Source organism: Notolepis coatsorum, assembly GCF_963971535.1.
Source record: "Notolepis coatsorum genome assembly, chromosome: 12".
NCBI lineage: Eukaryota > Metazoa > Chordata > Actinopteri > Aulopiformes > Paralepididae > Notolepis > Notolepis coatsorum.
This window is the reverse complement of record NC_140176.1, coordinates 9,110,640-9,226,383: the sequence shown is the minus strand read 5'-3', so window position 1 is coordinate 9,226,383 and position 115,744 is coordinate 9,110,640. Positions and strand designations below refer to the sequence as shown.

Here is a 115,744-nt window from a genome sequence, read left to right as displayed (position 1 = left end):
ATGGTCTTGTCAATATTCCAATGTACAGTGTTGCTTGTACAGTTGTACAGTGTCCCCCACCCACGCTCCTACCCAACCTCCCCCCACTCCTACCCAACCTCCTCCAATGTACAGTACCCCCCCCCCCCCCCCACCTACCCAACCTCCTCCAATGTACAGTTTCTACGTCAAATGTATATACTTCTTTTCTGGACTCTTTTTGTATCACAAACAGTACTGTATTTGCAAATCTGGTATGTCATAAATGTATAGATGTAGCAGTACTGTCTATCTGTATGTCATATGTTACGATGAATTGAAAATGGGGGACCCTGATGTAAACAAGACAAAAGTCTTTCTCTGGTCTGCATTCCCTTAACAATTGTATGTTTTGAGCTGTACTGTACTGTACCCATTCTGCAATCGGTTAATAAAGTTTTCAATCAATTCAATCAATCAGATAAGTGCATGCAATAGCAACTGAACATATTGACAGATAAAAATAGAGCTGATGGCGGATCTCACCTCTGTGGCCATGAAATGTTTTGAGAGGCTGGTTAAGGATCACATTTGTGCCTCCCTCCCCAGTGATATGGACCCTATGCAATTTGCATACAGGCCAAACAGGTCCACTGATGATGCGGTCTCCCAAGTACTGCACAGCACCCTCTCTCACCTATAGACCGCTCTGAGCGCCTGGATACTGGACTTTCTGAGTGAAAGGCCCCAGGCGGTCAGGGTGGGGGGTCAGACCTCCAACACCATCACCCTGAGCATCGGGTCCCCCCAGGGCTGTGTTCTGAGCCCCCTGCTGTACTCACTATACACACACGACTGTGTGGCCAAGTTCAGCTCCAACTCCATAGTGAAGTTTGCGGACAACACAGTGGTGGTGGGGCTGATCTCGGACAACGACGAGAAGGCCTACCGGGAGGAGGTTGAGGTACTGGAACGCTGGTGCCAGGACAACAGCCTGCTCCTGAACATTGGTAAAACCAAGGAGCTGATCGTGGATTTTAGGAGAAGACAGCAGGGGACACACACACCACTGAGGATAAACAGGGCTACCGTGGACAGAGGAACAGCTTCAAGTACCTGGGGGTCCACATCTCAGAGGATCTGACATGGACAACACACATAGACTCAGTCGTAAAAAAGGCGAAGCAGCGCCTCTACCACCTGAGACAGTTAAGGAAGCTCAGAGTATCTGGGAAGATACTCCAGTCCTTCTACTCCGGAGCTGTAGAGAGCATCTTGACTGGAAACATCACTGCCTGGTATGGAAACAGCACGGCACAGGACAAGAAGGCCCTACAGAGAGTGGTACGCTCAGCCGAGCGTACCACGGGTATTGCACTACCACACCTGCAGGTCCTATATAACAAGTGCAAATCCAGAGCTTGCAGAATAATGAAAGACCCTCACCACCCCAACAACAGCCTGTTCAAGCTGCTGCGGTCAGGCAAACGCCTGCGAACACCAGCAACTAGGACAGAGAGACTTCGGCTCAGCTTCTTCCCCCAGGCCATCAGAGCCTTGAACACTGAACTCTCCACACACAAGCACACATGAGCACACACACAATACACGCTCACACACTAGCAGCCACTTTAACATGAGCACACACACACTCATGCTGCACACGCTCACACTTATGGACACTTTACAAAAGGAAAGGTCACTTTAAGAATAGTATAGTATAACTTGAGATTGTATAATATAGCATTGTATAGCAGTGTACATAAAGACCCAGTGCCTCATCCGTAGCTAACAGTGTATTGCACTATCACAGGACCTAGCATGTCCTACCATGCTCTGTAAAAACTCATGTACATATACCGATATGCCCTACTTTGATTACTTGTATTATTGCACAATGTCGTTTCTATTGGATTCTTATTATATTATTATTGTATTATGCACAATCGTTGCGGGCAAGACCCCCTGCATTTCATTGTATACTTGTATGCCGTGACAAATAAAACTCTTGACTTGACTTGATCTATTTGAGGCAAGGGAGTGGCGCAGAGAGGGTCGCATCATCCCGGTCATCATCACGGGACGTCCAACACTCCGGTCATCACTACGAGACAGCCAGGCGTTAGAGAGTTTGCGTGATTGTGATGGGCGGACATAGCAATAGATACATGTGGTAAGCATATATCTGAATAGAATAGATATATGTAGTAAGCATATTATGTGAATAGAATAGAAGTACTTAACCCAGCAATGAACTCTAAACCACGTTGACAGACCACGGTAAGAAGCTGATCCATGGCCTCTGTGTCTGTCTAAACATTTTGAGGTAAACGCTTCCTCCACCACTGTGCAGGAACAAGTCAGGGTTAGCAACTAGACTAGCAAGAGATGTCCAAATGTTTATAACATATGATCTCTAGAGCACCATTTGTTTATTTGGAACTAAAGCCCACATGGTAAATAATCTGCAGTTTGCAGATTAACTGATTTCCTTAAAATAATGATGATGCACTAGTTTCTTTCTTTCTTAAAGGGAACGTGATAGGTCCGATTTTAGACTTTACTGAATCCTGCCTTTACAATACACCCAGCAAATAGTTATATATAATATAAGTATAATATATCTATTGTATATAAGTATATCTATTGTACGAGTATATTATATTGTATACTAGTATATATCTATTGTATAAAAGTACATTATATATCTACTGTATATAAGTATATTATACTATCGTACCGGTATATATCTATTGTAGGTAAGGGTGTCAGTAAGTATGCTGATGTACAGACACCTCATTGGGGATGTAGTTTCTAGATCTAGTTCCTACATTTACATTTAGCTGACGCTTTTATCCAAAGGGACTTACAAGTTTTGTACGACAAGTCAGCAGGAAGGGTACAACTCTTTCAGCTGAGTAACAATGTTCATCAAAGTGTTGATTGCTACAGTGTAAGTTAGTATATTAGGACGAGTGCATGACAGTAAGAATGTAATTTTTATTGAATTTTTTTCATTTCAGATATTGATTGAAGAAGCGTCTTTAGTCGACGCGAAAGATTGGTTGGGTTTCGGCTGTCCTAACTGGTGGGAAGTTCGTTCCACCATTGTGGAGAGAGGACAGAGAATAGGCGAAATTCTCCAGGAAATGACCCTCCTGGAGCTCGGATAGGAGTAGGTCTGAGGCTGCCAGAGGATGCAGAGCATAGGGGTCTTGAGGGCATGTAGTTAGGGACCATTGACCGGAGCCGCTCCTTCGACCTGGCATATCGCGCGGCGGAGGGCCTTGAAGCGGATTCGTGCAGCGATGGGGAGCCAGTGCAGGTCCCTAAGAAGTGGGGTGACATGGGCTGACTTCGGTAGGTTTGAGATCAGGTGGGCCGCTGTGTTCGGCATGTAGTTGAGCTGGATGGCAGTGGTCGGCATGTAGTTCCTAGGTCTAGCTTCCACCAAAGGAGGAACACCATGAGGACACATTAATGAGGAGAATAGCATTAAACGCTCCTTTATATTGAGGTTTGATCCATTCCACCAGGAACTTGGAGATGCGTACTGTTACCACATGGCTCACTGTCTGTAAGAAATAAAGAAACAGCCTCGGAGCAAAAGTCCCCATAAAGATTAGAAAATGTTCAAAAGTTCAAGAAACACAGCTGTAGGGCGGCTAGGTGGTGCAGTGGGCAAGGCGCTCACCACCAATGCAGGAGACGCTGGGTTCGAGCCCAGCTCTCCGCATTGCTATCAGCTTGGCTGGTCGTTCATACTAATACAATTGGCAGTATTAGGGGGTGGGAAGCTGATGGGTGGGGATCGGACGTTGTGGACAGCGACTCCTACAGGTCGGTTGGTGCGCCTGCGCAGCAGAATCAGGAAGCGACGGGGGGCGGCGTGCCCTCCAAAACGCAGACCCCCGACGCTGAGAGATCGCGCTGTGCAGGTGAAAAAGATGCGACTGCTGCTTCCTCGAGTACCGGAGGGGACACGTGATCGTGATGTAAGGCTTAGTCCACATTGCAGCCGGCTTGTGGGAGGCATGGCCTAACAGCGTTCGAGACAGGGGAGGGTAGAATTGGACGATAGGAAATTGGGATGGGAGAAAAATAGAAAATGGGAGAAAAAGTAGATAAAAAAAGAAAGAAAAAAAAACACAGCTGTACATAAAAATACACGTTATATACATGTCATAATCCTCCGGGTGTTTTTGTGTTTCCACACAATCGCCCTGTAAACGTTGAAAATAAATCCCATTTGCATGAGCGCCGTGACCCCGGTAGGTCATCACAGAGGTGTCACCCATCAGCTTGTCTCCTCAGGGCTGGGAGATGTGGGACAAGATATACAGGTCAGTGAACAAGACGGGTGAGTAAACAAACAATACACACACAGCCATGACTTCATGCTATGTGGGCGCATTCCATAGACTTACATTCACTCAACTCATTAGCCTAACACATATATATGCCTAACCCTTAACCTAACCTTTACCCTAAAATAGCTCTTTTACCCTGTCGACGGATGAAACTAAATATTGTCTCGTCTTCATCACTTGCGGGGACATTCCTGTGCTGATGATGACGATGATGATGTCACAACAGCTACTGGCCGATGAAAGCGACAGCCTGGTAGAATTCTAAGATAGAGACTCTGAGAAAAAAGAAAAGGCTAAATGTATCTCTAACTTCCGTCCAGTCACCCCAAACTCATGGTCTAATAACACCTATACTAATAAGTAATAATAATAATAAACTTTATTTGTATAGCACCTCTCATACAAAAACTGCAGCTCAAAGTGCTTCACAACAGAAAGACAGGCATAAAATGAGCACATCAAGTGCAAACATATAAAATCAGTTTTTCACATTAGGATCTAACATCCCAACAGGCCACCTTGTTTACGGTTTGATTGTTTTAAAAAATAGACAATAATAAAAATAGTAAGCTAGAATAGACAGAGTAAAATAGTGCAAAGAAAAGTAGAAGTTATGGATAGGGTTGAAAAAGTGGTAAAGGTGGATTCTATCTATTTATTTATTCAACCATCCATCTGTGTTGCGTCCGATACGGCCAGATGTACATGTTTCTTCTCCGTTTCCCATCCTTCTCCTTCCCTGTCACCTCCCTCTTTCATCTCCCCTACGTGTTCCTCCTCTCTCCTCTTCGCTCTCTTCCTCTCTCACTCCCCTCCCCCTGCAAGGACCATACCTCTCTGCGGGACCTGTTGCCAGCGGTAGTCCCAGTTCTGCTGTGAAAAAAAAACACATCCCAATGCCGGATAAATCTATTTTCATTAAAGGAACACGCCAACATTTTGGTAAATTAGCTTACCGTCTTCTCCAGAGAGAGACAAGAAGATATATACCAGTTTCCTCTCTGTAGAAAGCTATCTGGCTGCATGTTAGCCTAGCTTAGCACAATGAATGGAAGCGGACAGTGCCGGTTCCATTCATTCAAGTCAAGTACATTTTATTTATATAGCACATTTCCAGGCAGCGGCAGCTGGCACCAAAGTGCTTCACAGGTTGATAAAAAAAACTAAATAATACGATGCAAGATATAAAATTAAAAACACAGTAAAACAATGAATGTAATAAAAACAGGTAGGACACAGTAAAGCAAAGAGGATAGGAGGGCCAGGGGTCATTGTGCTAAGCTAGGCTAACATGCAGCCAGATAATCTTCTTGTCTCTCTCTGGAGAAGACGTTAAGATCAGACGCACATAGCACACACATCCACTCACTTTTAACAAACACACTGTAGCACCCACTCCACACACTTTATAGCACACACTCACTTTAAACAAACACACTGTAGCACCCACTCCCCACACTTTATATTTATTGATGAAGGATTGCACTACAACTCGTACACCTTACTGTAAATTGTACCTCATCCCATTTCTGCTTTGCACTATATAGTATTGTACATTAGTACACTGCATAGTATTGTATATTATATGGTAACTCAGTTACGTCTATTCTGCATCGAACATTGTACATATGTCTATACTGAACACTGTGACCTCATTTTCTACTTCTAATTTACATGCTATACTATGTTATTTGATACTATCTTGTCTAGCACAGTCTCTGGAGCGTAACAGTAAGAAGCATTTTGTATGAAAGTATTCTGTACTTCTGTATGACAACTATTAAAGAAACTTGAAACTTGAAGCTAATGTCCCAAAATGTTGGCGTGTTCCTTTAACATAGTAGTACACTGTACCTATGTGGCAGACCTTTTAAAATGCACATTCAAAGTGTATTTGTGTCATAGATGTGAGCCACTAAGTGTGAGTGAGTAATGACGGAATGAGTGAGTGAGCCAGTGACATTGCAGCCACAGAGGTGCTTTGCATCTAAAAGGGTTGTGCTTGGAGCAAATAACTTTATCAACTCGTCAATCAAGTTTCAATAAACCTGTTGTTCAACCTCTGGTCTCTGTAACCTGTTAAAGCTCAACAAAAACCATCATGATTACATTCAAAGAAATGTTTTATTGTTATTGTAAAACAATGGTCTGAAAGTGAAATATTGACATTGATATAAACACAGTAAAATATCACACACACACACACACACACACACACAGACCAGTGTCTATGCATTCATCCATTCACATATTCCCAACCCGGTCACCTTGACCTCAACACAAACACAAAAATCTGTTTCACAAGAAATGTATTTTTTATTTTCTTCCTTATCATCCCAGTGCACGCACGTGTTCACAAAGTAGGAGTATTGATCCCCCGATCACAGACAAGTAGATCCCCCTTGGGCCATCTCACTCACGATAGCGGGGTCAAAGTTAGAATGGATTACCGTAATGTCTTTACTGGTATCAACTGATTTTCAGTTGAGTCGCACAACAAACGTAATTTATCACGCTGTACCCGAAGATCATTGGCTGTACGTGGCTTCACGGCCATAGCGTCAAATCAGTAGCTGTGTCAAGCTATCTTAATTAAGCTCAATTAAGGTGGAGAGGTTTTGCCTTCAAAATAAAAGCGCCAGCCACGCCTATTAATTTATCACGTTAGCACACTAGCCAACGTTAGCAAGCTAGCAGAAAAGCATTTAGGTGAGGCCATTGCCTCAAAATCTTTATTTGCGCAAACGGTGTTTACCTCTCATATAACGTTCATTTTTATAACGTTAAGATTTGACGCCATCGCCACGTACAGCCAATGATCTTCGTTACACAGCGTGATAAACGTTGGATGTTTTCTGTGCAACTCGACTGAAAAACTGACCCTGAACTGATCAACTGATCCCAAGGAATATCTTATCTCATCTCATCTTATCTGCGAGGCCGAACATATCCGGTACCTACACTGGTTGAGGCATAAATTCACTAGTTGATTATTCTACCAGCCAGACTGACTTATAGAATAGAGAAGAGTCGGGGCGGCTAGGTGGTGTAGTGGGCAAGGCGCTCGCCACCAATGCAGGAGCCGCTGGGTTCGAGCCCAGCTCTCCACATTGCTATCAGCTTGGCTGGTCGTTCATACTAACACAATTGGCAGTATTAGGGGTTGGAAAGCTGATGGGTGGGTCCTGGTCGTTGTAAACAGCGACTCCTACAGTTCGGTCGGGGCGCCTGCACAGCAAGGGAAGGATCTAAGGGGGGTAGTGTGATCCTTCCACACGTTACATCCTCTCAGTGAAAGTCCGCGCTGCCAGGTGAAAAGAAGCGGTTGATTGGCTACACGTGTGTCGGAGGAAGCACGTGATAGCCTCCACTCTCCCAGACCGACTGTGGGGGGTAAGTGCGCAGCGACCAGGAAGGGGATTGGGAATTGGCATAACGACTAACATTGGGATGGGAGAAAAAACAGAGGAAAAAGGAGGGGGAAAAAGATCAATAATAATAATAATAATAATAATAATAATAATAATAATAATAATAATAATAATAATAATAGAGAAGAGTCCGGTTGTTCACCTGCCAAGGTGTCGAGCGGAGTAGACTAGACTTTAGTCTACTTGTATAGACTTTAGTTAATACACCAACCACCCTGGTCACGGTGGTATTGCCTATTGGGTAGGTACGGTACCAGGCTACAATAAGGTATTGGTATCTGAGAGAATTTCAACACCAAAAGCCAAGTGTACCATATCAGAAACGAAAGTTTAATTACTTTATTCTCGGGGCGCCCGAGTGGCGCACCACGTTACTGCGCTGCAGACCTACGCGGTCGACCCGGGTTCGTCTCCCGATCCCGGACGTACATTTGCCGCATGTCCTTCCCCCATATCTTCTCCCGTCCTTCCTCTCCTCTGCTCTGTCGGTCATGTCTGACCAGAATAAATCTGTAAAAATGCTCAAATAAAATCTTACATTTTTTATTTTTTTTTTACTTTATTCTCTGCCTTTTTCTCACAAAGAGGGATGTTACGGTTAAGATTATATCTCAATCCTTATCGTTCGAGTCTCCTGAGTAATGGTCAGTGAAATTAATAGCTTGAATCAATATCTGGTATCGGTTGATACTTTGGTAAGAAACAATAAGAAATAAAAAGTGGCGTTGGGAGTTTCTCTGTATGAAAAGTAAAAAACTGATGTTGGATCAGAACTCCTACTCTGAAATATTATGTGAAAACGAGCCCCGGACATTTATACCATTAAAATATTATACATAATTTACACAGAATTATCCTCAAGAGATTCTCCTCCTCCCGTATATAAACAAAGACTTAAATTACATCTACCATTAAATCAGGTGAGATAGCTTGTTTCCCCCTCAAAGCACCATCATGTCGGTACATTCTGCTGTTTGAGGGCTGGCAGGGAGAAAAGCGTTTAGCGTTTCCGAGCTTCAATACGTTTCTGCATAAAAGGTTCCAGGCCGAATTCAACACTATTAGCCTACCCGTTTTATACTTAACGGCATACAAAATTATTATTATTATTATTATTATTATTATTATTATTATTATTATTATTATTATTATTATTATTATTATTATTATTATTATTATTATTATTATTATCATCATTAACATCATTATTTATTGTTAAAGGGATAGTCCACATTTTTAAGAAACCTGATTAGTCACAAAATGGAAGTCCAAAGTCTATCCAAAAAGCAATGGCACCGGGGTTTTAATTTAATTTTTAATTTTTTGATTTTATTTCTTTTTGGGCTTTTTGTATTTTTCACCCATCCCAATTTAGTCATTATGCCAATTCCCTTCCTGGGCGTTGCGTACATTGCCCCACTGTCGGCCTGGGGAGGGTGTAGAACTACCACATGCCTCCTCCGATACATGTGGAGTCGCCAGCCGCTTCTTTTCACTCACTGGGGGAACGTAACGCGTGCGGAGGTTCATGCTATTACCCCCAGACCCCCTCCCTGCTGAACAGGCACCCCGACCGACCAGTAGGAGTCGCAGTTTACAACGACCAGGACACCTACCCCACCGACCGGCTTCTCACCCGCTGACACTGCCAATTGTGTTAGTAGGGACGACCGACCAAGCCGGAGGTACCGCTGACAGCTGGATTCGATCCCAGAGTCTCTGCGGTGGTAGGCGAGTGCTTAGTCCACTGCGCTACCCAGCCGCGCCGGGGTTTTTGTTTTTGAGATACAGGAAGCAGATAATTTTAGCATTTGTTAACAATGCTAGTGTGAAGCTGAAATGATGATCGGTGCTGTGGGCCTGCAGAGCGAGTCTGGACAGGTAGGCTCCTTGGCCTACGCCGGGACCGCACACCACCTCCGCTTGGTCCTCCAGCGACAGTTTGACACAGAACCATCATTTCAGTCAACAGAGGAAAGCAGTGCATCTGAAACACGATGCATGCCCTTGTTGACCTCCAGTACCACTGCCAATAAACAGTTCCTCCTAGCGACCGAATCATTGGACTTTGAACCAGAATAAAGTCGTTTAATTAATAGCGTCTCGCTTATTCCCTCACGAACATTTTCTGATGCCAATAATAACGTCTCAAAAAAACGTTAAAAAAGCCCAGTACAAAACTACCGGCTTGTGTCCTAAGTAATAGGTTCCCCAAGCATGTGGACTAGCGCTTTAGAATAGGGCTTCGTCTCAGCCTCACAGACTCCACTGCCCTCTTGTTGACAATTATTACGCTTATAATGCCTTCTGAAAAGTCGGGACATTATCATTTCACAACCACACTATATTAATATGATTTATATCCAGCATTGAATAAAAAAAGAAAAAAAAGAAAAAAAAAGTCTCCCTCTGTTAGGGCCTGCCTCTTTCTGCTGTGGTGATGTCATTTCCTGTGACATCACTAACGTCACTCTTCTCTTCTTCTTAATAACTTTTGGTGTTGGTGTGGCAGCTCCCTCAGTCTCTCTCTCGGTCTCTCCCTCTCTCTTCATCCAGAGGATGGGTCTGTCTGTGCTCCCACATAGACACTGCTCCATCCCACTGTCGAGGAGAGAGAGAGACAGAGACAGAGAGAGACAGGGTGGGAGAGAAACCAGGGGAGGGAGAGAGAAGAGAAAGAGAAAGGGGGAGAGAGAAGAGGGTGAGAGAGAGAATAGGATGTGAGAGGGAGCGAGAGAGAGAGAGAGAGAGAGAGAGAGAGAAGGGGTTTGACTGAAACCATTTTTCAGTAGAATTGTGTTGCTAGTGTACTTTTATAGCATAGAGCTTATGGAGGTAGAGGGCCTGGCTAGCATAGAGCTTATGGAGGTAGAGGGCCTGGCTAGCATAGAGCTTATGGAGGTGGGGGGCCTGGCTAGCATAGAGCTTATGGAGGTAGAGGGCCTGGCTAGCATAGAGCTTATGGAGGTAGAGGGCCTGGCTAGCATAGAGCTTATGGAGGTAGAGGGCCTGGCTAGCATAGAGCTTATGGAGGTAGGGGGCCTGGCTAGCATAGAGCTTATGGAGGTAGGGGGCCTGGCTAGCATAGAGCTTATGGAGGTAGAGGGCCTGGCTAGCATAGAGCTTATGGAGGTAGAGGGCCTGGCTAGCATAGAGCTTATGGAGGTAGGGGGCCTGGCTAGCATAGAGCTTATGGAGGTGGGGGGCCTGGCTAGCATAGAGCTTATGGAGGTAGGGGGCCTGGCTAGCATAGAGCTTATGGAGGTAGGGGGCCTGGCTAGCATAGAGCTTATGGAGGTAGAGGGCCTGGCTAGCATAGAGCTTATGGAGGTAGGGGGCCTGGCTAGCATAGAGCTTATGGAGGTAGGGGGCCTGGCTAGCATAGAGCTTATGGAGGTAGGGGGCCTGGCTAGCATAGAGCTTATGGAGGTAGGGGGCCTGGCTAGCATAGAGCTTATGGAGGTAGAGGGCCTGGCTAGCATAGAGCTTATGGAGGTAGAGGGCCTGGCTAGCATAGAGCTTATGGAGGTAGGGGGCCTGGCTAGCATAGAGCTTATGGAGGTAGAGGGCCTGGCTAGCATAGAGCTTATGGAGGTAGGGGGCCTGGCTAGCATACTCACAGAGCTGCTGACCAGCGTGTCCTGGTAAGGATGCCAGCTGACATCTCTCACGCAGGCGTTATGGTCAGACAGTCTGGCCACCACACCGCCAGTCAGAACATCATAGACTGGATAGAGAGAAACACAGAGAGCAACCAGATAGACATGTTTAGTCTGGTCACACCGTCAGTCAGAAGAACCTCATAGAATTGACAGAGACAACACAGGAAATCAATAGATGTGTTCAGGTTCTCCATTATGTGTTCCAAATTCTGACTTATTTATTAATTAATTAATTTGGTCAATCTTAGTATAAAGTAACAAAAGGCAAAACATTGCATCTCCCAAACGGACACATTGGGGTTTTTTCGATTAGGCTTGCTCACAACAGAGAACCGTTTCAACTTTAAATTCAAGTAGAAACAGCAGACATTAGAGGTACGAGGTTTCTGTCAGAGTGAAGAGATACATTTCACACACTTGTCCTCCTTCTTTCCCTCCTGCCTTCACTCTGCCATGCTGTGTGTTCCTCACACACACACACACACACACACACACACACACACACACACACACACACACACACACACACACACACACCTTTTTCTCTGTCTGTCTTACACACACTCACACAGACACACTATCTCTCTCTTTCTTTCTCACACACACTCTCTCACACAGACACACACTCTCTCTCACACACACACTATCTCTCTTTCTTTCTCACACTCTCTCACACACACTCTCTCACAGACACACTCTCTCTCTCTCACAGACACACACTCTCTCACACACCATCTCTCTCTTTCTTTCTCACACAGACACTCTCTCTCTCTCTCTCTCTCAGACACACACACTCTCTCTCTCTCTCTCTCACAGACACACACTCTCTCACACACTATCTCTCTCTTTCTTTCTCACACAGACACTCTCTCTCTCAGACACACACACACTCTCTCACACAGACACTCTCTCTCTCGCTCTCAGACACACACACTCTCTCTCACACACACTCTCTCACACACACAGACTCTCTCTCTCTCTCTCTCAGACACACACACTCTCTCTCTCTCTCTCTCTCACACACACACACTCTCTCACACACACAGACTCTCTCTCTCTCACACACACACTCGCACACACACACTATCTCTCTTTCTTTCTCACACAGACACTCTCACACAGACTCACTCTCTCTCTCTCACACACACACACACACACTCTCTCTCTCTCACACTCTCTCTCTCTCTCTCTCTCTCTCGCTCTCTCACAGACACTCTCTCTCTCAGACACACACTCTCTCTCTCTCTCCCTCCCCTGGTTTCTCTCCCCCCCTCTCTCCCTTTCTCTTCTCCCTCCCTCCCAACCACTGGTTTCTCTCTCGCCCCCCCCTCTCTCACACACACAGAGAGACTCACTGATGACCCTGCCGGTGGAGCAGCCGGTGTAGATGAATCTCTGCCCGGTGCTGAACTCCGGCGAGAAGCGGCAGCGGATGAGCGTGTGCAGCACGCCGTGCCCCCGGTAGGTCATCACCGAGGTGTCGCCCGTCAGCTTGTGTCTCTTCAGGGCTGGGAGGGAGACGTGGGACCAGATACACAGGTCAGTGAACAACAAGTCAGCTTGTGTCTCTTCAGGGCTGGGAGGGAGACGTGGGACCAGACATACAGGTCAGTGAAGAACAAGACTTCATGCTGTGTGGGGGCGCATTCCATAGACTTACATTCACTCAACTCATTAGCCTAATGCATAGATACCGTATATGCCTAACCCTTAACCTAACCCTAAAATAGCTCTTTTACCCCGTCGACGGGGTGAAACTAAATATTGTCTCGTCTTCATCACTTGCGGGGACATTCCTGTGCTGATGATGATGATGATGATGATGTCACAACAGCTACTGGCCGATGAAAGCGACAGCCTGGTAGATTTCTAAGATAGAACTCTGACCAAAAAAAAAAGCTAAATGTATATCTCAATAACTTCCGTCCAGTCACTCCAAACTCATGGTCTAATAAACACCTATACTAATAAGTAATAATAATAAACTTTATTTGTATAGCACCTTTCATACAAAAACTGCAGCTCAAGGTGCTTGACAACAGAAAGACAGGCATAAAATGAGCAAACATCAAGTGCAAACATATAAAATCACAGTTTTTCACATTAGGATCTAACATCCCAACAGGCCACCTTGTTTTACGGTTTGATTCAGTTTAAAAAATAGACACTAATAAAAAAAGAGTACGATAGAATAGACAGAGTAAAATAGTGCAAAGAAAAGTAGAAGTTATGGATAGGGTTGAAAAAGTGGTAAAGGTGGATTCTATCTTTATTTATTCAACCATCCATCTGTGTTGCGTCCGATACGGCCAGATGTACATGTTTCTTCTCCGTTTCCCATCCTTCTTCTCCTTCCCTGTCACCTCCTCACACCTCCCTCTTTCATCTCCCCTACGTGTTCCTCCTCACTCCTCTTCCTCTCTCACTCCCCTCCCCCTGCGAGGACCATACCTCTCTGCGGGACCTGTTGCCAGCGGTAGTCCCAGTTCTGCTGTGTGACGGCCAGGCGCGAGGCGGCCAGCCCCTCCTTGGGAGAGAACTTCCTCACGTCCCACAGCTTGATGGACTGGTCCTTGGAGTTACTGATCAGGTAGCGCGCGTCACCCTGACAAAAATGGTAAATGGCTGCATTTATATATCTCTTTTATCCAAAGCGCTTTACAATTTGTTGCTCACATTTTACCTATTCACTCACACATTTACACACACCGACGGCGGAGGCGACCATGCAAGGTGCCAACCTGCTCATCGGGAGAAGTTAGGGGTTAAGTGTCTTGCTCAAGGACACTTCGACACGCTGCCCGGGAGGAGCGGGAATCGAACCGGGAACCATCGAATAACCAGACGACTGCTCTACCTCCCACGAGCCACTGTCGCCACCACATACAAGTCAGAAGACCATGGGACTGCCATTCTGTATAGACCTTTTCAAACTTGACAACTTTCTAAAAGAGCCCAAGTTATGGTGCATCAAATTGCAATGCAACATTTTAATCTCAACATATCAAACTGTCAGGGGGTTGCATTTTGTTTGGACGCGCATAAAAATGACTTTTTGCAAAGAGATTCAGAGGTGGAACACGGCATGTGAAAAATACGGAAATGGGCCTTTTTGGGTGTTTTCCTAGACTACATGTTTCTAAAAAATTGCAAGAAATAGCCAGTGTCTTTTTTCAATTGTTCCCAATGATGAGTGAGTCTGTGGCAGCACGAGGCCCCCTAGAGGAGAAGCGCTGCACCTGGCGTCCGTTTTCAGAACGCTTCTTCAGATGCCTGTTGCAGTGTTTGTTATTATACAACAACTGAGGGGAAATACAAGCTGTAACCCTAGCAACAGAATTCCACCGAAAAGGTCTCTACAACTACATTGACGACAAGAACCAAATGTAATCTGCAGAATCTGTTCTAGTTTTTTTTTAGTACAATTTTGTTGAAGATCAGTGAAGTTCTGAGCAGTACAGAGAGTGGACGTGTCATTGTTATCAAGTAACCACTTCTCATGACATTATGTTTCACTGAGTTAGAGCCATGATGCCACTATTCCACTCTACATTGACCCCTGACCTCACCTTGCTGTGGATGAAGGTGACCCCGTCTCTGTGTCCGGCCAGCTGTCCGACAGGCTGGGGTCTGTCCTCGCGGAGCGTCCGTCTGTCCCACACCTTGCACAGTGCGTCGTCGCTGCCCGAGAACAGCAGCTGGGAGGAGCTGTCGGCGAAAGACACCGCATTCACATCGTCCTCATGGGCATCAATCTGAGGACAGCAGAGAGAGGGTGTAAGTGTGTGTGTGTGTGTTAGGGCTGACCTTCGATTATTTTTTTGGAATTCGAAGCTTCGGGGCCAAGATTCGATTTTAATTCGAAGCTTCGAAAAAAACTTTTTTTAATTATTTTATTTATTTATTTTTATTTAAAAAAAAATATATATATATATGTTGTGGGACTTGTACAGCACTTTGTTCAACTTTGTCAGTGCTGTAAAGTTTAAACCTTTTTAAATCTTGACAAACGAAACACTTTGCTTTCATGAAATATTGTAAGCCGTCATTTGAGGCTTTATAAAAGCAGCACAATGAACACAAATCTGTCAGTGCCGAGTCCGACCTCATCTTAAATAACAAACAGCATTGCTTGTTGTAATTAACAAAGAGAGGCAGAGTTGATTTTGCAAACAAATTTAAAATAATTGTTTTATATATATATTATATATATATTTTTTCTTTAATAATCGAATTTTATTTTCATATTCGAATCCCCTGCCCATGGAACAACGCTTCGAAGCTTCGAAGTATTTAAGACAGCCCTAGTGTGTGTGTCTAGAGAAGGGGGAGTCCGATATAAATCAGATTGAGAGACAGATAAGATATACAGGGGGAGAATGAGAGAGATACAGAGAGAGTGAGAGACAAAAAAAGACAGATCGAGATAGAGGGTGAGAGAAAGAAAGAAAGAAAGTACTATCACAGCGTTTCTGGAGAGATGCAGTATTAGTACAGAACAGGGTGATTAGTAGATAGGAGGGTAGGACTGGGCCAGATGATATTTGGTTCTTCACACATAGAAATGACCTATTGGGTGCCATCGTGGCGCACCGCAAAGTGCCTCGCACACCTACGCGGCCATCCCGGGTTCGCCTCCCGCTCCCGGGGGATAATTTGTCGCATGTCTGAAAAAGCAATAAATGCAAAAAAAAAGAATCTTAAAAAAAAAAGAAGAAAAAATGACTGATGCAAGGTTGTTCTGTTGTCCTTCTTGGTTAGTGGAATTGTCATGGTGCCGCTTTTAATACGGTTGACAAACTGCAGGGATAATAATAGTTTTCTCTTATCTCTCTAGTCTAAATGGTCTATAGGCCGTTTCAACTTGACAACGAAAACAACAAACATTCTAGAATGGACTGCACTCCTGTATGCTAGCCATGTAAAATCATTCCATTATACTGTGTGTGTAATGTGTATATATATATATATGTATCTATAACTGTTGGATATATCTGCATATATCCCTGTTCACATACAGTACCTGAATATATTATATCTGTATATATCCCATACCTACTCTTAATAATTATACTACTGGCCAGAATGGCTTACTACCATAGTATATTTATAACTGTTTCACCTTTATACCTATTTATACCTGCATAGCATAATTATACTGTACATACAGTACATCAGTTTAGCATATCTCACCAGTAGCTTGATATATATATATATCACATTTAATCACTTGTACCTCGTTATTGCACTTTACGGTTGCATTTACATTCTGGTTAGATGCCAACTTATTTTCACTGTACTGTACTTGTGCTGTGCAATGACAATACATATTTTTTTATCTAATCCAATTTGATTTCATGTCTGTCGGCTATTTATATTATATTAGCAAACAGTCACTGCAACGGGAAATGTACTTTGGTCTAATGGGTCTAATCTTGGGGACAGATCTGTTGATGAAATTGTACGACTATCAATCAACTAAGTGTTTCTTTAGTCGAGAACAGCCCTGCTATTCTCCACATGAATGAAACACACACACAGAGGGGATGAGAGCAAGGGAAGGACAGAGAGAGAGAGAGAGAGAGAGAGCAGATGGTAGAGGTCAGGTAGTGACATCAGCACAGGGGGGGGTTCCGGGAGGAGAGAAGAGGTGGGGCGGATGCCCTGCGGAGCGGAGCTGGATTCTCTGCCACACGGCGTCCAGGTGGCAGCAGCGGCGTGTGGAGCTGCTTCCCGTGAGCTGACCTACATTAGAAACTCTTTGGAGTCGACACACATTCTGTCCACTGGCCTTCCTGCTAAACTGGCTTTTCTAGGGCTGACCCAAATGCTTCCGAGCTTCAAATCGCTGCAGTTGGTAAAATTAATAGACAAACAAAATCGATATTCAGAATGCTTCGAGGCCACCGCTCTGAGAAACAGCCTACGTGAGAGATCATTCAGCACAGGAGGAGTGTTGGTCAGCTGTGGACGTGACACATAAAAGGGTGATACAGACGGATGTGACTCATAAAAGGGTGATACAGACGGATGCGACTCATAAAAGGGTGATACAGACGGACGTGACTCATAAAGGGTGATACAGACGGATGTGACTCATAAAGGGTGATACAGACGGATGTGACTCATAAAGGGTGATACAGACGGATGTGACTCAAAGTAATTGTAATTCATTGTAATTATTAACTGTTATGATATTTGTGTCCTTTGTTAACTCGTCATCACTGTAAATGAGGGAAACCTCAGTGCTTTCACGAGTATAAATAAAGGTTTGAAATTAAATGAAAATAAAGGGTGATACAGACGGATGCGACTCATAAAGGGTGATACAGACGGATGTGACTCAAAGGGTGATACAGACGGATGTGACTCATAAAAGGGTGATACAGACGGATGCGACTCATAAAAGGGTGATACAGACGGATGTGACTCATAAAAGGGTGATACAGACGGATGCGACTCATAAAAGGGTGATACAGACGGATGCGACTCATAAAAGGGTGATACAGACGGATGTGACTCATAAAAGGGTGATACAGACGGATGTGACTCATAAAAGGGTGATACAGACGGATGTGACTCATAAAAGGGTGATACAGACGGATGCGACTCATAAAAGGGTGATACAGATGGATGTGACTCATAAAGGGTGATACAGACGGATGCGACTCATAAAAGGGTGATACAGACAGACGTGACTCATAAAGGGTGATACAGACGGATGCGACTCATAAAAGGGTGATACAGACGGATGCGACTCATAAAAGGGTGATACAGACGGATGTGACTCATAAAGGGTGATACAGACGGATGTGACTCATAAAGGGTGATACAGACGGACGTGACTCATAAATAAACGTACTCATTGTACGTTGTCCCTGAAATAAACCTATATTAACACCATCAGTGCCTACCTTGTTTACCTTTTTACCCCGTTGAATGCCATCATCCACTTCAATGTTAGCGTTAAAAACGCCTAATCTATGTTTTAAATTATGGCTATGTGTCTAATCTGCCCGTCGCTTATCAATGACTTGTTTGCAGTCAACATTGTCGAAACGGATTTTTTTTTTTATCGGTTAATTTTCGTTTTATAGCATTTTGAAAAGCCCTCGTTTTCAAGGACAATATAAAGATTCCGTGATAACACAAAAACGTTGAAATTTTTCGGCTTATTTATGAATAGTTTTCAAATAAACGCTAGATTATCGATAGTATATGTGTACTTATGCACGCTATAGACGCGGGCTGAAATATCGATTCTCTTATTTCCTCATCAGCGATCACAGCCACACACAGCATTAGACTAGGCAGAATTTCAGAAAAAGTGCTTGTATAAAGTGCTGAAGGCATTTCGTGTTTATTTTTGGTACACAACATTTCTAGGGGTATTAAGGGGTGCTGAATCCAAATCTGCTGTATACCAAGCTCAAAAATGTCAAATAAGGCCTCAAAATTGAGAAATCCAACATGGCCGCCAGCACCAGGCCCTCTCTCCACAAAAACAGGTGCTAAACCCACAGTTTTTATTCTACTGACATGAAACTTTGCACAGAACATCTGCACCTATGGAGGAAGAAAGTAGGAATATAGCTGGGGTGCAACCATGAGTAACAGGGTGTTTTTGACTGTCTAACTGTAATCTTTGTATAGGCGAGGATAAAATAAATGACATTTCTTCAGTGTTTGCAGGAATACTACAGCAATTTGGTAATAACTGTACAGTGTTGGACACGAACATTAGAATCCCCCAAGTCTTAGCTTTTTTCAGGTACCAAGTTTATGCAAGTAGCTCTTATAAATCTGGATATATAAGCCTTTTAATGTAAGCATGCTGTTTTAGGCGAATTTTCAAAAAATAAATGGTGGGGCTTAATGAGTTAAGTGTGACTACACAAGGTACAAACCTGAATTAAATGTGCTTTTGTAAGTTTTCTTACATACATCAACAAGGACGTAGTCACACCGGAGATTCAAGAATCCATACTTGGTGCAGAACACCTTGGACAGGCACAACTGAACATGTTTGTGGGCAAACGTTTGTGTGAACCTCCAGATAGTGACCAGCACCTGAACCTGAAATCACCCATTCGAATGAACAAAGCCAAGACATTTGCCTCTTTGTATGACGTTGTGCAACTTTCCAAGAACAAGCAAAACACCATCAAAGTGGACAGGCAGATTCTACAAAGGCTCATCATAGCTTACAGAGCAGGTCGTAAGGTAGACCTTGACACTATCCTCCAGCATGAGCTCATGCCCATCCCGCCATCTCTGGGCACAACTAACGGGAGTCTACATTCCACCAACAAGTCTGTGTTAGCAAATATACTGACGAAACAAGTTAAAACCCCTGCAGATCTTACCCTTCAGGGACCCAGCTGCCTGGTCATTGATGGCCAAGCTCTGGTAGTGGCACTCGGAAAGCCACCTGACACTACAACATTTGGTGACTATGCCAACAAGTTCACTGACACCGTGTTGAAGATGGGAGCAAAATACCAGAGGGTAGATGTAGTCTTTGACAGATATCATGACCAATCCATCAAAACAGGCACAATCTGAGAAAAGTGCTGCCAAACTTCTACCAGCATGTGACTTGTTCTACCAGAGGCGGGAATATTTTAGACCATTGCTACTCGCAATTTAAGAGCGGGTACAAATCACATGCTGCCAGTCCTTTCGGCAAGTCAGATCACAACGCCATCTTTCTTGTACCGCAGTATAAACAAAGTCTCAAGCGCATTCCTGTAGTATCGCGAGAGGTGAAGCGCTGGACGGTGCAGTCGGAGGAGACGCTCCAAGCTGCACTAGAATGTACAGACTGGGGGGTGTTCCGCGATAACACGGATAATATTAATGACTACACAGAAACAGTGCTGGACTTTGTTTGTACTTTGGTAGAAGAAACAATCCCCTCTACCACAATTAGAGTTTACCCAAACCAAAAGCCCTGGGTAGACAAATCCGTCCGCGAAGCTCTGAAGGCGCGCACCTCAGCATACAATGCCAGGCTTGTGACAGGCAACATGAATGACCACAAGGTGGTGAGATACAATGTTAGGAGGACAGTAATAGAAGCAAAAAGGCGCTACAGGGATACAATTGAACTTCAATATGAACAGGCTGACTCTAGAGCTATGTGGCAGGGCCTCAGAACGCCCGGCCGCGTCCTAAAAGTCTGTGCTGACCAACTGGCCCCGGTATTCACTGACCTATTTAACCTGTCCTTAGAACAGGCTGTCATCCCCACCTGTCTGAAGAAGTCCACCATTATCCCTGTACCCAAAAAATCCAAGCCTGCTTGCCTCAACGAATACCGCTCTGTAGCTCTCACCTCCATAGCCATGAAGTGCTTTGAGAAGCTAGTGAAGGGCTACATCTGTTCCTCCCTCCCCATCAACCTGGACCCCCTGCAATTTGCATACCGCCCCAACAGGTCCACGGAGGACGCCATAGCCCATGTGCTGCACACAGCAGCATCACACCTGGACAAGAGGCAGGGGAACTATGTGAGAATGCTATTCATCGACTACAGCTCAGCATTCAATACCATAGTCCCCTCCAAACTCATAGCCAAGCTCACGGACTTGGGCTTGAACTATGACCTCTGCCAGTGGGTCTTGGACTTCCTGACGGGCAGACCCCAGGTGGTGAGAGCAGGCAACTGCACCTCCTCATCCATCACTCTCAACATAGGGGCCCCCCAGGGCTGTGTCCTGAGTCCCCTCCTCCACTCCCAGTACACACATGACTGTGTGGCACAGCGGAACAACAACACAATCATCAAATTGGCTGACGACACAGTAGTGGTGGGCCTGATCTCTGCAAACGATGAGAGGGCCTACCTGGAAGAGGTTAAGGTTCTAGCGGGATGGTGTCAAGAGAACAGCCTCTCCCTGAACGTCAGCAAAACAAAGGAGATGATTGTGGACTTTAGGAGGTCGGGGTCAGGGACTACAGCCCCCTCAGCATCGACGGGGCACCGGTTGAGAGAGTGTTTTAAGTACCTCGGAGTCCACGTATCCGAGGACTTGACATGGACCACACACATTGACAGTGTTATCAAGAAGGCACGACAACGCCTCTACTTCCTTAGGCGCTTAAGGAAGTTCAACGTGAGTCAGAAGATCCTCAAGAACTTCTACTCATGCACAATAGAGAGCATCCTGACTGGCAATATCACCTCCTGGTTTGGGAATATCACTGCACAAGACCGCAGCAGACTACAGAGAGTGGCCCGTTCAGCCGAACGCACAATTGAAGGTGGGCTTCCCACTCTCCAAGACATTTACAACAAGCGGTGCATGGGCAAGGCTAAGAGAATAATCAAAGACTCCAGCCAATCAAACAACTGCCTCTTTAAACTGCTGCGGTCAGGCAAGCGATACCGGAGTCTCATGGCAAGCACAGAGAGACTCAGCTTCTATCCCCAGGCCATCAGGATGCTCAATGAATGAACAATAAGCAAACCATCAACACACCCACAGCGCACATACACTCACTTAAATAAACAACACACTGTAGCACCCACTTTACCACTTTAGACACACTTTATATTTATATTTATATTATTGGTAAGGAAATTGCACATCATTCTCATTCCACCTCACCACTACAAGGTGGCACCACAAGCTAAGCTATACCTCACCATTTTTGTACCAGCTGTACATACTGTATATATAGATACACTGAACAATTTTGTTGTTTACACTTGTTTACGTACTTGACTTCTTGACTTTCTATTTTATACTTATTATACTTATTTTATACTATCTTGTTATTATCTAGCACACTCTCAGGAGCAACACAGAAAGAAACATTTCATGCAAAGTATTCTGTATCCTGTATGACAACTAATAAAGAAACTTGAACATTCACTTATATTGATATGGTAAAATAATATTTTTATTTTATTATATTATAATCTATTCTATTCTATTCAGGAAAAGTGGCATTGGATGAATCATGCAACTGCAAGACACCTGCGACACCTGCCTGAATACGATTGATGACTGACAATAAATTACTGTACCTAAGCTACTGTACGCATATTAAGGGGTATCTAATTTGCATAAATGGCATGTTGATACAAAATTCAAGAGAAACAAGTTTGATGAATAAATCCATGACCTGGGATCATCCTGCTTTTCTTTCTTATTTGGTTGATGAGTTATGCATCAATAACGACCACAGTTTCTGCTATAAATATGAGTTTCAAGCAACATTTTCACAACTGATCTAAAATCAGGATATGATTTTAAATTCCTCATGTATGCAAACATATAAAAACACATTTCATTCATGTTTCTACCTTGTTTAGTCAAAAAGATATGCACTTAAATAGATTTCAGCCTGGCGCTGGCGGCCATGTTGGATTTCTCAATTGTGAGGCCTTATTTGACATTTCTGAGCTTGGTATACAGCAGATTTGGATTCAGCACCCCTTAATACCCCTAGAAATTTTGTGTACCAAAAATAAACACGAAATGCCTTCAGGGTTATGATTTTCTGAAAATTTACCCTGTCTACATAGGGCAAACGCTTATATCTCCGTGAAAACAGGTCTGATTATCCTAAGACTGGTCAAATAGATTCCTTACCTGAGATCAGATGTTATCCAAAAAGATTATTCCAATTCCTGATCGCCATTCCAAATATCGATCACGCTTATTGATTGATTATTGGCTGCTGTAAATATATATTCCACGTTGTTTTCCGTCTCGCGATCAGATCCCTCTTGATCAGACAGCTCGCCAGCACAATGGAGCCAGTTGGCTCCACCTCTACAGATCTACAGATCCCAGGTCAGTCTAATCGACTGACCTGCAGTTACACAGGGATAGACGATAGGGGGCGCTTTTTCCCCCATCTGAGCTCCTGGAGGGTCTGCTGTACCAACGGGAGACTCGGTTGATTAAATAATGAATTCAGATCGCTATTAAAAAATAAAAACGACAAATCGCGTCGTCGGCACTCAACGGGGGGCATGATAAGACGACAATACACGTCGCTGGCACTCAAAGTGTTAAAAAAACACACATACCGTATACAGGGAATCGGCACAGACTACAGTTTGATTTCCATCAACAAGGTCAAGATTTTATTAGTCATTGGTCTTGATGGCACTGTTTTTTCTTCCCCTGCCCTACAGTATATACACTCATTCATGGAACGTCGACATGCACATATTGTCGTGTGTCACACACACACAGGTGAATAAGCAACAGCAGTGAGTGCGACTCGTGAATAAATGAATACAGAGATGGGTCATCAAATGCACAGACGCACAAAGCACTGTATGTACATATACACACGCAACATAGGCACATGCACCAACACACGCACAGCGTATGTAGATTACATCAAACACACACACACACACACTGTGACCGAGTCATGAACAGCAGTGAGTGTAATTCATTCATTATTAATATGCCCCGTGTGACCTTCACACAACGTTGACAACGATACACTTGTCCCAGACGTTGCAGCGCTCTGATCTGATTAAGCCACGTTTGCTTTGCATAAGTGACGACGTCATTGTAGACAGTAGCTGGAACATCGGAGGACTTTGGCATTGGAGTGGGGGGTGCACCAGGGTTCGGCTCTTAGCCCACTGCTCTTCATTACTGTAATGGAGGAAGCGACAAGGGACTCACGAGGAGGAGAAGGACCGTGGGAGCCGCTTTATGCCGACGCTCTAGTGCCGACGGCAGGTTCGGAGGAGGAGGAAGTGAGGAGAATGTTTGTTGAGCGGAGGGAAGGAATGAAGAAGACGGGAATGAAGATATAAATATCGACAAGATGAAGGTGATGATAACGGGGAGTGAAGGAGAGAGGATTCAGTCAGGAAGATATCCATTCTCGAAGACACTCTGATGTCACGAGACCGCCGCCATCTTGGTATAGGGGGACCATACGGATTTCTACCATCAAATCCATGCATTGAGCTCCGTTTTTATTACACGTTTTATCACATTCTTGTTCATTTCATAACATTTTCATACGATTTGTTTTGAAAATATTGAGGCCAACATGGCATTTCACTATTTCGAAAGCCTTTCTGGTGATTCTAAGGCGAGATATGAGTCAAAGAAACTCCCCCTGATTACCACGACCACAACATCAGAGCGAGTTAGCCGAACGTTAGCCACCAGCCACTTTTTCCTCTGTGATGGTATAAAACTTTGGATTTCTGTTTTTGTCATTAGTATAACGCGTAACACAGCAGCTCTTTGGCATTGTGAAGGACTGAAGAAAAGTCTGCTTGATTGTCTTTAATTTGCCGCTTTAACTATCCGTTTCTCCACTAAATAGTGTACACAATGTACCAGGCGGGGCAGTTTCCCCCTACGCTGCAGTTGCGTAGCAATAACAGACAGGAAGTTGACTTCGAGAATGTGGAGTCTGTGGAAGAGGAGTGGGAGTAAACTCTGTGCCGTGTAGAGAATGTGACAAATGGTGTCACCAAAGATAATAATAATAATAATAATAATAATAATAATAATAATAATAATAATAATAATAATAATAATAATAATAATAATAATAAATGTATTTTATATAGCGCCTTACATAAAGTATCTCAAAGCCCATGTTCAGATGTTCACGTTTGGAAAATTTGAGGGGAGTGAGGGATTTCAGAGGCCTCACGTGTGAGAGGGAAGAGGAGGAGGAGGTGGCTGGAGATGGTGGTCTAGTGGCGGGAGGGGAGGTGCTGGAGGAGGTGAAGCAGTTTCACTATCTGGGAGATGTGATGGGGGCTGTGAGGCGGGAATCTACTGTTGAATCGAAACCTAGATCTAAAGATCAAAGGAGGGATATATGAAGCATGAGTGAGATCAGTTCTCCTGTATGGTTCAGAAACGTGGGCAATGACAAAAAGGGTGATGATGGTGGTGTTAAGAAGCTGTGATCGGAAGAGGTTGAGGCATGTGGCGGGAGTCAGATGGCAGGACGGGAGGACCAGTGCCGAGGTGGGTGAGATCTGTGGTGTCAGGGAAATTGATTTCAAGGTGAGATATGGACGTCTCGGGTGGTTTGGACATGTGAGAAGATCGGAGGAGGGGTGTTGAGAGGGGTGGTGGAGGAAATTATTGTGGATGGGCGGAGGCCGAGAGGGAGACCGAAGCAGACGTGGAGGGGATGTGTGGAGAACGATATGAGAGATCTGGAGATAAATGTAGACATGGCACAAAACCGTGCCCAGTGGCGTGGAGTCATCGCCCCGTCCAACCTCACTGAGGTGGGAAAATAGGGACATAAAACGAAGATGATGATGATGATGATGACTGTTTGGCTGCTGAAGTAGGTGTTGAAGGGTAAGTTGACGATGATGTCGTTGAAGAAGAGTCCCTTTCTCGGCACAAGCCATGCTATGCTTCCTATTGGACACCCAGCTCTTCCTCAGTTAGACACAAAAGGAGTGGAACGTTAACATGACTACTGTAAAAGCACTTAAAGGAACACGCCGACATTTTGGGAAATTAGCTTACCGTCTTCTCCAGAGAGAGAGACAAGAAGATAGATACCAGTTTCCTCTCTGTGCGTTCAGTAGAAAGCTATCTGGCTGCACGTTAGCCTAGCTTAGCACAATGAATGGAAGCGGACAGTGCCGGTTAGCCTATAGGCATTGTCCCAACCAACACCCCTCCCGAAGGCTTACCGGCACTGTCCGCTTCCATTCATTGTGCTAAGCTAGGCTAACGTGCAGCCAGATAGCTTTCTAGTAGTACCGGTAGTCTAATAGTTTTTTTTTTACATGCACATTTGTTTGCGTTTTTGGGGGAAACTGCATTGTTTTCGGGGGTTAAACATTTCACTATCTGCGAGTGCTCTCAACAAACTGTCCACTGGAGAAGTGGACCCAGCCTAACTCTTTACTGATCAGGGAGGAGAGAGAACAGACCTGGGCGTTGCTCCCTGCCCGCTGGCAGTAAATCAGCCGTGTGTGAGGTGGTGGTAACTTAGCTCCACGCTAACATCATGAACATGTGAATATCCAAATAGTGTGGCGGCACAAGTAGCTGCACCAGGAGGCCATGTGTCATCTACTTTAATAATTAACAGATAGACAGACTATAAAATGCATGCATACACACACACTTGCATGACCCCCCCCCCCCCCCCCCCCCCCCCCACTACACACACACTCATAAATGCGGGCATACACATAAACACACTAACCTTAAGCGTTCTTTTATTCTGCTCACGATCAAAGACATAGAGGCAGCCATCGTTCGCGCTGAGGGGAGAGATAGAGAGATTGAGAGAGAAACAGAGATAGAGAGACAGAGAGAGAGATTGAGAGAAACAGAGATAGAGAGACACAGAGAGAGAGAGACACAGAGAGAGAGAGACACAGATAGATACACAGAGAGATTGAGAGAAACAGAGATAGAGAAACACACAGAGAGAGAAACAGAGATTGGGAGAGATACAGAGAGAGAGAGAAACAGAGAGAAACAGAGATAGAGATTGAGAGAGAAACAGATAGAGAGAGACAGAGAGAGAAACAGGGATAGAGAGATTGTGAGAGAGACACACAGGGAGAGAGAGAGAGCGAGAGACAGAAAGCAGAGGTGACTTTGAGAACACTCTTATCCTTTTAATACGGTTCTGAATACAGAACCTCTTTGTCAATATGGTCTCAGGTGTCGAGGCACGTTGTGCAGAATAGAGGAAGAGGAAGATAAATATATCGCCTTCGGCAGGAAGATGAGTTGGAAAACCGGACATAAATAACCATGAATAACTGTGCTATAATAAGGACATTAGTGTCCATCACCTTATTCAACCCGTCCGCTTTCACCATCGTCTTTCCACTTCCAGTCGATCAACTTCACGACAAAGATACTTAGCGTAAAGACTTTTCCCAAACTGATAAATAATGCATCTATATTACACACAAAACTGCTTCGGTAGCTTATTATCCTCGCAGCGGAGATATTTGTAAAGGCAGATGAACAGGGCCACTGGGCGTTTATTTTTTTTTTCATAAAAAATTTGGCCGACCTTGCAGGCTAATATATCTCTTCTAGACACAGTGCCATGCGACGTAGACAAAAGTGGCAGCGAGCCGGCGGCCTCCTCGTCGTTGCGGAGAAACGGGCGGTGATGCACAGAGCAAGCGTCTCATTAATCATTAGGCACCGCTGCTGTCCAGCAGACCTGCCCCAAACAAGTAAAAAAGGTTGTCCCGTGTATCACTGCCCTCATAACGAAATACTGTCATAATTGCTGGTTGTAGATTGTCGATATAAATGGCCTCAAAATGTTGCGCATGCTTCCCGACCTTGCTAATGCGATGCTAATGAGGTATGCGGTGATAATAGTAATAACTAATAGTAGTAATACTAATAACAATAACTAGTTATAAGTAATACATAATAACTAGAAACTAATGAGTAATAATTGTGACGACCCTCCCCCACACTGTGTCCTTGTCTCACAGGATTGGTGGGTGGAGCTGGCAGAGCAGAGCTGGGGGCGTTATTTTTAAACCTAGCCGCATTTTTCGGAGACGCTCTCTGATTGGCCACTGACTTGACGCTCTCCGATTGGCCACCGACATGTTTGCCCAATCGCGTGACGAGCTGTGTCTTTGCCCATTTCCGCGTCGAACAGCCTGCAAACTACCTGGCGTTCTATCGCCATATGCTCTAAGACAAACTCTAACCTTAACCAACTTCGAAAGAGTGCCTAAGCTTAACCAGTGTAGAAACAGGCGTCGGCCAATCAGAGAGCGTCTCCGAAAAATGCGGCTAGGTTTAAAAATAACGCGAGCTGGGGGAGGGTCATCGGGCTAATTGGGGCACACCTGGGCCGGTGTGTCCCAGTCTGATATAGAGGGAGGCTTCCTGAGTCTCTCTCTCTCTCTCTCTCTCCACCCGTTTTGTTACTTTTGTTTGTTTAGACACCGGCTTTTGTTTTTACATTTACAACATTCATGCTGCACATACATTCTCCTCCACGCACTGCTTACACACTGATACTCATTCATATTGGCTGATATATATATAGTATATTTAAATAAATTATTTTTGTCATTTCTTAAAGGTGACATGTACTATAAATGTCATTTTTCAGTCTCTAGCATTGTATTATAATAATAGGAGTTCGTATCAATGTGTTTTAGTGTCTAAATACCATATTGGCGGATTGCTCTGATTCAGCTCAGCCCCTTTCCTCCTCCAGTAAATCAGGCCATTTTGATTTGAACGGCTGAGTCACGTCATTCGGACGCTGGGTAGCAGACAGTGATGTGATTGGCTCTGTGGTTGTAGCTAATGCCCGCCCACATTCTACCTAGACTGACTGTACACAGCGAGTGGAAACCACTTCCTCATACTCTGCATGGGGAGAGAGAGAGAGAGAGATAGAGAAGCCAGGCCATAATCTTGAGGCTGAAAAATTATGGTTTTGAGTACTTGATTAGAAATATAAAACAATGTATTTTTTTTGAAAAAAAACCTTACAAATGTCTTCAATAGACTAACAGGAATTGTGTAAAGTTGCCCAAATAGTGCTAGGAATAGCAGTACATAGCCCCTTTAAATCGTGCCCGTGTCTCCCTTTTCTTGTTGCGAGCTTGAGCCAGCTCGTAAAACACAACGGAGTGGACCTTCTCTCACCCTCCCAGGATCTCCGTGCCGTCTACGGACGCAGCCAGAGAGAAGACGCAGAACCTCCGCTCGTCTGGACTGGAGGAACAGAGCACAGACACAAGGTGGGCCACGTTACAAAACCACACTCTCCCCTACAGCGGAGGAAATTCACAGATCTTAAAAAAGGGATGCGGATATAATAAGGATTTTTTGTTTTGTCATAATGTGATATAGAACCATGTGTTGCACTTTAGTTAAAAGAAAACAAACCGCATGCTAGCATTCCTGAAAGCAATCTAGTCTGGATAGATAAGAGGGCTGTCCCCGACTAAGGATTTGGATGGTCGACTAGGATTGGCCAAAATTTGCCGTTAGTCGACTATTGGTCGACTTACAAAAAAAAAAAAAAAAAAATTTAATTTTTTTTTTTTTTTTATCATTCCATTTGGGCTGTGGGGGGTGCTTAATGTCTGAAGGAGTCGACTGAAGGCTTCTTGTCCTCTGCAAAAGCATACAATTGGTCCACTGATGGATACATCTTGATATTTGTCTAGTCTAGTGTGTTCAGTTAGCCTTCAGGCAGTTAACCTCTCTGGTATGCGCGCCATTAGCGTTAGCCACGCTTCTAGGCCTCTTTTCTTTTGGAAAGGATAAAAAAAAATATTAAATTTTTTTTATTTTTTTTATTATTATTATATTCGACTAAGAGGTTGGCCAGTCGACTACGGCTCCTTTCGACCAATTAGTTGACTAATCGATTAATAGGGGTCAGCCCTAGAGATAGATACTTTATTCATCCCCTAGGGTAAATGCAGGGTATCTCATAGCTCACAGTAGACAAGTACAGACAATATATAGACAAATATATATATATAGAAAAAAAAGACCGTTTCACCAACTATGTCCACATCATGAATTAAAAGTAAGCACATGATCAAATTAAAGTACATCAGATTTACCAATAATAATAATAATAAAAACGTGATAAATAAAACGGGTGTATAAGAACGTGATCAATAAAGCAGGTGTATAAAACAGGTGTGGGGAACAGGAGACAAACCACCAACAGCCACAGGTCAATGGTCAAGGTCCCCCGCACTAGACTGAGGCTACGTTTAGACGAGCGTTTTGTGAACAGAAACCGCAAAAGTCATCTTGCGGTTTCACTTTAAATTTTACGTTTAGACGAGCGTTTTGGGGTGGAATTCTCCGTGCAGACGACGCTGTAACGACGGAGCCCCGCTGTCACACGATTGGCGCATATGTCACATGACGTGCTGTGAAGACCCGCCCTACTCTGCCTCTGATTCGCAGACTGTGGATGGGGAATGTGATTGGACCAAAGCAGAGTCACTCGCAGACAGTGGGTCCACTCACGCCGCGGGACAGATTCTTGTGTATTAACCCTTTCACTGCCACACGACAGCCGGTTGTGTGATAGTAAAGGGTTAACCTTCTGTCGTGTGGCAGTGAAAGGGTTAAAAGTACTGCCAATGTAGCCTTCAGGTGATCTCCGTTGATAATAGTCAGACATACTTGCTTTGTTTACGTCTCGGCTACTGGCGCATACCTGCTACCTGTGACGTAAGCAGTACGCGCGACCAGAGCCGTGACAACCCTTTCGTCATCGTTTTAACAGATTTATACGGTTTTACAGTTTAGACGAGAGCGCAAAGCTTTTGCGTTTCTAGGAATTCCACCCTGGAAGGTAGTCTCACTTTTTTGCGGTTTCACCCCGTAAAAACGCAGTTTCCGTATAAACGAAAGGCACACCCGAAAAAATATTTTTGCGGATTCACCTGCTAGCGTTTCCGTCTAAACGGGGCCTGAGCTGTGGAACAGTCTGATGGCTGTGGGGACAAAGGACCGCCTGTGCCGCTCAGTCCACGAGCGCAGGGAGATGAGCCGTCCGCTGCGGCTGCTGCTCTGCCCCACCAGGGTGCGGTGGTGGAGAGGGTGGTGGTTGGCATTGTCCATGATGGCCAGCAGCTTGCTCTGCGTGCGACTCTCCACCACGGTCCCCAGTGGGTCCAGTCTCCTCCCCACCACCACCGAGCCAGCCTTCTGGACCAGCTTATCCAGCCGCCTGGCATCCCTGGCCGTGGTGTGGTCTATTAACTAGACTAGCAGTAGCACTAGCAGTCTAGCTGCTAGTCAGTCGGTTAACTTGAAGCTAGTGCCACCGCTTGGTTTCAATGCCGACAAGACATTTCTGGGGGGGGTAACTGAAGGACAAATGAAGACACTTGTACCAAGTGACTTTGTGGAGACAAAATAACTCTCATATCTATAATAATTATAAATATGAAAAGTATGCCTTTAATTCCCTCAGTAAGAGCTTCAACTGCTGCAGCCAGGGTTCATAGGACACATTTCCCAAATCAAATTCCATGTATTCCGTGATATATAGTACAACATTCCATTACCAAGACACGTCAGTGTTAATGTTCAAATGTGACATTTGACCCCGATGGAGGCTCCACTCAGCTGAAAGTACGTTTTTAAAGCTTCCCCCGTGAATAATTAACGTATATTTTATTTATGCAAGACAAGAGCACCTCAGGCTCCTTTTTGGAATCATTCACCATATGTAATGCTATGTTAAAGTATTTCCGACATTGTCTTTGTTATTCGATTATTTAGTTGGACAGCTTCTCTGCATATCACAGGTCTTGTTTTAGCAAGTGACCACTACGACTGTAGACTTGAGGAATCTAGAGTCATCAGTGTTACCTGGGTTGTTCTACTGCTACTAGATCTATGTGCAGTAAAGCCTGACATTACAGACTTTACTGGCTGGAAAGAAAACACAGTTTGAAACGCATCATTTCCTTGAAGCTTCTGAACCTTTTAGGACAATTTTCCAGGACTGGAAAACACCGTTTTCCATATTCCATTCCATATTTCAGGTTTTCCGAGGCCATTTGAACCCCGTGCAGACATTATGAAACGGAGCCAAATCAACATCGCTGTCGAAGGGCATCTTACGTCAACGAGCGTCCAAAGAGCATGAAAAGGACTCAAAAAACAGTGCTACCATTGTTATTATTGTTACACGGTTGAATGGAATAATTGATCTGAAATGAGCCATAATGATCCGTCCAATTACAGGTTTACGGACACAAAGTGAGTGGATGGATGGCTGCGGCGACTAGCGCAGACGACAACAACATCCTTCATCCAGCTGGGGGAGGAGGAGGAGGAGGGTATGGATGATAGATTACCTGCTCCCTAATGCTATAAGTTATGAGGGGAAACACTAACTTGAGGTCCAAGGCGGTGTGGGTCTCACTGTCTCCGTCGACGCTGCACACGTGAACTGTAGGGGGAGACAGAGAGACAGAATAATGGAGGAGTAGAAAACCCACATAAACAGCGTTTCCCATACGAAGATTCATTCGTGGTGGCACGGTAAGGGCCGGGCAATATATTCAGGAGGGATTTATCGACAATGATATTATTCAAATAAATTACATTTAAACCTTTATTTATTTATTCCCGAAAAGGACAATTGAGGTCACCCTCATTTCCAATGTCGTCGAGACTTTACATATTATTCGACCGGGTTAATAATAAACATTGATATATAATCCAAATAATCAGTTTACATGGTAAACACAAGACGTAATAAAAGATAAAGACATCAAGTGCAGAATAATGGGTATAAAATACTAAAACACAATTGCAAACTGTTGCAGGCAGATCAGCAATTACATTTCTACATCTCCCAGAGGACAGAGGTGCATTAATCATTCCTCGCAGCAGGGGCACTATCACGAAAGGCTGACTTTCCAAGTTCGGTCTGTATGCAAGGATATGTCACCATATCTACTTAACCCTTTCACTACCACACTACCACACTACAGAAGGTTAACCGTTCACTACCACACTACAGACGGTTAAGCGGTTGTGAAAGGGTTAACCTTCTGTAGTGTGGTTGTGAAAGGGTTAACCTTCTGTAGTGTGGTTGTGAAAGGGTTAACCATTTGGTCGTGTGGCAGTGAAAGGGTTAACCATTTGGTAGTGTGGTAGTGAAAGGGTTAAGCATGGAAAATCCCAGTTGATTTCATCCGGTCAGATTGCAGGGAAATGGGAAGTATGGTACAGTATCAAACTGAAACCAACTTTCAATCCACATACAGATTGTGTCTAACAATTCACAATATCGGAAAAAAATCCCACAATCAACAACACACAGACGACAGCTCACTGAAATGACAAAGACAGCAGTCCCTATAAGACGAGGTATTGCTATTCTTTCATCTACATCATGTCATGGTGCTGTAATTAACACACAAACACAAGGATCAAATGTCCCCGATGACATCACTGGTGGCCATATTCAAACTAATTTACTCTCAATAACTATCAAACTAAATGAACGTGTGCAAAACGGTTGAGTTTTTGGATGCGTGGCGAGATTATGTGCAAAATAAATCAGCGTTGTTTTTCGGTGAAGTGACCGTTTAAATACCGACAGCTTCTTGTACTACGCACAGTTTCTTTCCCATTGCTCTCAATCATGCTCATCTCATCCGCCCCGATCTGACAACACCGCAGACACACTGAGAACCTGAGGCAGATACATGGCAACGCTGTGAGTAACCGGAGGCAGCATCTAAAGAGGGAGTTAGGCAACAAGCCCCGAATAGATTAGCCTGGATCCAGCGCCCTCAATGGCCGTCAGACACGCCCACTTCTGCCCTTATTTACAATTAAATGACAGGAAATTGGAGAGAAATGGGGTGTGTCTGACAGTGATTAAGGAGGGGGGGGGGGGTCCAAGTTACTAATAGATCCCAATACTAAAACACAACTGAGTTTTAAGTATTGGCCAATAATAATAAATACAAAGCACATTATCTGATCCATAACTTTTACTGAACAGTAAAGACGGAACGTGTTTCATACTTATTGTGGCGTGTACGGTCTTCATGGTACACACGGTCTCTGTCGACATCAGGGCCCCGTTCCCCGTACCTGGCTAACTGAGTTAGCCGGATAATTTCCAGCATAGCTTGATTTAAGCCAGACCTTTCTGTTCCCCGAAGTCGGATTTTCTAAATCACCATGGTAACAGATCAGAAAGTTTGAACCTGGTCCGGAGCAGGGTTAAGTTCAGTTAGCTGGATAACCTGCATGGCCACGCCCTCGCAAAGAAATGCCAGCTCGCTTCCTGAAATATTTCTCACAGTCTAGATCCCATTATACCATTCTGAATTATGTTTTTGTGCTTCGTTTTCCTAGAGGGGGCTTTTGAAATGTATAATAATAGAACTAAATGCTGATAATAAATCATATTCAGCCTATAGATTTACTTTGTCCTAAATAAAATAATGCACGTCATATACGGCGCTCGGAGTCGCGATACACGCTGCATGTGGTTATTTTAATAACGGCACATTGCAAATGTGAATCCCGCGGGGATATTTTTAATAAATGAAACCAATCGGCCGTTTGGCTCTGATTAGTTTCATATATTCTCCGCTGTAGATTTGCTTAACGGAGCGCCCGGATTGTGTTTCATTCAAGCATAAAATTGAAGTGTCTATGCGTGGATTGTGGTCTTTGTGGATTATGAATTACGAGGAATCTGAGGATTGTTGAATTGTATCATCACTCACACGTTATTGTGATATTGTAACTGGGATTAAAATGTCTGATGAGAATGAGATGCGCTGTTTGACGGATTTGAGCAATTGAATGAGCCGTTGACGTCACATTAATGCATTTGAGAATAAAGAGATAAAACGTCATTCAAAAGAAAAATATTCGAAACACGGATCTCTTGTATTGATGGATACACAATGGATATATCCCGTCTGGCACAGTGGTGCAACGGCTAGTGCTCACTCCTGTCAAGCGGACGACCCTAGTTCGAAACCCCGCGTTTCCAATATAATTTTTTTGGAATATAATATTAAGACTATACGCAAAAGTAGCCTAGTTTTAAGTTAAAATATTATAAATCTACATGCATTGAGGATGTCATTCTTTATATAGCTCTCAAAGTGCACCAAATTGAAGCATTTACATTGCAATAAGAAGAAAATAAATTAGAAAAGACGGGGATTCGAACGCGGGTCGTCCGCGTGAGAGACATAAGGACCATCCATCACACCATGGTGCTAGACAAATAAAACATCCACCATACATCCATCAATGGATAAGAGAGCCGTATCCTAATTCTGAAAGAGTTGAACTAATTATTTTCGCTAGCAAGATCTCATTTGATTATTCAATCCATAAACCTACTGCCAGCAGGCACGTTTAAAGAAATATAATCTGATTGATTGGGGTAATGAGGGACTTAAAATTAGCCTATAGATTATGCATTTAACTTGTCGGCGAGGCTATTGAGCCGTACTGCATTGTACCCATTCTGCAATCTGTTAATACAGTTTTAAATCAATCAATCAATCAATCAATGCCGTTAGGAAATCAGGATTTCTGCTATCGACACCTGCTGTCTTTTCAACTGAAGCGGCCGCGCGCAATTATCCTGAGTCTCAAGTCTGGTTCGAATGAACGAGACTGAATCAGCGTTCGAGGAACAGGAAAATACCGGATTCAAACATCGGGTTAATTGAATCTGGATAATGGGACTCTTGATCGACTTAGTTGAACCAGGTACGGGGAATAGGGCCCAGGTTTGTTTCTTGGTTATTTCCGTCAGAGAGGCTCGGGAACACATTCTCTCACCAGAGCCACGGCAATAAGTGTCTCTGCGCTCAGACCCTGCTGTCTGTGTTGTTGTTATTAAACCTGGAGGAGGAGAGTGTCTCTGCTCTCAGACCCTGCTGTCTGTGTTGTTGTTATTAAACCTGGAGGAGGAGAGTGTCTCTGCTCTCAGACCCTGCTGTCTGTGTTGTTGTTATTAAACCTGGAGGAGGAGAGTGTCTCTGCTCTCAGACCCTGCTGTCTGTGTTGTTGTTATTAAACCTGGAGGAGGAGAGTCTCTGCTCTCAGACCCTGCTGTCTGTGTTGTTGTTGTTAAACCTGGAGGAGGAGAGTGTCTCTGCTCTCAGACCCTGCTGTCTGTGTTGTTGTTATTAAACCTGGAGGAGGAGGAGAGTCTCTGCTCTCAGACCCTGCTGTCTGTGTTGTTGTTATTAAACCTGGAGGAGGAGAGTGTCTCTGCTCTCAGACCCTGCTGTCTGTGTTGTTATTATTAAACCTGGAGGAGAGTGTCTCTGCTCTCAGACCCTACTGTAGTCAGACCAGCTGTATAATATAGTATTAGTATATTAGACTAGTCTTACTGTAGTCAGACCAGCTGTATAATATAGTATTAGTATATTAGACTAGTCTTCCTAGTCTTACTGTAGTCAGACCAGCTGTATAATATAGTATTAGTATATTAGACTAGTTTTCCCTAGTCTTACTGTAGTCAGACCAGCTGTATAATATAGTATTAGACTAGTCTTACTGTAGTCAGACCAGCTGTATAATAATAGTATTAGTTTATACTAGTTTTCCTAGTCTTACTGTAGTCAGACCAGCTGTATAATATAGTATTAGACTAGTTTCCCTAGTCTTACTGTAGTCAGACCAGCTGTATAATATAGTATTAGTATATTAGACTAGTTTTCCTAGTCTTACTGTAGTCAGACCAGCTGTATAATATAGTATTAGACTAGTTTCCCTAGTCTTACTGTAGTCAGACCAGCTGTATAATATAGTATTAGACTAGTCTTACTGTAGTCAGACCAGCTGTATAATAATAGTATTAGTATATTATACTAGTTTTCCTAGTCTTACTGTAGTCAGACCAGCTGTATAATATAGTATTAGTATATTAGACTAGTCTTAGTGTAGTCAGACCAGCTGTATAATATAGTATTAGTATATTAGACTAGTCTTACTGTAGTCAGACCAGCTGTATAATATAGTATTAGTATATTAGACTAGTCTTAGTGTAGTCAGACCAGCTGTATAATATAGTATTAGTATATTAGACTAGTTTTTCTAGTCTTACTGTAGTCAGACCAGCTGTATAATATAGTATTAGTATATTAGACTAGTCTTACTGTAGTCAGACCAGCTGTATAATATAGTATTAGACTAGTTTTTCTAGTCTTACTGTAGTCAGACCAGCTGTATAATATAGTATTAGTATATTAGACTATTCTTACTGTAGTCAGACCAGCTGTATAATATAGTATTAGTATATTAGACTATTCTTACTGTAGTCAGACCAGCTGGAGTAGAGCACATGGTTTGCGTCGGGGGTAAAGCAGACGTCCAGCACGCTCCAGCCCACGTCCCGTGCTTTCACCGTCCTCCGCAAGTTGAAGCGCCCCCTGCTGGTATCGTACAAACGGATGTTCTGGTCTGCAGTGAACAAAAGAGGAAGATTCTAATCAATGTTCCATTGCGTTACCACACAACCAATGACAGGTGACTATAATCGAATAGCAGGTGGTAGTAGTGAAAGAAGTAAGTTCACAGCATTCCAGCATCAGTGTGGGTGACAAGTGCGACAGTGGCTCAGGAGGTAGAGCGGTTGCCTGGTCATCACAAGCTTCCCAGTTCGATTCCGACTCCTCCGGGCAGCGTCCTTGAGCAAAACACTTAACCCCCTAACTAGGGATGTCCCGATCCGATCACGTGATCGGGATCGGGGCTGATCACGTGATTTTCCGAAGATCGGGATCGGCAAAAAAAAGATCAGCCATTTTTATTCAACAAACATGACCATGTTCACGTCTTAAACTCATACTGAGGCCTTAGTTTTGGTTTTAAATTGCATATCATTCATTTATTTATTGTCACACAGAGCAGAAGAATTTTGCCAAAACAAACCAATAGTATCCAGCTGCAGAACGGCAGACCACATTTCTCACATTACATTCACACTGAATGTTGACGTTATCCAGGTGAAAAGTTAACTTCATAAATCATTTGATGTATAATTAAATCAAAGGAAATGCGTTTGGGTCTGCGAGTGTGGCTGGTCTGCCGTTCTGCAGCTGGATACTATTGGTTTGTTTTGGCAAAATTCTTCTGCTCTGTGTGACAATAAATAAATGAATGATGATATGCAATTTAAAACCAAAACTAAGGCCTCAGTATGAGTTTAAGACGTGAACATGGTCATGTTTGTTGAATAAAAAAAATATATATATATATTAAATTTTTTATAAATTTTTTTGATCGTATCGGGAAATATCGGTATCGGTCGATACTCAAAATCGCATGATCGGGATCGGATCGGGAGCAAAAAAACGTGATCGGGACATCCCTACCCCTAACTGTTTCCGATGAGCAGGTCGGCACCTTGCATGGTCACCTCCGACGTCGGTGTGTGAATGTGTGAGTGAATCATTGGGTGAATGTGAGGCACAAGGTGTTAAGTGCTTTGGATAAAAGCGGTTATATAAATGCAGTCCGTTTACCATCAGTGTTTGGTTTTTCTTTCTCCATATTACAAAAACAACAACATTTCTCAAGGCCTAAAATCTTTGGTGGGTTTCGTGTAGCTAATGTACAAAATATACCCAGTTTGAGGCTTTGACCTATGAGACTACAGTGTTTAATTCAGCCTACTTTACTTTACAGGGAATTGGTAAGTAAGTACCAAAATAATATAGAATACCATTTTTACTTCCCCGCAACCCACGTTTGGATTCTGATCTTAAAGGGGACATGTCTTGCTATTCCTTTCACTATTTGGGCAACTTTACACAATTCCTGTGAGTCTATGGAACACATCTGTAAAGTTTTTTTCAAAAAAAATATTTCTCTTTTTCTTTTTATCTTTTTCCTCCTTCTTTTTCCGTTTTTCTCCCTTCCCAATGTTAGTCGTTATGCCAATTCCCAATCCCCTTCCTGGTCGTTGCGCACTCTATCCCCTACCGTCGGTCTGGGAGGGCGGAGACCATCACATGCTTCCTCCGACACATGTGTACCCAACCCACCGCTTCTTTTCACCTGGCAGCGCGGACTCTCACTGAGAGTGTGTAACGTGTGGAAGGTCACACTACCTCTCTTAGATCCTTCCCTCGCTGTGCAGGCGCCCCGACCGAACTGTAGGAGTCGCTGTCCACAACGACCCAGACCCACCCACCGGCTTCCCTCCAGCTGACTCTGCCAATCGACCCAGTATGACGGCCGGCCAAGCCGGAAGCAACGCTGACAGCTGGATTCGATACCAGTGTCTCTTGCGTTGGTGACGAGCGCCTATTGTTTTGTATTTCTAATCAAGTACTCTAAAGCAGCATTTTTCCACTTCAAGATGTCAAGCTGTTTTGAGCTGGGCTCCGCCCATAAGCGCTTTGAGTGACAGTCACCCACACAGCGTGATACATGTATACGACAGTTACCCACAGTCTGCACTGGCAGACAGAGAGAGATATAGAGAGATTGAGGGGGATACTAATTAATTTCGCCGCGGGGGGGCATAATCCCACGGGACAATGCATTGGTAACTTGTTTCAAATTACAATATATACCCCTGTGAATATTATTGCATGGATCGGAATACGGGCGCACGCATGGGAGTATGTTGAGTGACAGTGATATGCGAGTGGAGAAGCTCCAGCCCCGCGAGCGCCGGTCGGGAGGTTGTGTGTAAATGCGTGTGCGTTTCCCCGAGAGAGAGAGAAGCTCCAACCCCGCGCGCGCCGGTCGGGAGGTTGTGTGTAAATGCTTGTGTCCCTCTCCCTCTCTCTCCCTCTCCCTCTCAGCTGTCTCTGTCAGCACCCGCACACGTCAACCCGTTTGAGGAAGTAATTCCACTCGCTCTGTTGTTGAGCGAATTGTTGATTGTGGGCGGTGACTACAACCAGTGCCTTACTCACGTCAGCAAAACAGTCAAATCAGAATGGCTTAGTTGAGTGAGGGAGGATCTCGTGAACTCGAGACTAGACTGATGAGCTCAAATGAGAATTAGAGACACAGACCCCATTGATACAAACCCCCATTGCTAGAAAACAATGATAAACACTGGAAAAGGCCATTTATAAGACAGGGGACCTTTAACTCATTTTAAAGGTGCAATAGATAACATTGAGCCACTAGAGATGGCAGCAAGCTTATCCAATCAGGTGCATTCCATGTGGTGGAATGTGAAATATGGAGGGGATACGTGCATGCAACATGTAAATAACATTTCTTTGGGGTAAAAGCAATGCTTTTATTCTGCACCTTTCTAAAAGCTCTGTGGATGTATTATTAAAAAAAATTAAATGAGTCTACATAAAATTAGATGTGTGTATGCCGTCTAAGCACCTTTAAGAAAGAGGGTGCTTCAATCCAAACAAAGCCAGTGTTCTTGTTCCTGACTCAAGGTGTTTGGCTGCATCGAAGAGATTCAAAAGCTAGAGTGGGTAGTTTCCATCTACACAGTACAATCAATGCATTCTCACAACTACAGAGCCATTTTAAGAGGCAAATTCAGAAAACTCCACCTGCTTTCTACCCAGAAGACAACACTGCTTCTTCCTCATCTGAGATCCAGTGGTGGTTGGAACACTGAACTTTAGGCATTTACTGCCACTTAGTGGAAAGAGTGATAGTGATCAATAAGCTCATTACAAAATAAATCTGGAGCCTCTAGGTGGCAATATACACATGAGAACAGTCCATTTCCCTACACATGTTGTGGAAGATCATCCGACTCAAATTACGTTGTTCTATGAGGAACTGGATACTTCAAAAGTGCTCACTCTATTGATCTCTATGGGCTCCATCAAAAGTAGCTTCCCAGCCTCTGATGAAATTAAAAAAAAATTGTATAAGGAAGTTGCATTGTTCATTTCAATACCTGTAATAGTACAGCACACGTGTGCATTGAGTTAAGTTGGAATATTACTGTAATACAAACAGTTCAGTTTGTCAGGTACATGCAACACAGATTACAGTGTTGACTAAATCTGCTTAAGAAAATCCCATTTGGTGCAATAAAAATGATTGAAGTGAGATGAACATACTGAAAACGTTATTTTATTAGATAAAACATGTTGACAAAGTTTTACTTTGCAGTTGAAAAAATGTAATAAATCGCAATATATCACATTATTAATATCGCAATACTCAGCATGTCGCAATATATTTTGAATCGCAATACTATCGTATCGTGACTTAAGTATCGTGATAATATTGTATTGTGAGGCCTCTGGTGATTCCCACCCCTAATGGATATGGTACCTTACCCTGACAGGCGGAGAGGAACATGTTGCCGTCTTCGCTGTACAGTCCACAGAAAGCTTTCTGCTGGTACGTGTCCTTGTGCGATACATGATTTGGCAGGAAACTGTAGAGACAAAACATTTTCAAAACTACTAATAAAACATACAGTATATACAGCGCCCATGTATTTGCAGTTGTAATTGTAAAGTCAATCTAGCCATATTTTCAGAAAATGTGCCTAAAAGTACATACCTAAGTAAATGGAAGATTGGTATTTAGGGACATCTATGGACCTCAGGGAATGTATTCCCAGTGTCAGAAATATTGTGCGTTACTACGCTTGAGTAAATTGTTTTTATCTTTGAGAGTGAATAACACCATGCTAACATTGACCAGATGTGAACAATTCAATCTAAGCAAATTAATAAAGGACAGATGATTTACAGGTTTTTTTGTAGATACAGTACCTGACATATTGTAAGACTGCACAGATAATGATGACATCAGTCATAATGTAAAGGTTTTTATACTATATCTAAATGTTGATATTTATTCATGTGCTGCTAAATGTTGTATCTTGATAAAAGGAGGCGAGTTGCGTTTACAGAATACCTGGAAAAGGTCCATGCTTTGCCAATAAACTCTTAAGATACTCACTGTGTACGAATGCGACTGCATTCTCCATGGGAGAAGCTTGAGCCTCTACACCTGCCTTTTTCCCTCTGAGAGAGAGAGAGTGAGAGTGAGAGTGAGAGTGAGAGAGAGAGAGAGAGAGAGAGAAAAACAAGACATCGGATGTGTCAATCAACTTTTACACATGTAGATACTAGGCCTAAGTTCTGTGGTGTAGGCCACAAATGCGAGTGAACACTTTGTGAAACATCAATACATCTATTTTTAAGGCATTAATCAGTAGATTGACATGGTGGCACTGTGCCAGTAGCCAATCAGGCTCCACTACCGTGCGCATGGGCGGGAGAACAGACAGCCGGAGAACTGTTTGACTCCGAACTACTAAACACTGCACGGACTCTGGCGCAGTGTGCGATTACTATGGATACTAGTAGGGCTGACCTTCGATTTTTTTATTTGTAATTCGAAGCTTCGGGGGCCGAGATTCGATTTTAATTCGAAGCTTTGAGAAAAAGAAAAAAAGAATTTATTATCTTTTTTTATTTTTATTTTTTTTATGTTGTGGGACTTTGTCAGTGCTGTAAAGTTTAAACCTTTTTAAATCTTAGACAAACTAAACACTTTGAGTCATTTGAGGCTTTATAAAAGCAGCACAATGAACACAAATCCGTCAGTGCCGAGTCCGACCTCATCTTAAATAACTAACTTTTTTTTTTAATATATTTTCGAATTTTAGTTTCATATTCGAATCCCATGACCATCGAACGAAGCTTCGAAGCATTTAAGACAGCCCTAGATACTAGCATACTATACTGCCATTACAAGTATACATTGTCTATATAGTGTATTGCCATTCTATTATTATTCTATTCCATTACTCTATCCCCAAGGGGATTCATGAACACTTGACTCGTGTTGGTGTTGTTGGTCACCTTCACCAATAGCAGCCAACGTTAAGGTGATTATATCCAACTATAACAGAAATATGAGCCCTGCGGTTATGTCAAAATATAATCTTACAATAAAATAGTATACTATTTTAGAGGACTGCACATCTTTGGTTTAATGAACCAGTAATCCCCCCCCCCCATACAACCGAGTTAATATGAACTTGCATTTCAAAAATAAAAAGGGCACATATGCGACCATTTAGGTCACATTTGTATCCCAGAGTTGGTTGGTGTGTCCGTGGTGGTACCTCTGCCAGCATGTGTGTGAAGCTGGGTGTCGTACCTCTGCCAGCATGTGTGTGAAGCTGGGTGTCGTACCTCTGCCAGCATGTGTGTGAAGCTGGGTGTCGTACCTCTGCCAGCATGTGTGTGAAGCTGGGTGTCGTACCTCTGCCAGCATGTGTGTGAAGCTGGGTGTCGTACCTCTGCCAGCATGTGTGTGAAGCTGGGTTTGCCCCTCAGACCAGAGGAGGCGGTGGCCAGAAGGATCTGGGTTCGAATCTCACTCTGGTCAACCTCCTGTGTGTCTGGCTGGACATCCACTGGCAAGACACAACAGACAGACCTCAGTACAACAGACAGACAGGGGCTGGTGTTAGCTGGGTAGTGTGGTTTTATGAAATTCGAAAGCCCTGGGTCTCTTCTTTCAAAAGACTACACTCACGTTTGGCTGCGCCATTTCCTCGCATGGTTTCTGACTCAATGCGCTGAGATTTCTATAAACTCATATGTATTCATATAACACTTAAAATCATTGGTAAAGAAATGTAGTGCTGAAAATATACACTTTGACTGCCGTTTTGATAGGGTTAGGGTCTTTACTCTTGGCTACATTTGAAAAGAAAATGCTACATTAATTAATACGGCCTGTATTGATTTATTTATGGCATGAGATTATTGTTGGTCCGGTACCGGACCACTCAGGCTTGAGGGGTTAACCAGTATGACCTACACAGGGTTCCCACAGCCATTGAAACATGAAATTCAAGGATTTTCAAGTACTTTCCCAAGCACTTTTTTATTTTGAAAGGGCATTTAAAAGCTATTTATTGAAAACAAATCTGATCCAATATTTATGGCTTAAAACCAATTTCCGACAATTAGTTATACTTTAGATAAAAAAAATCAAATTTCTTGATTCAAAACAATTGTATCATGGATGAACAAAACTTTCAATGCGAATGGTTGATTTGAATTTCAAATACTTTCTAAGCACCTTGTTAAAAGATTGGCTGTTTTCAAGGAGTTCCAGGCTTTGGTTTATTTTTTATTTTTTATCAAGCACTTCAAGCACTTCAAGGACCTTGTGCGAACCCTGCCTAGAGTACATGTACATGATTCTAATCAAACCGTATCGTTGCCTGAGAAACAGTTGTGAATTCTATTTTGGTGTGTTTCTATTTTTGAATCTCACAGAAATTAGCCGTGTTTTGGTTCGATTACCAGGGGGATTGTAGCGGTCTCCCAGACGGCCTTCCCAGGCTCCATCGCTATCCTCGTCAGAGTCTGAGTAGGATTGGACCAGCTGCAGCCCCGTAGCACCGCTGCCATGGACCAGCCTCACCTGGCCCCTGCATGGACACAACCAGACTGATCAATCAATCACTCATTCAATCAATCAATCAATCAATCAATCAATCAATCACATTAAATCAATCAATCAATCACTAATTCAATGAATCAATCAATCACTCATTCAATGAATCAATCAATCAATCAATCACTCATTCAATCAATCAACCAAAGAATCAGAGTGAGTAAAAGCAGACCGGCTGAAGCCTCATAGCCCTACTGCCATGGACCAGTCTCATCTGGCAATCAAATCAAAATAACCAATCAACCAATCAATCAGAGTCTGGGTATGACTGGACCAGTTGAACCGGGTCATTCTACTGACCAGACAGCTTACATTAACGGTTCATTCTCCCCACCCTTTCAGTTACACACTGTGGACTGGAATGCCTTAAGGCACCCGTTTGTGTCCCCTTGCTTTTAGAATATTAACAATATTTCCTATGCATTATTTATATCCCGGGCCACACTATCTTTGCCTATGATACAACAAGACACTCTAGATGACAGATGCCAGTACGAGAGACATTACATCTGGACCTTGAGATAGTCAGGGATAGGGTGGATCTAAATAATATTAACCAAACGAATAACTGTGAATGCTGCAAACCTCTGAATGTTGTATTACATACTGCTCATTGTTGTATATGATTTGTATTTACAGTAACTACACAACACTTTAAGAGATTATTTTATAAAGACAGTCTCCCAGTTTACCAGGCATCAGCAGCCTATTGCTTGTTCAAAACAAAATGATGCACTGACGCATGGATATGCAAATCAATTAATTTACATGAGATGTAATTGAAGACGTGCACTGATTGAGGACCTCAGACAAAATAACCATATAACTCTTGTTTTTTTTTCTTTAAAATCTTTTTCCCCCTCCTTTTTCCTCCGATTTTTCTCCCATCCCAATGTTAGTCGTTATGCCAATTCCCAATCCCCTTCCTGGTCGCTGCGCACTTACCCCCCACAGTCGGTCTGGGAGAGTGGAGGCTATCACGTGCTTCCTCCGACACACGTCTAGCCAATCAACCGCTTCTTTTCACCTGGCAGCGCGGACTCTCACTGAGAGGGTGTAACGTCACGTGTGGAAGGATCACACTACCCCCCTTAGATCCTATCCGCGCTGAGCAGGCCCCCCGACCCACCCCGCCAGCTTTCCCACCCTCTAATACTGCCAATTGTATTAGTGTGAACGGCCAGCCAAGCTGGTGACACGCCGGGAGCTGGATTCGAGCAGGCGAATCCAGCGTCTCCGGCGTTGGTGACGAACGCAATCTCCGCTACGCCACCTGACCGCCCTCATATAACTCTGTTTTAAGTTTTCAGAGGAACAATGTTTTCAAACTTCCTTATCTAAAGATGGTAAGTTACATAGTTACAGTAGAGGTGGAGTACTTTCTGGTTATAATATATCATATTCACACTCCCAAGTGATTTGGGTTGACTTTACAACTGCAAATACATGGGCTGTCCTAAGAAATTCAAGTTATTATGGTTCTTCTGTGCAAGGGTTCATTGTCGCGGTGCAAAGCTGAACTGTTCTCCGCTCACCTCCTCAGTAGATAAGCCAGCACTTGGGCTAAGTCCACGTCCTCCTCTGATGCCGATGCCTGCCTGTCGGACTGCCTGTCAGCCGGCCTGCGGACGCCTCTGCTGCTACTGGTACCGCTGCTGTTCTGGTTGGGTTCTACTGATTCTAGCTGCTCTGCCGGGTTGCCACTGGAGGGGCCCCTGCCACCGGACATCCCAGAACTGGACTGAGAGCCCATAGACCGAAGGAGCCTGGAGGGAGGGAGAGAGGGAGAAAGAGAGAGGAGACTAATTGTAACTGAGGGGTACAATTCCCTGCCAAATATGACTATTCAAATATTAATATACACGATGTCTCAATACCGATGGTAGGCCGAACTTGGCCTTACTCCCACACGTGGCGTCGCGGGGAGGCTTTACGTCTGTCACTCTATGGGAGGGTAAGAAACTGGACTAAAAGAAAGTCCTACTTTAGTAGCGCAGTATATATACGCACTATGAACAAATAGTACCATTAGTGGTGCGGTAGCCAGATTCCTACGCGGAACTAGGACTTGTTCGTACATGTTGAGCGGTACGTTTGAACTGGGTCTGGGGGGTATGGCAGCCTGGCACCAAGGTCTCGACCAATAGTAGAATGGAGACTATTATGGGATGTTCAGTAGGCTAGAATGGATATTCAATGCATATTGTACAAGGAATATACAAGGGATATCAGGGAATATTAGAGAATATACAAATACAATTAAATATATATATATAAATAAATATATATATTCGGTTTAATCTGGCCCTTCACAACAGCCACCCCCTGATTGGTCCCAGACCTAATCAGTTAAGCAGAGACAGATTAATCGCGTTGTCTATTTACACATAAGGGTTTGCTGTAGGGGTCAGTCAACTTCACAAAGTCATAGGGTTATAGGGTCATGGTCATCATCGATTGTGTCTGGGAGTCGGGGCAGTTCTATGAGCCTCGCCACGGGACGGGTGTAAGTGCGACCCTGGACAAGCACTTCAGCTGCTCGGACCTTGCCGTCGGCACCGGTGATCACTTTGCTTACGCGGCCGGCCGGCCACATAGCTCTGGGCAGTGATTGATCAATAATCATGACGACTGTTCCTTCTGTCAAATTGTCTCTCTCCTTTACCCACTTCTGGCGGGTCTGTAGAGACGGTAGGTAGTGCAGTAGGGATGTCCTTTGTTGTGCACTCTCTATGGTAGTGCAATCATCTATGTTGGGGTCTGCGGAGATAACAGGGCTCAATCCACAGAACATAGGTTTCTTATTCTCAGCCTCCTCTTGACTGGCTTCCCTCGGGATAGGCGTGGGCCACTCTCCTTCCGGGAGCTTTAGGAATGCTGGGCCGTCACTGTAGACATTGCGACGGGTGAGGTCATCTAGGGGCATTCCCCGGGTGATGACGTCAACTGGGTTCTGTTTTGTATCAACGTAGCGCCACTCTGTTTCTCCGGTTAACTCTTCGGTTAAGTCTTGAATCTCAGTGACTCTGACTCCCACGAAGACTTTGTACTTGCATGAGTCCGATTTGATCCAGGCGAGTACTGCCGTGGAATCTGACCACAGGATTGTTCTAGACACCGGTATGGTGAGCTCACGTTGGATGAGCGTGGCTAGGTGCGCTCCGGCTAGGGCTGCGCAGAGCTCTAGACGTGGGATAGATTGTTGCTTGCGTGGGGCTATTCTCGAGCGGGCGAGGACAAATGCTGTGTAGATCTCTCCCCCCTCTTCTTGGGCCCGCAAGTAGGCTACTGATCCGTATGCGACCTCTGAGGCGTCACTGAAGACGTGTAAGTCCATTTTACATGTCTCTGGCCTCACCGTGGGTGGGAAGTAGCTTCGGCGTATATTAACTCCTGGGAGTGAGTGGAGCTCCATCTCCCACTCTCTCCAGGTGGATGCAAGGTGTGCGGGAATGGGGTCGTCCCAGCCCTGGTCCTTGTCCCACAATGCTCGTACAATCATTTTTGCCCTGGTGGTGTACGGTAGAATACATCCTAGCGGGTCATATTGTCGGGCGAGTGTTGTGTACACACTCCGTCTGGTGGTCGGCGCCGCCGCCGGCCTTCCCTGCTCCGTAGTCAGGGGCTTGTGTCTGTAGTGAAGCGAATCTGTTTTGAATCGCCACACCAATCCCAGGGTCATCTCCTGGGCTTCTCCCGGGATTGTAGCCATCCAGGTCTCGCTGCTGGCTGCCTTGTCCTCGGAGGAGAGGCTGCGCAGTACTTGCGGATCGCTGCTGGCCCACTGCCTGAGATCAAAGCCGCCTTTGATCAATGAGGCGCAGAGTTTAATCAGGAGAGCCTCGGCTTCTTCCTGGGTTGAAAGGCTTTGTAGACAGTTGTCTACGTAGAAGCTGTTCTTTACGCTGTGTCGGACCTCTTCGTCCGCTGCTGGGTCCTCTGCTACATGTTTCTGTAGTGCAAATGTAGCACAGCAGGGGCTGCACGTCGTTCCGAAGGGGAGGACTTCCCATTGGTAGATGGCTGGGTGCTCATCTCCTGGCTTCTCTCTCCATAGGAACCGTAACAGGGGCTTGTCCTCCTCTACTAATCTCACCTGCAGGAACATTCCTTTAATGTCCCCGCTGATGGCCACCTTTTCCTGGCGGAAGCGGAGTAGAACGCCGAGTAGGGAGGGGCCGAGTGTGGGACCGGGCAGTAACTCTTTATTCAGATTTTGGGATCCGATCTGGTAGCTGCAGTTAAATACTATGCGGTCTTTACCGTTGTGATGGACCTTGTGGTGAGGCACGTACCACGATTCAGTGGTCTGGTCAGCCTCTTTAATGTCCATCTTTGTGACGTGTCCCGCTGTGATGAGCTTCTCAATCTCGGCGCGGTATACACTCTCTTGGGCGGGGTTCTTGGCTAAGCGCCGCTCCGTGTTCAGCAGGTACCGTTCTGTGGCGTCTGTCTTGGCGTGGAAAGTAGGCATTCCTTCTCGCCGCAGGAGTGGCGTGGCGTATCTCAACACGCCGTTGACCGGGACTCTCTTGGTCCCTGTCTCGAGGAGGTGAATGGCGTAAATGTCATCTTTAGAGCGAATGTCTTTCTTTCCGTTCTTAAAGGGCATTTGTTCCAAGGTCCATAGCCGCTCTACGTGTTGCAGGAGTGCGGTTTCTCCCTCTGTGACTCGGGAGTGGAGACATCTAGTGGCTGTACTTCGGTTGAGAGATTTGGCGAGCGGGCCTTGGAGAGTCCATCCCAAACGGGTCTCGACTGCTGCAGGACAGCCTCGGGGTCCGGTATGAACCCGGTCTATCGGGACAATGAGGTCTGCATGGTCGGAGCCTATCAACAGGGTCGGCATAGCATTGTCTATGAGCGGGATCGGTAACTTGCGCAGATGTGCATATTTCTCCATTAGCTTGGCGACGGGGTATGTGTACCGCGACAGTCCTATTTCTTGGCTGGTGAAAGCGTCTGTAATCTGGTACCGTCGCTCCGGCTGGCCGCTTGCTGCGATAGAGAATGAGACATTCTCGCCCTTTATCGTCTTCAAATCTCGTCTTATTGTCCGAATTGTCATTTGGGTTTCGCTTCCCCGCAGCCCTAGCTGGGCCGCAGCGGAGGCGAGCAGAAGGGTCTTCTCTGACCCGTCATTGAGGACGGCGTAAGTGTCCAGGACTTTATTCTGGTAGCTTAGTGTCACACGCACTACTTTTAGGAGTACTCGGGCTCCACTGCTGCTGGCGGGATCGATGTACATGACGCTCGCTTTGCTGCTGGATGGTGCGGGTGAAGGGCGCCGTCTGTTACTGTCGTGAAGTATGTCCAGATGGGCTCCATCGCACTTGGTGCACCTTTTCTTTAAGCGGCATTCGGCTGCCATGTGTGAGCGCGCACAGCGAAAACAGCGCTTGTTGGACTTTATCCATTGACTTGCTTCCTCCGCGTTCAGCTTGGGGAAGGAGTCACATTGCGCTAGCCAGTGTTCTTTCTCACAGTAGGGGCACACTATCTTCCACTTCTCCGTTCTGGAGGGGGTACTGTGGCTCCTGCTGCTCGGTACTGACTCCGATTGGTGCATCACAGTCACCGATCTTCTTCCATCATTTAGTCGTCTGGTTCCTTCTCTGGAGCCAGGGGTGCTCCGTCCGAATGTATCTAGCCGTAGGCTGCTGACTTCTCTCGCCAGGAAGTCTGCTAGATCGAGGAGGTTCGGTTCGGGGCCATTCGGGTCTCGGTGGTCTCTCTGCCGCCTAAAACGCTCCTGTCGAGCGGGCGGCAGCTTCTCCAAGATCCTTTCCACATTTGAGTTGGCGTAAAGTTCATGCCTCCCCTTCTCTCTCTGCGCTCCCAACATCCTTACCAGGGACTGCACTCTGATGGACAGGTCGTCCAGTGCTCGATTGTCTATTGCTGGGGGTAAGCGGTCGATGTGTCGGATCTCCTGGATCACGTAATCCCATATGCGCCCATACCTCTGGTCCAATGCTACCAGCGCTGCTGTGTATGGGGTGGTGGAAGTCGCGTAGGCGAGCGCTATATTATGTGCGCGGGGTACCTTTAAGTGCTTCAGTAGGATGGCGTATTTTTATGGCGTTCATCCAATACATCCACCAACATGGTCTCCAGACACATGCGGAGTTCTGTATACTGGGCCCGGTTCTCTTGGGTGAAGTCGGGTACCATAGGCGTGCCAATGTATGACGCTGACTGTGGATACATCGGCGAGCGTTGGGGGAGAGGCCTCCTAGGCGAGTCTCCTCCCGCTCCTTGGTATGGGCTGGTACCGGCAGTGTACCATGGCCCGCTTGTCCAGGTGCTGTTCCTCTGTGCGGGTCGTGCTCACCCGTGTATAGAGTCGGGGGTCTGTAGCGCAGCTCCGCGGGAGTATAGCCTGGGCTGTACCGGACCGAGTACTGTGCTGTCGTCGGGCGCGGTTCTCCTCCTCTTCCTCTTCGTCTTCAGTTAGGTCATCCAGTGCTTGTAGTCTCTGGTTTAGCCTCTCCACAGGATATGCTGCTCCTTCCCGGTTGCTAGGTCTCGCTTGGACCGGTGGGGGGAGGTGGTCTGTGGGGGGTATAGACCTCGTCTGTTGGTCAAGTTCAGGGTTGTTTACTCGGCTAGGGGATGCCGCCCTGGAGGTGTGTCTAGACGAGTTCCTGGAGCCTCTGGCGGAGGGAGAGGGTGTTGTCCGTCTGATCAGCTGTTCTATTAGTTGCGCTTGCTGTCTGTCGCGCTCTGCGTCCCGTAGAGCACCAGCAGCTGCTCGCTGGCTGTCTGCTCGGTCTCGGGCCACATTCTCTTCCATCTGAATGCGTCTTATTTCTAGACGTATATGCTCTTCTTCGCTCCGCTGCTGGATCTGCAGTCGGTCGCGTTCAGCAGCGGCGTTCAGGCTGATGAGGAAGGCCTGCTGTAGGGTCCTCTCTGCCTCGCTGGGAGAAGGCGGTTGTATAGGGGAGCCTTCCCTCGGGGTACTCCTTGCGGAGCCTTGGAGCTCTATCTCCACGGTGCTCTCCCCGTCTTCTTCCGTGCCGAGTTCTCTCTCGGTAGCGTTGTATTCCTCCCGGGACTCATCGGGGACTACTTCTTCAGTACTGGCGGGGTGTGAAGTCATGTCTGGTTCCCACTGGTCCCCACCGTGAGCTTGGTCAGTTACATTAGAACCCGTAGGGGCCTCTATGGTCGGGGTAGTCTGGGCGTTGGGGTTAGACATACTTTTACTTTCTAGTTTTACCGCGTTTACTGTTAGTAGAAGACTAGGTTGTTGACTGACAGCCAGGGGAGGAAATTAGGCCACTTTACTCGCCAATTGCGAGTATTTTTTACGTTTGGCGAGTAATTCATGAAGAGCACTCGCCAGTCTGGCGAGTACTAGTAATTACAAAACAAAACAAAAAAATCATTCTGCAATCTGCTGATTCGCTCACTGACACAAACCGAACTCTGACTCCCCCCTTGATTCCTCCCATTTGCGCCACATAATAATCAGACCATAACCAATGAACATCATCGTTGTACAGATGCGCTCTAAGCTCCTCCAATGAACACTCGTTTTCTAGAAGATGACGCCCATCTAGGGGAAGTGGACATACCACTGCGCGCAGACCTACTAACTCCTGCCACCGGCAGCCGGCTTGACAACGTAGACAAACTTACAAAAACACATGAGTGGATGAAAATAATTGCATGTAGAGTCGTCGCTTTCGGATATCGGTGCGGTCTGACATGGGGGCGAACAACAGCACGCGACGCGTCTCCTTCGAGTCGGATGAGAATGACAGTCAACCAGCATTAGCCGGCTAGCTACCTAGCATGTAACAAGCTACCATAACGCGCATTCAACATAGTGGACGACTATACTGAGCGGCTTTGCTTAAATGCAGCCGAGTGACATTTTATTATTACCGGGTTTCCCAGCATATCACCACTCGCCCATATGCCCTTCACAACGGTGATGTTGTCATATTTGGCATTCAGAACACACCTGCTGAACCCCTAGCGTTGTCGATTCGGTTCCAATGTATTGTCATCTTACAGCACAAGTACAGTACAACCAGAATACATTTGGCATACAACCAGAGTGCAAATGTAACAAGTCAAGTTCAAGTTGTTTTATTTAGCTATTACATTACAGTGAAATGCTTGGTTCTTTCACTGCCCAACCCAGTATTGATTGATTGATTGAAAACTTTATTAACAGATTGCAGAATGGGTACAATACAGTACAGCTCAATACACACAATTGTTAAGGGGATGCAGACCAGAGAAGGACTTTAGTCTTGTTTACATCAGGGTCCCCCATTTCAGTCCTGTTTGCTTAATGCCTTGTCCACTTCCTCCACACTCCAATATGTTATGATGAATTAAAAATGGGGGACCCTGATGTAAACAAGACGAAAGTCTTTCTCTGGTCTGCATCCCCTTAACAATTGTATGTATTGAACTGTACTGTACCCATTCTGCAATCTGTTAAGAAACTTTTCAATCAATCAATCCCTTCAACCCTGCTCCTGTCAAACCTGCTCTTTCCATTCCCTCCATCATGTCCCCCCTTTCTGATGAATATTTCCTGCACTTAAGAGTCAGACACACATTCCTAGTAGTTGAGCTGTGATGAATGAAAACTTTATTTAACAGATTGCAGAATGGGTACAGTACAGTACGGCTCAATACATGCAATTGTTAAGGGGATGCAGACCAGAGAAAGACTTTCGTCTTGTTTACATCAGGGTCCCCCATTTTCAATTCATTTTAAATTCATCATTCAGTATAACCTAGACCAGCCCAACCCAGCATCTTTCACTGCCCAGTTCAGCCCAACCCAGTCCAGAATAGTTCCCTCTTTCATGTTAATATGTGATTTAATGATGTAATATTTTGAAGAGTAGAGACAGTGTGATTAATTTACTATGATTGAAAAATCAATTTAGACGAAGACGTACAAAGAAGTAATTATCACAATTAGCGATTTTTTTTGTCTGGTAAAAAATCTATTTGGCTGGTAAAAAAAATCAGATACCCGCCAGTTGGCTGGTAAGCCAAAAAGTTAGTTTCCTCCCCTGCTGACAGCGTAAGCCTCTAAGTACTGAGGGAGCCGTCGTTCGCGCTGCGGGTGTTGGTTAGGAGGATCGTTTCGTGGAGTGTTCGATTGTACACTAATGATGATACCAGGTACTAGGAGACTGACAATGATACCAGGTTGGTACTATGTGACTAAGGACAATTCAGGTCACCCTCATTTTCAATGTCGTCGAGACTTAGACATTTCACAAAGCATACATTTGTGTTACAATATAATAATAACTATCTATATAGCACCTTTCACACATGGACCGCAGCCCAAAGTGCCCCACAGCAAATAGCATAAAATTAACATATGCATAACATTTGTATTTTACGAGGAAACCAGCTAACCCCACGCCCCCACCCCCAAACTCCACGGAGGAATGACGGGTCACGCGCCCCAGGACCTGCAGCCACGCCAAAGGAGCCACCAAACCAACCAAAATCCATCAAAGCACACGCAAGAGACCGGCACCCAACTCCAGGAAAGGTCCGGGAAAGGTCCAGCCGAAGCCATGGGCTCCAACCAAAACCCTCACCAGCCTCCCGCACGTGCCCCGACGGACGCAGTCCCCACCACTGAGCTCTCCCAACCCACCAACACCCCAGGGACCCCCCGCATGAAGAACCCACCACAACCCCCACAGCACCCCAAAGCGTCCCAGAGGTCCCAGTGCCATCCCAGACCACCCACAACGCCCCCCCATCCAACCACCACCATGTCCATCCACCCGAACAGCCAGGATCTAATTTTATCTAGGCTAAGTCAAAAACAGTTAGGCCTAAAAAAATTGTTTGGTTCCGGTTGCCGACCGACCCTGCCGATTTAGGTGCGACCCAATTTATTTTATGAGTTAAAAAAATATTAAATTTTTTTATTTTTTAAATAAAGTTTCATAAAAATCTTAGTCAAACCTTTAGTATTATGGATATTAAACATGCTGGCAGAGTACATGCATCCATGTTGTTGTGAACATTTTAATTAAATAAAGAAATTCCCTATCCATAGTCGCCGTGGGAAAATATTTAATAATTTTTTTATTAAATAAATTCCCTACCTACCCATGGCCTTAACTGACAACCAACAGGAAACAAACAATATTTTCTTTTATGCCTTAAAGTGGAGATGAAGCAGTGAGCAATGTGATCCTAGTTTGTTTGTTGTGTACCTTGTGTAAGACAGGGTTCTATAATCAAATGTGAAATCTATCTTATTTGTCTGAAAAATATAATATAATATCCCTGTTTTCAACATGGGCGCCGCCATTTTGTTGCTGACGTCATGGCTGACGTCATACCGTGGCTTGGGTGTATACACTCTGGTTAGCTGCCTATATTGAATGGGTCGGTCAGCAAATAAAATGTTGCCTACTAAACAACGGGACCGCGGTGGTTCTGTTTGTATTGCTCCTGGCTGTTCAAACTAATTTTACCATGTGAGAGAGAGGAAAGTTGGTTAATTTCCACAAACTACCAGTGAAAAAAACAGTGTTGTTGACATGTTGGCTCGGGCTGCCTGCACCCAGACGGCGCGACCAGCCTGTTGTACAGGGAAGGAGGATCTGCAGCGAACACTTCATTGCCTCGGATTATGTTGTTGGGGTGGGATGTTTGTCCAGAAGACCACTAATCAGCTGAAGCCGGACGCGGTTCCCTCGGTCTTCGATAGACAGACCGGCGTTAGCTCTCGGGAGCTAGTTGGCACCAGCCGGGGCCAGGCGTTAGCTCTCGCTAGCTAGCGTTAGCAACCGGAGCGTCGCGGAGCATTCAGCCTGCTGGCTACCTAGACCCACTTCAACCAGCGTCGCGGAGCATTCAGCCTGCTGGCTACCTAGACCCACTTCAACCAGCGTCGCGGAGCATTCAGCCTGCTGGCTACACAAGCTGTGTAGCCAGCAGGCTGAATGCTCCGCGACGCTCCGGTTGCTAACGCTAGCTAGCGAGAGCTAACGCCTGGCCCCGGCTGGTGCCAACTAGCTCCCGAGAGCTAACGCCGGTCTGTCTGTCGAAGACCGAGGGAACCGCGTCCGGCTTCAGCTGATTAGTGGTCTTCTGGACAAACATCCCACCCCAACAACATAATCCGAGGCAATGAAGTGTTCGCTGCAGATCCTCCTTCCCTGTACAACAGGCTGGTCGCGCCGTCTGGGTGCAGGCAGCCCGAGCCAACATGTCAACAACACTGTTTTTTTCACTGGTAGTTTGTGGAAATTAACCAACTTTCCTCTCTCTCACATGGTAAAATTAGTTTGAACAGCCAGGAGCAATACAAACAGAACCACCGCGGTCCCGTTGTTTTGTAGGCAACATTTTATTTGCTGACCGACCCATTCAATATAGGCAGCTAACCAGAGTGTATACACCCAAGCCACGGTATGACGTCAGCAACAAAATGGCCGCGCCCATAATGCTAAATGCTTCAGAAATGTACACAACAAATCGTTTTTTCTTAGAAACTGCTTATTTTTATAACGTGACTTCTTCTGTGGCTTATCTAAATACTAATGTGATGCTATGAATATGTATTTATGCTCACTGCTTCATTTCCACTTTAAGACTGTTGCAGACAGGCCTGCAAGTAAGCCTCTAAACTTCCCCTGTGTTATAGGTAGTTGTATCTTCAGCTGAAGAGAGTTCCATGAAGTACTAGTAGTAGGGGCACTATAATGAATGAATTTTCCAAGTTGAGTCTGTATATGGGGATCATCCAGTGTAAGCCAATCACTTAATGAGCGTGTCATATAGGGTCTAGAGTTCCAAACTAGTAGTGATGTGAGATAAGGAGGCAATTTCCCATTAATGGCCTTCAGGATAAATAAATACCAGTGTTTATTTTGCCTATCTGCCAGAGAAGACCAACCCACGTTCTCATATAAAATGCAATGGTGTGTCATCATATCTGTCACCAGTAGGGCTGCAACGATTAGTCAACATAATCGACGACGTCGATCATAAAAACTCGTAGACGCAGAATGTTTGCGTCGATACGTCGTAAAAAAAATAATAATAATACTTTTTTTTTTGTTACTAATTTTTTCTTTTTGCACTACCTATCTTTGTGAAAGTGGCTTCTCAGCTCTGCTCCAGCTGAAGACAAAGCAGAGGAACAGATTGGACATTGAGCATGACCTCAGAGTTGCTTTGTCTACCATCACCCCAGACTTTGAGACTCTTGTCAGGAGCAAACAACATCCCCAGTTATCCCATTAGTTCCCTGGGATGTTTAAGCTAAGAAGTCTGCTAAGAAGGATATATTATTTATTATTATTATTATTATTATTTTATTTCATTGTGTTTTTAGCCCTAGTTGCACTTTTGTTGCAACCCCAGTTATCCCATTAGTTCCCCCAAACTTACTGTCGGTCTGTTATGTTAAGCTAAGAAGTCTGCTAAGAGCCCAGAAAAGGAGCCGTGCCCACAGGAAGCAGAGATGGAGGGTGTGACAGAAATAATCGTTAGATTAGTCGACTAATCGAAAAAAATAAGACAGATTAGTCGACTACCAAAATAATCGTTAGTTGCAGCCCTAGTCACCAGTGATACATCTAAGAGCAGAATGATGAGCAGAATCTAGTGGTTTGAGAGTCGAAGGGGCAGCATTTCTGTAAATCACGTCTCCATAATCCAAGACAGATAAGACTGCTTCAATATAACCCTCTTTCTACACCTCATTGGGAAACTAGATCTATTCCTGTACAGGAAACCAATTGTTTGCCTCAATTTACTGGAAAGGTTGTCAATATGATGTTGGCAAACATTTATTATCGAGGCAGATTCCAAGATATTTATATTCAGTTACCCTTCCTAAGTCGGACCCATTTCTAGTCGATATAAGCAAACTGTTGTGATCAATATTTCTGGCCCGAGAGAACACCATGAATTTTGTTTTGCTTGCACTTAGTACACGCTTAAGGCCTATAAGCTCATCTTGTAGTAGAGCATTAATGTTGTAAGATTGTCAGTCGCAATTTGTACAGAATCCGTGGTAGTCTAGGGGTGGACGGTATGGTCTAAAATTTATATCACGGTATAATTTGAAGCATAGACGGTAACGGTATATATCACGGTATCAGTGTTTCCGTTAGAATACATTTTTTTGCCTGATAGGCAGGCTATATAAAGAATGACATCCTCAAGGCATGTAGATTTATAATATTTTAACTTAAAACCAGGCTACTTTTGCGTATAAAGTCATTATATTCCAAATAAAATAAGTCCAGAGTCGAGACTCCGTGCTGCTCCCATTGCAAACAGCGAGGCTGGATGCTGGATTTTGCTAGAAGCATATGTAGCTGCAGAGCCGCAGAACCATGGGCACTTTCAGGAGCCATTGGCAATTCAGCCGTTGGGTGGGGGGGCGCTGTTGAGCGGGCCTGTGACCAGACCTAAAAGCGCCCATGGTTCTGCGGCTCTGCAGCTACATGCTATTCGCAACTCCACTGCTGCAGCAGTCCTCCCGCTGCAGCCGTCGTTATCATAACACTACACACATATCATAATGTTTACAGCAAACTGTAGTTGATCACCAGGTATGTTTTATTAACGTAGAATAATTCATATAAGAAAAACGATAGGGAAATCCCTTACCTTTCTCCACTGGTTAAAAATGCCAGGAACTGAAATTGAAACTTGCTGTGAGCCGCGGTGATATGTGTTTATTATGAAATGACAATTGCGTGTTGACACGCCCACTGCGCGAAGCCTCCTAAATAACTTTTTCCAGTTTGCACATATCTATTATCTATGACTAATTCTATCTATTTTTAGGGGCAAATGCGATTGAAATAGTCGCGCTGTGGTTACATGACATCATTGCTCTTTTAGAGCTGCTCTACCGGTTACACGGTATAGTCAAAATCCATACCGTAGAGCAAATTCATACCGTTTATACCGTATACCGTTTATACCGTCCACCCCTACGTGGTACAGTAGATAATTGTGTCATGCGCGTATAAATGGGCTTGACAGCCCTTCAACGACAAAATAATATCCTTAATATAAATAGCAAATATATTATGCCCACTGCTCCTAAATAGTTAGGATAGGTTAAATACAGAGGACAAATTCCTGGTATATGTATATATATTTAAAAAAAAAAAAAAAAAGGATTACTTGTAAGAACCAGGCTAGAATGTAAATCCAAGTGCAGACAGTAGACACAGAAGGGAAGATGAAAAAAGAAAAACAGGCAGGTACAGGAGATGCAGGGAGAGCTCACTGAATACTCAATACAAACAGACAAGCAAGAACAGAACTACTAACAAGTAGTGGCTAGTACGACCAGGACACAGACTGACATGTAACTTAAGCACTGATTGACTGGGGGGAAACAGACAAAGGAAGGAATATTATATCCGTGTGTGTGTGTGGGCGCGTGTCTGTCCTTCACATTTCTCGAGAACCAGAGGAGATGGGGGGGGGGGGTCCGGTGTAGAATATGGTGCCATTTGGCCAGATGGTGTCGCTATAGTATGCGTGTGTGTCTGTCCTTCCAATATCTCGAGAAGCGGTCATCTGTTTGGTTTCATGCTCAGCGGGTATGTTACTGAGGACACGTGTCGAGTGTCAAGTCGATTGGATGAGTGGTTGTCGAGAGCGCTGCTAGCAGCCATACTATGGGTCTCCAAGACGCTGCTAGCAGCCATACTGTGGGTCTCCACAACGCTGCTAGCAGCCATACTATGGGTCTCCAAGACACTGCTAGCAGCCATACTGTGGGTCTCCACAACGCTGCTAGCAGCCATACTGTGGGTCTCCAAGACGCTGCTAGCAGCCATACTGTGGGTCTCCAGCAGCCCATTACGTACCAACCTGTTTCTTTCCCCATGAATCCCTGCACAGCCACAGACACTAAACCGAAAGAATTCTTAAGCTTAAGCTGCCATGACAAAGATGCCAGACATCCATACATCTGCTTATAGATCTGTTTGATAATGTCTAGCTCAGGAAAGGCTGAGAAAGGCACCTACCCAACCTCTTCCAATCCTCGAATGCACAGTCCCCCCGGACCCAACCCCCTCCAATGTACAGTTTTCCCCACCTACCCAACCCCCTCCAATGTACAGTTTATTCCCCCTCAAATGTATATACTCTCTTTTTAGACTATTTTTGTATCACAAACAGTGCTGTATATTTGTAGATCTGGTATGTCATAAATGTCTAGTATATTTGTAGATCTGGTATGTCATAAATGTCTAGTATATTTGTAGATCTGGTATGTCATAAATGTCTAGATGTAACAGTACTGTCTATCTGTATGTCGTGTTATGATGAATTGAAAATGGGGGACCCTGATGTAAACAAGACGAAAGTTGTGTATGTCGTAAACGAGCGAGAGAGCGAGCGAGAGAGCCCCCCCCCCCCCCCCCCCCCCATCCGCATGCGCAGTAGTGCAAAGCCAGGTCCATGCCACAAGGCTAGTCCACGCCACAAAGCCCCGCCTCAAGCCACGTCCACGCCACGAAGCCCCGCCCAGACGTTGGGCTGTGGCTCTGCAGATATATGCTATTGACCTGATTGGGAATTTGGCCAGGAACGTCTGGGAACCCCCTACTCTTTGCGATAGGCGTCCTGGGTTCTTTAACGACCGAGATTCAGTCAGGACCTCGGTTTAGCGTCTCATCCGAAGGACGGAATATATGATATTTGACCATATTTCCCAGCCCCTAACTTATTTGGCTGCTGGCTGAAAATAATTTTATGCAATGGACGATACACACAACGGAGTCAGTCAACGGAATGTAAGTGAACTGAAAAGGTCAGACTATGCTGCTTACTTGATGCAAATTACTCAAATGCAGCGGTTTCCTTCCATTCCATTGTACTCATTCACAGAGGATGAGGGAGACAGCATGCCATGCATATGAAGTACCGATGGCAAGTACACAATAAGCAGGACACCGACACAGTGTGAGGAAAGCAGTCAAAAGTGCTTGAATTAAATTCTGACGGGAATGGGGGGACACTGGCATTATATATCACACATAAAGCTGACACACAGATACAGACAGACACCCACCCCCTCCTAATGTACAGTTCCCTCCTCCTTGTATGTATATATTTACTGTTAGGATCTATGTTTAACAGTACTGTATATTTGCATATCACAAATGTAACAGTACTGCATGTATGCTATACATGTCATGATTAGTTTCGATTAGATGATTAGATGATTTTTATATCTGTATATTGTGTATGTCATCATTATGAATTGAAAATGGGGGGACCCTGATGTAAACAAGACGAAAGTCTTTCTCTGGTCTGCATTCCCTTAACAATTGTGTGTATTGAGAATGATGTACTGTACTGTCTGTACCCATTCTGCAATCTGTTAATACAAGTTTTCAATCAATCAATCAATCAATCAACCACACACACACACGCACCTAAACAGCCAACATTCACGTTAAACCAGAGTTAAGAAGATACCCACGACTAAGCCAAGATAGACACCCAACGATCATACTTTATGACATAAATAATATAACATTAGATAGCGTATATCACACTAGGGTTACGTTAGCTACCCTAATTCACTGAAACTGGAACATGGATTGCCTGATAACAAGGCTAATGTCGACGCTAACGTAGCAATATACTGTAACGTTAGCCAACATTAAACTTAACTTACCCGTTTTGAGTGTCAAACGGGCTTCTTGACAGCTCGTTCGTCCAGCGCCTTTTCACTGTAGTATGCACCTAATAATTTGCCCGATGAACGACTACAATTTACACTAATATGGCATTTTACTGCAGGTCAAATTTGAGCTTTTTCTGCCACTATTCGCTACCTCGCAAATCCGTGAAGCAGCGCCATGTTGTTTACAAACTGTAAAAACCTCTGCGCTGCCCTTTTGCTGTCACGTGACACACGCTTGTCGCTTTTTTCTTTTATACAACTTTATTGGCATAGACAAAAAGCATTACAAAACAGATGCAACACGTGCCATTAATTCCATACAACTAAGATAAAATCTCGAAGACACTCTGACGTCACGAGACCGCCGCCATCTTGGTATTGGGGAAACAAACGGATTTCTACGATCAAATGTATGCGTTGAGCTCCGTTTTTATTACATTTTATCACATTCTTGTTCATTTCATAACCTTGTCATATAATTTTTTTTGAAAATATTGAGGCCAACATGGCAGTTCACTATTTCGAAAGCCTTTCTGGTGATTCTAAGTGCATGTTTCCCCCAAGCCATAGACATGCACTTAGACAGAAAGTTGACTTCGAGAATATCATCACTGCACAATAATATACCGTAATAAAACACACAGAGATCAAATAAAACAATACAATTAAAAAAGGTGGATCAGGGATTGTTATTTACATTTTTTATTAAAAAAAATATCTTTTTTTCAGAGTTGCCTCTAAGCCAACACACACAGCCTGCAAAATAGTTGACAAATTTGACAGTGGAACGTCATTCAACTCTGCGTAGGAGTGCGGAAGTCTTCTGTTCCGTTTCCATGGATACGGGTAGGTGAGTAAACACGGAAAATGGCAGCTGTTAGTGTAATACCTGTCAAAGCTAAGTCAAAGATACTATAATGAAATGTCTCTGGCTAAGTGTTTTAGCTGTTTCAATTCGTGTTCTGTTCGCGTTTCAAAGGTAGACTCGAAGAGATGGAGAGAGCAATTCGTAGAAGATTACTTATTCAATTTGTTAGGAGAAAAGACAAGTAGAATATTGATAGAAGATGTTAGGACGATGGACTTCGGCATCTGCAGGATGTGTTTGAAGAAATGCAGAGATACGTCAACGTTTATTGACGGTCTTTGTGTGAACATTGAAAACATAGCTGATGCCAAAATCAAATAAATGAAAAGTGTTGAAGGTAGAGGTTCGGTGTAGGATTGTTAGTAACTGTCTAACTGTATTATGTAACTGTTCACACCAGTGGCTGTCTACCTGCATATATATCTGTGACCACTAGAGGGCGTTCTAGGCGGAGACACTCAGGAGTACTACCAGGTGGCGAGTATAAGTAGCTGTGTCTCCTCCCCCTTCTTTCTCTCCCCCCATGTCTCTCAGTGAGAGAAGACCTGTAGAACTGCTGCTTTCCATGTGAATAATAAACCACGCCGATTAAGGGCTCAAGATAGAAACCATGCCTCTTGACCACATTATTGTCGCCCTATAGCCGAATTCTGTTAACAAAAAGGATACAGAAGTCGTCAGTGAAATCTCACCGAAAGAAGAGTAAAATAGTGTTGTTGGAACGACTTTTCCCACACTATCCGGGCGTTTCACCTACAATATTACATCGAGTGGTGCAGGTCAGTGAGTGAGTCGTCTACGTTTCACATCCAACTAAACGTTAACTAACTGTATAGGGCACAATGTCAATGAGTGGAAACTGTGGTTATTTCATAACCCTAGTTATATGATTACTTGCTCCTTGTCTTGCTTTGCCCATTGGACTACGCTAGCACCAATGAGCGTTCACTAAAATAATTTTCAATCATGCACCTATCTGTTACGTTCTGGACACCGACTGTGGTCGGTGACCACCCACATTCCTGGCATTTGTCACTGGGCTTGTCACCTGTCATTTCCCTGTCAATTAGTGCTGTCACTTAGGGGTGGTTCCTGATTGGCTGTCACGGGGTGTGTGGAATGTTGGTATTTGGTGTCTATGTAACATACCTCTCTTCTGCTTGTTCATTGTCAGGTCTTCACTAATTGCGTTCGGGGATAACGCGGACGGTTCTACTCTGGACCTCCAATAAGCTCCCATTTACCTTATTTTCCACTGGTGCTTTTAGCACTTGTCTCTCTTAGAATTTACTCTGTGTTCTTACTATTAAAGTCGAACCTGTTCAAGAGTAAACACTCTCTGTCTCTGTGATTGCCTTCACCCATTGGAATTCACCTACCTCCATTCTGACAGATCCTGGGTTCGAACCCCAGCAGGGGGCCTTTCTGTGTGGAGTTTGCATGTTCTCCCTGTGTTCACGTGGGTTTCCTCTGGGTACTCCGGTTTCCTCCCACACCACATGCATGTTAGGCAGCGACTACAGATGGAAACTAGCTCATTAGCTAATTCTGGCACATTTACATGTGGAAACTGAAGATGTTGATTAATGTGATTGTGCACTGTCCCTGGGTAAAAGATAAATAAATAACTTAACTGTACGCTGCCACCACCTCATCAATGGAGGAGCCGAGGAGGCCATTCTTTGAGAGGGGGGCTTTGAGTACGTTTTTTTTTCTTGCCTCATCCAGGGATGACTGCTCCAATCACATATCTTTAGCCTCATAGCATAATTGCCTAAGTCATTTTTCAAAACTTTCGGAAAAGAAGAAAAAACGAAGTCACACAAGTGAGTTAGGCAGAAAGGGATTTGTAACATAACAAGGTTCTGATTGGCTAAGGACACAGCCGCCAGGGTTGTGCAGCAGTGTGAGGAGAGTAGAGTTAGGCAGAAATATCAATTTGGCCAAAAAATGATTATGCTATGAGGCTAACGATATGCCATTGCATCATTTACATTTACTAATTTAGCTGACGCTTTTCTCTAAAGCGACTTACAAGTTCTGTACGACAAGTCAGCAGGAAGGGTACAACTCTTACAGCGGAGTAATCAAACAGTGCTGAAACTTGGGTTCTGCAGTGTTGAGTGCATAGTAGTAAAGACATATTGGTATAGTAGGAAGAGTGCATGATAGTATAAAACAGGAAGAAGGTTAGTGTTTTTTTGTTGTTGTGGTGAGCGCCATAACCTTCCTGGTAGCTATAGCCTGGGTAAGCGCTGAAGGCCTGGGCTAGGCTCTCACAGTATCCTCCAGGGCTAAGACAGTGTTGCCTACTGCCAGCAGGGTGATGTTATTGCCCGCGGCCGCACTCTGAGCTGCAACAGAGTATGCACTGTCGGACAACTCGCTCAGCGTGCGGGAGAGCTGGGCTTTTGGCATGGGCTTCAGCTCCTGGTGCCACACCATGTCTGGGCAGAGAAGGGATGCCAGAGGCCTGTCCAGAGGTGCGGTATCCCCAGAAGCACCCTGGCTTGCTGTCTCTCTTCCTCCATCAAGGGGGGTTGGAGTGGGAGCCAACTCTGACACGTTCGCTTGGAATAGTCCTCAAAGTCTCCATCCATCTCTAAATCACCAGGGAAAGAGGACGGGGTACAGGTGGAATGATCCTTCGACCCCAAGTCCTCGAGTGGAGTAGCGCGGCCCAATGGAAGGAGCTCATACTCCACATCAGGGGTGCCCAACCTTTTTTGAACCAAGATCTACTTTTTAATTTACCACCTAGCCGAGAGCTACCAGCCAAAATGTGACCTACTCTCGGCTAGTATCAGTATTAATAGTATTAGTAATACCCATTCAATATGTACATGACAGAACATATTATATGGCATATATGTTCCGTCATGTGCATATTGAATGGGTATATATAATATAATATGATATTTTCAACTTTGTCAGTGCTGTAAAGTTTAAACCTTTTTAAATCTTAGACAAACAAAACACTTTGCTTTCATGAAATATTGTAAGCCGTCATTTGAGGCTTTATAAAAGCAGCATAATGAACACAAATCTGTCAGTGCCGAGTCCGACCTCATCTTAAATAACAAACAGCATTGCTTGTTGTAGTTAACAAAGAGAGGGAGGCAGAGTTGATTTAGCAAAAAAAAAAAAAAAAAAAAATCGAATTTTATTAATCGCAATCTACTTGAAATCAACCCGCGATCTACCTGTCGATCGCGATCGACTGGTTGGGCACCACTGCTCCACATCAAGAAACTCCTCCATGCTATCACTCTCCATCAGACGTCTCTGAGCTGGTGTCCCTTTGCCGCTGGGGCCCTGGAGGGCCTCTCCTCGCGGATGGAGTCTGGGAGATGCTAGCCCCTTTCGTGACTGTGATGCACAGAGTGAATACACAGTCCCTTATACCTTCATAGAAAAATACCACAATTAACTCTGTCTCGCTTTTCTCTATCAAAACACTCCTCGTACAAGTATCGCAGAGAAATTTCAAAGGTACTCACAGTTGCATGAGGGTTTCGGACAGACAAACGCTATAGGATTTGAAAGCTCAGCGTTGCTAATAAACATTTCAAATTATTTTTATAAACTAGTCAACACTTCTTTATTTCCGGCGTTGGGTGCCTGATGTGCATGCGCTGTGATCACAGCGCAGGCGCATCAGGCAGCCAAAGACTCAAATAAAGCCGTTTTGAGCAGTGTTGACCAGTTTATAAAAAATATTTAAATGTTTATTAGCAACGCTGAGCTTTCAAATCCTAGCGTTTGTCTGTCCGAAACCCTCGTGCAACTGTGAGTACCTTTGAAATTTCTCTGCGATAGAGAAAAGCGAGACATGAGTTGATTGTGGTATTTTTTCTATGAAGGTATAAGGGACTCACTCTGTGCATCACAGTCACGAAAGGGGCTAGGCTAGGGAGATGCTAGCAGCAGCTGGGGGAAGACGGGCTGCTATCTCACGGCGCCTAGGAGCCTCGACTCGGGAATGGCGGGGGACCGGGTTGAATGTGCCGCTCCCTTGAGTCACCAGGGTGTGAAGTGCCAGAGGCACTACGGCGAGATAGCCCTGAAAAGGACTGTTGAGTGGGTTGAATAGGATCTTTGGTATCTTCTAGTCGGCGGTCTGTGGCACTTTCCTTTGTGCGCGAAAGCACTCTACACCTGCTTACATGCTCCAGGTGGTGGGTGTGCCCTGCTGGTCAGTGATACCACAGGGGTGTAAAGTACTTGAGTAATTGTACTTCGTTACAATACTTAAGTACTGTTTTTGGGGATTTGTACTTTACTCGAGTATTATTAGGTTTGTATACTTGTACTTTTACTCAATTACATTTCAGAGAGAAAAAAACATACTTTTTACTCCTTACATTTAAAATGCAGACGTACAAAGTACAAATCTCGCGGGTCCAACTATTTTAATTAGTATATTTGTTTCTCTGGCCGAACTAACGTTAACGTTATTAATCCTGCGGCCGCGCGTTATTTAAAAACAGCCAATCAAATGCCCATCAATGGAAAATTAACCCGCCCATACCCATGCTGATTGGTCCTTGTGCAAGACTAGAAAGCGGGATCTTTGATTAAACACCTGCTATCAGAAGAATAGACCGTCAGAATTTTTTTTTTTACTTTAACTTTTTAGTACTTAAGTACATTTAAAAGTAGAAACTTTTTTACTTTTACTCAAGTGTGTTTTTAGCCAGATACTCTGACTTTTACTTGATTAAGATTTTGAGACGGTACCCATACTTTCACTTAAGTATAATTTCTGGGTACTTTTTACACCTGCATGATTTAAAAAAAAATTCAGTGAGCGCTCATTGGCGTAGTCCAATAGATGAAGCAAGACACGCAGCCAGTATGAAACATAACCAGTGGGTACCAAAGGAAATAGGTCTCAAGTGGTTGCAACATTAGGAATGTTTTAATTTCACTAGCTAGAAGGTAACATACAACAAGGAGAGAATGGTATGAGAATGACTACTTTTAACCATAGATATTGCTAGAGAGCTACCTGTCCCACTACAGGTTATAGTCACCTTTCCCACTAGCAGGGTAACCTTTTACTGACCTCCACAACCAAATTAGTTCAAATCAGTGAAACATCGTTCTTCAAACCTCTGTGGCATTACCCCATATTGAGGTCAATGGAAAGGTCAGGGTAGATTCACTGCTATTCAGCAACACCCTGCTTCACACTCACCGTTACATAGTAAATTCTCACCCAGTACAGTTTGAGCCAAGTTACGTGCCTTGCTCAAGGGCACTTCAGCGATTGATACTGTATGACTGTATGTCATGTATGTCATATATGTCCTGATGAATTGAAAATGGGGGACCCTGATGTAAACAAGACGAAAGTCTTTCTCTGGTCTGCATCCCCTTAACAATTGTGTGTATTGAGCTGTACTGTATTGTACCCATTCTGCAATCTGTTAATAAAGTTTTCAATCAATCAAAGGGTTATTCATTCATTTCCCCACCCCAAATCTTTCCCGCCAGTATGGGGTATCAAACTGCCACCCTTCTGGTCACAAGCCCGCTGCTCTAACCTTTTAGACCACCACTGACTTAAATCACATGAAAATGTTGTCTTTCTTTCACTGATGTTTACTCTTCAGTAGAATGAATGCAAACACTTCTACTGCATGGCTTTTACAACGGCTTCTCTGTATGTGCTGTAGTCTTTAATGTCAAAATATTGACCATAATATTAAGTCATTTGAGTTAAGAATACATTTTAATTTGATCCCAAGATTGGGAGAGCTTGTTCATAAGATATGTCATGGAGTAGCCAACCACTCACTTACTGTAGGCTGTATTACCATAGATGGTGAGACGCTGGTGTACAAACCTCCTTACTTATTAACTACATGACCGTTGACTCCCCTCTCTCTGGTGGTGGTTCACCCACCTGCTTAAACAGCATGAACATGGCAGAGGACCATCTGAACCTAAAACACTCTTGTTATGTCAGCTTCATGGAATCATTGTTCCACACCTGGCAACAATGAGCATTCTGCTTTTTCTCTCATAGTTCTATTTGGAATTTCTGAAGAAATGTTGGTCAGGGTAGGGATTGCTATTTTTTCATCTCCCATCATTTCATTGAGTTGTAATTAACACAATAATTCAGTGTCCTCCAATATCAATCTAAATTTAGGCTATGTGGTTTTTTTTTTGCGGACCGTGATAACTCAAACAGTCAGCCAAGGACCTGAACAATAGAATCTTTCTTTTTTCATAAAAATCAACAGCGATGATCGAGTTAAAGGTTTTAGCCACTAATACTTGAGATGTAATAGTATGGACATTTCATATCACGATTATAGTGACCAAAATTATCACAGTTATCAGTATTATTGTGGTATTGTTCAAATGTGCTGAAAATCTTCTAAAAGCACTGATAGTGAAATCATTTTAAGTTTTATATTGAAAACTTGAACTGCACTATGCACTTTTTGTTTGCATAAATTATTATTATTATTATTGGTGTTGTTACATTATTACTATTATTATTCTCACTCATGAACACACACACAGCTGTGTTCTGCCATGTTCTCATGCTGCGTCTAGGAGACTGTTGCTTTGGTTGAAGCTGAACATTAAGGGTGTAGTGATCGAACATGGTGGTCATCATTAAAACCGGTAACTGTTTCATCCCTAATACATTACCTAGTACCTAATCCCAGGTACTAGGCCTAATGGATGAACCATGGGAGCGGACAGGCTTTCTGAACAACATGAGGTTAACAACATGAGATCTACTATAATGAAGGAGTAGATAAAAACACACCAGTCTTTTTGAGGTGCTGCTGGTATTGCCAGCAAGAATCAAAATAAGGAGGAATAAGGCACACTCAGTGTAGCTCCATATAGGTTATTTAATCGCCAATGTGTTGAGACAGTGAACTGTCATCATCGGGGTATCTGGGTAATGTGGGTATCTATTCGGACTACACAATTATACAATGAGTCCCCTCAGTCTATTCTCCTAAATATGCATGACTGGAGGGCAGGTTCACAGGTCGACGTGAGCTTCTAGCAGAAGGGCAGCATCTCTCGGATTCATTCTGTGTACGTATTAGGACCTTGCTGATTTCAGTGGCTCTGGTGAAGTCAAATCAAATGAAATGTATTTGTAAGGCCCGACAACACACGTTAATGTCCCCATGGGCCGGACACGTCTTCTTTAAACAAGTCAAGAAGAAACATCACAATTAGGGATTCAGGGCGGTCAGGTGGCGTAACGGAGATTGCGTTCGTCACCAACCCCGGAGCGGCTGGATTCGCCTGTTCGAATCCAGCTCACAGCTCCGGGGTTGTCACCAGCTTGGCTGGCCGTTCACACTAATACAATTGGCAGTATTAGAGGGTGGGAGAAGCTGGCGGGGTGGGTCCGGGTCGTTGTAAACAGCGACTCCTACAGTTCGGTCGGGGCGCCTGCTAAGCGCGGATAGGATCTAAGTGGGATAGTGTGATCCTTCCACACGCTACGCCCTCTCAGTGAGAATCCGCGCTGCCAGGTGAAAAGAAGCGATTGGCTGGACGTGTGTCGGAGGAAGCACGTGGTAGCCTCCACTCTCCCAGACCGACTGTGGGGGGTAAGTGCGCAGCGACCAGGAAGGGGATTGGGAATTGGTATAATGACTAACATTGGGATGGGAGAAAATCGGAGGAAAAAGGAGGGGGAAAAAGATAAAAAAAAAAAAAAAACAATTAGGGATTCAATTCAATTCAATTATCAATTTAATTATCTGTTATCATATGATGTTCGATGTTGGCTTTTTTTACCGATATACCGTTATTGTCCAACTCTTCATTTCTGATACCGATATCAACCGATACCGATATATGCGGGGTTTCCCCCCCAAAAAAACGGAATAAGTTCAGGCAATTAACATACATATCTCTTGTCGTGGAATTAACACAACATTATGCATACGTTTGACAATAAATAAAATAAGAATTTATTCTTACTTGCCTGGGTAAATAAAAATAAAATAAAAATGTTAAACAGATACCGATAATTTACTTATTTACTTTACTTATTAAAATGACATTTTAATGCCAATATCGGCCGATAATATCGGACATCCCTAATCACAATAAATCAAGAACAAAACACTCCATGAAATGTGTTAATAAAATTAAATAAAATGTAAAATAAATAAATGCAACACTCCCAGACATATACCCCACGTGAAGGTAAGGAAAAACTCACTTAAAACCTAGCAATAGGAAAAAAGCACCACAAGCAATGTGGAGGAGAGAAACCTTAAAAGGGCCGTTCAAGGGGGGATCTCCCTTCTTAGATGTCGTTGATAGTAGTGTTGCTATAAAACAGGCGAAACAGTTGGTAAGTATGCACATATACAAATATGTACATGCAATAGCAACTGGGAAGTCTGTTCTATGATGCAATTATGATCAGATCCGTTATAACACACACACACACACAGTGAAAACCTACAAAGAAAAAAAGAAAAACAGTGACCCCCCCCCATCACATTTAAATTCCTTTACACATTATAGTCAAATTAAAACCCTCTTATTCTACAGATATGATCATGTACTACAGTGCAGGTAATAAATTGATTAGTGGAAAGACTAGCTATTAAACACACCATATCTCTTATATTATATGTGCAGCCAGTAGTTTTGAATAGTGCTCCGGGGAATAACGTTGGAGGTATACATTCATTTTCCCTTGAACCCGTTGCTCCCCAGTCAGACCTGTAGAAGAAGAAACAAGCAAAACATGTCCAACAGGATTAGGGATCATTACTTTGACAGTGTGTTAGCTCATATAATATATTATAAGCTAATGTAAGCTTCTAGTGCACCTCCCGTCCTGCAGATGTCTCTAGTTTGCCTCGTGTTGAGTTTCTGCTGAACCGCTTTGGAAACTCAGTTCACCAAATTAGCCAACAATGGCAGGTGCTGGCCCCTGGAAACCATAACCATTGAGCCCAATTGAAATCGATCCATAGAATCGTGAATAGATCTGCCCTTCCTCTGTGGAGTCAGGCTCCAGAATCTGGTGCCACAGACACCGTCCTTAGCTTTAGGATACATCAGTGGTGTAACTGAGGGGTACAATTCCCTGACTGTATTGATAAGTATGGTATCATTAAACCACTACCGCTTTATGTACTTTAATTACTGGCCATACAGTACACGATATATGAATATGATGAACACTTCCCACAATGAAATCGGTTCCAAACAAAGGTATAATCAAGTATTTAATGGAGCAAAAGGTACATAGGATACTTTACATTATTCTTTGAATGCACTTGTAAGGCAAAGGAATATGCGTAGGCAAATCAATAATGAATGTCCATTCTCTGGTTACGCAGGAGGTAATTATACAACCTGAATGTAAGGAATTATATCTATGGTACACTATATATATGGTACACAATATATATAGCGAGAGATACTGGAAGGGGGGTTCCACCGGTTGTAAGCCAGCAGGGGGAGGCAATGCTCTAATGCAAAGTCCGGGTCAGCGGGGAATCAATAGGCTCCTGGAGGCGGTACTACTCCCTGTATCAGCGGATGAAAGGCAGCTGTAATCCCAGGGTGCGCGCACAGGTGAAAGCCGGTCAGCCTCTCCAATAGAGACGGGCTTGAGTGATGTCCTCACGGGCAGGTCCCACAGCAGTGGGTGTAGACGATTTAACCAGGCTCAAACAGCCTGGTTAAAGCAATAAGAATAATAATCCAGCCGGAAAGGGGCTCTGCAATCACCGGTGTAGATCCTCCGGTGCGCGGTACTCTACACCAACCAAGTCGAACTTGACGTTGTTCAACTAAGCTATGATACTTTACTATCCTATTCGCACGCGGCTATAAGTGCTCTATTTAGACGCACAATTACTCACTTCACTTGGTCTTTGACTCGTAATGAAGGTTTACTAGTAAAGGAGCGAACGATACGTTGAACAAACGTATTAGGATAAAACAAGACTCTATTTTGGGGCAATACGGGCCCACTTCACCGCACGTTGCATAGTGGGTGAGGCTTCACTTGGGTAACTCGAACTGAACGGACTGCGGACTGAACTGAACTGAACTTCTGTATTCGCCTGCGCCATATTTATATGTTGGGCGAATAAACTAGTACCAGCCTCCTCTCTGTCTCGTAGTCCTGGGCAGAACCGGGCATGTTGAGACAAGCCTTGACGGTAGCTTTGAACTCGACTCTGGGGGTAAAACACTGGCGCTGGTGGCACGCCATCCAATAAGAGAATGAAATATTATGGTCTGGGCTAAAGGGATATTCCGTGTATATGTACAAGGAATATACAAGGGATATCAAACGATATACAAATACTATGCAATATATATCAATAAATAAATATATATATTCGGTTTAATCTGATCCTTTGTAACAAGTGGGTTGAGATTATCTGGGTGATGGCAGTTTAATACAATTATAAATACATTTATAATAAAATGAACTGCTTTTGTCACTGGAAGTGGAAGTAGTCATCTAATAGACATTTTTATTTTCTATTTTTACTTCTCCACTGTACTATAATTATATGACCTGTACCATGTCTTCTACTACCTGTACCTCCCCTCCCCCCTCCCGCTATGGTGCCTGAATTTCCCCAAGGGGATCAATAAAGGAATATCTTATCTTATATATATATTTTTTTTCTTTTCCCCCCTCCTTTTTCCTCCGATTTTCTCCCATCCCAATGTTAGTCGTTATGCCAATTCCCAATCCCCTTCCTGGTCGCTGCGCACTTACCCCACACAGTCGGTCTGGGAGAGTGGAGGCTACCACGTGCTTCCTCCGACACACGTCTAGCCAATCAACCGCTTCTTTTCACCTGGCAGCGCGGACTCTCACTGAGAGGGCGTAGCGTGTGGAAGGATCACACTATCCCACTTAGATCCTATCCGCGCTTAGCAGGCGCCCCGACCGAACTGTAGGAGTCGCTGTTTACAACGACCCGGACCCACCCCGCCAGCTTCTCCCACCCTCTAATACTGCCAATTGTATTAGTGTGAACGGCCAGCCAAGCTGGTGACAACTCTGGAGCTGTGAGCTGGATTCGAACAGGCGAATCCAGCGTCTCCGGGGTTGGTGACGAACGCAATCTCCGCTACGCCACCTGACCGCTCCATCTTATCTTATCTTAAAGGAACGCGCCACCATTATGGGACTGTCTTCTCCAGAGTCAAACAAGAAGATAGAAAGCTATCCGGCTGCTATAGCATAGCTTAACACAAATGAATGGAAACGGATACAGACCACTAGCCTAGCTTGTTTTTGGCCAATAGCTAGGCTAGCTGGTCTGTATCCATTTCCATTCATTTATGCTAAGCTAGGCTAGTAGGCCAGCTTGCAGCCGGATAGTTTTCTACTGAACACACAGAGAGGAAATTGGTATCCATCTTCTTCTGACTCTGGAGAAAACGGTAAGTACATTTCCCATAATGTTGGCGTGTTCCTTTAAGATAACGTTATGTGACCATCTTTTCATGATTCTATATCTACTCATATAGCTATAGGCTATTTCTGTATGATTAGTTGATTACTCTCTTTACTATTCGGCAAAAGAAAAAAAAAGGGAGTGCAGGCTGATCTCTACTTGATGACATCATTCCCCACAACATCCAGCCATAAGCCTACTGAATTAGCAGGCGACTGAATTAAACAGGAATAAAGTAGCAGTCCAATAACGCCTCCATGCAGGTCCTCGCTGTCTGATTTACCACAGCTCAGGGCATTGATGTGTATGGGAATGTCTGTTCTATACAACATCATATTCCCGACATGCTTTAACCCTTTCACTACCACATGACAAAGGGTTAACCCTTTCACAACCACACTACAGAAGGTTAACCCTTTCACTACCACACTACAGACGGTTAACCGTGGAGTCGCCAGCCGCTTCTTTTCACCCGACAGCGAGGAGTTTCACTGGGGGAACGTAACACGTGCGGAGGTTCACACTATTTCCCCCAGATCCCCTCCCTGCTGAACAGGCGCCCCGACCGACCAGTAGGAGTCACTGTTTACAACGACCAGGATACATACCCCACCGGCTTCCCACCCACTAACACTGCCAATTGTGTTAGTAGGGACGACTGACCAAGCCGGAGGTACCGCTGAGTCGCTGACAGCTGAATTCGGTCTCTGCGGTGGTAGGCGAGCGCTTAGTCCGCTGTGCTACCCAGCCGCCGGTCACTTTTTTTTTTTTTTATAAACTTGTTTTATGTTTCTATGTTCGAGACAAATAAAAAATCAAATCAAATGGTGAATCTCCTGTATTTTCACAATTGAGCTGAAGAGTTGACAGGTATAGGATTGGCATGATTCAAGCCCACTTAGGATCTTCTTCATTGCTCACCCAGCCTTTGAGCCGTCTCCTCGATCCTCTCCAAGGCAGGCTTCACATCTTCTCCCTCTGGTACAAGAACCTCTATCTCTCCCAAGCAGTACCCAAAGTCTGCCTGGTCCAGATCCACCATCACTCCCTCCTCAAGAGTGAACGAAAGCCGTGCCGTTGTAAACTCTGCAAAGCACACCAGATTCAGCTCCCGCAGCCAAGACTCTTCCCCAGAGGAGCCTTCTTCTCCCGTTTCAGGTTCATCTTGGTTGACGGAGGACTTTTCCTGCTTTTCACAGCCTCCCTCCTCCGCCGTCTTTCCATTTCCAAGACTGTCCTTGATGACTTCCTTGACTTTCAGTTGAATTTGAGGTAGGTCAGTTATCTCCTTGTAGCAAGAGCACAGGGCTGACCCCTTGGCTGCTGCTGCTGCTGCTGTTGGACACTTGAGCTCCCAGCATCCTTTGCGTTGGCGCAGCCAGACATCTCTCAACGTGAGGCGGAAGTCGGGGGTGTCAAAGTACTGGTCCTTAAACTGACGTTGGCCAATGCACACGGCTGCATAAAAGAGAGAGAGATAGAAAGAGCAGGAAAATTCTAACTGTAGACTAGGTTTTTTTTGTGTTATAGTACAAACCACAGTAAAAAGAAAAATAAATTTCATCAACGACAAAACTGAGGAAAACAAAAACAAACCCCGCGAACTTTGGAAATTACTCAATAATCAACTAGGCTGCAGTAAAAAACTTAAAACCAGATTCTCAAACATAAACATAAAGACGGACAACACGCTCAGCACAGACAAGCTGGATGTAGCCAATTACTTAAACATCTTCTTCACAAACATAGCCACAACACTGGTAAACAAACTACCCTCCCACTCAGGGCATTATGGGGTAGAACACATAGTAGCATACTACAAAAACCTAGGGGTCCACAAAGACGACTTCAAACTTGAAATGGTAACAACCGATGAGGTACTCAAAAAATTGAGCGCCCTCCAACCTAACAAGGCCACTGGCCATGACAACATCCCCTCCAAATTCCTCAGAGACGCAGCAGCCGCCATCACCCCAGTCATCACACACATAATAAACCTCTCTATAAAACAGGGGCACGTCCCCAAGGACTTCAAAATTGCGAGAGTGACCCCTCTACACAAAAAGGGCAGCAAATTAGACCCAGGCAACTACCGCCCTGTTTCTATTCTTACCTCCATCTCGAAAGTCATGGAGAAAATAGTCTACGAACAGGTCGAAAAGTACCTGGCGGAAAAAAACCTAATCTACGAATTCCAATCTGGCTTCAGAACGTCCCACTCCACTGACACTGACACTCTATTTGAACGACCACATCAAACAAGAGGTGGACGCTGGCAAATACTGCGGCATGGTCATGCTGGACCTACAAAAGGCCTTCGACACTGTCAATCACTCCATTCTAATGGACAAGCTAAAAGCAATTGGTTTTGATAGCCTATCAGTGAGCTGGATGCAATCCTACCTGGAGGGGAGAGAACAGATGGTAGAGGTAAACGGTACTCTATCCCCCCCCCTCACAGTGAGCTGTGGTGTTCCACAAGGAAGCATACTAGGACCGCTACTCTTCCTAATTTATGCAAATGACATGTCGTCAGCCTGTGACTGCAACTTGTTCCTGTTTGCGGACGACTCAGCCCTGCTGGTCTCTGACAAGAACAAATTGCAGGTTGAAAAAACCCTCAGCACGGAACTAGGCAAAATCTGCATATGGCTCGCTGATAACAAACTATCATTACACATGGGCAAAACAGAGTCCATTCTCTTCGGTTCAAATAACAAACTCAGCAAGACCGACGGCTTCTCAGTTACAGTGGGTGACAATATTGTCACAAGGAAAGACGAAATTACCTACCTGGGTTCCATCCTAGAGGCAAATCTTTCCTGTGACAAAATGGCATCCAATGTAATAAAAAAAGTCAACCAACGAACTAGATTCTTGTACCGGATCTCCTCTCTGGTAAACAAGAATACCCTGAGGACTCTGGCAGGAGCACTCATTCAAGGGTACTATGACTATGCGTGCACCTCATGGTACCAAAGCACCTCAAAGGCGCTTAAAACAAAATTACAAACATCACAAAACAAACTGGTCAGACTACTACTTGACCTGAACCCCAGAACCCACCTCACCCCTGCCCACTTTGCCAACCTAGGATGGCTTAGAGTAGACGACAGAGTACAGCAACTTGCAATGGGCCTGGTCTACAAGATACACTATACGACCGGGGTGCCCATGTACATGTCAAAATACTTCCCAAAGGTCAGTGAATACCACAACCACTACACCAGAGGAAGCTCAACAAATCATGTTAAACCCAGATTCGGCTCAAACAAGGGACTAAACACGTTTCGCAATTATGCCACAACAATGTGGAACGCCCTACCCAAAGCTGTAAAGGAATGTGAATCCCTGCCCACATTCAAAACCGCCCTTAAAGAGCACCTACGGGAGGCTGCAATTCGAAACTGGCCACCGTAAATGCCCAAAACCCCCACCACCTCCTAATAGACAGTCTCCTCCCCACCGCATGTATATATTCCCTCCCCGCCGTATGTATATTCCCCTCCCACCCACCCACCCCCTCCTAATGTACAGTCCCCTCCCCATCATATGTATATACTCTGTCAGGATCTAGGGGTAACAGTACTGTATATTTGAATACCGCCTATGTCACAAATGTATCAGTACTAAATACCTATATGTCCCTATGCCATAAATGTCATGTATGTTATGTATGTCATAAATGTCTATATGAATTGAAAATGGGGGACCCTGATGGAAACAAGACAAACGTCTTTCTCAGGTCTGCATCCCCTTAACAATTGTATGTATTGAGCCGTACTGTATTGTACCCATTCTGCAATCTGTTAAATAAAGTTTTCATTCATTCATTCATTCAAAACAGGCTAATACTAAAACCATATAAATAAATGAAAGAACACTGCCTAATCGAGCATCAACCCGATCCTTTCAGCAAAGAGAGAAAGTGGGCTTACAGTTTTAGTGTACATTATTATAAATGGCGAGTGTCATTATCAAGGCCTTTAGCAAAAATAAACAAGTCATCAGTTAAGAGTTTTCAGACACTCCATGCATACTGTATTAAAGTAGGGACATACCCATGCTACTTTTTCACCACAGATAACAATTCTGATTACTAAACTAAACTACAGTATGTAAACAAATTGCTCTTCGACAGCATTACAGGTTCTAGGTAGAATCTGCAATGCCATCAAACAGCGACCTCAAGGCAAAACAACCCCTCTTGCTACTGCATACTTTTTTTTTTATTTATTTTTTTATTATTAGTAATAATAATTAGTATTGCTGGCCACACCCCAGGCTCTGTCAAGAGAGGACTGGAGAAATTCACACTATAAGTTACTATATATATATATAGTATAATATATGTATATTGTATAGCAATAATATGATATACAGTATATATAACTATACAGTAACTTATTATACATTTCTCCAGACCTCTCTTGGCAGAGCCAGATGTGACTGACCACTGACCAGCAATAGCAACCCCTCCCCTTATCCCACGCAACTCACCCACACATCAGACCAAAACAAAACATGTAAACACAGTGCAATACCAAGCGGGGTTCTTTTGCCGTTGACGGCATTACAGATTCTACCTTTAAATACTTTCAAATGAGCTATATCTTAACATTTGGGATCACAGCACAAAATACAACTCTCGTAAAATGTAAAAACCACCATTCAACTAGTTTGCATTTCAAGCTCACATTTTATATATATATATTATTTAAATGTATCACGTATATGGTAATATCCCATTCAACTCAACACACACCTCCAATTCCCTCTAGAGTTTTCTGGATGTCAACATCACAGACGAACTTCCTCTCCACCTCCACGCTCATCTGAAATGACACAAGTTACCAAAATCTATGAGAAACATACGGTAGGCTATGTGATTTTTATGAATGGTTACACGGGAGGCTAGTAGTAGTAGCAGCATTCTAGTAGCAAAGCAACTACAGGGTTGAACTTAAGTCAGTTAACTTGCTATTCAAAATGGAAACACCATTTTGTTGTTGTTGCAAATCAAATGTCTAGCATTAATTATCACTTACTATTAAATACAACCCTCCAATGTCACACGCTGTTTTGTTAATTGTGAAGTAACCCACTTCATGAATTGATGAGATAGATTCACACAGACAGAACTATGCTACTACCGTCCGTCCGTAATGACATTCTGAGTTGAAGCAATCAGACATCGTTCAATGGCGCAACCATGCCATGCTCGTGCATTGATTGATTGATTGAATTGATTGATTGGTTGAATTGATTGAACATTTGATTGCAGAATGGGTACAATACAGTACAGCTCAATACACACAATTGTTAAGGGTATGCAGACCAGAGACAGACTTTCGTCTTGTTTACATCAGCGACAAAACGCATAAATGTCACAGAAAACGGCGCCCACATACCTTTTGAGTTCAGAATCAGAGCTCCAAATTAAATGACAGCCACGGATCCAAGTACTAAACCCCTCCTCGCGTCAGTAGCAGAGCAGCAGAGACGGGGAGGAACCGAGACTTGAGACTCCTTACTTACCAACTACTTCAATAGGGGATATCTGCAGAGCCGCAAGCCCAACGTCTGGGCGCCGAAGCCCCGCCCAGACGGTGGGCTTGCGGCTCTGCAGATATACCCTACTCAACTACTTCCGTCACCAGCTCTGGCGAAACAAGCAGACACACGGGGGTCTCTTGTTGACATTAGTTTATTTCTTATATAAAAGCCCCTAACGTTATGAAAACCGGTGTATTTGATTGAGTAACACATTTGCCATTTGTAGCGTCTTGGAAACATATTGACAAATATATATATATATATATATATATATATATATATATATATATATATATATATATATATATATATATATATATATATATATATATATATATTTTAACTCTGAATGTCATTCAGTGGATCTTTTGTGGGAGTTTTGTTCCAAACTCTTTGTGTTGCGCCAAAGTATTCTGTACTTCTGTATGACAACTATTAAAGAACTTGAACTAGAGTTTGGTTTGTACACAGGCGCAGCCGAGGACACCTATCATCGGGGTGTTCGTGAACATCACAATCCCGTCCCAGTTGCGCAGCGCCACAGATGGTGCATTCTTTTAATCCTCCTCTCTGCTTCAAACATATTTATTTTATATTTATTTATTTATTTATTACGCTACACGGTTGGAGGTGCGCCACACCTTCAAGTATAATATTTGAAATGTCTTATTCTGTGTTTATTGATTTAGAATTGACTATTTATGGACCTTTCTCTGTGATTTAGTCCTAATTGATATATGATACCTTGTGATTCTAGGTTGGCAGTAGTATGATGATGTACCTTTTTTTCACCTTGGAATATGGAATTCTGGGGGGATTCTTTTTATTGAACAAATTCCTATTTACAGACAACATGGCTCAACATCTCCATGGATCAGGTGATTCTAAAAAAGGTAGAAAGATACATAAAAACAGATTGAAACAATAATACAATTAAATATATAAAATTATATATATATATATATATTTAAAGGGCTAGGTATTTTTTTGTAAATCATTGGAATATAATCTGATTAAGCCAAACTTTTGGACACCGTTCTTAAATACATTTCCCCTTGCTATTGATTGATTGATTGATTGATTGATTGATTGATTGAAAACTTTATTAACAGATTCCAGAATGGGTACAATACAGTACAGCTCAATACACACAATTGTTAAGGGGATGCAGACCAGAGAAAGACTTTCGTCTTGTTTACACATCAGGGTCCCCCATTTTCAATAGGAGGGGTGGGTGGGGAACACTGTACACCTGTACAAGAAAAACTGTACATTGGTCATTTACTGTACATTGGAGGGGGTTGGGTTAGGACATTTACAGGGGCCAGTTTCGAATTGCAGTCTCCCGTAGGTGTCCCTTGAGAGTGGTTTTGAAAGTGGGTAGTGATTCACATTCCTTTACAGCTTTGGGTAGGGCGTTCCACATTGATGTGGCATAATTGCGAAACGTGTTTAGTCCCTTGTTTTTGCCCTGTTACTAACTGTTACTAACTAGTTTGTGTTCGAAAAGCCAACATTATTATTATTCTCAGCTCAGCCTAATGATAATAGCTGTATTATGTTACATAAGGGATTGATTGGAATGATAGCCACCATGTCTCTCTTGTCAACCTTTGAATGTCAGCAATCAGCCTCGGGGGGGCGCTGTCGTGTGTTTACTAGAGGGAAGAGCCGGGGGAAGGAGAGAGGGATAGGGCGAGCGAGGGAGGAGGAGGAGGGGGAGGAGGAGGAGGGAGGTGCAGCGAGCAAGAAAACTTTTCAGTTCTGAGGAGCGAGAGGAAGCGTGGAACTGGAGCGACCATGCAGGTAAACGCGCTGTTAAGCTAATTGCTCCGAACCTAATTAAACGCCATTGCGGCGATCGCTTAATTGTGTTGCAGTACAGTAGTGTCCCCGCCGCGATCGATAGTGTCGACTCGCAAAACGACGGATTACCGCTACATTACTAATCCTAATCGGTTAATGTTATCGAACATTAAATTCCAAACTTTTTTTCTTTTCCAGCCTCGGTCTCCTTCCCCCCCCCCCTCTCTCTCTCCACCCCCCCCCCCCATCGCCTGCACGCAGTCTTTTTGTCAAGTAGCTTAGCGTTTTTTTTAATTCCGTCGCCCAATTATGGCACGGGGGGCTATTTAAAACAAAGAGTTCACACGGACCATATGTTGCACCAGGAGTGTTTTAGACACGGAGTGAGGACGTTGAGAGCGGCGTGTGAAACGGGAGAGGTAGCAGGAGGAGGGTTTTAGTCCACATCTGTAAAACGGAACCCCCCTCTTCGTTAATTAAATGGCTCGGTCCGTCCGGGCTCTAAAGGCCTCAAACTCTGCGCCGTGCTGAGCAGCGAGGCGGCGGGCGGCGCAACACTAGATGCCCGACTGGCAGCCCGCAATCAGTGGGGCTCGGAGACAACTCGAGGCCGAGGTTTGTGCTTTTTCTGATGAGGTTGTTATTATTAGTATTGTTAAAGCCTAATCTAGTTTCTGTCTGGAGGAGAAGAAGAAGGGGGGACTCTATGTTCCATGGTAGTGTTGTAGTGAAGCCGTGTTGTTTCACCTGGAGGGGTGTTGTGTGTGTTGGGGGTTATATTCCATTAGACCGAGGAGGGGTTAATTACCTTCAGCTAACAGGCTATAGCTAGCGAAGTGCCACGACTTGTTATTATCATTAGCTAAAGCCCCTTTTGTTTACGATGACATTTTTACTATCTTGTTTTTAGTTAAGCTGTAGTAGTAGCGACGAACTAATCAACGTGTTTATATGGTGACATCTTCTTTTTTTTTTTTTTTTGGGATCTCTCGCCATTTTAAATAAAGCTCGGCTCAGGCTGGTTTGATGGATTATTTCACTCAATTATAACCAGCGTAAGGTTAACCAGCCTTTTTTTTGGGGTTAGTTCGGAAACACCACTTGTGTCTGTAATATAATGCGACGGTTCCACGGGGAGGAGGAGGGGGGCTGTGAGTAGACGACATGTAGCTCGCTGGCTAATTGATTCATCACCCATCCGAGCTAATTAGGCTGGTTGCTCGTTATTACTAGTAATGCCACGGCTAATGTCGGGGCAAATATCAATCTATAAGCCCCCCGTGTGTCGTTCTTATTTGAATTGTGTGAGTTGATGTTGGTGTGAATGTTTAGCGGGTTTCGTCGCCATACGAGGCAGAAAAGAGGGACTTCTTGTCGACTGATCCGGTGGCCAGATCCCTTTGCTGCTAGCTTGCTAATTGACATGACGAGGAAGTGGGCAACATAGCTGTGTGTCGGTCGGTGTCCCTCCTCCACCTCAGGCAGCAGAACCCAGGTTGGATTAGGAGCTTTATATCCCCCGAATACATAACGTTAGCGATGGTAATAATTTGGAGCAGCTTGTTGTTGGGGGTGTCGCTTGCATGTTTTTGATTATAAATGGCTGCATGTGGAGTTATTTGATAGTTGATGATTGCCTCATGCTCGTCAAGCTTTGCTGCTACAGAGTGTACAGTTATGCAGCATCGTGACCTCGGCTAGTCTTTTTGATGTAATGCTGGCCACACTTTGGCTTTGCTTGTGTGTGTGTGTGTGTGTGTGTGTGTGTGTGTGTAGGGGGCAATAAGGCCAATTCTTTAGAGTTAATTGCCATGTGACAATGTACCCTTTGTGGATGCGTTCACAGACAACAGTGTATTGGCCTACTACTGCATTCTGTAAATTGCAGGCCCTGTAAAAAAAATCAGATCAGCATTTTAAAAAGGCATGCATTTGAAGTAAGTTTGTACCGCAAGGCTAATATTAGATGATATATTGAAGGATTTATGTGAGATGCATACAGACGATTTTTAAAGCCTAAACCAAAGTGTCTAAAATTAAATGGCTTTGTAGTTATGATGATAATAATGTGTAATTTGATACTGTACTTTGCAGACAAAACGAGGGGGAAACTCCCTGTATGAGAGGTTCCGGGCTGTGTCCTCAAAGCCTTACAGTGGAAGTACTGATCTTATAGCATTATTTCACTAGTGGAAAAGTGGTCTTGGTTTCGATTAGTTTTTCTTTTGTAAAAAGGCTGGTGAAATCTTTTAAGCATTCTGAATTCATTGCATGAATTGTGCTACCTGGAGCAAACCAGTTGTGCTTTGAAGCAAACCAAGCACTGGTAAGGTCATGGGTTCGAATCCGGCGGCGGCCCATGTCCTGCATGCATTATATAGTATTTTGATACTTTTTCCCATGATATTGTATTAGTGTGTTTTGGCTGGTGTCGTGATATGTTTCACAGTACCATTTCTAGGATTTTAATCAAAGATCAAAATGATGTTCGGTCTGTCGAGTGATGTTCTTGAGATGGAAAAAGGCATTACTTGACTGCATGAAAGCCTGAGAGATGCTGGATCTAGCAACTGATAGAATAGTTGCTTTTGATTGATTGATATATTTCTAGCTCTTTACTGTGGTCAAATGAAATACAAAAGATACATCACAGCACAGTTGGCTATATGGTAGATCTGAATCACAACACTTTATGTAGGCTAAAGCAGATAATTAAGAATGACATTGTGATGATGTTGTTGGAGCTCTTTGTTATTCCCACTAAGAGATGCACAGATACCATTTTTTCCACTGTGGATACCTACCGATTCCAAGTACTAAAACTTTCCGATACCAAGTTCAGATCAATCACTTTTACTGAACAGTATAGACCATCAGTTTTGGGGTCATTGGACAAAAATGATTGAGACAGCCTATATATAATAGACTTTCTGATATATATTATGCTTTTATGTGTTAAAAGCAGAGCAAATCAAGTCGCAGCATGTTAGGCATAATTTATTTTAGGCGGGGGGTGTTACCTATTATTGGACAGTTATGCTTAATTCCCACCCCTATGCAGATAATTTTTTTTTGTTGTGTCATTCTCCTTTGTTTACTATTATAGAAGAGCAGATGGGCTAATGCCTTGAAATTATTCACTTAAAAAAACAAAACATCCTAGATAAATTGATCTTTGTAACCTAGTCAGATAAACAAGTCACAGCATGCCATATATTAATAGGTTTAGCCTACACACACATTGGAAACGGTTTAGTCTATATACCGTAATTCCTCTAATAGTAACCGGGTCTCAAATACAAGCCGGGTCTCTATTAATGGCCGGGTGCGCTCTTGAGCTAAGCAATTATAAGCCGGCCTCCTAATACAAGCCGGGTTACTAATATACTGAGCTGCATACTGAGCTAGTTACTTGATTTCACTTTGAAAACGTTGAAATGACCAGTGACCACCTGTAATTGCACTGTTTACTATTTCATACAGTACTTGGTTTCAATAAATGAACCCAGTACATTTTACTGGGTTCAAACTGACACAAAATGTTGATTTATTCATTATGATCCGTTTGAAAATTTGAAATATAGGCCTCCCTCTTATACAGTCCTCCTCCTAATACAAGCCTGGTACCCGCTACAGTTGAAACAAATACAAGCCGGGGTTACTATTAGAGGAATTACGGTAGTATAGCTTGGTATAGTTTTATCCCTGTTAGTTTATGCAGCCGTTTTGCTGATGTGCATTATTATCTGACAAATAATTTGCAATTTGACGATTTAGTTATCTCATTCAGTTTAACTTCAAAGTGTACCCTGATTTAATCGTGTATTATGTTGCTTTTCGATGAAATCTGTGTTGCTCACTCACTGTACTACACTGCAATGATAACTTTGGAGCAACTCAAAAGGTTTTGTGTACATGTACATAGGCTGTTTTTAACACGCAGATGGATCTGAATCTCAAGTAATGACCTAGTGGGCGACACAGGATGTGACTTTTGACCCATTTGTAAACATATTTGCTTTGAAAGTTAATATGGAGGATGAAAATTCCAAAGGGAAAAATGGGAAACTGATTATGATCATACAAAATAATTGATTATCTCTCATATGGCTGGGATATATACATGTTGTTAAACATAAAATACAAATAATTTATAATTAATAATATAATAAAATTTACACTATATATTTAAGTTAATCAAAATAATTAAAGATTCCTTGCAGCAGTATTAAAACTTAAGATAAAATAGACTATTTTGAATTAAATTGTATTACAAGATTAAAAAATATATAAAAGATATCACATTGTACTGGAAAACAATACCGCGAAATACCATTATACCGTCATAACTCGGTAAAATATTTTTATATATTTTGGCCAGCCAAATTATCATATCAAGATCACACCGTTATTAGATTATTGCAACAGCCCTGGTGTAAACTATTTTCCTTCCATTTTGACTGCCGCTTGGCCAAGGAGTGTGGACCATTCTTTTAATGTCTGTTTTGATTCTCCAGGAGGAGTCTGGAGAGCCAGTGTGCAGTGACAACGACGGCGGCAGGGCAGAGTGGCTGTGCCCTCTATGCCAGCAAGGGCAACCTGACAGAAACTCCCTGTCCCAGCATCTCTCAAACCAACACAACGTGCTTCCTACCTGTCTGGACAAACTGCTGGACATTGTAAGTGTTCGGAGTGCTCTGAGATTAATTTGTGGTGATGATTTGTGGGATAGCTTTGGATAGGGCCGAGTAATAGCTAGGGCTGGGTAACATTTGTAAAAAAAAATTAAAAATATTGAATCGCTTTCATCGGAACAATCCTGGTCAATCTTTTAATCCATGCCACACTTTGAGAACCACTGGTCTAAATGAAGTATAAGAAGCAAGCCTACTTCCATGGCTCGTGTTGAGGGAGCCCTGATTTTCTGGCCCATCTGGGGATCAATCCCACAACCTTTTGGTCACAAACCCACTTCTCTAGAATTGAGGCCACCACTGCCCCATATACATACTGCTTTTCATGTGGGCTTGGGCTCAACATGGTCTTCAGCTGAGCCCATACAAACTGAAACACATCTGGGGAGAGCCGCTCTACTGCTCAAGCACATCTGGGGAGCTCTGCTCTACTGCTCAAACACATCTGGGGAGCGCTGCTCTACTGCTCAAGCACATCTGGGGAGCTCTGCTCTACTGCTCAAACACATCTGGGGAGCGCTGCTCTACTGCTCAAACACATCTGGGGAGAGCTGCTCTACTGCTCAAACACACATCTGGGGAGAGCTGCTCTACTGCTCAAACACACATCTGGGGAGAGATGCTCTACTGCTCAAACACACATCTGGGGAGAGCTGCTCTACTGCTCAAGCACACATCTGGTGAGCTCTGCTCTACTGCTCAAACACACATCTGGGGAGAGCTGCTCTACTGCTCAAACACACATCTGGGGAGAGCTGCTCTACTGCTCAAACACACATCTGGGGAGAGCTGCTCTACTGCTCAAAACACATCTGGGGAGAGATGCTCTACTGCTCAAACACACATCTGGGGAGAGCTGCTCTACTGCTCAAGCACACATCTGGTGAGCTCTGCTCTACTGCTCAAACACACATCTGGGGAGAGCTGCTCTACTGCTCAAACACACATCTGGGGAGAGCTGCTCTACTGCTCAAGCACACATCTGGTGAGCTCTGCTCTACTGCTCAAACACACATCTGGGGAGAGCTGCTCTACTGCTCAAACACACATCTGGGGAGAGCTGCTCTACTGCTCAAACACACATCTGGGGAGAGCTGCTCTACTGCTCAAAACACATCTGGGGAGCTCTGCTCTACTGCTCAAACACACATCTGCGGAGAGCTGCTCTACTGCTCAAGCACACATCTGGGGAGCTCTGCTCTACTGCTCAAACACACATCTGGGGAGAGCTGCTCTACTGCTCAAAACACATCTGGGGAGCTCTGCTCTACTGCTCAAACACACATCTGGGGAGAGCTGCTCTACTGCTCAAGCACACATCTGGGGAGCTCTGCTCTACTGCTCAAACACATCTGGGGAGAGCTGCTCTACTGCTCAAACACATCTGGGGAGAGCTGCTCTACTGCTCAAACACATCTGGGGAGAGCTGCTCTACTGCTCAAACACATCTGGGGAGAGCTGCTCTACTGCTCAAACACATCTGGGGAGAGCTGCTCTACTGCTCAAACACACATCTGGGGAGAGCTGCTCTACTGCCAATAGGGCTGTCATGATTTGTCGCCCATGTCGACGTCATCGACTATGAAATTGTCGATTTGCATATTCATGATCGACGCATCGTATTGTTAATTGTATGTGCCTTTTGCGGTGGAAATGGCAGACGTTCAAAGTCATAACATGCGCAACGTGTAATTAACTAATGCGCAGTGAATCACGTTCAAAATATAAATAACTTCTCTTAATACGCACTCAGAAAAGTGGCAATTTTTTTACTTGAACTTAAGGATTGCATACTTTTTTTGCAAAGCATAGCTTTATACTTATAGCACATGCACGAGCCTGGTATTTTTTTTTCTTTTTTTTTTGGATCCACTTTTTTCTCTTTCAGTTTTTTTCTCCCATCCCAATTTTGTAGTCGTGCCAATTCCCCCCTCCCCTGTCTTGATCGTTGCTCGCATGTGCCCCCCACTGGTCGGTCGTAGGGAGGGTTGAAGAATCTATCGCATGTTCCCTCCGATACATGTGGAGTCAGCCAGCCACTTCTTTTCACCTGTCAGCGCGGACTCATTGGCGAGGTGTAACGTGTGGGAGGCTCACACTACCCTCGACATCTCCTGTCCTTGCTGTGCAGGCGCCCTGACCGACCTGTAGGAGTCGCTGTTTACAACGACCAGATTACCACCCATCGACTCCCCTCCTGCTGACTCTGCCAATTGAGTCAGTATGAGGGGAGGGAAAACTGAGGGGTGGGGATCGGACGTTGTGGACAGCGACTCCTACAGGTCGGTTGGTGCGCCTGCGCAGTAGAATCACGAAGCGATGGGGGCGGCGCCCCTCCAAAGCGCAGACCCCTGACGCTGAAAGATCGCGCTGCGCAGGTGAAAAGATACGACGGCTGCTACCTCGAGTATCGGAGGGGACTCGTGCTATGTACTGTATGGCTTCGTCCACATTGCAGCCGGCTTGTGGGAGGCAAGAAACAGCGTTCGAGACGGGAGGGTTGAATTGAACGATACGAAATTGGGATGGGAGAAAAATAGAAAATGGGAGAAAAAGTGGATAAAAAAAAAAGAGAACATTCTGAAGTTACTAATGCAAAAAAGGAAAATCACTTTTAGTGCTAATGAAATAGAGTAACCGAGGTCTGAACTTGAGTTGAACTTGAACTTGTGTACTCACATTTTTCTGTAGCGTTTATATATATATATAATATTGCAAAGAAAATTGGTATAAGCTGGAAAACACCACGCTTCCATAGCCTGAAGTAGAGCCATATGAAATCCGTGTTCACAGAATCATGGACGGAATCGTGGAATTGACCAATAAAAATGGAATCCACTGTAAAACGTGGAATATTGCAGAATTGGGCCTAATCTGGACTGAAATTCCGTTTTCGGGAGGAGATGGAACGTTTGGTGCAAAGCTAACATGAGCGGGGACGCTACAGCGTGTTACACACAACACGCAGCAGTGTCCAAGCGTCTGGCTGCTTCGGTGTTAACGTTGTCAAGAAGCTAAGAAATTCCGCACTAAGCCCTAAATTCAGAGCAGAGCAGTATCCTAATGACTTTTATGCCTCCGCCGATAAGGTGTTTTGCAAATTCTGTCAACGTACCGTGGACTGGACCCGCAAAAACACGTGCGAAGATCACTCTCCAAAAGCCATGTCAGGAACAAGGAAAAATACTGTGCTTCAAAACACACCAGCTCTCTAACGATGATCCTGGTGATCACAATAGATGCAGCTAGAGGGCGAGGCTAATCACTGACAGTACTATTGTGATTAAATAGCTATGTAACGTTACAGTACATAGGACTATAGATGGAAATGATAGCTTCTTCTGGTGCACTCATCTATTTGCAAATTATTGTCAGTACACACACTGTCTTTTATAAACAAAATAAACTAAAGGTGCCTAAATTATGCATTACTATATTTCATCACAATATAATAGATAGGCTACTGACATTGTGATAATGTCAGTAGTAGCTAGCTGTATCCATTGTTTACTTTGTTTAAATGTGTATCTTTATTTTGTGTGCATTTTTATTTTGTCACAATATTTGAGAAAAATGTAACTATTTCTGAGTTGCAGCACTTAAAAACATTAAATGGACTGTTATATCTCATTAAATTGTGGACATTTATTCATTCCCACTTATTAGACACTATTTCTGATGGTAAAAGGAGCGTAAAAAGCAAAATACAGAATTCTGAAATATTAAATATCATATGGCTCTACCTGAAGTCTTATGTAGTACAGGTCCAAATCCTACAAGAATTAGTTCAGAAATGGGTCTTTGAGAAACGTCAGAGTAACCGACGAAAAGAAAATTCAAATCCATTTCCTCATCCATGGCCGTTCATTATTTTTTTTTATTAGATATTTCTTTTTATACACGACAAACGCAACAATACAGTAAAAATAACTAACAAGACCTCACAATACCACAATAATAAGTTAAACAACAATGACATTAGCAATAACAAAAATAATAAACACAGAACATAACTTCCCCCAGGACCAGGACCCCCCAAGACCAACACCCCAACCCTGCTCCGCCGCTAGATTGTGGCCTTTACACTCTCGGCCGCTGAGACCCAAAGTCCAATGCCGGCCTGTCCAACCCCAATCATCCGTGCAGTAGAGATTTCCATATAAATTATATCCAACAGTGTCGGAGACCAATTAATCATTGTGAGCCTCTCAGGTTCTTTCCACCTCATGGCTTCTTGGCTGCAGTAACGCCCGCCAGAATGATTATTTTCTGTTGTATGGATGCCAGTAACAGTGATATATCATTTAGGAGCAGTGTCGCTGCTGTCAATGGGATTGTCAAGTTAGATATGTTTGAAAGTTTAGCTGTCAAGGATTTTCCAAAAACAAGCCACTGGTGGGCAATCCCAAAACATGTGCATATAAGTGCCAGTGGTCCCCAGAGTGCACAAAGTGCACCGGGAGTCGGCCACCAGTCCCATAGCATACAGCTTCCTAGGTGTGAGATAGGTCCTATGGATATAATTTAAATGTATTATTTGCTGGTGATTAGGGTTGCGGGAGGCTAATGTAACATTAGTCCAAATATCATCCCAGTCAAACTCTGGGTCTAATTCCGGGATGTCCCCTTGCCAGACTGTATCCAATGATACGTTTTTATGTGGATTTAATTAAGAGTGTATAAAAATCTGAGACAAACCCTCTTGCTGTTGTTCTGTCCGTAATAAGCTTAACAAAAGGGTGTGGGTGTAGTGCTTGAGCCCACGGTACCCCATGCGCCCTGACCTTAGTTGTAAGTAGAGGAAGGACATGCTGGGGAGATCGTAAAATTCTCTTAGGTCTCTTTAGGATTTATCATATACTGTATCTCCCAGAGTATGAATGGCCTTTCATTCTAAGGTGTAATTCACTTATTGTTTTCGCTAGGCGCTCGCAAAGTGCCGTGACTTGTGTGCATTGCCATGATGGCCCGATTTCGGGCCGGTGCAAGAGGTTAAACCACTATTCACGAGCCAGGACTCTACAGTCGCAGTACGCTCCAGTTGGAAGGGAGGGGCTGAGCCTGATACACCCACCTTCAATTTTAGAAGCTATGACATCTAGCTCTTCAGCCCTGCGTTCTACAGCCTGTGACAACTCCTCTTCACTGATGAAAAAGTCATGGAAAAGCATAATGCTCCAATTGAGTAAATTATGCATTTATAACATAGTTTGAATAGATTTAGTATGTTTTAACTGCAAATATTAGGTGTTTTTTAATGTGTGTATATATATACTAAAAAAGGGATGCCCCGATCACGTTTTTTGCCACCGATACCGATCACCGATCGTCGTGAGCCATATCGGCCGATACCGATCGTTTTTGATAAATTTTTTTTTTAATAAAATATATATAATATATAATTAGACTTGTACTTGTATTATCTGCGAGACATCGCCACCACGCAACAAGCTCCACTGTCTGTGTGTACTCTAGTAGCCTCCAGCTACGGCCAGGATTCTCCGGAGCTGCAGCTGGACCTATACTCGAGTAGGCTCGAGCTACGGCCAGGATTCTCCTGCGCTGCAGCTGGACCCTATTGGTATAACGTTACTGTGTTGAGCAAGCCCTCAGCTCGAATACGCATCGAATCAGTGTTATAAGACATTGATATCAGGAGCTATCTGTAGCTACTGCTAGCCGGATATATAACGTTAATACAACGCCTCAGTGAATTATTTAGTTCAATGGGACATTTCGTTTTGAACAGTGAACTAACTTGCGCTAACGTGAGCTAGCTGAGGTATCATACACGTCTCTACTAGACTTGCTGGAGCGTTTGTTGATGTCAGGAGCTATCGGTAGCTGGCCGGCTAGATACCGTTCGGTTAGACAATGCCTCATCATGTATTAAACTAAAAGTGAATAGTTGACTGGGTCATTTTGTAACGGTAGCTAAGCTAACGTTAGCTCAGGGAGACGCCGTCCTCCCGTGTCACTAGACTAGACCCGTGTTTACATGCGTGCAGGAGGGGCTGGAGGGATGAGCAGACGCCGCACCACCCGGTGTCTGAGACAGAACTCAGCGACAGCGAGTGAGCTCGGTTTTGACGATCTGCGAAAATAAAGCATTATCACCGATCACCGATCGCATATTTATACTGATTATCGGCCGATAACGATCGGTGGCCGATCGATCGGGGCATCCCTAATATATACACCAGTTGTTAATATCTGCAGGGCTTTACGCAGGAGGTGTGTGTGGTCAAGGTGGGAGCAGTTTCTGGTGGAAAGGTGTTGCGTCGTAGGGCTGGGCGATAAACCCGATAGTTTGCCGGCATTATGAATAGCTTACCGACCAAATTTTGCCCATATCGGTCTGTTAGGACCGTTGGGTAAATGCAGTCTTAAGTTCCAGTGCATAGGCCGTTTTCATTTTGTGCTCCTTTTTTCTTTTTAATTAAACTGAATGTACAAAAAACAAACACGTTGACTGACAGACCGACATTACAAATGTGTTGATGGAGAGCCAACATGATGGAGAATGTGGTATTTGCGTGCTGGGGTTAAAAAAATTAATTGGTTTAATTTATTGTTACTGAGGTGACTGTCATGTACCATGATTATGGATTATAGCGCCTAGTCCTATCGCAGTGCATGTATGGGCGCCTCACAGTCATTTGTCAATAATGATGCTGGCAGAGACTGGTTGCACAATTAGTGATGAAAGATGGATTTATCAATATGAAATAAACACACAAAACATTGAATTCTAGATTTGTGTTTTCAGGGGGGTGCGTTGGGGACCTGTGTATGTTGGTGATTTGTCGAGGTGACCTGCCTTAATTATAAAGTACAGTGTTACTGTTGACCTTGATTTGGTTGAGTTCCAAATGATACTGAGAACATTTGAACGTTAGTGAGGTTCTACTTGTATTCTATTTATGTATTGAAAGATCGATCTATTTTATTGTGACTTGTACAAGACCCATGTACCCACCCATTCAGATAGATGGCTGCTAATGTAATTAAATATGGATGTATTTTTTATTCTTACAAAATTTTGAAATCCAGTCTGATTGGTAAGAACTCAATAAATCAGTTTTTAACCCCCTGAGACCCGCTGCTATCGCCGGGACTGTCTTTCAGAGGCTGTAGTTGGCTTAGTTTTAAAGCTAGAGTGAAGGTACGGGCATCATATTAAACTAGACTACTTAAGGTACTGTATCCATTGGTACCAACCCTGTCATGCTAGCTTGTCAGGTAGGGGGCTAAATAATGCTCCAAAGTTACACAACATTTTGTCCAGGGGAATTGAAAGAAAATACCTGTTCTAAAGAATGGTGTGTTTTGACTATTTCTGCATACTGGCGTCCCTAACCAAATCTGAGACTGTTGTGGATCCATTGAACCCATTTGTATTCATGTGTGATGATGTTAGTCCCCATAGTAGCCATTTCATTGTACTGAGACCATTTTATGAACCTTGACCTCACAGTTTAATAAACTAATCACAAATACCATAATGGAGTAATTTCCAGAACAGAAGTGCCTGCTATCCAATCGCCGAAAAATACAATTCTTACAAAATATTTTTTATACGAAATCACAATTGTTCCTCAAGGTCTTTGTGTATTTAATGGGGTGTTTTTGATGTTTATCACTTTTTCAAATGGTCAAACATTTTTACAAATCTGTAACAAATGGTAGAACAATTGCTGTAATAACTTATGACACATAATATCGCTCTAAACCTTATACGCTCTAACCTTATATTTCATAACATCGCTCCAAACCTTATACGCTCTAACCTTATATTTCATAATATTGCTGTAAACCTTATACGCTCTAACCTTATATTTTATATATGACCGAATGTAAATGTAGAGAAACTTGACACAGTGCTGAGCTGCGTCTCGAATGAACCTTCAGATTTCAGATGACGTCACCACTTCTATGCTATTTAAATTTAAAACATTGCATTTTACACTGCAAAAAATTTGCACATTGCTCATTACACGCACACTTTTTAGAACCGTATATATAACCAGCTTTAATCTAGTCATTTTATCTTATTTTATTCTTATTCTATGCTAATGTTATTGTATTTATATTCTTGGAAGCTGCTATGGTCGAGGGACCACAACCTATTGAATTTCACTCTTTCTTGCTGTAAGGTACTGAAAAATACGTGACAATAAAGGAATCTGAATCTGATGTGGCATCTAATGTTGACCTATCTCCCCCTAAAAGCCCCCCCCCCTAGAGCCATATGAAATCTGTTTAAATTCTTTCCAAATTCCATTTAATTTATTCCCAAATTCCATTTTAATATTTCAGAATTCTGTATTGCGTCTTTTTTTTATCCACTTTTTCTCCCATTTTCTATATTATTCTCCCATCCCAATTTCGTATCATCCAATTCAACCCTCCCCTGTCACGAACGCTGTTTCTTGCCTCTCACAAGCCGGCTGCAATGTGGACTAAGTCATACATGGCACAAGTCCCCTCCGGTACTTGAGGTAACAGCAGTCGCATCTTTTCACCTGCGCAGCTCGATCTCTCAGTGGCGAGGAGTAACGCGTGGGAGGCTCACGCTGCCCCCGACACTTCCTGATTCTACTGCGCAGGCGCACCAACCGACCTGTAGGAGTCGCTGTCCACAACGCCCGATCCCCACCCATCAGTTTCCCACCCCCTAATACGGCCAATGTGTAATTAGTATGAACGACCAGCTAAACTGAAAGCAATGTGGAGCGCTGGGCTCGAACAGGCAAGCCCAGCGTCTCCGTCATTCGTGGCGAGCGCCTTGCCCACTACGCCACGTAGCCGCCCCAGAATTCTGTATTGCTTCTTACGCTAATTTTACCATCAGAAATAGTGTCTAATAAGTGGGAATGAATAAATGTCCACAATTTAATAAGCTATAACAGTTCATTTAATTGTTTTAAGTGCTGCAACAATATTTTTCAAATAATAGTGACAAAATTAAAATGCACACAAAATTTAAATACACATTTCAAGTGTAAACAGTCGATACAGCTAGCTAGCTACTACTGACATTATCACAATGGCAGTAGCCTAGCTATATCTATTATATTGTGATGAAATATAGTAATGCATAATTTATGTACCTTTAGTTTATAAAGGACCGTGTGTACTGACGATCATTTGCAAATAGATGGGTGCACCAGATTTGGCAAGAAGCTATCATTTCCATCTATAGTCCTATGTACTGTAACATTACATAGCTATTTAATCACAATAGTGTCAGTGATTAGCCTCGCCCTCTAGCTGTATCTATTGTGATCATCGTTAGAGAGTTGGTGAGTTTTGGGAAGCAGTGTTTTTCCTTGTTCCTGACATGGCTTTTGGAGACTAAAAGTGATCTTCGCATGCGTTTTTGCGGATCCAGTCCACGGTATGTTGACAGAATTTGCAAAACACCTTATCGCCTGAGGCATAAAAGTCATTAGGATACTGCGCTGCTCTGAATTTAGGGCTTAGTGTGGAATTTCTTCCGACGTTAACACCGAAGCAGCTAGACGCTTGGACATTGCTGCGTGTTGTGTGTAACACTCTGTAGCGTCCCCGCTCATGTTTGCTTTGCACCAAACGTTCCATGTTCCCTCGAACATGGAATTTCAGTCCAGATTAGGGCAAATTCTGCAATATTCCACATTTGACAGTTTATTCCATTTGTATTGGTCAATTCCGCGATTCCCTGAATGCGGATTTCATATGGCTCTCTAAAAAGACAGACAAAAATTTGTATGTGGGTTGCGGCCATTTATTAACCTAGATGAACGGGTGCCTTCGTGGATCTTTTACAGATGAGGATAAAATGGATAATAACGATATGGAATACAACTTAATTTATGCCTTGAGGGCAATTGGCAAATTAGAGACCAGGACAGCTTGCTATGTGTAATATTATAGCAGTGCATCAAATGAGTCACGCCCCAACTTGGCACTAGTTTGCCTTACTGCTGGATAACATTCACCCCCGTGTCAAAACAAGAGGGAAGATTCTTCGTAAAGTGTCTGCCGTACCAGTATTAATTAAACGTTTGGGTAATGGGGACCCCGAATAAGTTGTGGTCCAGTTTCTGTGGGTCCCCACAAGACGCGAGAGTACTGGCTGGTATGTGTGAAAGGAACATGCCAACATTTTGGGAAATTAGCTTACCATCTTCGGGAGAGGTGTTAGTTGGACAATGCCTAGGCTAACCGGCACTGTCCGCTTCCTTCATTGTGCTAAGCTAGGCTAACGTGCAGCCAGATAGCTTTCTACTGAACGCACAGAGAGGGAACGTGTATCTATCTTCTTGTCTCTCTCTGGAGAAGACTGTAAGCTAATTTACCAAAATGTTGGCGTGTTCCTTTAATGATCTTGTGTTGCAGGCCCAGACTTCATTTACTCAGCTTGGGTGCATCCAGGCTGGATAAGTTGAAGAACTCCTGCTCCATATACTCCGTTTTGCTGACTGGATTTATTGATTCTCTTCCCTTTGCTATAACAGGCTGTCCAAAAACGGTGTGCTAGTGGAGAGGATGAGGACACCGATTTACAGAAAGCCAAGGGTGAGTGAGTGAGTGAGTGAGTGTGTGTGTCACATCAAGGTCTGTGGATTATCTTGAGTAACCGGGTCATGGTTTCAGGAAAGGGAAAATAGCTTTTTGAGTTTTTCAAATGTGTATTTTATACAAGTGCCATTCAGCTCCATTGTATTAACCCTTGTGTCTGAAAGCTAAAGTGTTACACTCCAAATGGTCTTTTTTCTGAGGGGGATTATTACAGGGTAGCATATGTCAATGATTAACAACAACACTGATTTTGGTGGATTTCGTGTATTTTTTTGTAATGTCGGATTAAAAAAAAAATATATTCACTCTTCTGAAAAGGGACTACGGTAAATGGTCCTCTTAAAAATATATTATGTTGATATAATGTTCCACTTTTTTTCCCCCATAAATCTTTTATTCAATTTCAGTCATGATCATAACTACCAAATATTCAATTCATCTCAGAATTGTAACCCTTTAAATGCCAGTGTTAGTGTTGGAGACCATGAGTAACTATGCCAAAGTTACTCATAAAGTAAAAAGGTACTGTATAGTTCAAGTCCCCTTGATAACACAGAGGCCAATGCAGACATCAATATGAACCCCCTGCTCCCATGATCTGGTAACATCACCTCTTAACACTTTGATTACCACTGGTGAACATGGTAAAACGTGGTTAAATGCCAGCACCCACTTCAATGATAGCGTTGTGAACGCATAATCTCTGTCTTAAATTATGGCTATGTGTCTAATCTGCCCGTCGCTTATCAATGACTTGTTTGCAGTCAACATTGTCGAAACTGATTGTTTTTTAATCGGTTCATTTCCGTTTGATAGCATTTTGAAAAGCCCTCGTTTTTCAGGAAAATATATAGATTCCGTGATAAACGGCATTTACTGGAATATTCTGGCATACACAGACGTTGTAATTTTTCGGCCTATTTATGAATCGTTTTCAAATAAACACTAGATTATCGATAGTATATGTGTATTTATGCACGCTATAGAAGCGATCTGAAAAGTATATTCTCATTTCCTGATCAGCGAGCACACACACACACACACACGCGCACACACACACACGCACACACACAAACACACACACACACACACACACACACACACACACACACACACACACACACACACACACACACACACACACACACACACACACACACACACACACACACACACACACACACACACATATGGGACACGTTGATATATCTGTGAAAAAAGCTCCGATTACCCCAAGACTGGTAAAATAGATTCCTTACCTCAGATGTTATCCTAAAAGATTATTCCAATTCCTGATCGCCATTCCAAATATCGATCGCGTTTATTGATTCAGCTTTGGGTACTGGAAATACATAATCCACGCTGTTCTGAGGGCCGGCGATCAACTTGGGTCTCTTCAGTTGGCTTGACGGAAAAGTATAATGAGGAAACTTATTTCACACTAGAAATTAATACAGCGTCACTTTGAACAAGAACATTTAATTTACAATTAAATGCAACAACAAACCTTCAAACAAAACCATCAAACGTGTGTGGTAGTGGCCTTATTCTTGGGGTTCTGGACGGCCGTGGATCCACTGGCACTGGTCTGCCTTGGTGCTTCAGCCACCATGGCAGCGACTCTTGGTCTGTAGGGGAGGCGCTATCGTTGCTGCATCTGTGGAGTCACCAGTGCTGGGTCCAAGCACCAGGGCAGACCAGTGCCAGTCGAGATCCAGGGCCCTCCAGAACCCCAAGAATAAGGCGACTATGTGTGCAGTGCACCACCAAGAGAAAGAAGGCCACTAGCGCCTGCTGCAAGTGTAGAAGGCACATTTGCAGATACCACACACATACACTCCTGTTAATATAACTGAACACACACACACACGTTTAAAGGTTTTCTTTTTGTTTTGTTGAAAAATAAACATGTTCTTGTTCAAAGTTATGTGTATTCATTTCTAGTGTGAAATTAGGGCTGACCTTCGAAGCTTTTTTTGGCAATCGAAGCTTCGGGGCCGAGCTTTGATTTTAATTCGAAGCTTCGGGGAAAAAAGGAAAAGATTTTTTATTATTATTTTTTTAATCTTGTGTTGTGGGACTTGTACAGCACTTTGGTAAACTTTGTTGTTTTTAAATGTGCTCTATAAATAAAGTGGATTGGATTAATTAATTAAGTAGCCCCTTTCGAGCCAACAAGGTTTCACTCGGCTGCGCTGCCTGGGTGCAGTGGGGCTGCTCTCACAGCCAACATGACATTATGTTGCAATCTTTGTCTATCAAGCAAACAATTATATTATATTTAATTTATAATTATATCAGACAATGCACCTACAAAAGCAGATGATTACAATTAAATTAGCCAACTTGGTAACACATTAGTCATAGCAGCATAGGCATAGCCTTATTAATGTTTTGTGTGGCGTCGCAGTCGTGTACAACGATACTTTTTTGTTTGTTTTTTTATTATTTTTTAAACATAACATACAATTAGATATACAAGCATTAATTAACAGTACACATCCAATGAAATCACCATTTAAAAAAATGTAGCATACGAGATATACACCTAATACTTGCTATCTAATACCCTACATACATATGCGCTCGCTCGCTCCCCCCCCCCCCCCCCGGACCCCCACTTGGATAATCCATCCATTATCATTCACTCCTAACTAGGCACTACTATTCATATGCTAGATTTTATTCTCTCCACCACTTCTAACCACATTGCAATTTTGGTTTCACTGACACCTAGAGTTCTTGCTGTAGATATTTCTAGATAAATCACGTTGAGATATGTAAGAACCCAAACCTCCGACTATTGTTAGGAACATTACTTCCACTCGAACATTCTGGAACATTTGTGATGATGTCATAGCCGAACATTCTAGAACATCGAACATTCTGGAACATTTGTGGTCATGTCATAGCCGAACGTTCTAGAACATGGGTGATGTCACCGTATGATGTCATGACCAATGTTCTAGAACAGTTGTGTATGTATATATGTATTCAGCAATTCTCTCGGAGTCCGTCAGTTGACTGCAAGCAACGTAGCAGTAGCATGTTGTATTTCTGTGCTTAATAAATGCTATTCGCTCTGCCTCGAGCCACCGTCTCCGACTCATCTCTCGCCACTACACAATTTGTAACACAAAAAGAGACATGTATAATGTTTAATATAAAAAAGAAAATTGATCCACTTTTTCTCCCATTTTCAATTTTTCTCCCATCCCAATTTTTCGTATCATCCAATTCAACCCTCCCCTGTTTCGAACGCTGTTTCTTGCCTCCCACAAGCCGGCTGCAATGTGGACTAAGTCATACATAGCACGAGTCCCCTCCGATATTCGAGGTAACAGCAGTCGCATCTTTTCACCTGCGCGGCGTGATCTTTCAGCGTCAGGGGTCTGCGCTTTGGAGGGGCGCCGCCCCCATCACTTCCTGATTCTACTGCGCAGGCGCACCAACCGACCTGTAGGAGTCGCTGTCCACAATGCCCGATCCTCACCCATCAGTTTCCCACCCCCTAATACTGCCAATGTGTATTAGTACGGACGACCAGCTAAACTGAAAGCAATGTGGAGCGCTGGGCTCGAACAGGGAGGCGAACCTGTTCGAGCCCAGTCTCCAGTATTCGTGGTGAGCGCCTTGCCCACTGCACCACGTAGCCGCCCCATGTTTAATATTTAATTTATACATTTTATTTATTTTATTTGTTGTGCTATGCCTAAAATAATAGTCGAGCATAGGGCTAAAACATTTTCTTAAACAATAATATAATTTTTTGTTATATGAAAGAATGTTATTTGTCTGATTGATTGAAAACTTTTAACAGATTGCAGAATGGGTACAGTACACTCAATACAACAACTGCTAAGACTGGAGGATGAAGACCAGAAAAAGACTTTCGGCTTGTTTACATAAGGGTCCTCCATTTTCAATTCATCAAAACATTTAGAGACATACAAATATACAGTACTATGAGAGAGGGATAATAATAAAAATAGAAAACTTTTTGATTATTTTTTTTGAAAATGATTATTATTATAAAAAAAAAAAAAAAAAAAAAAATGCCAGGGCACCAAAAATATCGGTATCGGCCGATTCTGTTATTTTAACAATCGGTATCGGCTGCACATTTTCATATCGGTCCACCCCTAGTTAACCCTTTCACTGCCACACTACAGATGGTTAGCACAATACACATCTCACTACATCCTGCACATGTATAATCACGGGAGGGGGGGGTCTGGTCTTTTGTGTGTAACCTGGACTCGCAATGGATAGGTTTGTTGTAAGAAGCGGTGCCGGTCGGCCGCAATGGAATGGGCTCTGCGCATAACCAGCTGCTAGACCACCATGACGCAGCAGGCCTCCCACTGTCTGAGCAGGAGGCGGCAGCAGCGCTCATTGGTCTTTCGTGTGACGAGCTACTGAAAGCCAAGTTCACTGGACAGGCCTTCGCAAAGTTCTGGATATCAGTCCGGAACGAGTACTCAGTGTTGTGTAATGCTGCGCTGAGAAAGCTTGTCCCCTTTGCATCAACATACCTCTGTGAGGCCGGATTTTCGCCACTGACATTAATAAAAAGTAAATACAGATCTCGCCTCAAGAGTAGAAGTGGATCTCCGCCAAAGCACATGTGAACGCATACATTTCAGGCAACATATTTTGGCTAAATATGCCTCGTTTTATAAATGTGTATACAGAAACAATTCAGTTGCTTTTGTTGATAATATTCATTAATTGCATTGATAACCGTGCTGTAATTTCGTTTTCTAATAAATATGCATTATCAAGTTCAACAATGTGTGCTTTTATTTTGATATTCCTTATTTCCACGTTGAATTTACGCGATACATTAAGTGTGGGGTCGCCAAAAAAATTAATAAAATGGTTGTAGTACAAATAAGTTTGAGAACCCCTGATGTAGACCATTGCACTTCCGCGTTACCTTGAGCTCATGGGAGAGAGCGGGGGGAGAAAATGAATGAATGTGGATGAGAACCTTGACATTAAGTGGTTGTAACTACGGCTGTGGGGGTGCTGGAGACATGATCCAATAGACTTGTATACGCCTGAGTCTCCTGAACACGGAGATACCAATCCCAAGTCGATCAGCAATTTCTCTGCTGAGCTATAGTCACTTTTTCGCACATACTCCCCAACTCTGTATGCGCAGATTGATAAACCTAGATCTCTGGACAATCCAGAGAGACTCCGCGGGCAATCTGTGCATGCAGAGTTGTGTAGCATTTTCTCCCCATGATTTCAGAATACCGGAAGTGATGCAGTGGTCTATTGATGTCTGCATTGGCTTCTGTGTTATCAAGGGGACTTGAACTATACAGTACCTTTTTACTTTTATGAGTAACTTTGGCATAGTTACTCATGGTCTCTAGCTAACACTAACACTGGCATTTAAAGGGTTAAAGTTCTAAAATGAATTAAATATTTGGTGGTTATGATCATGACTGAAGTTGAATAAAATATTTATGAAGAAATAAAGTGGACATTTATTTCAACATAGAATCATTTTATGTCGTTTTTGAAGAGAACCATTTGGTCCCTTTTCAGAAGAGTAACTTTTAATTCTACAGGGGGCATGAAAGTAGAGTTTTAAAAAAATGGCGTGGGGGTGAACTGCTGCTCATAAATAAAAACTGCTCATTAATAAATAATGTGGCCAATAAGTTATTAAAACATCTCTAATGGAATTCTAAATATTGTACATATTCTTTCTTGTTATTTTATATTTCTACATAGACTTAAAGATATGAAACTATTCAAATTGTTTCTTATTAGAATATTAAGTGACTGGTAAACCTTTTGTGATCACCCTTTTTTTTATATATTTTTTTAATATTATTTTTTTCTTTTCGTTTTATCGCTTTATTACTACTGGGCAGTCCAGTAGGGAGAGACAGAGGAGAAATGGGAGACAGAGTGGGGGGAAGACATTCGGGAAATAACGACGGGTTCGAACCCGGATTGCCCGTGTCGCGGCTGAGCGCGCTATGTGGTTCGCCACTGGGGCGCCCGTGATCACCTTTTCTAACCTAGTGGGTCATCACTTTCTTATTATTATTTGTTTTATTGTATTTATCTATCCAAGACCATCTACTAGTCTTACTCATAGTAGGTTTTCTTAATGTTTTACCCCAACTATGGATGTGATTCCAATCATCAAAGTTGGTTGAAGCAGTTTGTTTAGTGATACATGCTGTTTTTCTTTTCCTTTCATCAGATGCTGCCACTTTAGAAGACTTGAAGCATGGTGAAGACTCCAGCTCACAACCCTGCCAACCTGTTACTGAGTCGGACGCAGCGCAGAAGCCCATAAACAAAGTGATGGAGGAAGAGAGAGACGGCCCGGCGGAGCAGGCGAGGGGCGGAGCTCAGCCCGGGCAGGAGGGAAGTCAACCACCCAAGCAGCAGAACGCAGCAGCCAATGTAGAAACCCAAGACGCGAATGAAAGGCGAACGGATACAAACGCAGCCGCGGTGGAGAATAACGCGCGGCCGTTCAAATGCAACGCCTGCCTGGAGAACTTCCCCACCAAGACGGCTCTGAGCGTCCACTACACCTCGGCTTCCCACGTTCAGAGGATGACGACAGGCTCCTCGAAACAACCGGGGGGGGACGGTGCTCCGTCGGTTCCCGTCTTGTCCCGGCCGTACATATCCAACAAGCCCTACCAGTGTGCCACGTGTCGCGTTTCCTACAACCACGCCATCACCCTCGAGAGCCATATGAAGTCTGTGTTGCACCAGACCCGCAGCAGGAACGCAGGCAACGCCACCAGCAGCGCCGCCGCCGGAGCTTCTGGGGCCAGCGGCAACGGTCTTCCTCTGCACACGGCGGCCGTCACGACGGTCGCCGCCACCAACTGTGCTGCCCCTGGAAACCTGCTGCTGACCGCCAAAGACTTGGAGCACATCCAAGCGTCGGCGGCGGTGGTCCCCTCCCTGCTCTCCTCCCCCGTGGCTTCGGCTCAGGCCGTCTCCGCCTTCCTCACCCTGCTCACGGCCGGCCCCAACTCCCTCTCGCACGCCCTCCTCCCCTCGGTGTTCGCGGCTGGCGCGGCTCCCGGCGCCGCCGTCTCCCAGCTGCTGCCTCAGCCGCACATGCTCATGCCCTTGATACTGAACGGCCTGCAGGCTCAGAACCAGCAGCGCCCAGACGGGCAGCCCACACAGCTCATGCCCCACTGTGTGCCCTTGCTGGGTCTCAACGCGGCCCAGCAAGCCCTCCTGGCCCAAAGACTCTGCAGCTTACAGAACCAGTGGCCTGCCGTGGGACTCCAGGCCACCGCACACGCCCCCCGCCTGGAGGAGCGAAAAGAGGGAGCTATGGGTGCGGAGGAGCAGGTGAAGCGGGAGGAAAGTGACACGGTTCAGGGGAAGAGCTCGGTCAAGAGGGAAGTCACGGACAGCTGGACTGCAGAAAGTTGTGAAACGGAGCGAGAGGAGGACGGTAAGGGGTTTGCACAGGGTCTTAAAACGGAAACTAAAACGTTAAAGGTGGCGAAAGTTGGAGACGCCGGGAAGGCGGATGGCGATAGCACAACAGATCAACTGGGTCTGGATGGAGTCGACAAGGCGGCTAGCCTGAACCTCTCCCCCCTAGCCGCAGACAAAAGCTTCCGCAATAACAACCTCTCGCCCTCTGCGTCCGTGCCCAGTAACTGCAGCCTCAGTCCCGTCAATCTGAACCTCACACTCAGCCCAGACTCTACCCCACAGAAATCACAGGCGGGCACAAGCCCGTGTGGCTCACTGGGCACCCCGAGGTCCCCCCCCCCGAGGTCCAGTTCCTACAAACGCGCCTTAATTTCCCCCGAGCGCCGCCGGACCAGGGTGCGGCACGTTTCTCCCGGCCCGCCTGTGCTTTCCGATTTTCAGTCGGAGGTCCTCTGGGCTTTCTTTGAGTCCCGCAGTGAGGCCGACGCGGCGAGTCCTCCCCGTGAGGACTGCGAGGCGCTGGGCAGGGAGGTGGGGCTCCACAAGGACGCGGTGCGCAGGTGGCTGAGCCACGCGCGACTCACCAAAGAGAGACAGAGAGCCCTGGGGCTGGAACACAGGCACATGGCAGGAGACACCCGGCACACCAGAGTGGATAATGACTATGACGAGGAGGAAAGCTCCCTGATGATAGTGGAGGAGGAGGAGGACGAGGAGGACGATGATGATGAGGAGGAGGAGGAGGAGCAGGAGGAGGAGGAGGAGGACGCAGAGGCCTCCAGTAGTCAGGCCATGGATTTATCTAGCAGCAGATGGAAGAAGAGAGAGAGGGAGGTGGGAAGAGAGAGCCAGGGAGACTCCTGTCTGACGTCCGACTCGGAAAACGAAGAGGTGTACGCCGCCGTCGTTTCTGACGAGGAAAGTCTGAACGGGTCCTTGCGGGAGGCGCCGGACAGCCCGGTGAAAGAGGAGGTGCAGAGGCAGCCGGTGGGCGACAAGGGCCTCGGGGGAGGCAAGGTGCTGCGCTCCACCACGGTGTTCCTCTCCGACGCTGAAGATGAGGACGAGGAGGAAGAGGGCGCGGCAGGCCAGAGAGCAAGGAGACAAAAGAGGAAGAGGGCATATGAGGAGGTGGAGATTAAGAAGGAGAGACAGGACCCTGACGTGGATCTGGAGCTGGAGGCCCAAGGCGATCCACCCAACACACTGGCCCTCCCAATAAACCACCCAGGTCTTCCCAGCGGCATTCTCCACTCCCTCCCTCTTTCTCTGTCCCTCGGAGCGTTCCCCGCTCAGTTCCTGAGTCCATACGTTCTCTCTCTCCCTCCCTCCATGCTCGCGGATGGAAGCAAACTGCCGCCCTATCCCAACCCACCCAACATCACCCGCTTCCCCGACCCACTCTGTGCGCAGAATCTCTCCTCCCACGGCCACGCCTCGCGCTACCTCTCCAACGGCGGCGACTGCGAGTCGGCTTTGGATCTTAGCATGGGGAAAAACAGCCATTCAAAATCGGCTTCTTCCTCCTCCTCCACCTCCTCGTCGTCCCTGTCACTGCAGAAGGGGCGTTTGCTGGACGGGCTTGGTCTGAGGCCCACGTCCAAAGGTCTGATAGTCGTCCAGGTGAAGCCCGAGCCTGGCACCACGACTCCTTCCAACAGCAGCGGCATGTTCAACTGCAACAACATGAACAAGTCTAGTATTTACATGAGGGCAGCGGAGAAGATGAATGCCACGCTACTGGAAAGGGAGAAGGACAAGGACAAGGACCAGAGGAAGAACAAAGGAAAGCGTTACAGAGACATGAGGCGCTCCAGGACCATCATCCGAGCGGAGCAGCTCGACATCCTGTACGGCTGCTACTTCAAAGATCCCAACCCTGGGAAGCACGAGTTTGAACAGATTTCTGAGTGGGTCCACCTCCCGAAGAAAGTGGTCCAGATCTGGTTTCAGAACATGCGAGCGAGGGAACGGAAGGGGGAGGTCCGATTCATCAGTGATGGTACCTTGGCAGCAGTGGGCAAACCTCTTATTAAGTTCACCTGGCCTCTCTCCAAACCCCTTTTCTCTAATAAGCAAAGCACCAATAATACCGGATCCATCACAGCCACCCCGATAGTCCGCACCCTCATAAAGACAGAAAAAGACCCTGTGAAGGAAATGGGTAAACCAGAAGTGGTGAAAAGCCTAAACAAAGTTCCCATCAAGCCCAAGGAGGTTGTCCCATCCACTGCAGTCTCTCTGATGAGCAGCAATGTGTCCGCAGTGCCAAAGATCAAACTAGAGAACTTCACCATGGTCAAAATAGCTCCCAAAATCAACGCCCCTATCCTCCCCGCTCCCCCCAAGGAACCTCTCCCCATTGCCCCCCGCCCGACCCTGAAGCGCAAGCTGGAAGAGGAAAGTGAGGAGGAGAAGACGGACGAGGAGAAAGACGGTGAGAAGGAGGTGACGATGGGGCCAGGAACCATTAACCGCATGGTGCCCAAACTGCCCACCACGCCCATCACGCCCATCAACAACAAGTCTCCCGTCGCTACAGCGGTGTCACAGAAACAAAACGGGCTCAACTACTGGGCCCACAAGCACAAGGGGCCCTTTAAAATCAACACGCTGTCCAGGGAACAGCTGGCTCTTCCTGCACACACGCCTCCTCGCACCATCCCTCCTCCCCCCACCCCTAGCATCGCCCCGGTGAGCCCCAACACCCCTGTCCCCGTAAAAGCGCTGCCCCCCGCTCCGCCCCCTACCACACCAGCCCTGGTCAAATCGATCCACACCGAGAGCAGCTTCCTGCACCACTCGACCAGCCGCAGGCCGCGTACACACCTGTCCTGCCCGCAGCTGTCCATCCTGCAGTCCTGCTACGAGACCTGTGCCCACCCGAACGCCATGGAGTGCGAGGCCATCGGCACGGAGCTGGGGCTGCCGCTGAAGGTGGTGCAGATCTGGTTCCAGAACACCAGAGCCAAGGAGAAACGCTGGAGGCTTCAGCAGGAGAAAGTGGTAAGCCGTGGCTACACGCATTACAGTGAATGTAGGGAAACGGTGATTGTGCACATTCCGTCGGTCGAACTTTCCATAAATGTGTCTCCATAAATCCATTTAGTTAGATCCGGCACCGATTGTATCTTGTGATTATTATCAATTTTCGACGACGACGACAACAACAACTGTTAGCCGTTAGCTATTTCCTGGTTTATTCCAGACATGATGTCGCACGAATGCCAGGCTGATCAGCCAATAGAAAATGTGTTTAGTCGAGTGCTTGCCATAAACGAGTGGATAGATAAAGAGGAACTTTCCAAGGTTCTGATCCCCCAAGGTGCTGATGACTTTCTCTGACTTTCGCTTTCATTAGGCTAATACGTCATTAGTTTGCGTTGCCAAGCTTGTTGATGGGCCTACTCCATTTGAAATTCCATAGCAACGAGACATCTTTAGGAACTATTTTTCTACGCCAAGTTCACTGAAACTGAAATCGATATAAAAGACCCTAGAATTGTCTATTCATCCTATATTTTTCCAGATGGGGCAACCTGCTGTATAAAAGCAATAATACACTCGAAGCCATGGCATGTCATGAATATTGCCACGGCTGTGATGTGACTCGAGCTTTGCTCTCGTGCCTGCAGGCAGTGCAGGCGCATCACAGCCGTGGCAATATTCATGACATACCACGGCTTCTCATGTAGTATTGCTTAAATATTACTTATGGCTATAACATAACATACCTTTCTTCTTGTGGTCAATTAGTACTTACATTTTCTGATGAGACCGTGTTGCGTTAAGAGTTAAGACGCATAGAAACGGCAGCAGTAGTTGGACATTTCAGACACATGGCACAATGTGTCATTGTGTTGATTTGGGAAACTAGTTTTTTTTTTGTGGGCCACCATACACCTAGTAGAAAGCACTGATGTTTTATTAGTTTCCCACATAATCACTTGTGTGCACTAATAAGACGTGATAAAATATAATTTAAACCTTAATTGTAAATCAAGTACGTTTTTGTTTTACCTAAATCCCTCACCCCATCTCTTTTATAATTATTTTTTTATTAGGGTATAACTTTAGAGTTCACATTTTCTAAACATTTTATACACAAAATGCCAGAAATCACATCAGTATCTCATCCATGCCTACAGTGTGGCAGCATCTTTGCCTTTCAATATAGGTTGGAACAAGTACTTGTTTTATGATTGTGTGAATTGATTTTTGTGGCTTAAAGTATTTGTTTCGCCAATGTGCCCATTAATCACATTGTTTAGTTAACCAAAGATGTCATCTCACTTAACCACACTGGAGCCATACCAAATGAGACCAATGGCAATATTTTCTATAATTTTTCTTTTGTGGCGGCTCACCACAATATAATACAGGCTTCCTAACCCTTGAATTGATGTTCCCAAACACACAATAGCACACCGCACTTCTGGCATTGTAATTAGTCTTTTCCTCTGCGTCTTACCCACCGGAGCCTGCATCACAAATAACCTCACAACACAATAGAAATATGTGGAAATAAAGAATGTTTATTATTTTATTTTTTTAAAGAAGATCTAGCGATGACGAGACTACTGCTCTAAAGTTTAACCTGTGACCCTTCTGGTCACAAGACTACTGCTCTAAAGTTTAACCTGTGACCCTTCTGGTCACAAGACTACTACTGACGAGGAAGTGACTACCTGTGTGTCTGGACAATAAGCGAGGGGGGAAAACACGAGCGACGGCAACTTGCAAAGTTAAGCGGGCTAAAGAGAAGCGTTTATTTTGAAAAAATAACCCAAGTCAGTCGAAAAACGGCATGATTGATATGGTTGATGTGATGGCGAAGGATGTTGGCAATTAAATGATGCACCTGTGATTGTGAACCTTCTGGTCACAAGACTACTGCTCTAAAGTTTAACCTGTGAACCTTCTTGTCACAAGACTACTGCTCTAAAGTTTAACCTGTGAACCTTCTTGTCACAAGACTACGGCTCTAAAGTTTAACCTGTGAACCATTGTGTGTTCTGTATAGGCCAGTTTGATTTAATGTGCATCAGTGCATGTCTAGCAAATAATGAGTTTATTGTGTTATATGTCTGCCCAATTGAAATGCATAGCCTATACATAGCTTTTGTTTTGATGGTGTGTTTAACTCTTTAACTCTTGACTCTCTTCTATGCCCCTTATTCTGTCCATCCGTCTCAATGTCTTTCCTTCTCTCATCGGTCTCCCTGCTATCTTGCTCTCTCCGTTTCCATGCTCTCTCCCCCCCTCTCTCTCTCGCTCTCTGTGTCTCCATGCTCTCCCTCCCTGCTCCCTTCTCTCTTGTCTCAATACTCTTTCTCTGCTCCCTTCTCTCTCTCCCTCCCTGCTCCCTCTCTCTCTGTCTCCATGCTCTCCCTTCTCTCTGTCCATGATCTCTTTCTCTCTCCCTGCTCAATTATCTCCGTCTCCCTGCTCCCTTCTCTCCGTCTCCCTGCTCCCTTCTCTTTGTCTCCCTGCTCCCTTCTCTCTGTCTCCCTGCTCCCTTCGCTCTGTCTCCATGCTCTCTCCCTGCTCCCTTCTCTGTCTCCCTGCTCCCTTCTCTGTCTCCCTGCTCCCTTCTCCGTCTCCCTGCTCCCTTCGCTCTGTCTCCATGCTCTCTCCCTGCTCCCTTCTCTGTCTCCATGCTCTCTGCTCCCTTCTCTCTGTCTCCCTTCTCTTGTCTCCATGCTCTTTCTCTGCTCCCTTCTCTCTGTCTCCCTGCTCTCTCCCTGATCCCTTCTGTCTCCCTGCTCCCTTCTCTCTTGTCTCCATGCTCTCTCTCTGTCTCCGTCGCCATGCTGTCTCCCTGCTCCCTTCTATCTCTCCTTGCTCTCTCCCTGCTCCCTTCTCTCTCCCTGCTCCCTTCTATCTCTCCTTGCTCTCTCCCTGCTCCCTTCTATCTCTCCTTGCTCTCTCCCTGCTCCCTTCTCGCTCCCTTCTCTCTCTCCCTGCTCCCTTCGCTCTCTCCCTGCTCCCTTCTATCTCTCCTTGCTCTCTCCCTGCTCCCTTCTCCCTCTCCCTGCTCTCTTCTATCTCTCCTTGCTCTCTTCCTGCTCCCTGCTCTCTCCCTGCTCCCTTCTCTCTCTCCCTTCGCTCTCTCCCTGCTCCCTTCTATCTCTCCTTGCTCTCTTCCTGCTCCCTGCTCTCTCCCTGCTCCCTTCTCTCTCTCCCTTCGCTCTCTCCCTGCTCCCTTCTCTCTCTCCCTTCGCTCTCTCCCTGCTCCCTTCTATCTCTCCTTGCTCTCTTCCTGCTCCCTGCTCTCTCCCTGCTCCCTTCTCTCTCTCCCTTCGCTCTCTCCCTGCTCCCTTCTATCTCTCCTTGCTCTCTCCCTTCTCTCTCCCTGCTCCCTTCTCTCTCTCCCTGCTCCCTTCTATCTCTCCTTGCTCTCTCCCTGCTCCCTTCTATCTCTCCTTGCTCTCTCCCTGCTCCCTTCTCTCTCCCTGCTCCCTTCTCTCTCTCCCTGCTCCCTTCTATCTCTCCTTGCTCTCTCCCTGCTCCCTTCTCTCTCTCCCTGCTCCCTTCTCTCTCTCCCTGCTCCCTTCGCTCTCTCCCTGCTCCCTTCTCTCTCTCCCTGCTCTCTCCCTGCTCCCTTCTCTCTCTCCCTGCTCTCTCCCTGCTCCCTTCTCTCTCTCCCTGCTCCCTTCTCTCTCTCCCTGCTCTCTCCCTGCTCCCTTCTCTCTCTCCCTGCTCCCTTCTCTCTCTCCCTGCTCTCTCCCTGCTCCCTTCTCTCTCTCCCTGCTCTCTCCCTGCTCCCTTCTCTCTCTCCTTTCCCAGCCTCCTCTGTCTGGTGAGAAGGTGGACATGAGCTCAGGCAGCTACCTGCAGTACAGCGCTCTTAGAGCCAACCGTCCCATCTTGCCCAAACCGGTCCAGCTGACGGTCATCGAACCCAACGCCCCTCCCGCGGCGGGCCAGCCGGCCAAGGAGCTCCTGACGGGCCGGTGCAAGGCCTGCAACGTCACGTTCGAGTCCCGGGCCGCGGCCAGGGCCCACGTCTTCTCCCCGCGCCACCTGGCCACTCTGAGAACCACTAACTTTGGCCAGCCTGCGACGCTGGTCAACAAGAACGGAAACGGTAGCAGTGGAGCCGGTGCCGTTTCACAGGTCACTCCTAGTTCTGGTGGGGAGGCGGTCGCCGTCGCGTCGCTCCCACCGCCACCGTCGACCACGGCCACCAGTACCAGCTAAAGCTCGGGGTCAGACTGGGTCTGGAACTGACTCTTTCTGGACCCGTTTGGGGCTCCACCAGATTTTAATAAACATGAAATTTGAGCACTAATCCTCAAAAGCTATTATTTAGTTTTTGACGGGGCTCTCTCCCTGCACCCGCTATTCCCTTGTTCCCTCTCACTGACTGGGAGTGTCTCTCGCCCGTCTGACATTACCTGTAGAGTTCACTTGGATCTAAACTGACATTTTGCCACATTCACGTTTCATGAACCTGTCCCTGAGATGAACCTGCCCCCCCCCCCCCCCCCACCACCAATCCCCTAATATTTTGGTCCTAGGCCTGTGGTTCTATATTACCTTCCTCACCTGATCACCATCTCCTTTCTGAAAGTTACTCAGCTCGCCATGCTTGTGTACTATCCTACAACCCTGACGACTAATGCAAAATGTATGATTCTTCTCTTTGGAAGTGGCCGTTTGACATATTCAGGACAACGTCAAATCTTTGCATCAATATCTCCCCATTTGCTCCCGTGAAGATAATTGCTCCTTATATCCAGTTTCTCTTTTATTGCGAGGATTGCTTGGATTCAATACAATTGGACTGAACCGTTGGGAGAGGGCGGAGAAACTGTTATTGACTGTAATCACCGTTTTAATTTGGTAGAGGATTGAGAGTGGTCTGAACGAGCAGCGTATGTTGTCTATTCACTTGGGATTTCAAAAGGTACTCCTTAATGAGAATAGGGCTGTCGCTATTATCCCCATCTCTGTGTTTATCTTCACTGTTTTCATGACAATCCAAATAGACGGGGACGGAAAGCAAGGCGGATTATGGTGGACTCTTAGCATACAGCACTTTGACACATTTTACATAGAATGGAAGCATTCTAATGCAGTGTCTGACTTGTTACGAAAAGACACAAGGTGCGTGTCGGATGTCTTAAAGGTGGTATTTGTACGATTTTAAGTTGTTTGGAATGAGGACCGTGTACACCAAACCACATACACCCCCCCCAATACACCAACCATTTAGACTCTCCAATTAAATTACATTCTTGCATCATACCAGCACAAACTGGTACCTAATTCCTTAAGATCTCTATTTTCCAATGATATCTCTTATCTTTAGCATTGAGCCCGCTACATTACAAGCTCCCAAAGACTGAAGTCAGCCGGTTTTATATTAAAGATCTCCACACGTGTTTTTAACACTTTAAAAATGTTATATATTGAATAGCAATTTGTTTGGTATGGGTTTTCCCCCAAAGATATTGAATAAACGACCCTACACCTTTGCCCTCGTTGAAAGGCAAGGATGTGTATATATACCCTGGCCCTCGTTCCCCTCCTCACGTCTTCCCCTGAGCCGGTCAACTTGATCTTTTCCCACCTAAACGCTTCGCCAAAGATTAGTTTCACCCTAACGCTTCTTGGCTTACACAATCTTATATTTATAGCTTAAGCAATTTATTGTTTTCATGCATGGATCACTAGATGTATCAACTTATAATACAAGTTTCACGTTAGCAGTTCACGTTAGCGGTTAGCATTTCCTGGGTGATGGTGTGGCCAGCTGGGCGATGGTCGACCGTGATGGGCTCACAGGAATAGCTGCGCCACACAGGTGGCTCAGATTTTGAGGAAGTACAGAGAAGCCCCCCCTCCCCTCTTTTGCTGGCCCATTGAAACCATAATGATGAAACGGTGATAGGGCCAGCATCACTGTCTTTGTGAGTTTGTGGCAGGCTGTATTTTAAAGCCAGAATGAAGATGGAGGGAATATAATGGGAAACTGGATATCTTGAAGCTTGTGGGTACCAGCCGTTCATGCTACTGTAGCTTATCGGATTTATTTTTCTTTCTTTGCCTATTCCACATTATTTGTATGTGGTTTAGTGTTCGGTCCTCATTCTAAACTATTTACAAATGGCACCTTTTTTATTAATGTTAAGCCACATCAATTTAATATAATTTGAATTTTTTATTTTATTTTTTCATCTTCACCCACAGTCTATTGACAAGGTGCGTTGGGTGTGATCTTACAGTTGAGTGAGAAGCAGGCGTGAATATATCAAAACGGCTCCAAATATATGAACTGCTGGAGGCGGAGTGTGCCAGATAACATGATGACGGCCTTAAAAAGTGTAAACATCTCTCGCCAAATAAATCTAGATTGGGTGCTCCTCATGAAATGTATGGAAATGTACTATTTGAATCCCATGTCCGGTAAGGAGTCTGTTCTGTTCCAAGTCCTGCCCATTATCATACGGTTGTGTTTTTCTTTTGTCATGAATTCTTGTGTGTGTGAAGCGGAAGAAATTACTTTGCTCTTCTTGTTTTTATTGATTAATATCTACACAGATCTAAGTCATTTACAAGCAAATAATATAACCCAGGATCACTTCCTGGCTTTTAGTGAAACTCAGCCATCTGGAGATGTTATGGGTGTAGGGTTTGGGGGGGGGGGGGGGGGGTCTTTGTTTTTATTTTCATTTTCCTTTTTGTTTTTGGTTCAGTTTTGTCTTGAAACATAATTGCTAATTCTGGTCTTGTACGTGCTGGGAAACGAGATGCAACATGTCTGGAAACCATGACGAGGGAGGGAGAGGGCGTCTTGACTTTCCAGTAGCCTTATGTGACTATGGGTACTCTAGACTAGGAAGCAAAATTGGGAAATATAAAATGCTTGGACTGAGAGCTAATAAGAAGGTGCTGTTTTTTTGAAGGACGCAAGAAATACTAAAGACGTTTTTCTCCTTCAGTTTTTAAGTTGTATATTATTGTTATTAATGTTACTATCGATAGTTTTAACAACATGCAAAACTAAAAAATTTGAACTTTTTTGTAAAGAAATATATTAAGAAAAAAAAACTGATATTCCAAAGTTTATCCTCCCTTTTTGCTTTCTGTCATTTGAAAAAAAACCAAAAAGCAATCTTGAGGTCGACAGAGAGCGGGAGAGGTGTTCCTAAATGCAAACGGACATCCCACGGCTTGGCACGAGTCGGGCCACCGTTTCTACACAAGCTACTAATAGAACTGTATTTTAGAGCAACACATTTCAGCCGCCACAACGCAGCATTCACTTGGTTTTAAAATAAATAAATAAAATGTTTTTTTTTCTCAAATGTCCCCTTGTTAGTACTATCGGATGAACAGGTGTGGCACTCTGTCTTGTTTTAAGTTGTGAGCTCTCAATGTGAGTAAAATGCAATGAACGACTTGCATTTCCTCACGGCCTGTAATGATCCCATACCTAATATAAAACATCTACGTGTTTGTTTGAATAATTCTAGATGTTCAATGTAGATAAGGAACTGTCCAATGTTCTTTCAACCATCTCAGCCAGTGCAATTTGATGTCGTCATGTCGCATTACCCTTACTTTGAGAGATCATAATTAACACTAAAAAAAAAAAGTTTTAAAATGTCTGATTTACATTTTAAAAGTTAATTGAGGTGGAATTTCCTTTTAGGTAGCACCTCTGCTACCAGTTGTTCGCACCCCTACACCCTGATAAGTTGCGATCACTAATAACGTTGGTGTGGGGGGAAGAACCCACTGGCCATCAGTCAAATGTCTGTTAAGTATTCTTTCTCCCTGTGGCAGGTCATCACAGGCCCCATTCTAAAACCTGTTGGGACAACAATAATGAAAATGACTAGTGAATTATGGGATTTACTAGCCACTGTGACTGGTGGACCAAAAGAAACGTAAGTTTCATGCTCTGAAGATGTAGCTTGTGTTTAAACGCAAGGACTGCTTGCCTCAAGACTGGGATCTCACATTCACACATGCACACGCACACATACACATACGGTGTTGCACTGTCCAGGCTAGATAGGTTTTTATGGAGATCTGCTTTTTATTCTAATAATTTTTCATTGTCACTTTGATTATCACCTATAACTGTTCTACTTTACTCTATTATCATTACTACTCATCACTGTTTTGATTATTATTGATCCATGTTTTTTTTTATGCCACCTCTTTGCTCAAAAAGAGTATGCTATTGGTATGAATATTGAACAATGGTGGCAGTGTTGTTATGAGTTGTTAGGATTTTGATTAAGCTTTTTTTTCTCACTTGTACCTGCCTTTTTGTGTTGATCTCCATTCTGTTTCTTTGATATACAGAAAAAGAAATAAAATCAATTGAACATCCAAGCTTACCTGTGTACAGTGTTGGGGAGTAGTTTCACTACATGTAATTAAACTAGTAGTTTAAAGGAACACACCAACATTATGGGATAATGCACTTACCGTCTTCTCCAGAGTCTGACAAGAAGATGGATACCAATTTCCTCTGTGCATTCAGTAGAAAGCTGCAAACTAGCCTAGCTTAGCACAAATGAATGGAAGCAGATACGACTACCACTAGAAACAAAACAAGCTTTAAGCTAGGCCAGTGGTTCCATTAATTTGTGCTAAGATCTTGCAGCCGGATAGCTTTCTACTGAACACACAGAGGAAATTGGTATCCTCCTTGTGTGTGACTGGGGAAGATGGTTAGTGCATTTCCCATAATGTTGGTGTGTTCCTATAACTATTTTGCAGTCGCTTGCTGGTTGGTGGTTCAACAACATTTTTACTTTTTGAGGCATAATTAAATACCAGAACTACAAAAGAATTTAATTATTTTATTTGACCACTGCCTCTCGAGTGAAACCTCCTTTGACCAATCCCACCCCCCTGACACTTAGGTGATAGACGGACCATTTTGATGCAAATCAAGGCCAAAATGTTCAAAAAATGTTCCCATTCGAGTTAAACAAGTTTGCCAAAAAAAGTTTCTGGTACATTCTGGCAGACAGGAATGCACTTAGTTTTAACTTTCAATTGAGTGTCATGTTTTTTTTTTTTTACAATCACGTCACTTTATTTTGTATTAATTTTGTCTTGCATTGCAGATGTGTTTTGTGTGTGTATAAAGTAGCTTGATCTACTTTTTCCAATTAACTTTAGTTTATTTCTCCTGGTGGCAGCTTTTCTATAGTTCAACTTCTTCCGGTGTGAATGTTGGTAGCTTCCAAAATGATGCTCTCTGGAGTATCTTCCCCACTGGGGAGTCTATTTTTTATTTTGCCTCTGCTTAAATGGTCTTTACAACTGAGTTTTTAACGACTGTGGTC

At 44.3% G+C, this 115,744-nt stretch overlaps 3 protein-coding genes across 5 annotated transcripts; 1 reads left to right on the top strand and 2 right to left on the bottom strand.

The window, feature by feature from the left end:
- Nucleotides 1–6,439: 6,439 nt before the first annotated feature.
- dcaf11 (ddb1 and cul4 associated factor 11) lies at nt 6,440–61,211 on the bottom strand. The gene is made up of 15 exons (XM_084326653.1): nt 61,027–61,211; nt 45,878–46,108; nt 44,189–44,316; nt 43,169–43,287; nt 41,820–41,884; nt 41,186–41,286; nt 37,218–37,364; nt 32,295–32,349; nt 29,058–29,126; nt 26,611–26,668; nt 14,991–15,176; nt 13,873–14,026; nt 12,777–12,929; nt 11,380–11,486; nt 6,440–10,360 (listed from the first exon to the last, which is right to left on the bottom strand). The coding sequence occupies exons 2-15, from the start codon at nt 46,093–46,095 to the stop codon at nt 10,277–10,279; spliced, it is 1,644 nt and encodes a 547-aa protein (XP_084182779.1). The 5' UTR covers nt 46,096–46,108; nt 61,027–61,211; the 3' UTR covers nt 6,440–10,276.
- A 7,617-nt stretch (nt 61,212–68,828) lies between these two features.
- On the bottom strand, nt 68,829–78,887 carry thtpa (thiamine triphosphatase). Of its 2 annotated transcripts, XM_084326764.1 has the most exons (5): nt 78,765–78,887; nt 78,119–78,188; nt 74,275–74,811; nt 70,528–70,636; nt 68,829–69,010 (listed from the first exon to the last, which is right to left on the bottom strand). In XM_084326764.1, exons 2-4 carry the CDS (start codon nt 78,186–78,188, stop codon nt 70,536–70,538), a joined length of 708 nt encoding a protein of 235 aa, XP_084182890.1. In that variant the 5' UTR covers nt 78,765–78,887; the 3' UTR covers nt 68,829–69,010; nt 70,528–70,535. The 2 variants fall into 2 exon arrangements, with proteins under 2 accessions (XP_084182890.1, XP_084182889.1); XM_084326763.1 differs by lacking the exon at nt 68,829–69,010 and having other exon boundaries at nt 69,506–70,636.
- A 1,763-nt stretch (nt 78,888–80,650) lies between these two features.
- Nucleotides 80,651–113,077, top strand: zfhx2 (zinc finger homeobox 2). 2 transcript variants are annotated; one of them, XM_084326566.1, is made up of 5 exons: nt 80,651–80,715; nt 85,233–85,394; nt 95,912–95,972; nt 102,208–106,430; nt 110,214–113,077. In XM_084326566.1, the coding sequence occupies exons 1-5, from the start codon at nt 80,710–80,712 to the stop codon at nt 110,625–110,627; spliced, it is 4,866 nt and encodes a 1,621-aa protein (XP_084182692.1). In that variant the 5' UTR covers nt 80,651–80,709; the 3' UTR covers nt 110,628–113,077. The 2 variants fall into 2 exon arrangements, with proteins under 2 accessions (XP_084182692.1, XP_084182691.1); XM_084326565.1 differs by lacking the exon at nt 80,651–80,715 and adding an exon at nt 81,263–81,330.
- Nucleotides 113,078–115,744: the final 2,667 nt, after the last annotated feature.

Excerpts from the sequence above, each read along its gene's own strand:
- dcaf11 (XM_084326653.1), bottom strand. The coding sequence starts at position 46,095 with ATGGGCTCTCAGTCCAGTTCTGGGATGTCCGGTGGCAGGGGCCCCTCC. Across the intron at positions 37,365-41,185 it reads GTTCCTCTCCGCCTGTCAGG|ACCAGAACATCCGTTTGTAC; the intron begins GTAAGGTACCAT and ends TGTTCACTGCAG. Across the intron at positions 26,669-29,057 it reads GGCACGGAGATCCTGGGAGG|CGCGAACGATGGCTGCCTCT; the intron begins GTGAGAGAAGGT and ends CTCTCCCCTCAG.
- zfhx2 (XM_084326565.1), top strand. The coding sequence starts at position 81,277 with ATGCCCGACTGGCAGCCCGCAATCAGTGGGGCTCGGAGACAACTCGAG. Across the intron at positions 85,395-95,911 it reads TGGACAAACTGCTGGACATT|GCTGTCCAAAAACGGTGTGC; the intron begins GTAAGTGTTCGG and ends TTGCTATAACAG. Across the intron at positions 95,973-102,207 it reads CGATTTACAGAAAGCCAAGG|ATGCTGCCACTTTAGAAGAC; the intron begins GTGAGTGAGTGA and ends TCCTTTCATCAG.
- thtpa (XM_084326764.1), bottom strand. The coding sequence starts at position 78,188 with ATGAGCGTGGAGGTGGAGAGGAAGTTCGTCTGTGATGTTGACATCCAG. Across the intron at positions 74,812-78,118 it reads AACTCTAGAGGGAATTGGAG|CCGTGTGCATTGGCCAACGT; the intron begins GTGTGTGTTGAG and ends TCTTTTATGCAG. Across the intron at positions 70,637-74,274 it reads GGAGACGGCTCAAAGGCTGG|GTCTGACTGGGGAGCAACGG; the intron begins GTGAGCAATGAA and ends CTTCTTCTACAG.